Below are 143,215 nucleotides of genomic sequence, written 5' to 3'. Positions count from 1 at the left end.
ATGCAATCTTGGCTTACTGCAACCTCTACCTCCTGGGTTCAAGCAATTCTCCTGCCTCAGCCTCCCAAGTAGCTGGGATTACAGGCATGTGCCATCACACGTGGCTTTTTTTTTTTTTTGTATTTTTAGTAGAGACGGGATTTCACTATGTTGGTTAGGCTGTTCTCCGACACCTGACCTCAAGTGCTCTGCCCACCTCAGCCTCCCAAAGTCCTGGGATTACAGGTGTGAGTCACAGTGCCTGGCCATGATGATTATTCTCAGTTTACAGGTGAGGAAATGGAGGTTCAGAGAGGTGAAAGTGACCTGACCAAGTAATTAGTGGCAGAGCTGGCCTTTGGAGCAAAGTCTGTTCCTATTTTGTCTGTGTTCTTAATCAGTGGTTCTCGACTCTAGTGACGTGGAATGACCTGGAAGTTTGATTGAAACACTGCTGGCTGGGTCCCCGCTAGAATTTCTGACTCAGTAGATCTGCTATGTGGGCAGGAGAATTTGCATTTCTAACAGGTTTCTGGGCTGCTGGTCCAGGGACCGTCCTTGGAGAACCACTTCACTATGCCTTGTTTCCTTCTCCATGACGCTTGTTCACTGGAACTCAGGGGCACGAAGATTCTGAAAGTAAAAGAGAGAAGTTCAAGAAGTGTCAGATCCTGGCTGACGAAAAGAATGAGAGCACCGATTTCCCAGGACTGGACCAAGAGCTTCCAATGTCACCGCTGCTATGCTGAAGCCCCAGCTTCATTCCAGAACGCCCCATGCAGAATCAATGAGTGGCTATGAGTTGAGTTGGGGGATGAACGGACCAGCAGTGAGAACCTCTGTGGGGACTTATTCATGTGAAAAGAATGCCTGACATTTATTCTGAAAGGCTTCTTTCTATAGACCCTCCATCCTTGTAGTACAAAATGGGCATTTTCTTCTTAAATATATTTCAAATGTTTTCTAATTTATTGAGACATTTGTGTCAGAGGGACACAGTACATCAGATTTTTAAAGCCTTTGAAGAAAGGCCACTGCAAAATAACAGAGTGGGGATAAAACCAACACAGAGCTATTTAACATGTGATAAGGAAAGGCAGACTTAAACCAGGCTTGCCGATCTCCTCAAGTTTTAAACATGTGACATTTTCAGAGTTGACACTAGTGTCTGAGAGGCTAAATTTTTCTTTAATCTTTCACTTTTTTGGTCTGTAAGAACCCCCATCCAGCTTCACATTGCCCTAAAGTGCAGTAAGGGAAAAGCTGATTTTATTCCTTCCCTTGATCTTATTGGGAGTATCACAAAGCCCCGTGGCAGGAAATTCCAGCCCTGCCTATATACATTGGACCCACGTGGGAAGCTTCTAATAATCTCTTGGTCCTAGTCACACTCCAGACCAAGCACAGCAGAACCTCTGGGAGTTAGGAACAGGCAGGCCTGCTTTTGAAGTACCCTACCCTGCCACTGTGATGCCAGTGCCAGCCAGGGCTGAGAAGCTTTGCTTTAGGCAGTGAATTCCTGGAGAATCCCCACTGCCTTCTTGCTCTTTCTCCAGGAGCGCCACCTAATAATGATGCTTCACACCCTCAATATCCCCTCCTGGAGTTAGAGCCTTCCTTAGAATGTGGAGGCAGCAGCTGCCTGGGCTCTGATTTGAATGGGAAGGGAACTCCTATTTGTTAAAGATCTTCCCAGTGCCAGCCTGGTTTCATCCACCTAATAACCCTAGGAGACAGGTACTACTGTCTTCACTTGGTAGAAGACACAACTGATGTTCAGAGAGGTGAAGCGACTTGCCCAAGGACACTCAGCTGTCAAGTGGAGCACAGCTGTGTGTGGGGCACAGGTGGAGCACAGGTGTCAGGTAGACACAGCTGGGATTTAAAGCCAGGCTTGTCTCACCTCCTCCTTGGGAAAGATGGAAGAGTCCCTGTTAGCCACAGGGAGCCCCTTCCTTCTCAAGGTAGCTCATTCTTCTTTCAGGCATCCAGGAGTCCTCGTCTGGCCCCCTCTCACCCCCATCCCTGTCTCAAGCCCCAGTGTCTCCCCAGGTTCTGCCACACAGCTCTCTCAAGCAGTCATAGTGAAGAAACACTCTGGCCAGTGGGGTGGGGTGGCCCTGAACAGTTCTTATGCTTGCACTTCCCATGTCTGTCTGTTTTTCTGATGAAGAATTGCCCTCTGGGGGAAAGGGGACCTCCAACCTTACATGAAGGTCAAGGCCAGCTTACCTGGAGAGGAAGCCTATGGAACCCCTTTAACTTTGGGGACCACTGGACACCAATGCACTGTGCCTTTGTGATTCTGGGCTTCATGGTCTTGCTGTTCCTGCCATAATTACATTGAGAAAGGAGCGGGGGGAGGATCTGCTATTGTTCTTTAGCCCCACCTCACAGGTAGAGAGCATCAGGAGAGGGTGCCAGGGGGCAGCACGGTCCGGTAGAAATCAATACTCCCGGACCAGAAAATGGGCTCCTGGGTTTCCTTCCCAGCCTTGCTACAAGCTGACTGATTTTGCAGGTCATGACCTCTTTGGATCACAGTTACCTTATGTGCGAAGCAGAGCATTATGTGTGAAGCATCCTCTAGGAATTTGACCTCTAGGAATTTTTTTTTAGAAACTGAATCCTCTAAGATTCTTTTGAGCCCTCAGATTCTATGAGTATTGTACTCCTCTAGTAACAACAGCAGTTAGGGTGACCCACGGTTTACCAATTGGAGCACTGAAGTCCCATGTTCCAGGAAACTCTTTAGTCCTGGGCAAACAAGGATGTTTGGTCACTCTAACTGCTGTGATCTCTTCAGTATGTGTCGAGTTTGGCCTCTGGCACACGACAGCAGGAGCAGAGACAGCAGTAGGCTGTGGTCTTACTGCCGTACCTTTAGATTCCTTCCCTCCTCCCGGATTGCTGAGAACAGAGGCTGCAGTCCCCTGGAAGCCCGACCTCTCTGTGCCTTGCCATGGTCCCCGAGGTAGGCTCCTCTTTGTCTGCCCTACCCTGGACCCTGTGTCTGGCTCTGTAAACAGTTCCTGATTTTCTCCAGTTCTGAGGCCCCTTGTTTTTTTAGCTAAAGGTCAGGGGCAGGATGGCTCTTGTCGCCGTGCTGTCAGGTGGGGCATGACAAGGGCTCTGCTGGGCTCCTCCCCAGGACTCTGGCATCGAGCATCCCCTCCACAGCCCCTTGGTCAGGGGCAGCTGGAGTCACTGTGTGCCCACTCACAGACCTGGCCAGGCCTGGCCAAGAGTGGGTGGGCCATGCACAGGTCAGGGTGGAACTTCTGCCTCATTGCTGCTCCTAATGTATGTGCAGCACCCAGTAGCCACCCTGCCTACAGCGTGTGTCAAGCAGGTTCCTGGGTGCTTCTCAGAGGAGCCTCACATCACTGTGGAAGGGGAAGGTCTTTCTCCTGGGTTAATGGCTGTGGACACTGAGGCTTTGAGAGGCACGTGGGCTTGAGGTAGCCCAGCTTGGGCCAGGACCAGGACTCTGGTCTGTAAGAGCCTCCTTAGGTCTTCAAGACCCCACCACTTGGGCCTTCCTTGTTCCCAGGCTCCTCATCCATCCTTCCACGCCACCACTGGCATCATCACTCCACCGCACCACCTGGCTTGTCCGTTCATTAAACAACCTGAAAAGACTTTGAAAAGCAAACAAAACCTTTTACTTATGGAAACTCTCAAAGAAATACAGAAGAGAACAGTGTAACAGCACCGTCTCCCAATCCCTCCAGCTTCAGCAGCCACCTCTCCTCTCATTCCATCTGGCCCCACCTGCTCCTGCCCTCCCTGTTGTTTGAAGCAGTCCTAGATCTATCATTTGAATCACAAACATTTCTGCATCAATCTCTAAAAGACGAGAACTTGAAGAAATAAGCACCATACCATTACCACCTTTAACAAAATAAACAATAACTCCTTAATAGCAACAAAAGCCCCAAGCTCAAATGTCTCCTAATGTTTCTTAAATGTTGTTGTTAGAATTTGCTTGTTTGGATCAGATTGAAACAATGTCCACGTATTCCAATTGCTGATCTGTCTCTTAAGTTTCTTTTGACCTTTAGATTGCCCTCTTCTTTGCCTTTTCCTTTGTAATTTATGTTTGAAGTGATGAGTATCCCAATTACCCAGATTTGGCCATTACACATTATATACATGGATCAGAATACCATATATACCCCCAAAATACGTACAACTATGATAAATAAATTTAAAAATACAAAAAAAAAAAAAAAAAAAGAAAAAAGAAAAAAGAGAAACTGATCATTTGGCTGGTAGAGTTAGTGTCTCACAATCTGGATTTTGCTGTTAGTAACCCTTGTGGTATTGTTTAATATGTTTCTCTGTTCCTTGTGTTTTAAAGAAAAAGTAAAAAAAAAAAAAAATGACCTAATGCTATTATCTTAATAAAACTGTTTTTCTTGCCCTGTCACCCAGGGTGGAGTTCAATGGTGCCATCATGGCTCACTGCAGCCTCAAACTCCTGGGTTCAAGCGATCCTCCCACCTCAGCCTCCTGAGTAGCTGGGACTACAGGCAGACACCACCTAACCTGGCTAATTTTTAAAATTTTTTATAGAGATGGGGTCTTGCTATGTTGCCCAGGCTGGTCTTGAACTCCCACCTCAGGCTTCCAAAGTGCTAGTATTACAGGTCTTCTTCCCTTCTGATCACTGTTTACATGCATATAATCCTTCAGGGTTTTTTTTCTGTTAGTTTGATTAACACTACTCTGTAAATATTTTCTATGTTTTCATATAGAACTTTCATCATTAACATTCTTAATAGTTACCTACTAGAGTTATGTTAAGCCTTAATCATTCTTCTGTAGTTGAACTTGTAAAGGTTTTGTCTAGTTTTGTCACTATGATAGATAGCACTAAATCTTTCGTGTCTCTAGTATAATTATGTATGAACTCTATATCCGTGCCTTTGTCTGCATTGGGTCATGTGTCTACACTGCTCCCTCCCTGCGATTTTTGTTTCCAATTTAACAAATGGAAAATGATGCTGTGGTAGATCAAAAATGACCACAAATTCTTTGTCACCTCTCCCATCGAGAGGTGGAGTTTAATTCCCCTTCCCTTGCTTGACCAATGGTATGTGGCAGAAGTAATACTCTGGGACCTCTGAGCTAGTTTGTAAGAAGCCTTGCAGCTTCTGCCCAGGTCTCTCAGAGTTCTTGCTCTAGGGCATGCTGGCTACCATGTAAGAGATCTGGCCACCATGAGGAGACTGCGTACTAGAGAGGCTCTGTATAGGAGCTGGGGCCCATAACCCAGCCAAGCCCAGCCTGCCAGCCTCCCTAGGTACCAGCTATGAGAGTGAATCCTTGGATTCTCTCAACTCATTGGCCAACTGAGGATCACTGAGTGAGCCAAGCCCTGCCTCAATATCTGACCCTGAAAATCATAAAATACAATTAAATGGCAGTTGTTCTAAGCTGTCAAGTGTTAGGATACTTTAGGTAGCAATAGGTAATTGAAACTGTTGGCTTTATGTCCTCCCCCTCACCCCCTTTAAAAAAAAAATCATAAGAAGAACTTTTTTGTTTTCGAATAAGAACCACGTTTCTTTGATCTACATTTCCTATGTATGTTTTTGCAGGTGTTTGGATTTGCATTTGTGATTTTTTTTTTTTATTTTTAAATTAGTTGCCTTTGTAAATTGGTCTCGTTTTGTTCTGGGGTAGGACTCTGCCTGTATAGCATGTCTGGGACCCTGCACATCTAACTCCACCTACGTCACTGGTTGGACTTACGCTCCTAACAAGGAGATTTCTATCTGAATATACTGGGAGGTGCCTTCCAATTCTTCCATGATTGCATGTCTTGGATGGTGGAGTGAGAAATGAGATTTATCTTTTGAATCCAAAACCCATAGCTAACTGATCATGGCATATTGAGCGCTACAAATGAAATACAAATAGAGAGACATACTAAGCATCTTTTCAATTCTTCTTGACAAGAAGACCCTTCTGCATCCATAGCAACCAGGAAACACAGACACAAGAACATCCCTCAATCCTGAATAATTCTTGCAGTAATATAATTTGAGATTTTGTGCCTTGAACACAAGTATATTTTTATGTTTGCTTTTTGCATACATTTTGTATTTATTTCATAAAACATGAAAGCATTCTAAAAACACTAAATAATTCTCATCTTACCCTCATCCCTACTAATGATGTTTCTTCCTGCTTAAAGTATTCAGAGCATCTATTGTTATATTTCTGAAAGATTTGAATTTTTTAAAAGTAGAGATCTAATAACATGAGAGAAATTGGAAAGCAACGTAAAAATCCATAAACCTACCACTTTGACATAGTGACAACCATATTTTTATGTCCCCTTGCTGTTTTTACAACTTGTGTGTGTTTAAACATTTTTCTAGACATTTTCACCTAATATTTTATCAGAAGCATTTTCTACAATCCTTCATAAACTTCATACCCGTCATTTTTAAGGGCTATAGAATATTTCTTCAAGGTTTATACCATGATTTACTTAACTGCCCTCCTTCCCCTTTTTGCATATTTGGGTTGATTCCAGTTTTTCACTAAGCAGCTTTTTGATGAATATTTTTCTGCATATGGCTTTTTCCGTATTTCAGGGTATTTTCTTAGGCTAGCTTCCCAGAAGGGGATTACTGAGTCGAAGTACATTAACATTTTTATGGCTTCAAAGTATCTTTTGAAGAAGGTAGGTGTTCCATTTCATGAGGTCCACAAACATAAAAGAGGAAATTTTGGCTTCAAAAACTCCCTTGTAACACATGAACATTAAAATTTTGTCATAGAGTGGTTCTGATAACTTTTCTAAGTAATTAAAACTTGCCCTTTTAAATTAAACAAATATAAAAAGTTATTTTTCATTTTATTGGTTTTTGAGAAGAGTCTTTTCTGGGGTGCTTTACACTTCTGAGCTTTTCTAGAAAGAATCCACAAAGCCAGCTCTTTCCTCTTTATTCATGGACCACAGGCAACTGTTGGAATAGAGGGTCTGAGGAGCTGATCCCAACCAAACACCGGCATCCACATCAGCGGTGGTGTGCTGGGATTTCTCTGGTCTCACCCTGTGGCTAGAAACTTGCGTCTCTCAGAGAAGTCCCCAGTGCTCCTGCATGGGCTCATGTGAATTTGAAAAACCTTCCGGTGACTTTCCTGGATCACCCAGACAGCAAGGTTAGGTGGCTGATGTGAATAAAGCCTGTGTGCTTTCCTCAAGCGCAGGTGAAATGGGATGTGAGGCCAGAAGACCCAGGTTCCAGCTCCAGCTCTGCCCTTTATCAACTGACTGACCTTGGGAATGCTTGCCGGTTAGCCCTGAGTCTGTTTTCAAACTCCCAGGCTGCTATGATGATCACGTGATATAAGTAGCGAGGGGACGGTAAAGGTCCCTACAGATGTGAGTCAGCAGCATCTTGTTTAGATTCTAGGAACAGAGGCCAGTGCACACCAAGGTTGTATTTTGTCAGCATTTTGGAGAGAAACCTAAGAAATCTCATGAGTCATTAAGAACGGGATCCCTGTAAGGCTGGGTTCTGCAGGGCCTAAAGTCGTGGGGGTAGGGTTTGAAATGGGGTGGGGTCTGGCTCCTTGGTGACACCAGGCTGCTGGCAGAGGGAATGTGGGGCACTTTACACAAGGGCTCTACATGTGGGAACACGGAGCCACAAAATCCGAGAAGCAGAAAAAGCATAAGCCAAGCTAGGGAGGAATAACCCTGGGAGGGTGCGGGGGGGGGGACCATGTTTTCTGAATATGGTGTCTTTAAACCATTTAACAATAACATGTTGATACGGTGGTCATTAAGAGCATGGTAAAAATATTAGGAGGAAGCAGTTTGAAGAAGGAATCACATTAATTTAATTTGTGATGAAGTCTTTGACACTGTCAAAGGGTGACTGGTTTTCCCACCAACCAGTGTCACAGGCTCCACCCCTCAAACCTGCCCCAGCCCTCAGCCTCCTGGGCAACATCTATTACTGCGCTGTTTCTGCCTCTTTAGGACCCGGCTTGCTTGCCTGTAGGGTAGGGAACTTTGCAATGGGTTTGGAGAACCGGGTTGCCCATCTGGCATAAGGTGCTGTGGCTCAGTGGTGCTGAGAAACACCCACTTAAGACCTTTTGGCTTAATTCAGGGTCCTCAGCCCCACCCCTGCCCTGCTCCCATTGTGGCTAGCTTCATCGGCCACTGTGATGCCAGAGCCTTTGAATGAGTTGGATCCATCCATTCCCACTGTGGGAAAACACAAAACACATGGGCCACCCGCTTCAGACAGCAGAGCTCTGAAAGAACCACAGGTCTCAGCAATGCACAGTTGTTTGTCTCTCTTTGGCCATCTGGTTGTGGGAGACGGAGCAAGTCAGGTTTAGCTCATTAGAAGTCACTGGGGCTTTCATTTTAGCCCTGAGATTTTTTTTTAGGTCAAGTATTGAGAGCAGACAAACGATTCCTACGGTGAGTTTCACTCCATATATTCCCACCCTCTTGGACTGATGAAGAGTTTTCAAATCATCACACCCTAATATGGGTTGTGGCCTATTTGTGGGTCATGAAATCTATTGAATGGGTTTTGAACAGCCTTTAAAAAATATGTAACAGAACAGAATAGAGTGGAAAATATCTGAATGCGTTACATGTAGTGAGGGCAAATACTGCTACATGAAACCTTTGTTTCAGACGTGTGTTTTTGAGATTGTGAAACCAAGGGTCTTGGTCGAGAAAGATTAAGAGCCACAATCTGGTAGCATTTCTCAGTGGGGCACAGTTGGCATTTTTGCGAGGCTAGTTCTTTGTTAGGTAGTCTGCCTTTTACATTGCAGAATTTAGCATCCTTGGCCTGCCAAATGCCAGTAACATCTGCATTCTTTGTGACAAAACAAACTCCCTCTGCCCTTACATTTCCAAATGCCCTCTAGGAGTGCTACTGACCCACTGCAAACTCTTGAACCTCTAGGCTAGAGGGAAGAGGAAGTTACAGCCTGTTGCAGCTCTGAGTGACCACATTTCACAGTCGTGTCCCGCAAAGCTGTTTCCTTTGGAAGGCCAAAAGGTTTCATTGAGGCAGGTTGAAGGCAGCCGCCTCATTAACATTAGCACAGGAAAGAGAGATGATCACAAGGCCTTGCTCCACACCCATTTGTCACCAGGCTGTTTACTCATGTTAATTTTGTGCTGGGTGGCCTCTCTCCAGGGAAGATCAAAGGGGAATTACCTGTTAATAGGGCTTACTCTGGGCCCAGAACCTAAAGCTTATGTCATTCATGTAACCACTCTTTTAACCATGTTAATTATCCATAAGTGTGTTAACTTAGAACCTCTGTTGTAAAATCTTGAGGGAATAAATGTGTGGATGGACAGAGGGTCTGGGTTGATTGGTTGTATTTCATCCTCTGAAAGCAGCCAACAGCCATCCCTAGCCCTCTTGAAACATTGTAATGGTGTGAGAGTGCATTCATTCATCCATCCATTGTTGAGTCAGGGTCTGCAGGTCAGACTTCTGCAGGCAGTGACCCATGTCTGATGGGCAGGAGGCAGTGTGGCAGATAAAGGGGAACAGAGAAGGGATGTGTGTTTTTCTTTGTTTTTTTTTTTTTTTTTTTTTTGCCAGCTGTAGCACTGGCCACTCTCAAGAGTAAGGTGTGGACTTGCCATTTGGGAACACAAGGCTTAATCTGTGATAAAACTCCTGTCAGGGCCAGATGCAGTGGCTCAAGTCTGTTATCCCAGCACTTTGGGAGGCCAAGACAGGCGGATGGCTTGAGCCCAGGAGTTTGAGACCAACCTGGGCAACATAAGGAGGCCCTGTCTCTACAAAAAGAATTTGAAAATTAGGTGGGCATGGTGATGTGGGCCTGTAGTTCCCAGCTACCTGGGAGGCTGAGGTGGGAGGATTGCTTAAGCCCCAGCGGTCGAGGCTTCAGTGAGCTGTGATCACCCTATTGCACTCCAGCCTGGATGATAGAGTAAGACTTTGTCTCAAGAAAAGCCAAAAAATTATCACTTTGAACAGATTTTATGTCCTGCCCTCCCTGGCTTATCTCAAGGACACATTTATCAACTCTTATCCTCCTTGAGACAAAAATAGCAGTTAAATGTAGTGCATTTTATTTGCCCCACCCTTCTTTACAGATACTGTGGAAGTGGCAGCCATTGTCTGGTGCAATGCTGAGAAAGCTGGGGTAGGATGGAAGGCAGGCAGCCCACATGGGTTCAGTTTTGCCCACGCACTCTTTGACGGGCCTCCTAGTGTAGTCAAATGGTACCTAGAAGATTCCTTAGTTGTCTTATTTCTTTAAAGTAAATACATTTGTATAGCAGAGCCTCTGGTTGGATTGGGCTTGGGATCACGTACAAGATCCCTTCTAGCTCTTGGCTGCTTTCTCTCCAAAATCTTGGATCCTAAAGGCCTTAACTCAACCCAGAATATACTTTTTTTCTTGCTTTTCCAAGGGTGTGGCGAATGGGAAAATCCATCTAAGAGAGGTCTTGGCAGTTTGAGCTAAAATGTGCAAATGCATTGTTGTAGGAGATAGTATTAAAAACTCCAAACAGAGCATTAGACTTAAGATGTCTCAAACATTCTGGGGCCACTCCCATGCTAGAATACTACTTCTTCCTAATGCAAGAAATTCCAAGATAGAGTTTGGGAACCAGGTGCCATGAGAAATAGCAATGTGAAACTTTAGGTCAATGGCAGTGAAGCTGCAGTGTGCATTAGAAAGACCAGGGAGCTTCTTCAAATTGCAATTCTCGAGCCCGTGCCTCTAGACATTCTGATAGGATAGGTGTTGTATAGAGACTAGAAATCTGTACTTTTTACATGCTTTCCACAAAATGATTCTGATGCAGGCGGGCCACAGGTGAAAACCACTAGTCTGAACCATGGCTGACCAATGCTGTTTGGTGGAGTGACACCCTCTAGGGCAGTGCTTATCAGAGCATACAGAGACTTGAAGACACATAATAAACACAGAATATTCATTTCCAGTTGTCCTGCTTATTTGTAATGGTCTTGACCCTGAATGTATGGGGAAACTGAGCAGGAGCCCCAAAAGACACAGAAAAGAGCATTGGATTAGAGTCAGGACACTTGGCTCTGGCTTTGCCCTGGATTAACAGTGGCCCTGGGCAATCCCCTTCTTCTCTCTGGGCATGAGTGGAAGCTAGGCTTAAAGATCTCTAAGCATGCTTCTAGATCTGATATTCTTTTAGTTTGTCTGTTTTTTGAGACAGAGTCTCACTCTGTAGTCCAGGCTGGAGAACAGAGGCATGATCTCAGCTCACTGCAATGCAACCTCTGCCTCCCAGGTTCAAGCAATTCTCATACCTCAGCCTCCTTAGTAGCTGGGATTACAGGTGCATATCACCATGCCTGGCTAATTTTTGTATTTTTAATAGAGACAGGGTTTCACCTTGTTGGCCAGGCTGGTCTCAATCTGGCGACCTCAAATGATCTGCCCACCTCAACCTCCCAAAGTGCTGGGATTACAGGTGTGAGCCACCATGCCTGGCCTAGATCTGATATTCTATGGCTATATATCTGGACCTTTTATTTATATTAGACAAAAGCATTACATAATAATAAAATTTAAAAATGTTTAATGACATGTTATATGCCAGAGTCATTTAATTTCATACATTCAACAATTTTCTATTATTATTACTGTTTTTTAATTCATGAAATTTGAGGCACAGAGACTGAGCAATTCTCCATATTGCCCAGGTTGGTTTTGAACTCTTGGGCTCAAGTGATCCTCCCATCTTGGCCTCCCATCACTTATTTTCTAAGAAGAGCGGTACAACTCCAGCTTGTAAAGAACAGTCTCTAGATTTAAACCTCTGCGGTCTGATTTTAGATGCTTTATATTGCTCATTTGTCAGATGTTGGATGGGGTCCTCTTTGTCCCTTGGGAGTGACCTCTATCTCCCCTCATTCTGTGGTTTTTGGAAGCCCATAGTCATTTTCAATATTTAAACACATCCCCAGAAAGCTAATCTTATGTTTACCTCTGATGCTGGGCTCGTTTCTAAGTTCTGATTATAGCTCATCACAGCATCCCACGTGTTCAGCCTTTGTTCTGTTCTGTCGACCAAGATATTGCATTCATGTCTCAGTTGGTATCCACTAAAGTCGATTTTTATAAAGCGTTCATGTGTTGAGTAAACTTGAGCGAAGCCTGTGGTTGTTGTTGCTGGGAGAAGGGTCATTGCAGGAGGCCTTTCCATTTGCTGGAATGCAAACAGCTCCAAACCAAGCATTAGACTTAGGATTTTGCAAACGTTCTGAGTGCACCCCCATGCTGGAAATATTTCACTGGCTGCTTCATCACACAGAACTTCTGGCCTCACACTATCTTGATGGTGCTTATCAGCTCTTGTCACTCTGTCTTTACCTGGGTTTCCCAAAATGCATACATAGCCTGAGGCAAAGACTTCCATGCCACTTTATGAAGTTCAGTCCCAGGAAAGTGGGAGGGGGAAAAGAAGCAGGGAAGAGGGAATAGCATATAACAGGTCTTATATACAGGTGAGTTCTCAGTCTTGTGGGATTTTTTTTTGAGAAGCTGCTGTTCTGGGTGGCTGATCTGGGACGGAAAGGGAGAAACAGTCATTCACTGGTTTTCATCTCTCATTGCTCAGAGGCTGGCCACGTATTATTTCCTTTGCATTTCCAAGTTGCTTATGTGTGGGCACTAACTGAACCCAGCAGCATCTCATGTCTCAGAATTAATAGAAAAGTCCCAAAGCAGCAGGCGAGAACTATACACTCTGGGTGTAAATGAACGCACTGCCAAGTTTACCCGTCGTTGATTGGAGTTCATGGTGAGTTGATCTCTGCAGCAATGGCTGTGACTGGAATGAATGACCCTTGGAAGCAGGAAATTCGGAGAGGATTTGAAGTGGTGCATTAGAGATGTGTGGTGTAGTTTACTGCCTGCACTGCTTAGATTTGCCTTCCCAATAGATCTAGCTCCTATGCTATCATATAGGACCTTCAATTTTGAAAGAGCATGATGTTCTCACTTATTTTCTCTCTCTCTGTCTCTCTCTCTCTCTCTGTGTGATGTTCTCACTTATTTTCTCTCTCTCTCTCTCTGTGTTTGTATGTGTGTGTGTATGTGTATGTGTATGGAGACAGGGTCTTGCCATGTTGCCCAGGCTGGTTTTGAACTCCTGGGCTCAAGTGATCCCACCTCAGCCTCCCATTACTTATTTTCGAAGAAGAGGGGTACTAACCCCATCTGTCAGAGTCCCTTTCAAGACCATAGCCAACTGAGATCTCTGAGAAGATTTTAGCCAGGAGAGTGAAACAAGCCAAAGTCCTCTCAGCTGTAGCTAGTGCCATCTCTCTCCTTCCTGACCCAGTCTGATTTCCTCTATTCTCAGCCCACACTTTGGGTGATCTGGCTTGCTAGCCTAGTGAGGAGACCTAGACCTTTATCCTCTAAGGGTTTGACCTCTCAGCTGCCTTGCTTGCTTCGTGTGCCCATTTGCTATCATTATAGGACATGTATGCACCAAGAAATTTACCAGGAAACTCCCTGGATTCTAGATATATCTTCTCTGCCCCAAAAAGTAGCTCTACTGTGGCTCCCGGTGGCCATCAGGGCTCAATATCCCCACGTATGCAGTCACTCTTTTTGTGCCTGCTTGCCCACTGGCATAAGGAGCTCAAGGTGACCAGATAGTAGTCACAGCTTCAAGTTTAGTGGCCTTATTGTATCTTTTGAAAGAGTTCTTCTGCTGGACACCAGTACCTCTACCATGCTAGAGCTTAATGTTTCAGTGGATCACTGGGAGAGGAAAAGGACTTGATTCCACCACTACCCCTTGGTTTCCAGTCCCAAGTATTCTAGTTTTTGGAGACACAGCAACATATATTGGCCATTAATTCAGTGACTATCCCAACCACATTCTGGAGAGAGTCCCACAGCTCAGCACCAGGTTGTCCCTAAGCTTGTGCCTTAGCTGAACCTTTTTAACAGGCCTTTCCACCATTGTATTAATCTAGATGTTTCTGGGGTATGTGCTACACGATCAGACCAATGGATTTCTTTCTTTTTTTTTTTTTTTAGACAGAGTCTCACTCCATCACAAGGCGTCAGGCTGGAGTGCAGCAGCGCGACCTCAGCTCACTGCAACCTCCGCCTCCCGGGTTCAAGCAATTCTCCTGCCTCAGCCTTCCAAGTAGCTGGGACTACAGGTACGCGCCACCACGCCCAGCTAATTTTTTTGTATTTTTAGTAGAGACGGGGTTTCACCATGTTGGCCAGGATGGTCTCAATCTCTTGACCTCGTGATTCACCCGCCTTGGCCTCCCAAAGTGCTGAGATTACAGGCGTAAGCCACCGCGCCCAGCCAGATTTCTTGATCATTCACTCATTGTCACACTGCTTTAGCCATAAAATGAGTGCCTTCATTTGAGGCAATGTTGTGCAGACACCATGCTGATAAATTCAACATTCTGCAAGTCTTTGCATGCAGTGCTGGCAAAGGCACTTGGTCAGCGTGGGCAAACCAATTTCTATTTGGGTACTGATGCTGAAGAGGAAGACTTACTCAAGATGGGATCTGAAACTACCTCCTTTCCCCCGACTTCAAGATAGTAGATGAGAAGCAAAATCACCTCTCAACTTATCCCCAAGGGGATGGCTGGTCTTTCTGAGGAATGGTGCCATATCGAGGGTTCAGTGTCAGTCTTTGCAGCTGGCAGGCTGGGCATTCATCAGTGTCAGCAGCTATACCTGCCTTAGAGGGATGGGGCCCATGCTGCTGGGCCTGTACTTATCATTTACCCCTGCCATCATTGTCACTGTTTAAGGCTCCTCTGTATCAGCCCTGGGATAGTCAAGGAGAGAGACTGACTGACATCCACAGGATCAGTCACCTTGTCACCTGGCTGTTGAATGTCTCCTGGATAGTTTCTCATGAGCACTGAGATACAAAGACCAATGCATGTGCTCATTTCTGTTGGTCAATCTACATTACACTTCCCTAGATCTTCTGGTCCCAGGTCATCCAGTCTTGTCTTTCAGGCCTCTGGCCAACATCCAAGACATTTGCCCACTGCTCAGGCATCTACATATATCATAATACTGTACCACTTCTCTCTCTTTCAAAGAAGTTGACCAAGTGCGCCCCTCATAGTTTACCCCCTGGGAGGAATTCTCTTTACTATTCTCCTTTGGGGCCACCTTGAGAGGGCTGCAATGCAGCAACAGCCCATTTTCAACTAGCACTGACATATCACAGAGGCTCACGTGTGAAGCAGCCTGGTTCTTTCCTTAACCGATTACTGGTTGTAGAAAACCACCCGTGAAGCCCTGAGTGTGAACTGAAGAAGGGGTGTTGGTACAAAGCAGTAGGTGACCTGGGAGTCTGGGCTACCTGTTCGCATAATTTACTTGTGCTTTCTAGACTTTTTAGGCCTGATCTCAAATATACAATTGGCATAGATAGTCTTAGCTTCCGGCAGAGCCCTTACATTAGCAACTTGACTTGTAGAGTCTAGTAGGAAAAGTCAAGTGGAAGTCCCTGAAACTACCTCCTTTTCCCCCACTTCAAGATAGTAGATGAGAAGCAAAATCACCTCTCAGGAAGTATTGCAGAGATTAGAACTCCTATCATGACTTAAATGGTGCAGGTGTGTTAGGTCCCATTATATTTCCATTAATTCGCTTAGATAGTCCCCTGAGAAAGCCAAATGTATTATGGCAGATGATGGTGGATTTCTATAAACTTGGCCAAATGGTAGTATCCATTGCAGCTGCCATGCCAAATAGGGTATCTTTACTGGAATATACCAACATAGCCTTTGGCATGTGGGATGCAACGTGATCTGGCAAAGTGGAATCACAAGAAAGATAAAAACCAATTCACTTTTACTGGGAAGTACAGTGGTATATAATTCACTGTTTTGCCCCTGAGTATCGTAACAGCTCTTTGTTATAATATAGTCTATAAAGACCTTGTCATTCCAACATGCTATGGACTATCGTGCTGGTCCCCTATATTGATGATGTCATGCTAACTGCAGATAGTGAGCAGGAAGGGACAACTGCCTTAGAAACTCTGTTAAGAAGCATGAGTGCATCGGAAGGTGACAGATAAGCTCCACCATCTGTCTCATCCTGGGTTATTCAGACAGTAGCATCTGAGGCTAAGTCTTGTGTGCCTTGATGGCATTAGGGAGTGTGATCTTAGGGAGCAGAAGTGAAAAGGAAAGGGAAGCAAGGTAGGAGGAGGAGCCCAGTAAGAGGCATTAGACATGATGGATTACTCCCCAAGCATTGTGAGACCATCTTCTGGGATGCCTTATAAATTACTTTCTTGGCATAGTGCATCTGGGAGAGGAAGGGAGAAAAATATATCTACTGGCTTCCATTGGCTGAAGTTTGCCCCGTGGGGTGTTATTTGCACTGCACTTCCATGTTGCTTGTTGCGGGCACTAAGGATGATGCTGAGGATGTCGTGCCTTAGCATCAACGGGGAAGTGCTGGGGTGGAAGTAAAAGGTGCTCAGTGTGGACATGAGGCCAGAGGCTGTGAGTTGCACCTGTCTGAAGTTGGGGAGAGTCCAAGTAGAGTTGGTCTCCACAAAGGGAACTGCTGCTAGAACAAGTGGCCAACGACCCTGGAGACAGGTGAGACTAAAAGAATTTCAAGCGGCTGTCTTCATTTGGATCCCAGTAGACTCAGAGGCAATGATTCCATTGCCAGCAGTTCACTTGGTCATTTTTCTTAAGAAGCCCTGGAAGCGGAGTGGTGAAATGAGGCAGCCAATAAGCAGTGAGTGCATAATGCCCCTGTAGGAAACTGAAGCTCAGTCCTGTGGAAACTCTGGATAGAAGTGTAGCATGGACCACATACGGTGGCTCACGCCTGTAATCCCAGCACTTTGGGAGGCCGAGGCGGGCAGATCACCTGAGGCCAGGAGTTTGGGACCAGCCTGGCCAAGATGGTGAAACTCTGTCTCTACTAAAAATATGAAAATTAGCTGGGCGTGGTGGCAGTTGCCTGTAATCCCAGCTACTCGGGAGGCTGAGGCAGGAGAATAGCTTGAACCTGGGATGCAGAGGTTGCAGTGAGCCGAGATCGCACCATTACACTCCAGCCTGGGGGGACAAGAGTGAGACTTCATCTAAAAACAAAAAAATGAAGTGTAGCATATGTGCCTGCCTAGTGTTCCCACCAGCTGGGTAAGGGGGCTGAGATTCTCATACGCCAGCTCCTGGCCATCACTGACTGAGAGCTGCTTGGAGAAGGGGCTTGCTCCATTACTTTCCCAGCACTTCTGGTCTGCTGTGCTTGTAGGTAGAGCAGGCTCCAAGGGCCAGAGAAAGTGTTCAGGTGAAGGGGTACAGGTGCTGGCAGTTGGAAGACAGCCACCCTGCACATAAATGATCAAGACTGAGGGAATCTGGACAGGATGCCAGTGGCATGTGAGGTGAGCGATATATTCTCCCTCCTTTTATTTCTTTTCCTCTTGGATTGTCAGATTTTCAAGTCTGTCATTTTCTATTATATTGAACCAATGACTCTCTTCTCAGCCTGTGGCCCCTCTTTGCATATCCAAACACATCAAGATGCTCAACAGAACAAAAGGGTCCTCTTTGGAAGGTAGTTGTGGGTTTAAACAGTCATTATTTTCTCATTATTCCAAAGGCAGCTATCTCTTCAGTTATTCTAGCAAAGTCCATTCTAGTTAGCTAGTTAAATCTATTGCACTTTTTCTGCACATTAAATCAGATGACATGCAAGCTGTAAGTATCTCCTGTAGATATTCTCACCACAGCTCCACAAGGGAGCCATTATATCCATGTAGTGAAGACACTGAGGTCTGGAATGACATGCACTATATTCTTGGCAACTTCTTCCCAAACCAAAGTGTGGGATGATTTCTGCAGATTTTTGTGCCCCTTCCAGCTGCTTGGGACAGTATGGAGAATGCTTTTGGATACTGAGTTATCTGGGACATTGGTTAGATTTTGGGAAAATGGAACCACCTATTAATTTAGTTGAATTCTGCAAGAGCTGGGACATAAGATCCCCAGTCTTCACACACCCCAACCTCACAGATTACACTGAATGGTGGTAAACAATTTAGATCAGCTTTGGTATGACACGAAGCTTCCTCTTGGCTGTTTCTACAACTTCACATTGAATGGAAGGAAATCACTTAAGCCCTAAAAACACTGTCTGGCAGGAGGTAAAATGCCTTGCTTGGCTTCCTGCCCCATCCCGCCCATACCCACAGCTGGGGCCATTTGGCCCCCACTTCAGCTCTCAGGCCTGAGACCCTCCGTGTCCTCCATCTATCTGAGTTCAGGGACAAGCTGCAAACTGAGAGCCCTTCTTGGACATGAACGTGGTCTAGTTTCCCAGGAGACATAGGTGTAAAATCAACAACCTCAACACGAGTCCATTTCTAGTCATTTGGAGAGGAGAAGTGTGCTTTGAGGATCTTCACTTTTAGATTCCAGTGAATTGGGTGTTATCAGATACACAGGGCCAACAAGATATGAAATGTGCACATAGGACTTCCCTGCAAGAGTAGTAAGTGAGGTCGGGTGTGGTGGCTCACGCCTGTACTCCTAACACTTTGGGAGGCCGAGGCAGGCGGATCATGAAGTCAAGAGATGGAGACCAACCTGGCCAACATGGTGAAACCTCATCTCTACTAAAAATACAAAAATTAGCTGGGCATGGTGGTGCGCACCTGTAGTCTGAGCTACTCGGGAGGCTGAGGCAGGAGAATCGCTTTAACCCGGGAGGCGGAGATTGCAGTGAGCCGAGATCACACCACTGCACTCCATCCTGACAACAGAGTGAGACTCCATCTCAAAAAAAAAAAAGTAGTAAAGGAATCTGTTGACTTATGCATATGTATCTTGGACTGATAAATTGGATCACAACAAGCCTTTATCCTTCAGGTTCTGTATATATAACTGAGCAGGCCAGGTTTGTTTCATAATGGCATCTTCATTTTTATTTTTTTCAATGTACACACTTTATTCGTATATTAAACATGTAGAAATATGTTCTTCCTTATCTTTCTTTAAACACAGTCTTCTCCCTATATATGTTCTGTTTACCCATTTTTAACAGGAACATGAGCATTCAATCTATTCCATGTTTTCTTATGCAAAGGCAGAGTGCAACTGTGATAAGGGGCAATTAATTCTTAGCTTTGGTTTTGGGGACAAAAGGGAGTGGTGGGAACTATTGCAAACTGGAGTGCACTTCCTTAGCTGAAGGCAGCAGCCCCTATTCAATGCTGATCAACTGTTGGCATAAAGAATGCAGGCCCTGTGTTGCCAGGTTTTCCAATATTTCAAAAAGAAGCCAGAAGTCTAAATTTTAATGTGCAATTTTCTAACTATCAAATATTGCCAACGAATTTAATTTGGAAATTGACACCCAGAAGGCCAGATAAAACATATCTATGGGCAAAATTGAAGGGTGGGTGCAGTGGCTCATGCCTGTTATCCCAGCACTTTAGGAGGCTGAGGTGGGTGGATCAACTTGAGGTCAGGAGTTTGAGACCATCTTGGCCAACATGGTGAAACCCCATCTCTACTAAAAATTCAAAAATTAGCCAGGCCTGGTGGTGGGTGCCGGTAGTCCCAGCTACTCGGGAGGCCGAGGCAGGAGAATCATTTGAACCCAGGAGGCGGAGGTCGCAGTGAGCCAACATCACACCATTGTATTCCAGCCTGGGCGACAAGAGCAAAACTCCATTTCAAACAAAACAAAAACAAAAACAGAAACAAAACAAAATTGAGCCCATGGCTGCCAGTTCACAATCTCTGGTTTTAAAACTGTCAAACAGAACCCTAGATCTACTATGTAGCCATAATTGATGTGGTTTTTCTAAGCAGTATAGAAATATAGTTCTAAGAAAGTCAATTATATTCCTAGTTAATGTGGTACTTTACAAACAATAGAGAAATATAGAATTAAGAAAGCAAGTTCCCTGTGGTTAGTGAATCATAATAAAATAAGGTTAGGCCCATTGCAGAGTGGCTGCAAGTGAGAGAGAATTTACATTCACAGGGAATGTGAACAGATTAGGAAAGAGACTTCAAGTGGACAATTTTGTTGGGATGCACTTTGCCTTATGTGTTAGATCCACATGGGGCCAACCTGGCTCTTGAGCTGCTTTGGCTACTGGATCCTCAATCCCTTAAGAGCTTCACCTACGGTTCTCCCTCTTTCTTGCCAGTTGTCCCCCTCCCCAGGCTGCAGCCCGATGAGAAGAATATCCACAACCTCTAATAATATAAGCCAAAATCCAATGGACAGAGAACTCTGTGGTATACCAGTAAGTGGTCCCATCAAGGGCTCACAGCCACCATTCAAATCAAGGAAGTTGTGTTTATTATACAGGTGGCGAAATAAAAAATCAGACCAAGGGCAAGATTTGCCCAACTTCACCCTGAAGCCAGGGCCAGAATTGGACTGGAACCCAGATTCCTGATCTCCAGGCCAGCCATCCCTCCTCTGAGCCCTCACCACCCAGGCTAGCAGGAACCCTTTCATGTCTCAGTGCTCTGTGTCTCCACTGCGATTTTGCTCTTGGGGGTAGAGAGTGAGTCTAATCCTCTTGCTTACCGGCAGGCAGCATGGCCGAGTGGTGAGGAGCATGGGTGCTGTATCTGCCATGTATTAGCCTTGGACATGTTTTTAACCTCAGCTTTCTTATCTGTGAAATGGGGATCATGTGAGTGTTAAATTAAGATAACACCGCTAAAGCATTTAGCATAGGGCTTGGGACATAATCCACACCGAGTAAGCATTAGTCGCTATCTCCATTCCAATGCCATCTCCACTGCAAGGCTAACTCACTTGGCAAGAGGTAACCCATCCTCTAGAGAGTAGAACTGAATGAAACTCAGGAACTGACCACAGAGCCACAGCCCACTGTGGCTACTTGGTGCATCAGGAAGAGAGGCTCCTAGCGTTTACCTGGCTTCAGAGCTGTCCAGGTCTCAGCCACCTTCAGCGGTGCCTCTTCTCACCCAAAGATCTCACGCTATATGCCTGGTGGTAATTCTAATAATAAAAAGTGATCATTTGAGGGTTTACCCACTGCCCTGCGATAAGCTCTGTACAAATGGGTTAGTCTGCCCTGCACCCCCTCACTCCCACTCAGGGCTTTTGGAGACTAAGCCTGGTTCATGACCCCCACATCTCATCGCAGGGCCTGATGTGGTGTCTCATCCAATACCGGGCTCCTTCATTCATCCAGCTTTTGTTGGCATCTCCTACTACCTGAGCTGTTTTAGGCAGGGGACAAACCAAAGATAAGGTTTTGCCCTCCTGGAGCTTACATTCTGAGGAAGGGGGCAGGCAAGGTATAGACAGAGAGGAAAGCCCTGGAATCCAGTACATTAAAAAAACTTTTATTAGGACTATCTCTGCTGCACTGAGTTGCATGTATCACGTATGGCCCCAGGCAGGTCCACTCCTGGGCATTCAAGTCGTTCCATGTGTCAGGCGTGCGGGGTGGGGCACAGCAGCTCGGAGCTTAGTGCAGCTTGGGACTTTGGGACATTCGCTCCACCTCTCCGAGCCTTAGTCTCCTTGTCCATCATATAAGGAAATCACTGATTGCAGCTTCTCTGGGCTGTGGAGAGGATTCCCTCGGCGGCTGTGAAAGGAGAGTGCTTGCTCTGCGGATCAGCCCCGACAAGATAGCCTCAAGGGCCGGAGGGAGCCCAGTCCCGCTTGCTCCAAAGAACGCGAGCGCGGGGCTTTCCTCGAAGATTACTTAAGGCAGCCACGGGTGGAGGCCGCAGCGGGAAGCGCACTTCCGTGGAGGGGGAGAGGGGCGTGGGGTGACCGCCGGGGCGGCCGGGATCCCCAGGGTGTGAGTGCGCCGCGGCTGCCCGAGGTGGGGCGCAGTGCGCGGGGGAGCGCAGGGCGCGGCGGAGTCGGGTTTCAGAGCGCGGGTGACTCAGGGCGCGGGCCGAGAGCCGGGATTCTGCCCGCCGCCGCCGCTGCCGAGTGCCGCCTTTGTTCCCTGCAGGAAGGGCGAGCGCGGCGGCCAGCGCTCAGCGCCCCTTACTCCTCCGCGGAGCTTCAACGCTTTGCTTCGCTCGCCGCGCGCCTTCCGGGGCTCCGTAGACCCGCGAGATGGTACCACCAAGGTAAGACCGCTTTTTCTGCTTCCTCGCGCCCGGCCCCCTCCGATCCTTCTCCCTCCTCACCTTCTCTCCCTCGCCCACTTCTTGCAGGAGGAACCGGCAGTGCTGGTGTCTGCTGGTGCTGCTCTCGGTCTCCGCGCCCCTGCCTGCTGTCACCCAGACCCGAGCTGCGACAGGTAAGCGACCCGGCCTGAGGGTGGCTCCGGCGGCCTCTGCGCCCCGGGGGAAGTTGGTTTTGGCGGCGGACGCGGCTGAGGTGCGCGCCTCATTCCTGGACATAAAAGGGAGTCCTCGTCACTCCGTGCGCACTGGCGGTCCCGCGGGCGGCTTCCTCCTGGCAGTGCAGGGGTTATAGCTGTGAATGGGATCCCTGGGAAGCCGCGGCGAGTGGAGCGCTGTCTGGGCACCCTAGATGTCTGAGCTGTGCGCGGAGCCTCCAATCTTAGGCAGAGAGGGACTTTGGAAACACAGCGCCAACGCCAACAGCCTCGGCGCACTCAAAGCCACCACTTAGGTTGTGCGCGCTGGCTGGCTTCTGGTAGGGGCAGGTCTGGTGTCTCTCCGCACACAGGTGCGAAGCTTAACACCAGCAGGGACATCTGCGCAAGAAATAACGGAACTGAATTGCTTGGATACTTAACTCAGCTGAGTTACCTAAGCAGTCACGTCTATCATGGGCAGTGGCTCCACCGGTGACGGAAAGAGCTGTGGTCTGGGAGCCAGGGATCTGATTCCTTCCGTTCCTCGGGCCTCAGTGTCTCCAGCAGAACTCAGGCAGTTGGCTCAATAGTGAGATCTAAGTTAAAACGGTTAAGGTTAGACTGTCTGGGTTTGAATTGTGGCTGGCTGGGTGATCTTGGACAAAGGATTTCACCACTCTGTGCCTCAGTTTCCCCATCTGAAAAAGGCGATTAGACCATTTTACCTTCCTAGAAATGCTGTGAAGATTAGAGAGGGATTAGAAATAATGTGGTTTCCATGATTCCAGCACATGCTAGGCACAAAATAAGTGATAGAAAATACTGCTTGATTCTTGCAGTAACTATGTGTTGGAAAGCAATGCAGATATTTTCATTTTTATTTTAGATTCAGGGGGTCATGTGTAGTTTTTTACAAGAGTATATTGCATGGTGCTGAGGTTTGGGCTTCTATTAATCCCATCGCATTGCAGGTATTTTTATAACACTGAGGTTGAGAGAAGCTTAGAAAGTAGCCAGTCCAAAGGCCAGGACTTGAATCCGGGTCTGTAGGCTCTTGCCCTTGCTCAGCTCTTTCTCCATGCAGTTTTGCAGAAGAGCCATGCTTTCTGGAGCTTCTGACCCCTTCCCTTTTGAATTTGGGGGATTAGTACACAGCTTCAATTGAATAAGGGAGCAGAAAGTCTAGGGAACAACCTCTGGCAGGCCCAAAGGAAAGGAGATTGAGAAGGGGGTCTTGGTTAACTCTTTGTTTGCCTTAAGAAGCCCGAGACGGCCCATTCTCTCCTTGGCAACAAGACTCAAATGCGATGATAGCCTTTCCTGCCAGAGTGTCCAGCCTGGCATTTATTGCAGATCAAAGGGCAGCTGGAGTATAGTTTTAGCTTTTCAGTCCCATGGATCATGTCAGAACATTGCAATTTTGCATGTGATATAGGACCCTGCCAACTCAGTGGCAGAGGGCAGCTTTGGGTTCCATGGTGCTTTGTGAACTTTGCTGCAGCTTCCAGTTTTCCAAAAGTAAGAGGGATCGGGGGATAGACACTTTGGTGTTTCTTTCTCCTCCTGTGTGTGTCGCTGGGATCCCTCAGTGTCAGGGCTGCTGTTTCTAACACAAAGGAAGTCCTATTCCCATTTATAATGTAAAAAGGGAGAGCCAGCAAACCTTCAGGAGCTGAGAAGGATCTAGGGAGGGCCATTTGCAACTGATAAGTGGTAAGTGCTCCTTTGGGGATATGAAACGATTCCTAAAAATGTAAACTATCCTCCTGCAAACTGAATTTTTAATGCAATTCAATATGGCTGATAGTTATAAAACACTTTGTATGTCCAAGTGGAGGTGTGAACATGTTCATATTTCATTCATCCAATCCTTAGAACCACTCCAGGAGGTGAGGACTGAGAACAGTTACTATCTTTGTTTTTCAAGTGAAGAAACAGCGGTCCAAAGTCACAAGACTTCTAAGTGGCTGGGGTGGGATTTGAACCAGACAGTCTGATCCAGAGTCCTTGCTCTTAATCATCCTAGTGTGCAGTTAGAAGAGCTACACAGATGAAAAAGGCCTTAGGGGCTCATGGTTTCCAATGAGCCCCACAATCTGAATGTCACAATTGTAACATGGGTACGTTGCATCTGCATGGCATTGTACAATCTTCAAAGCACAATGTCACCTTCACCAAGTCACTGGAATCACTACCCTGCAGTGCTGGGAAGTAAGTTGGGCTCTATCTTACAGAGCGGATTTGACTTCCTCAAGGCCACATGACTATAACTGAGTAGATCCATCATAGCCCTCCCATATCTGTGAACGTCAAAGTGGGCGCTCTTCCTCCCATGGGGCCTCTGCGCGACGGGCTATAAAAAACAATTGCCAAGACTTCATAGCACTATGAACCAGCAGTGTTCTAAGTGCTCTATGTGAATGAACTCACTCAATCATCACAACAACCGCATGTCTTATCCCCTTTTACAGATGAGGAAACTGAGGCACAGTCATTTGCCCAAGGGCATGTAGCCTTCAGTAATATAAGCACAATTTGAGCCCAGAGGGTCTGACTCGAGAATCTGTACTCACAACCACTATGCTGTATGCTTAAGTAGGGTGGCTTCTGAAAGCACGTTTGTAAGTGGGCTGTTCTGAGCAGAAATGCATGTTCCCAACAATTTGGCAGTTTCTTAAAGTGTTAAATATATACTTACTCTACAATCCAGCATTTCCACTCGTAAGTATTTACTTAAGGGAAAGAAAAGCATATGTCCATCCAGAAACTCATATGTGGATGTTCATAGCAGCATTATTCATAATGGCCAAAACTAGAAATAAACTGGTCCATTAGCTGGTGAATAGATAAACAAAATGAGGTGTATCCATTCAATGGGTTACTACTCAGCAGTAGAAAGGAATGAAGTACTGATCAATGCTACAACAACATGCATAAACCTGAAAACGATGAAGCTAAGTGACAGAAGCCAGCCATTAAAAACCAATACATTGTAAGAGTCCATATATATAAGATTTCAGTAAAGGCAAAACTACAGAGAGAAAATGAGCAGAGATTGACTGCAAAGGGGCATGAGGAAACTTTTTGGGGAATGTCCTAAAACTGAATTGTGGTGGTAATTGTACAACTCTATAAATTTACTAAAATCATCTAACTATACATTTAAAATGGGTGAATTTTATGGAATGTAAGCTATGCTTCAACAAAGCTGCTTATTAAATAAAAGAAAGCATTTTCCCAGGGTGTCCAGGCCCCAGATCTGGTGGGGCTTCAAGGTGGGGTTGCTGGCTAGCCTGGTACAGAGCTGGCACACAGCTCATGACTTAAAAGCTGCTGTCCTCATAGTGCATTGATTTTCTCAGAAAACAAGTCCTGAGTTCCACCTGCACCTCCAGGCCTCTGGATGGACTCTCCCTACCATCCTGAATGCCACTCTGGGCCGGGACAGGGCTCCTCAGATAGGGGTAGAACACAGTCATATGGTTTTTTGCAGAGAATTGATCTGTTAAAAGTGGGTCGTTGTAAATTTCCTGGTATCCCTCATGCCCTAAAACAGCAAAATTTCTGGTATTGGGAAACCTGGGTTCCAATCATTTACTTCCTCTGTGAATTTAGATGAATTGCTTTTCCCACTTTGAGCCTCAGTTTTCCCATCTATGAAGTGGAGAGGCAAGATTCACTCATCTCTGTAGTCCTAATTTAAAATGTTGGGAAACAAAACAAAATCAACTTTTTGTAGTTTGAGATTTAATTATTTTACATAGTTTAGTTCAACAAACCCATTCTGTGCTGACCCTCAGGCTGGCTGAATACAGGAAGGATTTGGGCACAGAACTGTCCCAAGGGGCTCATAGTTCACAGGCACAAACACAGGGCCACAGACAACTGTAATGCCATTTTCCCGCAGCTCTTCTCATCTACCATCCAGTGTGTCCTGTGTGTAGCCAACCCCATCCTCCTACACCATCCTGTTTAAAGAGACAGTTGTCAGTCAGTGTCACTTATATGGCCTCTTGTGCCTCCAGTGGTGAGGGTTGAGAAGGAGGACGGCATCAATCCTTCCTTTTCCTGGTAAAGTGTCAGTGTTGAATAACCAATATTTTAGAACATAAGGGGGGGCTATTGTCCAGGTAGGGATGGTGGTGTCACAAGTAATTTGCTCTTGCTAATAAAGTGTTGATGGTTGCAAATTATTTGCTTTACTTTCAACTGTTTTATTGTGAAATATAGCGTCCATTCAGAAAAGTGCATACTAATGGTACAGTACAATGATTTATCACAGAGGAACATTTATGTAATCCAGGTGAAGATATGCGATAATCCCCAGAAGCTCTCCTGACCCCCTTTGCTGTGGTTTTATTTTCCCTTCTTTCTGAGGTAACCATTACCTTGACATTAATAGTCATCACTTTCTTGCTTTTTAAAAATAGCTTTGCTATCTAAGTGTGTATCCCGAAATTCTGAAGTTCTGTTTTACTTGATTTTAAACTTTTTACATGTAGGATCTATTCTTTGGTGTCTGATTCTTTCAATGAATAATAAGTTTTTGAGATTTATTCATGCTGCTGTATATGGCTGTAGTTCATTGGCATTGCTGTATAATGTTCCATTGCGTTAACATACCATGTATTACTTATCCATTCTTCTCCAGCGTTTGGGTTGTTTCCATTCTTGGCTAATGTAATAATGTGGCTCTGAACATTCTTGTACATTTCTCTTAGTGCACATGAGCATGAATTTCTGTTGGTTCTACACCTAGGAGTGGAGTGCTGAATCATAGAGTGTGCATAGCCCCCAACTGAGTAGACAATGCCAGCATGTCTTCTAAATGGCTGTACACATATACACAGCTACCAAGAAATGAGGGTCTCCATTTCTTCACATTCTCACCAGCATTTGGTCTTGTCACTGAGCTTAACTTCAGCATTTCTAATGGGTGTACATTGAATCTTACTGTAACCTTAATTTCCATTTTCCTGGTTATTAAATATGTAAATCACTTTTTCATGTGTTTATTGACCATTTGGATATCCAGACTTACTTTTTATTGAGGTGAAATTTACCATTACATAACATCAACCATTTTAAAGTGTACAGTTCAGTGTCATTTAGTACCTTCACAATATTGTACAATCAACATCTCTATCATAGAGTTCCAAACATTTCCATCACCCCAAGGGCAAACCGTATGCCCATTAAACAATCACTCCCCATTCCCCACTTTTTTTTAGCTTCAGGCAGTCACTAAACTACTTTCTCCCTCTATGAACTTGCCTATTCTGGATATTTCATGAAAATGGAATCATACAGTGTATGACCTATTGCGTCTGACTTCTTTTATTTAGCATACAGTTTTCATGGTTCACTCATGTCGTATCATGTGTCAGTACTTCATGCCTTTTTATGACTGAGTAATATTCCATCATATGTATATACCACATTTTTTTCCATTCTTTTCTTGATGGACATTTAGATTATTTCTGTCTTTTGGTTTTTTTGAATAGTGCTGCTCTGAACATTTGTGTACAAGTATCTGGATGTTTGACTCCCTGTTTCTGCTTCTTATATACGTAGGAACAGAATTTCTGGTCGGATGACAATTCTGTGTTTCAAGTATGAGGAACCCCCAAACTGTTTGCCACAGTGGCTGCACTATTTTTACATCCCCACCAGCAATGTATGAGGGCTTTCATTTTGCAGATCATCGCCAATGCTTGTTTTCAGTTTTAAAAATTATAGCCATTTTAGTGGATATATAATGGCATCTCATTGTGGTTTTTATTTGTAATTTTCTAATGACAGATGACGTTGAGCATCTTTTCAAGTGCTTCTTGGCCACTGTCTTCTCTGGAGAAATCCTGATTTAATGGGAAGCATATGAATCAGAGCCGTGCAGGACTTCCCTCTAACCATGCCACTCTTGCTCCTTGGAAGTCTGATGCGCTTTTCTGAGTGAGAGAGAGGTGGGTAGGAGTCACACCTGAGGTTTTTCATCATTGCCTTCTGGTCTCCATCTCCCAAAGGACAATTGTCTAGAGCCGGCCACTTTGTCCAGAGCTGGACTTTAGCCATTTTGTCATTATTATAAACAGTGCTGCTGGGACATCTTCAGACAAATGGCCTTTTTCTTTTGGCTTCTTTCCTTTGGCAATATTTCCCCCAATGAACTCACCCATCAAAGAACAGAACTGGTTGGATAGTTCTTACTATGTGTTTAGATAAATTTTTCTTGTTTAATCGTGATGCTTCCTAGTTCAGTTTCCCTCACTGGGTTCTGCCCCCAGGGGACCCTGCCTTGCTCCACTAACACTAAGCTCCTGTGGACCTGGGCTCACATCAAATCACTGGCAGGTTTCTAAATGGGAGATGCAATGTCCAACATCTATGCTTTTGCCTAGGCTAGTATCATTTTTAGTTTATTATTATTTTTTAGAGAGACAAGGTCTTCTCTGTTGCCCAGGCTGTATCTTAGCTCATTGCAGCCTCGAATTCCTGGACTCATGGGATCCTCTTACCTCAGCCTCCTAAGTAGCTGGATTACATACCTTCATACCCAGCTAAATTTTAAACTTTTAATAGACATAGAATCTTGCTGTGTTGCCCAGGCTGGTCTAAAACTGGCCTCAAGCGATTCACCTGCCTTGACATCCCAAAGTGCTGGGATTACAGACATGAGCCACTCCACCTGGCTACCAGTACCATTTTTAAAATGCCTTTCCCACACAGTATCTGGAGGCCCCCAATTCATCCTTTAGGATTCTTCTCTGGGAAGTTGTCTCTCCTCTCCCAGGCATAACGGGAATCTCTTGGTCTCAGGGCTTCTGAGACTGTACTGTGGCCACTGATTAGTCGCCTGCCTCCCCTGCTATATGGGAAGTTCCATGAGGCAGTGATGGGCCTGTCCAACTCTGAATCCTGGAACAGGGATCCCAGGCTCAGGGACTGGCAGAAAGTGGGTACTCAGCAAACTTTTTCAATGAATCAAAGAAGGAATGAAGGGGTTGGTCTAGCCTGTGGTCTAATCCACCAACTTACCATGTCCTCTGTGGGACATAAGTCATCCCGATTCTTCCATGGCTTCGCCAGCTGTAGGGTGACCTTGACTGATTACTCAGGGCACATAATGGAGCTATCTGTTTTCTTCAATTGCATAATAACTAGTTAGGCTGGAATTCACACTGATGTTACTTTGCTTTTTATCTCTTATTACATTAGTTGGATAAAAATTTATTTTTCAACTTCTCTCTACTCATCTAATTCCCAATTGCCTTATTTTGTCAAAAGTTGTACGTTTATCTTTTCTCTTCTAGCTAAATATGTGTTGATTTTCCAGTTTTCTTTTAATATCTACAGCTCGATTACTTAAAATGAACCACAAATTAGGGTATAATCTCTTTTTGTGAGATGGAGTCTGGCTATGTTGCCCAAGCTGGTCTTGAACTCCTGGGTTCAAGCAATCCTCCCAACTTAGCCTCCCAAAGTGCTGGGATTACAGGCATGAGCCACCACACCCAGCCAGATTAGGATATAATCTAAAACCAATTATTTTCCAAAGTGGTCCCCAGGATTCCTCAAAGTACTAATTAAAGTGTGAGCTATTACCCCATCATTGTACTACCCACTATTGTTGTGTGATATAATATAATGTTTTTTCTTTTAATGTTATAAATTTATTTCTGGTATCTCTGTACTACTGGTCACTTCCTTTTGCTAATATGTGTATGATGTTTCAAATCCACACAATTTTGATGATTGTTGCTTTGTGGTGTGTTTTACAGTCTGATAAGAGAAGTTATCCTGCCTGCCTCCTTCATTAAGCCATGAATTCTTTACTATGGGTTGGTTTATTCCATAATTTCTGCATGATATGATTAGATACTGTGAGTATATCAGTGGTAGTGGGTAGTGAGGGATGTAAAAAAGAGGCAATCTTACAATAAGATTCAGTTTAAGGTATTAATGTCTAGTGTGGAGAATGAATAAGCAAATAAGGCCTCAAAGTCAGAGCATCAGATTGTGGAGTATGACTTATTGCTGTCAACACAGAGCCCAGGGGAGCTGAGGTGGTGGTATCAGAGGTGTTGGGAGGAGCCAGGTTTGCTAACTGATTACCTTCTTCTGCTCTATCTCAACTACAGAGAGGAAAAGCCCAGGGTTAGAGCAGATCCTGGGAGAAGGTCAGCCTTCCTCCCGGTCAACATCTAATGAGAGAGACAGGGGACCCTGGTCACCTAATGAGTGTAGCCCACTCTTTATCCCCATTGTAACCAAACTCAACCCAGCACAACCCAGTACAACCTAACTCAACCTAATCCAATCTAACCCAACCTAATCCAATACAACTCAATCCAACTCAACCTAGCCCAGCCGAGCCCAACCCAACACAATTCAATCCAATCCAGTTCATATTTATTGCATGCCATGGTGATTTAAAGGACTGAACAGGGCAGAAAACCATTCTGAGGGCCCTGGCATCTCTCCCAAGTGACCAGGACCTCTGACCTTAGATGTCAGGGTACCCCTTTCTGGGTTTGGAGAGCTTGGCTGGAGTCTGGCTTGCAGGAAACAGCCTGGCCTTAGGCCTCTCTAGGAGTTACTCCTCCCATCACTGAGGGACTGAAATGGGGCCCAGCTTAAAACCTCCCTCCCATCTAGGCAGTCTTTTGTGACTGGCTTCCTCCCAAAAGGAATTTTTGTTGAAGTCTTCAAAATGGTCTACCTTACAGATGTCTGTCTTCTTCCTATTATTCCTGGCTGCCTGCTGTCCCAGGCACTCTCTGGAGTGGGTGGCAGGATGGCTGAAGAGCTGCGTTAGACTCAGTGCCCATCCTGGAAGGACTGATAGTCTGGTAGTAGAGACAGAGCGTGGAAGCTGGCTTGCATGCTAAGGAGCTTGTCCTGAGTTTCCTAACACAATGCAAGCAAGCATCTGCACTACCAAAGTAGGGATGTCCATTTCCACCAGGAGATGGGAGAGGCAGAGAGATGTGAAAAGTGTTTGCAAGAGATTTATTTTTTCAGTAACATTAAAAAATTTGATAATAAAAATAGTACAGAGTTATTATAAAAAACTAAGGCCAAAAAAGGGAGTTTAAAAAGAGCACATATTACCTTGTAACTCAAAGATAAACACTGCTACCATATGATGGACTGTGTTTCAAGTCTATTTTCCACCCGTAAGTATGCACATAGATCATAATACGAGCAGAGCATTCTGTACATCGTATTTAGTTGATGGCTTTTTTCCCCCTTAACAATCATCTAGACATTTTTTCTGGAACATTAAATAGTCTTCTCTAATATTTTTTGCAATTGCAATAGTATTTCATGGTTTGGTTGTCCTGTAATTAAACTTTCAGGCTTTTATGCTGTTTCTCATTGCTCACTATTATGAACACTGTTGTGATGATCATAGTCTCATAGCTCTGTATTTGACAACTTCTGTAATTATTTCCTATCACAAAACAATTTCCTAAAACAAATAGTTAGGTCTAGTGCATGCCCATTTTTAAGGCTTTTGTTGCGTTGTTCAGAAAGGCAATAATACTTTATATTTCCTGCAACAGCAAAAGAGAACACCAAGCTCACCCTGCCTTGTCTACTGCTGTGTCTCTAACCCAAGAGGAGCAAATGACAACAGGTGAAGAAACTGCGGCATCCTTCTCCAATGGCTCCTCCCACCCTCCTTCTTCACCCCTCCCCTTCATTAATCCATTCTGCATGTGCCTGTGGAAGGGCTAGAAGAGGGTTTTTCAGGAAATTAGAATGTGAGAGCTCAGGTCACAGGACCTTGGTAGTCGTCAGCCCTCCAGTACCTTGGAATCACCTTGGGAATTCCAAGGGGGGCTGGTGCTCAGTCCTCCAGCTCTTCAGGGATTCTTCATACATCTGAGATAAGGTCCAGACACCAGCAGGTTTGAAAAGCTCCTGGTTGCAGTCTAAGGTGCACCCAGGACTGAGAACAATCATTGCAGTCCAACTGCTTCCTTTCAAAGGCGGTGATGCTGAGTCCCAGAGAGGGACTTCATGTCTTCCTTATCTATAAATCGGGACAACAGTTCCTACTGTAAGGATTAGTGAGCGTCGGGCCTGTTACTGGTGATCAGTTCAATGCCTCAGTACTTCCCTGCTCCCACATCACTGTGGGTTCCTTGAGGGCAGGAAGCCGTTTGTATTTATCCATGTTTCCCCAGCATCCGACATGGCACCAAATGGACACAATGAGCATTTGAATACGTTAATGAATGAATCATTCAAAGCCTGGGACTGTGGAGATCCTAGTGAAAACTCAGCATTATGAACCCTTGACCAGCAAAGTCTATGTGCGCCTCCAGCCACATGGAAAGACCACCCTGCAGCCATCCACTGTGCAGGATGATAGGGCTGGAGCAGGGTGAGAGCAGCCACTGCATATAGTATATATGTCAAGAATAGAATGTTTCATGAAAGAAAAGTTAAGCTGTGCTTTTTTTGGCATAGGAAAGTTACAGTCATTTCATCCCATAGAACATAAGAGTAGAGATCCTAGCTGATGACAAGCTGAAACCAAGTTCTTGCAACTTCAACAGCATTACACACAGAACTTCTGAAATAGGCCCAGCCAGCTCCTTCTCCCCTTCAGCTACAATCTTAGGGGCTGGCTAGTCCTGACTTGATTATCTAGCTCAGAGAGAGAAAGTGACTAGCTCGTGGTCACAGTGCAACTTGGCAGGACAGCCAGGTCTAGAACCAGGTATCCTGACTCCCAGGCCAGTGCTCTGGTGCTTCACATGAACCTAAGAAAATACCAAGAGTGTGGCTGGGGCATGGTGGCTCATGCCTATAATCCCAGCACTTTGGGAGGCCAAGGCTGATGGATTACCTGAGGTCAGGAGTTTGAGACCAGCCGGCCCAATGTGACAAAACCCCATCTCTACTAAAAATACAAAAACTAGCCAGGCATGGTGGTGTACACCTGTGGTCCTAGCTACTCAGGAGGCTAAGGCAGAAGAATCTCTTGCGCTCAGGAGGCAGAGGTTGCAGTGAGCCGACATAATGCCACTGCACTCCAGTCTGGGTGACAGAGCAAGGCTCCATCTCAAAAGCAAAAACAAGCAAACAAACAAAAAACAAACAAACAAAAAACCCCAGTATGATAATTATATAGTATTTTTATATGCCAGGTGCTGTTTAAGTTTTAATATATAGGATATATATTTATGTTATATGTACACACACATATATCCACACACACGTGTGTATGTATGTTTTATATAATATAAATTATATATATACATTATATATATATATGTATGTGTGTGTGTCGGTATGTGTGTATTTAATACATTAATTTCACCACAGCCTTGTGAAATGAAATTCAGTTACGACTGGACATGAGCACACAGGTCTTTCTGTCCGTCTTTCAGCCTCCATCCTCTCCACCCTAGAACCCATCCTCCACGCTGCAGCCACAGTCATCTTCTAGCTTCTTGCTACTCAATCTTCTTGCTTCTAGCTTCTTGCTACTTGTGGTCCATGGACCAGCAGCATCAGCGTGACCTGGGAACTTGGCAGAAATGCAGACTCTCTGGCTTCACCCCCAGAACTCATAAATCAGAATCACACCATCTAGGGGACTGAGGATTGCATTTTAACAAGATTCCCAGTGATTCGTGTGCATGTTAACATTTGAGCAACACTCTAGACTAGCTCTGATTGTGTCGCTCCCTGCTTAGAACCCTTTGTCATCTTCCCATGATCACCACCTGTGGTAACAGGGTCCTAGACCTCTAAAGGGCCCACACCCTAATCCCCAGGACGTGTAACTCCATTAGGTTCTATAGCAAAGGGAGTTAAGACTGCAGATGGAATTAAGGTTGACAATCAGCTGACCTGAAATGAGGGAGATTGTCCCAGATCATCTGGCTGGGCCCAATTTAATCACAAGGGTCCTCAAACGTGGAAGAGGAGGCAGAAGGAATCAGAGTGATGTGATGTGATGTGAGAGGACTTGAGCATCCTTCTTTGCTTGTTTTGAAAATAGAGGAAGGGGCCACAAGCCAAGGAATGCAGGCAGCCTCTGGAAGCTGCAAAAGGCAAGGAAACTGATTTTCCCTTGAAGCTTCCAGAAATAAGCATGGTCTGCTGATATCTTAATTTTTATCTCAGTGAGATCTGTGTTGGACTTCTAACCTCTAGAACTGTAAGACGACAAAACTTGTGTTGATGTAAGCCACTAAGTTTGTGGTAGTTTGTTATAGCAGCATTGGAAGATGAATACAGCCTTCTACTCCTTAGTGTGGCATTTGAGGCCCTCTGCAGTTCCACCAAATGCTGTCCTGGCCTCATCTCCTAGAATATCCCTTCCCACACCCTAATCTCAAATGGACAGAGCCTCCAGAGTAGCTAGAGTATGAGAAGAGACACTCTGAGGGACCAGACTAGGGTTATTCTCTCTCTTTTTTGTGTGTATGTGAGACAGGTTCTCACTCTGTTGCCCAGGCTGGGGTGCAGTGGTGTAATCACAGCTCACTGCAGCCTTGACCTCCCTGGGCTTAAGCGGTCCTCCCAGCTCAGCCTCTTGAGTAGCTGGGGCTACAGGTATGTGTCACCATGCCCGGCTAATTTTTTTTCTTTAAGAGATGGGGTCTCACTATGTTGCCCAGGCTGGTCTCAAACTCCTGGCTCAAGTGATCCACCTACCTTGACCTCCCAAAGTGCTGGAATTACGGGCGCCATCATGCCTGGCTGTGGTTATTCTCTGTACCACCAGCACCTAACCCTGTGCCTTGCCCTTGGCAGGTACTCAGGCAATGCCTTTTGAAGGAATAACCCAGGGGAACCCTGTTACATTCAGGTCACCGCCAGTCATGGAGGAGCCCCAGACATGCCAGAGGCAACTATGGCAACAGTGTGGGGCACAATGGAGACTCTCCCAGAGCCTCAGCCTTAACAATCCTTTGCTCTTCTTCTGCTGTGGGCAAATCACTGTACCTCTCTGGGCCTCAGTTTCCCCATCTGGGAAATGAAGGGGTTGGAATGGCAAATTCTAGCAGCATCATTAGCATGAATATTCTAGGATATCTGAGTTCAGTTTGGTCACACTTTGTGGGAGTTGCGGGTAGTGGCTGGACTCAGCTCTGCTCAGCCCTGTTCATCTCACTGCTGAGCACACCCCTCACTGTCATCTCATTCACAAAGTGGGATACAAAACTGCCCGGCAACTGTGTGTATTTGGTACAAAAAGAGACTAAACTGCTTGCTCCCCCTGTCTAGTTAAAATGCCAAATTACTCACTCTCCCACGGAAAGAAAAAAGGGGGTGGGGAAGAAACCGTTTCTCGCTGCAGAGTTTTTCCATGTGACATATTTTCTAATTTTATTTCAGGTCTAACTGTCTACATAGATGGCTCCATTTCAGGGTCTTCTCCTCCCCTTTTAGGATATGAGCTTTCATTAAGGAATGAAATGGCTTTATTTGTTTAATATCTTCAAGTGTGGGCTGATGTCAAATTGCAACTGAATGTCCTCACTGTCTCTGCTGGGGGAAGTTTTCTAAGATGCCCTGCACTGGTTTAGTGGCTTGGATTCCTTGGTGCTAGGCCTGGTCATGGGAGCTTGGCCAAATCCCTTCCATTCTCTGGCCTCAGATACTCAATCTGCAAAGTGAGGAAAAGGCTAGCTCATCACGGAGACGGGGTGGCTGGATTGGAAGCCGTGGCTGTTGCACCCCATTTCTAAGAGTGGTTCCATTTGAGACTGTGTTGGAATGGTATGCATCTCAGTTTATGTCTGCGCTCAGCTCCTGTCGTCTCCGCCCTGTTGCTTTAGTTCATGGAATGGCTGAGAAACTTTTCATACCTGGAAAGAGTACTATAGCTTTGTTTTGAAGAAATTAATTCTGGCCGGGCACAGTGGCTCACATCTGTAATCCCAGCACTTTGGGAAACTGAGGTGGGAGGATCTCTTGAAGCCAGGAGTTCAAGATCAGCTTGGGCAACATAGTGAGACCCTGTCTCTACAAAAAAAAAATAATAATAAAAAATTTTTTTTAAATAATCCAGGTATGGTGGCTTACACCTGTAGTCCCAGCTACTCGGGAGGCTGAGGCAGGAGAATCGATCACTTGAGCCCAGGAGGCCAAGGCTGCAGTGAGCCGTGATTGTACCACTGCACTTCAGCCTGGGCAACAGAGCGAGACCCTGCCTCAAAAAAAAAAAAAGAAAGAAAATTAATTCTGGCCCCACAATGTCTGTTGCATGCAACCTCTCCCTTCTATCTTCTTGCCCTACCTGGCTTCAGGCCTGTGTCCCTTCTTTCTGATGGATTGCTACAGCAGATCCCTGGCCAGCAGGATCTCTCCTCTCTCTGTCCTCTAGCAGAGCTTCTCACTGTGAGTCAGAGTAGCTTGTCTAAAACACAGGTCCCATCACGTCATATCCCCTCTCAAAACCCTTCCATGCTTTCCGTGACGCACAATAAATTCCACATTCCTTGGGCTGCAGTTCAAGGCCTCTTCTCCTCTCACTTCCCTCCCCATGCCCTGGCTCCACCACCCTGATCTGCTTGCTGGTCTCTGAGTTTACCATGCACATTCCCTTCTCCAAACCTTTGCTTAATCTGCTCCTCAGCCTGCACTATGGAAATCCTCCTTCGCGTTTTCTCCTTGATAGACTTGCTGCTCAAACTGTGGCCTCTAGACCAACAGCATGGGCGTCACTCAGGAGCTCAGTAGAAACCAAGTCCCAAGGCCGAGGATTACTTGAGGCCAGGTGTTTGAGACCAGCCTGGGCACCATAGTGAGACCCCCATCTCTATAAAAAATGAAAAAATTAGCCTGATGTGGTGACATGTGCCTGTAGTCTCAGCTACTTGGGTGCCTGAGGTGGGAGGATCACTTGAGCCCGGGGGTTGAGGCTGCAGTGAGCCGAGGTCACACCACTGAACCTCAGCCTGGGTGACAAAGGGAGACTCTGTCTCAAAAATAAAAAAAGAAAAGAAATACAGGGTCCCAAACCCACAGCGTCAGATCTGTACTTTAACCAGGCCCCTGGGTGATGTGTGTGGTGCTCAAGTGTAAGCTGCAGTGCTGTGTAGCTCGGTGGGCAAGTGCTGGAGCTGGGCAATCAGACAGAGCTGGCCCAGTTCCAGCCTCTGCATGTATTAGTTGGTGACTTGGACAGTGTACTAATCCTTTTGAAACTTCAGTTTCCTCATCTGTAGAGTGAAGAAACTGTAAATGAAATAATGCTCTGAGATCTTAGCATAGTGCCTGGCACATGAAAAGCCCTTAATGAAGGGGAGTGGCCGGTAACAAGGTTCTGTCTCAGTGCTAGCTGATGTTGTCCTAAGCCGTCTTGTGTCCTCTCTAAGCATTGCTTGAGCCGGGTTCATTCCATCAGGGGTGAGAACATCTTGCTGAGGACGGGGAGGGCCAGGACCATGTCATTCATGTTTGGAGTTGAGAATCATTGACCTTCCCGTGGAGGGAGATAAACAATCACAATCTGATGTGGGGAAAGTGAAACATAGCTAAACAAGGACTTTCAGAGTGGGTGGGCTAGAATCCATTCCAGAGCTTCTGCCCTTGGTAGAAATGGCCATTCTGCCTGTTGTAACCTGGGAGCTTTCTCGTTCATCCATTTGTTCACCCACTTTTATGTAATATGTATTGACTGTCCTCTGGATACAAGTAATGTGTGATACCCTGGGCAGAAAATGAAAAGCAAGATAGGCTTGGTGCTTGCTCTTTAGGAGCCTACAGTCTAATGGGGGACATTGATGCTAAATAAAGGATTGTACAAAAAGACTGTTCATGTTTGTAAATGGTAAACAATGCTAGAAAGCGCACTGTTATGTTAGAAAGCTATGAAAGCAGAGGCCTGGACACTCTCATCTGTAACAGGGTGTCAGGAGAGTCTCCCCAAGGAGGGAGATTTTAGATGGGGCTGATGGGCTGGAAGAGGAGTGGAATGTTCCAGATACAGGGGAACAGAATGAGGAGAGGATGAAAGGGACAGCCAGAATGTGGCCGGAACATGTTGAGGGAGGGAGGCAGGGTGAAGTTTCTGGGATGAAAGCAGGACCTTTGCCCTAGGAGCCGCTTTTCCTAGCCTGGCTCTCGGGGAGCGTCTTGGCTTCCCGCTGTCCTTCAGTCCTGCAGCACTACTGCCCAGGGCCACCCGGGGTAAGGGCCTTTGGTCTGTCTAGTAGAGTGCAGTCAAGCTCTGGATTCTGCTACCTGCCTTGCTCCTGCTTCTGCTTATCAGACAGTGAATTGCTTCAGGGTGGGGCAAAGGATCTCTACCTTTATATAGCGTAAGAGAAGAGAATTTAAGAGACTTGCAGTAAAATGTCAGGAAAGCAGAGCCAGAAGAGAGCCCGTAGCCAGCACAAAGAGCCCCTGGTCCACCTTGGCCTCTCAGGGCCTCCCAGGCCAGGGCAGCTGCCTGGCAAAGAGGTGGTGGAGGCAAGTGAGGAAGGTTTCTAAGAATTGCCCTCTGTGGTTAGACTCCAGTCAGTCCTGGCTTTGCAAAGCTTCCTCCCGTCTATACAATGGAGAGGTCAGACCAGCGCTAAGGCTCATCCAGGTCTGGCATGATCTCTTTTTACTTTTCATCTCTCTCTGGATCTCTGTATTGAGAACCTGCATCCATAAACATAGAAAGAATTCTCTTGCCAGGGAGCAGAAATGAGGTTTTAGGAGGAAAAACCCAGGTGGGAGGTTTTTGGATGCTTTCACTCAGGGGGGCAATTCCTCTAGACATGGTTGCACCCGTGAGATGTAGGGGATGCGTTACACCCCTTTTGTCCAAGCATTCCTTTGGAGACCTGCTTCTCAAAAGGATGTGCTGACAGTCCTGGGCTGTGTGACAGTGGCATGCAAAGAGCCACACTGTTTATTTCCTGGAGCATTTTACTCAGTGGTTGGTAATTTGTGGTAAGGAGACCAGTAACAACTGGAGAATAATTTGGAACATTTTTATATTGTTAAAACACACACACACACACACACACACACACACATTTTTGGAGTAGAATTTAAAACTTAAGTACTTTTAAAGATAAAGCAGGAGAACTAAATTTCCAAGCTCCTGGGGGCTCTTTGGCTAGACTCAGGCCCTCAGATATATCTGATGACAGAGTGCTTTAGCAGAGATGATGTTATGTATAGATTTGAGGTCCCCAACTTGTGGGGGATGTTTAGAATTATGGCAAAGGATACTTGGATATTTTCTGTCTACAAACACCTGACATCTGTGTGCAGAGGGGCTGTTAATGCTTTGATATTGACAAGGTGGAGATTGTCACTGCGCTCCAAAGCTTTGGATTTGAATTGTCAGCTCCAAGAGGGAAGGAACTTGTCTATCACTGCTGTATCTCCGGCACTTAGAATAGTGCCTGCTGTACAGCAGGTGCTCAATAAATGCTTCTGGAATGAATAGAAATGTGTATGTTGATGGCCATGAGAAGCTTTCATTTCTCTATCTGCATTTACCTTTCCAGGAATAGTGTGTGGGGCTGCTTTAGCCTGAGGATCTTGGGTGGAATGTGAAGAATGCTGTCATGCATATGCATGTGGGAAACGGGCCAGCCCTGCTCCAGTTCAAGATTTCTAAGAATCAGTCTTCGGAGGCAGCCTCCCACCCAGTGTGGTCCGTGCTGCATAGCATAGGCTCCTTGTGGGAGAAGGCACAGTTCACCATTCTGCACCTTGGGTAGCTGGGGTCCCCAGGGCCTCACTTCTCCCAAGTCCTTCAAGTCCCTCCAAATACCTTACTTCCATCAGAGCCCACTGGGAACCTGAGGCCTCAGAAAATGCTGGACTTTGGGGATCAGCTATTCCAGCTCTCCCAAATTGCAGATGGGAAGATGGAGGTTCAGAGAGAACAAGGGACTTTGTGGGAGTCACACACATTTTAGCTGTGTGACTCCCAACGTGTTCCTTGTTCTAGAACCGGGTCTGGAACTAGGTCTTCTGATATCCGGGTGGGTGGCCTCGCACTGTTTTGAAATTCCCGAGTGCTGCTTGATCATATCCACAGCATCCTCAGGGATGTGCCTGACGGTAGTGCGTGGTTAGAGCTGAGCTTCAGAAACATGAACTTTAAATCCTAGTTTGGCACTTTTTCACCACGTGACTTGGGCACATTGCTCAGAAAGAGCATGGGTTTATTTCCTCTTCGGGATGGTGCTAGTGGGTAATGGGCACAGGAGTCCTACCTCCTGGGGCTATGTGAGCTACTCAGCAGGTAATGCCCAGGAGTGCTCGGAGCTGGGGATAGGGAGCCTAGTCATGACCACGAAGTTAAGGTCATGCCTGTCCCGTTCACCCCAAATCTCCAGCACTCGCAATGCCAGGCATGTGACAGTGTGTGTTTGATAGTCATTTGTGAATGAACAAATGAACATAATGGACAGAATATGCTTAGCACCTGGCATTTACCCTGTACCACCACCCTGAGAGCTAGGCATTGCCACCTCTATTTCCAGATAAGGAAACTAAGGCTCAGAGAAGTTAAAGTACCTGCCCAAGATCAACTGGCTAGTACGTGATCGAGCAGGGACTTACATACAAGTTTCTTTGGCATCAAATTCCTTGTCCTTTGCCCTGCACCTTTCTGGGTGAGGCTGGTCCTCCTGGGGTTCCCCCAAGGTTACCTCCTTTCCTACTCTTCCCCCCACCATTTCTGGTCTCTAGTTAGGAGGTATGCACTGGGTTTCATCTTGGAAGATCTGATTCCCTCTCCCATTATGCTGGCGGTCCACAGGCTGTTCCTCCAGCAAACATTTGGAGACTGTCAAGCTGTACTTTCATCTAAATTAAACAAGAGTCAGCCTGTTTCAAAATATGACTTCAAGGTCACCATCTGTTCTGGCTGTTCCCTGAAACTCAAATCCCGTTTCGGAGCCAAATGAGGCTCCAGCATCCCAAGAGAGTGGGTCTCTTTGCACAACTGAGCAGGAAAGTCTGTAGAAAGATGCAGTGCGTTTGATAACAACCATCGGACAAGTTTCTTAGGTTGTTTCTTTTCCCCTACTCAACAGCATCAACGTCATTGCGTGTGGACCACAGGCCCTCACCACAGATTCAAATGCATTCCTTCCTACTTCGGGTACCTAGTGCATACCAAGCTCTGTATGAGGCCCTTTCCCATGCCTTCTTCAGGTCATGGGTGAGAGGGGCCTGGGTATTACAGTGAGGGGAATACAACATGCTGTAGCTGCTCAGGCAGGTCATGCCATCAGTCTGGGCCTCCGTTTTCTCTTCTTGGGGACATTGGACTGGCTATTTTCTGAAGTCCTTCCCAGCTCTGAAGGTTACCCTGATTCTTCATCGGCACTTTGGCCAATGTAGGCGAGATTTCATGATGCCCGCTCAAGCTATGAGCTCATTCTGCCTGCGCTGCCTGTCTGCCCCGGCTGAATTCATACAAGCTCATCTGTTGGGATGTCCCGGGCTGTTCCCAGGGCAGCTTGATTTTGCCCAGGGCATAGCATGCCAAGTGCTGAGAGGCTGCAGGAAAGTATGTCTCCTGCTGTTGCCAAACTACCGCCTTCACACCACATTCCAAATCGCCCAATTCCACCCTCTCCTTGGCAAGAAAAAGAAAGGGGACCCAACTGCCCGGGGCAGCAGCTTGAGGTGAAATGGGGATTCCTCCTAAAATGGTCAGCTGGAACCTTCCTCAGAAACTGCCAACGCACCCCATTGCCTGTTGCATAAATTTTAGTCTCCTTGGCTTGACAGTCGAGGCTCTCTGACTCCAGTCCCTAGGGAAAAAGTAATTGAGAGTACCAAGAGCTGGAAAGTCCCAAGCACTGCAGTTAAGGCCTGCGGCCGTAAGCTCCTTCAGCCTCCATCCTCTCATCTGAAAATGGCATAGCCACGGTCTCCACCCCATCAGACCGTCCTGAGATTAGCTGAGCTAAGGCACCTAAGTGCCTGAGCTCAGAGCTGGCCTGTGTGAGATTAACGTTTCTAAGTCTGAATCGCTCTGGATTTATAGCTCTCTCCTCTTTGCTCCAGTGCTGGAGGCTGTCTCGGGGTCCCATCTCTCCCATCCTTAGAATCACTCGCTCGCCCTTGTTTTCCTAATTCCGTGGGTTGCTCATGCTCTGCTCGCTCCGCCGTGTTTTGTGTGAGCAGAACACGAGCAACCTGCAGGTTGTGGGTTGTTTGTGCGAAGCTTCCCAGGCCTATCTCCATTGCCCCCTCCTTCAGGTCCCCTTTGGTGCCCCTCCTCCCCCGGTGGGCAGGGAGCACTCCCTCTTTAAGCCCTGGCAGGACTTTCCTGTCCTTTACTCATGGTTCCAGCTCAGGTCACCTGTATCAGAGCCCCGTGTTGGTGTCTGGTCCTTTGTTTCTAGGGCACCCAATTCCTTGTCCTCTGGATCCCCCAGAGCTCAGCCCAGGGCCAAGTCCAGATAGGGTTGGCAAGTGGATGCTGGTGGTGGACAAGGCCAGACTGGGCTGAGGACAGAGTGAATGATAGTAAGATCCCCTCCTGATTCTCCTTCTGGGAGGGAAGAGAGGGGACCATTCTCCCCTAGGGAAATGTAAATTATGGCTGCCTTGAGGCCTATGGATAACAACTCTTAAGAGATTTCATTGACTACATAGTATTGATCATGTCAAAGAATTCAAGAAACACCCCAGGACATGTTTCACTTAGAGAAAAACTTATCTCAGAATTAAAATACTCTTTCAAGCTCCTCCCATCATTCAATGATCCTCCCAACCCAATGCTGCATCCCTGCGGAGGAGGTGGGGGGCCTTCTCCATGCGGGAGGACCAGGGATCTTACCATTCTTCTCCTGGGATCTGCAGGGCTGGCCTGTCCCATCCTACCTTGCCCCGTGGCCCCAGTTCATGCTCTGACACCCAGATAAGCCATGAGCAGCCTCCCTGGGGCCTCTACCCAAACCTCAAGGACCCTAACAGTATATAAGAGAGAAGGGGAAGCACCATTGTTTACATTCTCCACCCAGACGGTGTTTCATGGGGGAGGAAGGTGGAGGCAGCTAGAATTGAGTCTGAAGTCTGAGAAGCTGGTATGTTTAAGAGAGGTGCTCTCAGTTCAGTAGGAGGAGCCAAGGGCAGCCATTTTGCAGAAGGTTGCTCATTCAAAGCCTCCTGCTTAGGGGTAGGAGAGTGCAGCCCCCAGGAAAGCCATGATCAAGACTCTGTATGGTTATTAATATTATGTTACACTTCAACAGTGGGGATCAGGTGAGAGCTAAGCTATTAAATGCGTATTAAGCTAAATGGTGCTGGTGGGATTACTGTGACAACTATTGGCATTCATTAGAATTCTTTATGATGGATAATAAACGTGATCCATTAAGATGGGCATACAATCACGCTTGTCCAGAGTCCATTAAGCTCATTTGTTCACGCACAAGTGTATTATTTGTTCATTCATTTATTCATCAGATGCTCAATTTATGCCTATTCCAGGCACGGTCTCGTGTTAGGGAAGGTGACACTGGGAGATATGGAGATGAAACAGAACATGCTATCTGCCTCCTGAAGGGCTCACAGGCTGCTAAGGGACACAGGTGAGGGAACAGACAATAACAGAGTAGTGAGAAATTGGAGCTGTCTGTGAAACTGGCTCTGGGGTGGGGTGGGGATTCCTAGGGAGACAGCATGACTTGCTTATAGACATCTAGAAAGATGTCTGGAGAATGGGAACCACTAGGCCCAGCTTACAGTGTAGCTAGAATGGCCTTCCCTGGACATTTTCAAACCTCTGAGGCCAGCATGGGGCACGGGGAAGAGGGGATGAAGCCAGGAAGTGGCTACTGCAGGCCCCTCCTGGAAGGTGTGTGCCCACCCTGCTCTGTACAGACTTTCCCTGGGGAGCAGTAGCTCTGTGGGAGACCACACGTTTCCCCCTGCCTGCAGAGCCCTCTCCTGACAGGCCCTGCCCCAGTGGGCTGGAGTGCCCAAGCCTCTCTACATCCACTTACCACCAGGGGCTGACTTGGACAGGCTTCCTGCTGGCCAGCCTTCTTCCCCGACAGCCAGGCCACTTGGCTGCCTCACCCCAGGCCCTAGGACATTCCTGTTATCCATCAGTGGGATCTAGTTATTCAGGGGACTTAGCATCCCATCAGCCTGGCTGGGAGGTCACTTGAATGCTGTGCTATGATCACAGGAAAGCACCATCTCTACCATCTGGTACTGGGGCCCTGCCTGGGTCCATCCATGGGGGAAGCAGCTAGAGTCCTGCCCCTGAGCCCTGTGCCTGGGTCTCTGGCCCCTGCACAAGACGTCTCTGCTGCTGGCTGCCTGCTGTTGTCTCCAGCTCCATGACTGTCCATGACTGGCCTCCAATCAGGTAGTAGGACGCCACCTTAGCCTTGGCAACACAGTGGGTCTCAAACTTGAGTGTGCATCTGAGTCACCTGGGGGCTGGTTAAAACACAGGGTGCTGGGCCTCAGCCCAGAGCTTCTAATTTAGTAGGTCTAGAGTAGGTCCCAAGAATCTGCATCTCTAATAAGTCCTCAGATGCTGCTGCTGCTGCTGCCGGTCCAAGAACCACACTTTGAGAACCACTGGTGTCATGGTTAAGCAGACGGGCTATAGAGTTTAAACCCAGTTTGTCTGGGTCCAAAACGTGGCCCAGCAACTTACTAGCTGTGTGACCTAATCCCTCTGCACCTTGACCTCCTCATCTATAAAGGAGAGGTAATAAGAAAACCCTCCTCATTGTTGCTGTATTGGATGACCCAGTTGAGGTAACTCACTTGCAATGGTGCTTGGATACAGCACGCAGTACGTCATCGTTCAGTGAATGTGTGAGTTTCCTAGGGATGCGGCAACAAAATGACCACAAACTTGGTGGCTTAAAACAGCAGTAACTTATCCTCGTCCAGTTCTGGAGGCTGGAAGTGTGAAGTGGAGGTGTGTGGGCAGAATAACACTCCTCCAGGGGATCTAGTGGGGAGGCCATTCCTTGCCAGTTTCAGCTTCTGGTGGCTGCCAGTGGTCCTTGGCTTGTGTCCGCATCATTTTAATCTTTGCTTCCAAGGCCACATTGCCTCTTCCTCGGCCACATTGCCTCTTCCTCTTCTGTCTGTCCAGCCCCCTGCATGTGTGTCTTATGAAAACACCCGTCCATTGGATCTAGGGCTCACCCAGATAATCCAGGCTGATCTCTTTATCTCAAGATCCTTAACTTAATTACATCTCAAAGACTCTAAATGTGATTAATATATTTAGGAATGAGGACATGGACATATCTTTCTTGGCAGTCACCACTGAACCCACTCTAGGGAACCCAGGCTATTATCATTATTAAGTTGTTTCTCGCAGCTGCTGCCGTTGGGCCTGGCTCATGGTTTCCTTCCCTGGGGAGAGGAGGAGTAAGCTGATTCCCAGGTTCCAGCTTCTGGTCAGTTCCGCTTTATTCAAGACAACTCATTTTCAGGCTGCAACAGAGAATTCTGCCTGTTAAGCTATACTGGCTGTGTTACAGCATTTCAGCATGTTCAGATTTCATTGATCTGAGAAAAAACACCACTCCCAGCCCCCAGACTCCTATCTGGAGCCCTTTGTCCATGTTAATTGTTGCTTATACCCTGGCAAGTTGTACTTGGCAAAACATTTTCACATTCAGAACCCTACTGGATCCTCACTGCAGTCTTGTGAGAGAGAGTGTATCACCCTATCTTGCAGATGAGAAAACTGAGGTCCGGGGGAAAAACTGCACAAAGCTGCCTTTCATGGCAATTCTAGACAGTCATTCATGGGAGAGAAAAGAAGACTAATACCACTGATCATACTAACCACCACCACTGCTATGCTTCATTCATCGTGTGCCTTTGCTAGGCCCTCTGATCAGTGTTTTATGACCTGTTATCTCAGGTCTTTCTCTCCTGAAGTAGGTGGCATTATTCCTCTGTTACAGATCTAGAAACTGTAGCTCAGAGAGTTGAAGTATCTTATCTTATCTAAAGTTGCCCGTCTTTTAAATGCAGAATCGAGGTTTGAAGTTAGAGCTGGTTGAGTCTTTCTCCCTAATACCAGGTTGCTCCGCGATCCGTCTCCCAGCTCTGAAAAAATGCCAGGGCAGATAAAATGAGAACAGTGGCTGCCCAATGGCCAGCAGGACTAGAGCCTCCTGCCCTCCCAGAACTGCTCAGAAGATGAAGCCTGTGAGAGACTCCCTCGCTGTCAGCAGAGCCCCATTCCTGGTAGCTGGTAGGGAGCAGCCCAGTGTTGATGCCCCGAGCCATAGGGAGGGAGTCAGGACAATGGGAATAGAGAGGCACACTGGCCCAAGGTCACTAAGGGCTGGGACAATCAGGTTGTGTGCTTCCTTGAGTGGGTCAGCCTTGGGTTGAAGTGACATCCCCGGAGAGCAGCAGAGAACCTCAACGCCTCACATCAGACAGATGAGGGCTTAAAATCTCTAGACTAGGATTTGATAGCTGGGTGCCCTTGGGCAAGTTATTTAACTTCTCAGCACCTCATTCCCTCATCTGTACACTGGGAACAGTAAGAGTGGGATTCTTGTGAAGAATTCAGGGGCTCTAATTAGCATTACCTGGGAAGTTTGTATAATCTCCCCATGCCAAAGCCACACCTGAACCAACTCAAGCAACATCTTTGGGAGTGAGGCGTAGGTATTAGTAGTTAAAAAAAAAAAAGTCCTCAGGCCAGGCACAGTGGGTCACTCTTGTAATCCCAGCACTTTGGGAGGCCGAGGCGGGCAGACACCTGAGGTCGGGAGTTCGAGACCAGCCTGACCAATATGAATAAACCCCGTCTCTAGTAAAAATACAAAATTAGCCAGGCGTGGTGGCACATGCCTGTAATTCCAGCTACTCGGGATGCTGAGGCAGGAGAATCACTTGAAACTGGGAGGTAGAGGTTGTGGTGAGCTGAGATTACACCATTGCACTCCAGCCTGGGCAAAAAGAGTGAAACTCCGTCTCAAAAAAAGTCTCCCCAGGTGACTCTACTGTGCAGCCAGGGTTGAGAACCGCTGCTATGTAAGTAAAGGACTTAGTGCACAGGATGTAGTAAGGGCTCTATATACAGCAGCTATTGTGCATTCACTCATGCATGCACAAAACAAACATTTATTGAGCACTTACTTAGGCCAAGTTCTGGATTACGTGCCAGGCATCACCTGTTCACAGCAGCTGTCTGAATTTCTTTGTATACTATTCCTAGCATTGCTTCCAACAGAGGGATTGTGGGGTTCAGTGCTTTGTGAACCCAGGACCCCAAGTCCATAACTCTGGGGAGAAGGTTTTACTGACAACAAGGAAAGGAGAAAAAGGCAGAAAATATGCCCAGATCAAAGAAACCAAACCCTGAGTGTGGGAAGGGCAATCTGAGATCTCCAGGCCCTTAAGGAGGTAGCAGAAGACAGGGTAGGCTTCAGACTTTCTGTGGGCTCCTCTGTAAATATCTGTCCCTACAACACCCCAGCTTCCACAGCTGCGATGTGGACGGGCTTTCAGTAATTGGCTTGCTTGTTATTAGCTGCAGAGCTCCTTGTTTAAATGAGACTTAATGGAACCCAAATTATTAAATGAAGTCGAATTACTTGGGTGTGAATGTGTACATGAGTGAAGGTGAGTGTGTGTGGATGTGTGTTAGTGTGTGAGAGAGGGTCCATGAATAGATTGTGAGTGTGCGCATGTGTCAGTGTGTGAGTTTGTATGAGTCTGGGATGAGTGTGGGTGGAGGTGCATGAGTCGGTATATATTGGAGTATATAAACGTGTGTATAAGTTTTTGTATCTCTGTGTGTTAGTGTGGCATGAACCTTCAAAAGTATGTGTGTGAGTGTGTATTATAAGTATGTGAACCTCTGTGTGTGAGAGAGTGGTGAAAATAACAGACTTGTTTATGTGTGGACGTATAGGTGTGTGCATGTGTGCCTGTGTGTTATGTATGGACGTATAGGTGTGTGCATGTGTGCCTTTGTGTTATGTGTGGACGTATAAGTGTGTGCATGTGTGCCTGTGTTATGTGTGGATGTATACATGTGTGCGTGCATGCCCGTGTGTTACGTGTGGACGTATAGGGGTGTGCGTGCGTGCCCGTGTGTTACGTGTGGACGTATAGGTGTGTGCGTGCGTGCCCGTGTGTTACGTGTGGACGTATAGGTGTGTGCGTGCATGCCCGTGTGTTACGTGTGGACGTATAGGTGTGTGCGTGCGTGCCCGTGTGTTACGTGTGGACGTATAGATGTGTGCGTGCGTGCCCGTGTGTTATGTGTGGACATATAAGTGTGTGCATGTGTGCCTGTGTGTTAGGGGGTCAAGGGGTAGGACTTCTCCTGCTGGGGACTCCTCTATACCCCTCCCTCCCTCATCCCCAGCCCTGGAAATTGCTGCTGGAAACCCCCTGGTCTATGTGTCTACCCTGGCCCTGTCAGCAGTCCCATGTCCGTTTGGAATGCTGGGCCTGATGGCTTCCAGGAGTCGTGGGCTGTACTATAGAGTGTCCACTTGCAGCAGGTCACTGCACGCTCCCATCCAGTGCCCCTTATATGCCCCCGACAGGTCCCTTCTCCTCCGTGCCATTTTTCATGTGTTTTCCTCTGAGAGCTGAGCTGCGCCCTCCAGAGCTGCCTGCGGGTGGGGGTGATGACTCATTTCAGTTGATGTCATCCTCAGGATTCAAGGCCCTCAATGCACTCAAAGAGTCTTTGTTCCCCAAATGGAAAAGGAACATCCATACGCCGAGAGGCGTTGACTGCAAAACTCTTCCCAGATGCCCATGGCTGCTCACGACTGCCCGCATCTGCTGGCCTTCACTGCGCCACCTGGTCCACATGGTCCCAGGATCCAGGAACCTGAGGTTTGGGGAAGGGGGTAAAGGAAGGGACGTAAAGACCGTCAATGCAGCAAGACTGCAGGAACCACTGCTGCTTCCGGATATGGCTCTTCCACTGCAGCTAACTGCTGCCAGGACCGAGGGGTTCATGTGTGTTCACGTGCACGTGTGCCTGTGTGAAGGGAGAGGTGGCGAGCAGAGCCTGGTCACAGGATGAGGGAGTCACCGCACGCTCTCAGCAGAGCCAGATCACAGGATGGGGGAGTCACCCCATGCTCTCAGCAGAGCTGGGTCACAGAATCAGGGAGTCACCCCATGTTCTCAGCAAAGCCAGGTCACAGAACGGGGCAGTCACCCTATGCTCTCAGCAGAGCAAGTCACAGGATGAGGGAGTCAACACATGCTCTCAGCAGAGTCGGGTCACAGAATCGGGGAGTTACCCCATCTTAGCAGAGCCAGATCACAGAATTGGGGAGTTACCCCATCTTAGCAGAGCCAGGTCACAGAATTGGGGAGTTACCCCATGCTTTCAGCAGAGCCGGGTCACGGGCTGAGGGAGTCACCCACACTCTCTCCCTCCAGGCTGCTCTCCTCAGTTCCTTATCCACTGGGCCTGTTCATCAATTATGTTGCTAGTTCTCTCATGGCCAGCAGGTGGTTGTGAGGCTGAACGGAGATGCTGTGCACTGACAGCTTGAGAGTGCCCGGCCCTGGTCAGCACCCGACCCAACGAGTGAGGACTCCTAGTGTTTACCAGGTGCCCACTGCACACCAGGCCCTGTGCTAAGCAGGGTTCTCACTGTGCTGTCTGTTCTCACCACGGCTCTGTGAGCCAGATCTTCGTGCTGCCCTACTCTACAGATTAGGAGGCTACAGAGAGGCGAGGTGACCTGCGGAAGGCCTGTGAGTGGCAGACCCAGGACTAAGCCCAGTCTGTCTGATGCCAAAGCCCAGGCAATTAGCCCTTACCTGTGGCTGTCACCTGAGAGTGGGTATCAGATCAACGCAGGCCGGCCCCTGAAAGAGCCTAATTCCATGGGCCCAAGCAGGAGGGGCAGACCTCTGACTTCTGAAAGCTCCCAGGGTGACTGATATGTGGCTAGGGCTGCAACCTTCACACCATGCTACCCTACCTGGACCCATTTGAATCTTGACTCCAACTGCTTATTAACCTCATGGCCTTGGAACAGTAATTTCAGCCTCAGTTTTCTAACCTGTAAAATGGGGATAATAATGTCATCTGTCCCATAAAGAATCAAGTGTAAGGATGAACTGATTGGTGGAAAGCCGTTTGAACTGCACTTGGCATGCAGCAAGCCCGCAGAAAATTTTAGCTGCTGATGCTGTTATTTCTTGTCATTCGTTCATTCAGAGTCCCCTCTGCCAGGCTCTGTGCTGGTGCTGAGGACTGAGAGACGAGTTGGCATGGTCCATGCCCGGGAGCCCATGTCTAAGCATGTGAGAGCAAGGGGAACTGGCCAGATCTAAGCATGTGAGAGCAAGGGGAACTGGCCACATCTAAGCATGGGAGAGGAAGGGGAACTGGCCACGTCTAAGCATAGGAGAGCGAGGGGAACTGGCCACGTCTAAGCATGTGAGAGCGAGGGGAACTGGCCACGTCTAAGCATGTGAGAGCGAGGGGAACTGGCCACGTCTAAGCATGTGAGAACGAGGGGAACTGGCCACGTCTAAGCATGTGAGAGCGAGGGGAACTGGCCACGTCTAAGCATGTGAGAGCGAGGGGAACTGGCCACGTCTAAGCATGTGAGAACGAGGGGAACTGGCCACTGAGGGCAGATGGAAAAGGGTGTCTGGGAGGAAGGATGGAGGGGACTGTGGGAATATGGAGGTGTACAACTGCACCTGGGAGAGCACAAGGAAAGTTTGGAAGGCGATGGGCTGTAGCAGGCAGAGCCCAGCCTCACGTCTTCAGTGCTGGCTGCTGCACTGAGGACTCTGAGTAAGTGACTTCCTCTCTCTGGGGCTTGATTCCTTCCTCTGCAAAATGAGAGACTGATCCCTGGGTTTTCCCCCTCCTAGCAGAAGGAACAGGTAAGAGGATGCTTTGGAAACAGGAGAGGATGCTGGACAAGTGAGTACTACTTCTTCGTGCTGGGCTAAGTGCTTTTCAGCTGCGGGCCAGGAAAACCAAGCTTCAGCCAGGACCCCAGCTCCAGGCTTCCTCAAATCATCTTCTCAGTTTAGGTCAGAGGCTCGAGAAAGCAAGAACGAGAGAACAAGAGCAAGAGAGAAAGAGAGAGAGGGAGAGAGAGAGGGAGGAGAGCTCATACAGTAACTTCATTGAACAGGAAAATTCCTATGCTATATATGAAAACCGGAAAAGAGAAGGAGGCGTTCTAAGTTTACATGTAGAAAAATGCTCTTCTGTAATTCAGAAAAATAGGGTCTTTGATTGTGGCCAAGCCAGGTCTCCTTTCTAAGTTGATCCAGGATTTGTTCCCTGGCAGGGAAACAGTTCTTTTTCTAAGAAACACATCAGGGGATAGGTTTTTCTAAGAACCTCTCGCATCTTTGCTGGGTGCAGATGGATCCCCAGGTACCTTGAGTTGTTTTGTGTTCATTTTCCTCGGGAAGGGAGTCAGGTGGAACCAGGAGCCCCTGAGACTCCAGCCTGGGTGGGGCTGAGTTTCCGCACAGGCAAAGTTGGGACATTTTCCTGAGCACAGTGCTCGTTGCCTCTGGCCAGGCATCGCTGGCCAAAGACAAGGAAATCTGTGGGGAGAGCTGGGTTTGTCCCCGCCCCTGTTGGATCATTTCTTCCAGGCCTGAAGGCTGTGGGCTGAAGGAACCGGCAGTTAGGGGTGGTTAGAAAAACTGAAACACAGGCGGGAGACAAGGAGGAGGCAGGCGATGAGGCCGTCAGACCTGGCAAGGGCCTTTGGAAAACATTTAGTCCAAGGCTCTGGTTTTACAGATATTGAACCTGAGGCTCAGAGAAGGGAAGGGACTGCTCAAAGTCATACGCCAAGTTGGTGGCAGAGTGCACCTTGCAGGCCGAGGCCCTTTCCACCACCCCATGCAACATCTGAGAGGTCAGGGTGTGGGTGAGGCTGACTTGTGTGTGGTCTGAGGGCAGAGCTGGGCCCAGCCAGGCGGGTGGGAGTTACAGGGAGAGCTGCCTCAGTTCAGCATGAGAAAGGATTTCTGAAGACTTCAAATTGTGCAGCAATGGTGAGGTGGCCGTGAGTGGAGAGAGCAAGTGGAAGCCATGTGGCTCTGGATGGGTGCGCATCGTAGGAGGCTCCCCACCAAATGGTGAGCTGCACTGTCCCACAGAGTCTGCGGCTGCTGAGCTCCTGTCCCTCCAGGGAGGTGGGAGAAAGGGAAGTCACATGTCAGGAGGTGTGATTTAGTCATACCCAGGGTCCTCCGGGGCCACCTCTCTGTCGGGGTGTCCAAAGGGAAGGAAAAGAACAATCCTAGAAGATGCAAGAACCCCACCCTCCCAACTCACTGGCAGAACCAGCTGACAAAGGGCAAGGAAGAAGGGCACGTGGCTTCTCCGAGGTCAGCCCCCCCATGCCACAGGTGCAGAGGAGGAGAATTGGACCTCCTCTCTCCCCAGGGGCTGAGTGCCAGGAAATTCAGGCGCCAGGAGCTCTTCTGGGGTCCCAAGGGCAGTCCCCCCACCTTACCCTACATACCCTCATCCTACTGGTCCAGCCCCAGGCCCCAGGCAGTATAGGGTCATCTGGACCCCCTGAGCCCCGGCCCCCCAGTGGAAATACACCACCCGCTTGCAGGAGTCACCGTGTCCCCGTTTAAGCTGACTGAAGTGTGCCATTTGTCTTTAGAGACGTGTGTGGGAATGGGAGGGGCGCCGGAGGGGCACTCGGAGCAGGGAAACAGCAGAGGACGGAAAGGAGGCTTTGTGGGTTCTAGGCCTGGCTTGGCCACACTCACTGCATGGCCTCAGACCTGCTCTCTTGGGTCCCTTACAGACAGACCTCTCGCTTTAAGTCTGTTGGATCCCTGTTCACAGCCCAGGGGGAAAGCCTTTCTTGCGGTTGGTGGAAGCGCAGTTCCCGTAGACGCCGCCAGGGGCCGCTGCCGTGCACAGTCGCGGGGCGTCCTCGGCCTCCCTCGCGCCTCCATCGGGACATCTCCGTAGGGCTCCTTCACCGGGAGCCAGAGGAACGCTCCTTAGCCTCCTCGGGCCTTAAATGCTAACTAGCGCGAGCGCTGGGCTCAGGTCCCGGACGATCATCTGTGAGAGGCAGTTTTGCAAAGCCAGCTACAGTTCCCTAGGGAGGCAAAGCTCCAAAGCTCAGGCTAGTCCCGGGCACTGCTTCAGGACCCCACAGATGGAAGGACTGATCCAGCCTACCGCACGGAAGGGGAAACCGAGGCCCAGCAGGGTAGAGGAAGTGCCAGATGATGTCCCTGAGCCTGTGGCAGGGAGGAGGAGAGGTGAGGGTTCATTCCTGTTCTTCATCTCTGGCCAGATCGCTGTCATCTGTGTGGAAGGAAAACCTGAATCCTGCTGTTTGTTTCTTCATGGCTGGGATTCCGCCTGGTTTCCATGGAAACTGGTTTTGGACCCTTGGGAGGAAAGTCGCACCCTGCCCTGACTGCTCAGATTTTCCTCTGCCTCCTTTGCCTCTGAAGCCGTCTGATTTCTCCTCTCTGCATCCTGAGGAGGGGTCACCCCAAAACTGCACTTTGGAGTCTGAGCTAGATTTGAGGGAGGGAGGTCCAGGTTGTCTCTCCCTGTCTCTGTTCCTTCACAGCGTTCCCTTGGCTCTGTGGATGTTTAGAGGAAGGAGGAATAACTTCGTCTCTTTTTGCAGAGTGAGAGTGGCACTCCCGAGTGTTGGGGTGCAGCTGAGCCAGACTGGAAAGATTCATATGTGAGAAGATGGGGAAGGGTGATATCACTAGAAGGAATAGCATGAGTGAAGGCAAAGACAGGGCGAGGGGGAGAATGAGGAGATGAAGCAGAGGGATTCTCAAATGGAATTTTGCTTTTATGCTGATGGCACTGGGGAGCCGTTGAAGGCTTTAGAGCTTGTAGTATGAGCAAATGACTGCTAATAGTTACCTAGATAGTGAGCTGCTTGAGTGCACATATTCCAGACTTAGCTCCACGTCTCCAGCACTCCACAAGGCACAATTTGGGGGCTTTAGAAGTATGATCAAATTCATGATTTGGAAAAGTAAGTTGAAAACCTCCCATCGGAAATGAAGCTATCTCTAAGCATTAATGAAGGGAGAGAATAAGACTGGTCAGATGTAGCCCCAGGAGGTGTTTGAAAGCAGTGGAAATACATAGAATAAATCACAGTGGATGTGGCTCTGAGAGGCCATCTGGTCTAACTCTCTGATGGGGAAACTGAGGTCAGGGAAGGGGAGCAGCTGGCCCAAGGTCACAGACAGAGCCTTGAACCTGAGTCCTGCCTCCCCTCCCTAGGCCTCTTGTTGCCCCATGGATTCATGCCTCCCAGATGGGCTCCCTGGGCCAGCGGACCCAGCATCATTGAGGTGGGAGGGAGCCTGGACTTTCAGGTGATGGATGAGCATGCAGTGAGGTCACTGTGGGATGTTGGACTGGAGCCCATCCTCAGTGACTCTCACTGGGGCTGCAGACTGTGAGCCTGGCACCTTCGATTCTGGAATGCCTAGGATTTAGTTCAGCCAGAAAACACTTTCTGAGGACCTGCTCAGGGACAGTGCCTGGGTGTGGGGGAGACAGGGAGAAGTGGATCCCAGTTCCTACACTTAAGGAGATTCCAAGATGGTAGGGTCTGACACCTCTGTGATGTAATGCCATATATGCTACATAAAGTCAGGGCCAAGTGTAGGAGCAGGCATGCCCAGACTACCTGGTGGGGGAATCCAAGAAGACTTCTTGGAGGAGGTGGTGACATGCCCTGAGAAATGTGGAGCAGTTCCCCAGGTGGAAGGAACAGCATACACAAAGGCTCAGAGGTGTAAAAGGTAGGACCCACCTGGCCAACATGGTAAAACCCCATCTGTACTAAAAATACAAAAATTAGCTGGACATGGTGGCATGCGCCTGTAGTCCCAGCTACTCAGGAGGCTGAGGCAGGAGAATTGCTTGAATCCAGAAGGCGGAGGTTGCAGTGAGCTGAGATCGCACCACTGCACTCCAGCCTGGTGAGACTCTGTCTCAAAAAAAAAAAAAAAAGGTAGGACCCATTCAGAATACCTTGAGTTTGAGTTTTCCAGTATGGCAACTGCATGGGGAATTAGCAGGGTAACAATAATAGTGAAAGAAAAGGAAGCTACCATTTATTAAGTGCTATGTGTGCTAAGCAGTGTGCTAAACACTTTAGGTATATTATTTTATTTAAGTCACACAACTGTCCTCTAAGAGAGGTATTATTATCTGGGGATAAGTGTGGGCTGCTTCCAAGAATCCTCAGGCTGGAGGATTCCATGATCAGCCCCCATCAGCGTGCTCCGCACCAGTCCCCAGTCCCCTCCAAAATGGTGGGATGCCTTCCCACCAGCTGTGATCTCCACCCTCCTCCCTTCCTGCCCAGCACAGAGCCATCCCAGGTCAAGCCCATGGACCCAGTTGCTGGGCCTGTTTGTCTTGGCTCCGTGGCTTCTCCTCCCCTCCCTGGTGGCTGCCTGAGCAGGTGGCCCTCCTGCTGGAGGCCAAGGGGAAATGAGCCAGCAGGCCCAGGCGCAACCATGAGGGAGCATGGGTCACTCCAGGCCAGGGGTCGTCCCCCACCATGCCATGCCATGGCACAGTGTGTGTGGACAGATTTGGTGGGGGTTGCTGAGAGCAGGGCTGGGCTGCCAGGCTGACTTGGGCTTGCTCTAGATTCATGGCTGGGCTCCCTCTTGGCGGACCTTGTGGAAACAAGGCCTGTGGGCCAGCGCTTATCCGTGTGTCCTGTCTTGAATGGCTGAGGCCGAGGGGACTGGAATGTGGCTGGGTTAGGAAGGGATCTTTTTTGCAGACTTTGGTTTTTGCTAAGCTTATACCTTGCATTTCCCACCTGTCATCTCATTGAATCCCCACATGGGAAGTGGGCAGGGGCCTCCCCTGATCACCAGGATGTCATCTCCCGAAGGCTTTGTGTTTGGTAAAGGGCAAAGGCGGGATCTCATCACAGCTGTGTCTGAAATGGAGGATGTTCTCCGCTGCAGGCTGCCTCCTTTGCCCCCTCTCCAGGTGACCAACCACCGGCCAGGGTCTGGAGAGGTTGGGGGCTGTGGGAGGGCACCAGCTCTGGGACTCATGGTTCCAAGTCTCTGTCCACCCTTGGTTTGCTACCCTGTCTGTCACCTCCTGGCTGTGCCTCCTGGTCATGGAAGTCTCCCTGAACATCACTTTCCCAGTCTATAAAACAAGGATGTTGGATAGATTCATGAATTTTTGTTTTTAAGCAGACTCCTGGACATAAGAATTCCCAGAATTGCCACACAGAAGCCTGGGTCTACTGGCCATGGGATGCACTGGGCTGCTTTAAGCAATGAGCCTTCTGAGTGGGAGCCTCTCAGGCCCTTCCCCCAGGGTCCCCTGAACCCTACCTGGCCCTGGAGCCCCCAGAGACCACAACTTGGAAACAAGCCACAGGATGTGAAGCTCTGGTGCTTTTACTCTCTGTGGCACCAGGAATTTTCCCAGCAGAAAGAGGCTTCCCCTCCTGTTCGCAGCAGGAGAGAGAGAGGAAGTAGAGGAAAAACTTTTAACTGGATTGGATAAGTGAAGAAGAAAGCAGAGCGATCAGTAGGGTGTTTGTGGTTTTGTTTTGTTTTTATCTTTAAAGCATGGAGGAGAGAAAAGAAATCTCAGCAGGATGTTTGCTTTTCTTTGTTTCTTTTCCTTCTTTCTTATTTCTTTCTGTACAAAGATAAGCTGTATCTGAGTAAGGAAAAGCAAGAATAGGTTTTATGATTTCTAACAGTGGATCCAAGGAGTTAATCTCTTTAAAAATATGTAAATGTCTTTGCTTTTCATACCATGTATATGCTGTAAAAAATAGAAGAAGTATAAAAGAATGTCCAGTGAAAAGCAGGTCTCCCAGCCCCCAGCCACCAGCTTCCTTCCCTGGAGACAACCCCTGGCCCCAGTTTCTTGTGTATTCTTCTAGAGATATTGTAATATATGTATTTAAATATATCTTCTGTATTTAATTTATATTAGCACATATATTTCCAACTGATAGCAATTCAATTCTGTACCTCGTTACTTTGTCTGTTTTTACATAATACGTCTTGTTCATTGTTTCCTATTAGTACGTAAAGAATCACATCTTTTGAAAGCCTGTCTTGGATTTCACTGTGTGAACCTATCATAATTTATTATTTTCTTAATCATTCCCAAAGATGGAAATTTTAGGTAAATTGAAACCACAATGCAGTGAATATTTTTGTACGTACTTTGTGTTTCACATACGTAACTTTATCTGTTAAAAAAATTCATAGAAGTGTGACTCCTGGGTCCACGAGTACATGTGCATTTGTCATTCTGATAAATGTTATCGAATTGCCTCCCACCACGTTATACCAATTTATGTTCCCGCCAGCCACGCAGGAGAGGGCCCGCTGCCTTAAACTCTTGCCAACACAGCATATTCCGATCTTTGCCAATTTGATAGGGAAATGGTATCTCTTTGTAATCTTAACTTGTCTTTCTCTCTTTATGAATGAGGTTAAGTATTTTTCATATTTTTAAGAGCCATTTTAATTTCTTTTGCTGTGTCTAGAATTTCCTATTCTTTGCCTATTTTTCTTTTGGGTATTCATTTGCTTTGCATATTAGAGAAATTAGTTTGTTGTCTGTGATCTATGTAGCAAATACCATTTCATGGTTTTGGGGGTTTCTTTGACATTGTGGGGATTATCATTACTGTTATTTTTTGCCATGCAGAACTTTTTTACTTCTATGTGGTCAAATTTAACCAGATTTACCAACCTTTTAACTAAAATTAATTTCTGTTTTAAAGCAAGTTGTAAACTAGAGAGGATAAGCATTCAACTGAGAATCAAATCTGAATTCATGGCCAGCAAACTCTTTCTTTCTCTCTATTAAGCTTAGTTTAGTCTTTTCTAAAATGGGGGGTTGGATGCTGGGTACAGGAGCTCACACCAGTAATCCCAGCACTTTGGGAGGCCGAGGCAGGAGAATCACTTGAGTCCAGGAGTTCGAGACCGATGTAGGCAACATAGTGAGACCCTATCTCTACAAAAAATGGAAAAATTAGCAGAGTGTGGTGCTGCATGCCTATAGTCCCAGCCATTTGGGAGGCTGAGAGGTGGAAGGATCATTTGAGCCTGTAGGTCGAGGCTGCAGTGAGCTGTGATCATGCTTCTGCATTCCTACCTGGGCAACAGAGCAACACTCTGTCTCATTAAAAATAAAAATAAAAAAAGAGGGAATTCGACAATATGTACACATTCATTCATTTGTTCATTCATGCGCTCATCAGCCCTGGGCTGTTACTGAGAACACAGATGGCCCAATGGGAAGAGAGACAAGTGACCCAATAGTAACACGCAGGGGCTATGATAGAGGACCCCAGTGTGCACGGAGAGGGCTTCTAATGCAGCCCCCAGAGGGGATGGTGTGGGCGCAGGAGGTGAAGCGAGATTTTAGGGGAAACGAGGCCTGGGCTGATGAGCCAGAGTCATTAAGGCAAAATAACTGGGCTGGGCTGGGGCAGATGGCAGAGAGGAAAGCATTCTTGGCAGGGATGGGAGGCCCTGGGACAGCATGGGCCACTCCGGGGACTGTGTCAGGCATGTCAGGGAGTAGGGAGCGCAGCTGGGTCCTGCCACAGAGGGCCTCTTGGGCCAGGTGGCAGTAGCCTGGTCAGCCCCAGCCCTGAGGGCCATGAATAATTGTATTTCATAGAAGGCTTCTGAGCAGGACAGCAACAGGATCAGATGTGCTCTTTTGTCAAGGGAGGGTTAATTATTTTCGTAAAAACTGTGTGAAATATTTTCCATGAAAGTTGCCATAAAGAAAAATACAAGGAATGCTTATTTGAAGACCACCTAAACAATTAACACTGTCACTCCAGGCAAAAAGCCCCATGGACCTCTCCCAAATCGCGTCTCTCTGCCTCCCCTAAATGTTGGCAAGAATACGCTGCTGGTGGGTGTGCAACATGTCACAGTTGCTTCAGAAAACAATTCTGCAACATTCAGGGAAGGTGCAGGTGCACATATCCATATGATCCAATAATTCTACTTCCAGCTGGGGGAATTACCTGCACAGGTAAGCACGAGGAGATGTGTATACGGGAGTCCATGGCAGTATCTTTTGTAATATTGATGGAAACCTCACTTTGCACCAACAGAAATGTGAATCAACCCATTGTGGCTTCTTTATAATGCAGAGTACTGTTGTGAAAATATAAGGTCAAGACTGGATGCAGTGGCTCGTGCCTGAAATCCTAGCACTTTGGGAGGCCAAGGCTGGCGGATCACCTGAGCTCAGGAGTTCAAGACCAGCCTGGCCAACATGGTGAAACCATGTTGAAACAGATAGAGTTGTATCAGGTGACCTCTGGGTTCTTTTCTAAACCAGCAAGTCTAGGATGACAATGATGATGATGATGATGATGATGATGATATCTATCTTTTTTTTTTTTTTTTTTTTTTTTTTGAGAGAAGGTCTTACTCTGTCACCCAGGCTGGAATGCAGCAGTGCAATCTTGGCTCACTGCAGCCTTGACCACCCGGGCTCAAGCAGTCCTCCCACCTCAACCTCCTGGGTAGCGGAGACTACCGGTGCACACCACCACTGCAGATGCACACCACGTGGCTTTTTTGTTGTTGTTTTGTAAAGATGAGGTCTCACTATGTTGCCTAGGCTGGTCTTGAACTCCTGAGCTCAAGCAATCTGCACTCCTTGGCCTCCCAAAGTGTTGGGATTACAGTTGTGGGCCACAGTGTGTCCAGCTATGATATGCACCACTTTTTAAGCATTTTCCATGTGCCAGCTCTTTGTATTATGTCCTTTAATCCTCACAGTGATCCTCTGGGCTAATTATTCACCTTCTTTTAAATTTAATTTTAAACATAGATAGCATAAAATTTGCCATTTTAACCATTTAACCACCAAGTGCCTCATATTATTCTTTATACTGTATTTTTTGTTTAACCTAAATATTTCATAGAAATTGAGGTTAGTACTGGCAGTGAGCAGCCTTCTCTGTGAGTGTTGTGGAGTCAGGGTGGGGGCATGGCAGTTGGGGCGTCTCCCTCTCCCAGCCACCAAGTACATGTGGGAAATTTGAGTTCCTGGACCACCTGGAGTCTTGACTGCATCCTTCTTGCTGCTGAAGGGTCATTGATACGGTAGGCAGACTAGGTGGAGCCCCACCCACAACCCCCATAGAGACTTCTCCATCTCAGTGAGGCTGTGGCAGTGAATCAGACAGAAATCACACCAGCCATGGCTCAAAAATGTCTTGCCTCTTACTAGCTGGGTAACCTTGGGCCAAGCTTCAGTTTTTCATCTGCAAAATGGGATAATAGCAGTTAATTTCCAGGGCTGCTGTGAGGACTAAGTAAAATTATGTACGAAAACCACATTGTTATTCCACTTTATAAGAGAGCTCAAGGGCACAGAGGCAGGTTCCCATGTCAGCCTCACTTTCCTGGTCAGGGCTGCAGGAGTGATCATCCCTGCCCATTGACCTCTGGAGGTTGTTCAGTGGATATAATAAAAATAAAGAATGATGAATGTTTGTTGCATTGCTACCATTATTGACCAGGGGTTTCCATAGACGGTCTCATTTAGTCATTCTTTTGGAGCTCATTCTAGTGCCTTGTATGATAGAGGAAGACACTCAGACTTGGAGTGGTTCAGTGACTCACTTGAGGTCACACAGCTACTTAGCTGTGTCCAGTAAGACAGTGGCAAGTTGGGTAAACTGGAAAATAGGCTGATTCCTCAGGTAGGGCTTTTCTTAGAGGGGCCCTCGAGTGTTTGGGGTTTTCTCTGGAGACCACAGGTTCTCAATGGCCTCTGGCCTTTGGCTGTAACCCACACAGCCACCAAGTGAGTCTGCCCTGCCCTCTGGCCTCCAGAAGAGGACACTGCTCGATTCTGATCCTCACTCATTTCAGGCCTCCTTATCTGGTTGAATCCTCAGGATCCAGCTTCTCTTCCGAGGCCAAGGGGTGTGACTTGTCTGTTGTCCTGGCTGCAGAGGTCTCATGCCCCTCTCCCTGGGACCTGCCTTCCTAGCTCACTGCTGGTACCTTGGACATCAACTCAGGAGTGGGTGCATGTTGCTGCAAGCCATTCTGCAGTCTTTTCCTGAGGAAAATAGTTGGATGCGCCAACATTCTCGAGCCTGGGGTCCTTTTCAGGAAACCATAATGGAGCTCAGTCATTTCTCCCAGCAAGGTGTGGTGGCATAGTCTCTGGGGTCAGATGCTCTGGGTTTGAAACCTGTGTGCAACTTACCTTAAGCAAATTTGTTAATTTCTCTAAGCCTCAGTTTTCTCAGAAGTAAGAGGGGAATAAGAGTACCTAACCTCATTGGCTTGTTGTGAGGATTACACAAGCTAATGTATGTCTAATGTGTGTACAGAGCTTAGAGCAGGGCCTGGTACAGAGAGAACTTAGGGAATGTGGATGATGATGGTGATGGCGGCAGTGATGTTAAAGATGATGACAATGACACAAATTTCAATATTCCTGAAGCTTGTGAACACTTCACCCTGTCCCTGATTTCCCCCTTACACTTGCTTGAGGTACTTAAACAATAGACCTCATTCAAAACAAAACAAACCTATCCATTTTTTTTTTAAGGGCTCTCATTCTGTCACCCAGCCTGGAGTGAAGTGGTGCGATCTCAGCTCACTGCAACCTCTGCCTCCTGGGTTCAAGCGATTCTCCTGCCTCAGCCTCCCAGGTAGCTGGGATCATAGGCATGCACCAGCACGCCCAGCTAATTTTTCTATTTTTAGTAGAGATGGGGTTTCACCATGTTGGCCAGGCTAGCCTTGAACTCCTGACTTCAAGTGATCCACCCACCTGGGACTCCCAAAATGCTGGGATTACAGATGTTAAGCCACCATGCCTGGCCCCAATCTCCAAGTTGATGGGGGAACATCATGTATTCTAGGGATTATTCATAAGTGTTTTCCAAACTGCAGGTCATCAACCATTAGTGGGTTATAAAATCAATTTAGGAGTTCATTTCCAGCATGGTTAAAAAAAAACAACCAAAAAAACAGAAAAAGAATAATTAAATGGAAAAAACATATTTGAGGGCCTGGTGAGTATTAACAGTCAATAATGTTTTATGAAACTTTTGTCTACACGTGTATATTGGGTTGCAATGTAAATACATTTCTTATTGTGGGTCATTGTCAAAAACATTTGAAAAACAACCATCTCGGAACTACAGTTTCAGTGGGGTTCCTGAGTGATCTCGTTTCATCTGTGACTGCATTTCTTCCTCATTTTCAAGCATAGTGGAATACACCTGTAAAGCATGACCTCTCTCTCCGTCCCTGCAGAGTCGGCTTCCCAGGGTCACCTGGACCTCACGCAGCTCGTCGGTGTCCCGCTGCCCTCCTCCGTATCCTTTGTCACAGGCTATGGTGGCTTCCCAGCCTACAGCTTCGGGCCTGGTGCCAACGTCGGCCGCCCAGCCAGCACCCTCATCCCATCCACCTTCTTCAGGGACTTCGCCATTAGCGTCACGGTGAAGCCCAGCAGCACCCGCGGTGGCGTGCTCTTTGCCATCACTGACGCCTTCCAGAAGGTCATTTACCTGGGCCTGCGGCTCTCAGGTGTGGAGGACGGCCAGCAGCGGATCATCCTCTACTACACGGAGCTGGGCTCCCATGTGTCCCAAGAGGTTGCTGCCTTCTCGGTGCCCGTGATGACCCACAGGTGGAACCGCTTCGCTGTGATTGTCCAGGGTGAGGAAGTGACCCTCCTCGTGGACTGTGAGGAGCACAGCCGCATTTCCTTCCAGCGGTCCTCCCGGCCTTTGGCTTTCGAGTCCAGTGCTGGAATCTTCGTGGGCAATGCAGGAGCTACAGGGCTCGAGAGATTTACTGTGAGTCAAAGTCCCACTCCAGGCAGATCAGGGAGGTGGATGGATAGAGAGTCACCATGCAGTAAATGGAGCAACTATTATTGTTATTATTTTATTCTTATGTCCTCAAAGAGGCATGCATGTTATGGTGAGAAAGAATGCTAGGCCTGGAACCCCAAAACCTAGATTTCCATCCTCAGTTTTCAACTCAGCTTGTGGATTTGAGACAATTATCTGAATTCTCTGATCCTCTCTGTTTTCTTATCTATAAGCGGATATAAGAAAACCTACCACACAGGCTTCTAGGTCAAATAAGCTAACCTGTGTGAAAGCACTTTGTACATTTTAAGATTTTATTTAAAAGAGCCAGGTTTGTCATATCCCTGAATGGTTTGATCTTTGGATATGGGTGGCAGTTGCACTTAAGTACTTATTTCTGAAAACGTGGGATACACTAGAATACCAGAGTGAGAGGTAGCTTCTCTCTCCTTTGGGCAATGTGCACTTAAAAAAAAATTAAACTGGCTGGGCATGGTGGTTCACACCTGTAATCCCAGAACTTTGGGAGGTCCAGGCAGGTAGATTGCAAGGTCAGGAGTTCGAGACCAGCCTGGCCAATGTGGCGAAACCCCATCTCTACTAAAAATACAAAAATTAGTCGGATGTGCTGATGGACGCCTGTAGTCTCAGCTATGCGGGAGGCTGAGGCAAAAGAATCACTTGAACCCGGGAGGCAGAAGTTGCAGTGAGCCAAGATCCCACCATTGCACTCCAGCCTGGGTGACAGAGCGAGACTCTGTCTCAAAAAAAAAAAAAAAATTAACTGACTTTACTATCAAAATGGGCTTTTATGAACAAGGCATTCTGAAGATCGCTAGGTTATCACAGTTACTCATTTAGTCAGCATGTGTATTTACTAACGTCTCACTGGTGAACAGGACAGCCCTGCGGGGTGGAGCTTGGGTTGATTTGGAGTAGAGTGGAAGACACCGGAGAATGCTAAGAAGTTAAAATCTGATGGGCAGTTTTTAAATGCTCACTTTGGGGGCCTTGTGGAGAGGAAGCTTTCGGGTGTGGGGAGAGGGGATAAGAGTGGAGGTAAGGAGGCTGTGGTAGCTCTTTTTAGGACTAGGCCTTCAAGCACAGAAGCTTTGAGCTACAGGCGAAAGAACTTTCTGGGAGAGGGAGATGTGTGTTTCAGGGCCTGCCACTGACAAGCCGGGGACCTGGACACAGGAGGCTGCTGTGGTGTCCACACTTGAACACAGTGCTCCCCAAGGACCTCTCTGGCCCAGGGGTCAGTATGATACTGGCCCAAAGAGAGTCCCCTCATAACTGAGAGTGGACCAGAAGGTGGCCTGGCTTTGTCATTGAGGCCACAGGCAGTACATCCTCATTCTCATGCTTCTACTTGTTCTTCTCCATTACAAAAACAATCATGTCTTCCACTGGCAGTCATGCTGTGAACATGCATGCTGTGGCTTCTGATCCCTCTGTTTTCCCCCAGGGCTCCATCCAGCAGCTCACCGTGCACCCTGACCCCAGGACTCCCGAGGAGCTGTGTGACGCCGAAGAGTCGTCGGTGAGCTCCCCCATACCCCACAGTGGGCCTTGCAACCCAGCATCTGGGCAGCCTGGGGAGGGCTGGATGCCCAGACAGTGGCGTGGAGTTTTTGAAACCTCTCATTTTGGCAAGCGCTGCCTCGAGTCCTATTTTGGGCTTTTGGCATGGTTTCACTTTTGAAGGAGCTTCAGCCATCTCTGGTGTGGGGAGCTGTGTTTCTTATAAGGTGTCAGGATCTTCCATGGCTGTGGCCTTCAGTGGCCTGCTTTCCAGCCTTCTTGCCAAGAAATGGTGTCAGGATTCTAAAATCAAAGTTAAAATGAGATATTCTGGGAGTAAATTCCTATAAAAACCATCCTCAACTTAGCTTTTATCCTTGGCAAATGAATTCACTCCTAAGCTGGGGATGGAGTGGTGGGGAGGAGGAAATAAAAGATGACTCCTTCCACCCTCCCTCCTTCCCTTCCTCTAAGGGTGGACTGAGCACCTGCTGGGTGCCATTCCTGGGCAGGTGCTGGAGATAAAGGAATAAACTGGGAACTGTCCCCCCGCTCAAGCTGCTCATACACACTCCTATACCCAAATACGATGACAGAGCTGAGCATGATGGGAACACGGGAGGTCCACAAACCCAAACTCAACATGTCAGGTGGGAGCAGGGAGAGGAAAGAGGAGGAACTCGAAGTGAGTTAGGGAGCAGGTAATGCCTGACCAATGACAAGCAAGGGTGAGGCCTCCCTGGGAGAAGGGGTCCCAGGAGGCAGTCAGAGGTGAGCAGAAGGTAGCACATTCTGCAATTCCTATTGTTCTTTGGGTGGCATCAACCCCACAACAGAACACAAATTGATTTTGTTAACTTCGTAAAAAACAAAATGCTGTCGATTCCACTGGAAAGCCCTAGAGGTGGAATTTGGGCCCGTGAGAAGGCCTGTGCTCCGTGAGCCAGTGGTCCCAGCCTGACAGTCATGTGACGCTGATTAGCATAGTCTCACGTTTGCCTCTGCATTGCCATTAATACTGAAAAAGTAGAAACAACTCAACAGTCCAAGAACAAGGGATTGGTTACAAAATCACAGCACTCGGGCTCCTTGTCTGCCTTTAGGAGGCTAATTAGACTAGGTAGCGACAGGAAGTCATGCTTCGGCTGTAATGATTCCCAGAGCAACATTCCAATGACAGCCTTGCAAAGGTTGGGAGACTGGTGGGGACCTGGATAGAATGAAAGTTGGGATGTTAAAGAGAGTGTGAAATGATTGTGTATTTTGTTTGAGCAATAAAATGTGGAAGGAAATAAAATGAATAACCAGGCCAGGAGCAATAACTCATGCATGTAATCCCAGCACTTTGGGAGGCCGAGGTGAGTGGATCACTTTAGGTCAGGAGTTCAAGACCAGCCTGGCCAACATGGTGAAACCCAGTCTCTACTAAAAATACAAAAATTAGCCAGGCATGGTGGCACATGCCTGTAATCCCAGCTACTCCTGAGGCTGAGGCAGGAGAATAGTTTGAACCCAGGAGGCCGAGTTTGCAGTGAGCAGAAATCATACCACTGCACTCCAGCCTGGGTGACAGAGTAAGAGAGACCCTGTCTCAAAATAAATAAATAAATAAATAAAACATCCAAGCATGCACACTGCACACACACTGTCTCCTTAACCCCCTTCTGTCTCTGTCTCTGATAGACGCACACACATACACACGTCGTTCCCCTATAGGAGAGCTGGTTTGTCAGTTTTTGAGACTTTCCCAGTTGTTCAACTCTTATGGGCCCTGCCTGCTCTACCCGGTATGTGGCACGGCTTGTCTCCACACAGGCATCTGGAGAAACCAGTGGGCTGCAGGAGACAGACGGAGTAGCTGAGATCTTAGAAGCCGTCACCTACACTCAAGCCCCGGTGAGTACTGGGATGCTGTGCCATGTGATCTTGGTCAGCTTTTAGCAGTCTGAGAATTACTGGAGGGGTCTCAGAGCCCTGGGTCTGACCTCTCTGTTTTCAGACCTGTGAGCTTAATCGTTGACTCATCTGGGGAGGTCAGGAAAGTCCCAGCCAATGGGCATTTTGCAGTATCCTCAAGTGAACTGGAACACCAGCTACCTCAGTGCCACCCTGTGCTTGTGACCATGAGAGGGCTGTCAAGGGCAAATGTTGTGCTCTTTTGCTTTGTAGCCTTGGGTAAAAACCCTGTGACCTTGGGTAACTTACTAAACCACTCTGAACCTCGACTCTTCTTCCAAGAATGGTGATTCTAACAGTCCTATCTCATAGGGTTGTTTCCAGGGTTAGATGATGAAGTGCAGGGACAAGCCTTAGCCCAGCACCTGGCACGAGGGAAATGGCCCTGAACGATGGCTGTTGTTACATTTGCTCAGGGCTTCAGCTGTGAAAACACAGTCAGACCCTCAGTCTTATGAGTCACAGAGTCCCCCAGGGAGCTCACTTCTGGCGAATGAGAAAGGCAATCCTAACTTCCAGTGGCCTGGACCTCCTCCCTCCTGGGAATGCACCCTGTGGCTGAGACGTGGAAGTGGTTTTGAAAGCACTGAGTCAGACTGTGGGGACACCCAAAGCCCATTTTTAATGAAAACAGCAAGCAGCAGTGGAGTCACTAAACACAGCAGAGCTTCAGCCGTCTCCTTGCCTGGTCAGGCTACTCTCTAAGCTCATCTCGAATGGAAGAAATCAGGGAGATGGAATTAAGGCAGTGGCTGGAGATTCCAGACCTCAGGCAGCAGGGCTGTGGATGCAGCAGAATGGAACTATAGTCTGTTAGCACTGGAGGGACTTAAAAGTCCTTCTGTACAGAGGAAGACACTGACTCAAGGGTGTATGGGCAGGACCAGGGTAACAGCATGAGTCTCCTGATGCCCATCCATGGGGTCACGGCCTGGGTGGTGTTGGACAAGTCCATCCCCAGGATGGCAGCCAACTCTTGGCCAGCTGGCATGCAGGAAGTCAAGGGTCCAAGGTGCCTGCCTACCTGGTGATTGGGGAGGGCGGCTGCTCTGGGTGGTGTGGCTATCCTGTGTGCCCATCAGCCCTCGGCCATCCCACCGGCATGTCCCGACCTGGGGCAGCAGGGCACAGAGTGGACTTCACATCTGATGCTGCCCTGTGCACCAGTTCACAATTCACAGCGAGGCCAGCTCAGGCAGAGGTGCCAATAGCCCAAGGTGGCTCCAAGAGAGGGACAGGAAAGGGGAGTGGTGTTTGAGCCTGAGATGATCACAGGGACAGGAGTAGGGCAGAGAAGCTTGGGAGGGGGCACTGGAGCCAGGCGGCTTTGGACAGAGGTAGAGAAGTGGGAGGGGAAGGAAGAGAACTGGCATTTCTTGACACCTCTGTGTGCCTGGGGGCTGTTGTATACATGACTTCACTTTTATTTCTTGCCACCCTGCAAGGCAGGTGGCATCAGCCCCATTGTGCAGATTCAGAAATGAATGCCCAGGAGGTTGGGCGGCTCTACCAGGGTCACAGGGTTGTGAAGTCAGGACTCAAGCCAGGCCCCACTGACTCCCCAGCTGGGGACTCTCCCTAGGACTGTGGCACTGCGGGCACTGGGGCAGATGTGGGGCACGCGTCAGCCAAGGGGGGCTGTGAAATCAATCCCCAGACTGTCTGGAGAAGTGAAAAAGAAAGAGTTGTTCGTGATTTGATGGACTTGGTGGCCTCTGGGGAACCTCAAGCACTTTCTTTCCCGGATTCCCCAGCCCCACTTTCCTCAGTGGTTTTACGGGAATTGGTGCAAATCGGTGTCCCACCAAGCGTGAATCCCAGCTATGCCACTTACTAGCACTTGACCTCGAGCAAGTGACTTAAACTCTCCAACGCTCAGTTTCCTCCTTGGTTACAGTAGAATGGATCTGCCTTATAGGATTAGTGTGAGAATTAGGTGAATTGCCCTGTGCAAAATGCTTGGCCAGTGCTAGTTTTTGCTATTCTTGACGGATGGGTTTGTTGCAAGGATTAAAGGAGGCGATGCGATGTGTCAGAGCCCAGCTCAGGGCTGAACTCAGCACCGGGCATAGTGCAGAGGCCTCGTTCCTCCTGGGGCCTCCTGGTTGGCTGGTGGCTGGGGCTGACAGGCATGCCAAACCCCTGTGGCTGCCTTCAGTTAGAGAGGGGATTCCCCTGGGCTCTGCCTCCAGGCCTGGCGGTCCTGACCTTAACCTGTCTGTTCCCAGTCATCAGAATGCTTTCCCTGTCTGCCTGACTGTCTACACCACTGTTCATGCTCTCCATGTGCTTCCATTTCCTTTGGTCTCATTTGCAGAGAGGTGTTAGGGGTCTCTTCTGCATAGGAGAGCACTGGAGCAGTGTGGACGGTTCTGGACGCCACCCAGCCTGAAAGTGGCAGAGCCAGGTCTTCAGCTCAGGGTCCAGGGTGCACTCTGTCATGCCACCCCTGAGCTGGGGACTTTCCCCTTTTAACGTCTCCTGGAAGGGCTTTATGGCTTTTTTCGGCAGCCACCCTCCAGGAAGGGGAATTTCCCTCTTCGGCTCAGACAGTCCCCCCTTGTCTGTCTGGCTTCTTTCTTGGAATGAATCTCACTTCCTCATCCTCACCCTTTCCAGCCTGCCACCCTTTGAGATACCAGCTGTCGCCAGTGAACTGAATTGCAGACTTTCTGAGTGGTCAGGGACTAAAAAGACTGTCCCTCCTTGCCCTCTTCCCCATTTAGGGTCGGGGTCCCTGCGATCCTATTATTTGCATTTTTAGAAAGTTCTATGCTGTTGAAATTAACCTATGGTTCTCAGCCCTGGCTGTGCATCAGAGTCATTTTTGTGTAAGTGTGTATTGGGGGTGGGGGCGGTGTGGGGGGGGGTGGGGAGGCACTGTGGGTGGAGGTTGGTCTTTAAAAGCAGATTCTTGCCGGGGAAGCAGACCTGGATGTTCAGCTTCAGTAGGTCTGGAATGAAAGATCCTAGAATCTGTATTGACAAGAAGCTCCACAGGTGATTCTGGTCCTTAGCCAGGGCCTCTTTCCCAACCACACCCAGATGCTCACATTCCCCTGGACAGACCGAGCACTTTCTCCCCTCCGTGGCGCCTTAGTTCCTGCAGTTTGGTTTGCCTGCAGGGGCCCTCCCAGCCCCACTTTCTGCCTGGCAAGTTCCTGCTTAGCCTTCAGGATCCAGTCCACATCCTCTCCTTGGAGGCCGTTATTTAGCGAAGCCCCCTCCTCGCACTTGGCTCTCATTCCCGCAATCCCATGCGTCATACCGAATTGTGGTTTGCTGTGTCTGGTCCTCCTCCATCATTTGACAGCTTGAAGACAGACATGCTGTCTTAGTTATTCATTTCTGTGTTCCCAGGGCTCAGCCAGGAACCTGGCACACAGTAGGGCCTCTGGAAATATGTATAGAATGAGTAAATCTGATTGTGTGGAGGTGATCCTGGGCTCAGCAAATTGCAACATTTTTAATAACAAGTCTTTGGACTTGAGATTCCTATTTTGTCACAGGCCACACTGGATCCCCATCCATGTTGACCTCTAAAAACCAAAGCCACCTACTTGAGGCAGGTCCCCTTACCCTCGCTTCCGAGGGTCAGCTTACCAGAACCTTGCCCTGCCCTTGCAGGGGGTTGGGATGTCTTGTTGGGAGTTTGACAAAAGAAGTTTTTGGCTGAAGGTGGGATGGATCCCACCTTCAGCCACCCTGAGTTACAGAGCTCAGCCCAACATCCCGTTGTCTTCCTGTGTTTCCTGAACCCCCGACTGCCTGGCCTGCTTCATCCCAAAGCCCAAATGCCTTATAGAGCACCTTTGCTACCAGCCACCTGCAGCCTTACTCCAGACTAGAGAGGAGCATTCAGGGGCTCGAGCGTTGGTTCCTGAACCAACGATGGAGTGGCTTCGGCCCTGATCCCTCACAGGGAGAGGAGAAGAACTTCTTGGGCAGGGGTCTTTATCTACCCTGCTAGATGAACATCCATCTGGGTGAAATGGGGACATCCCACCTGGTCTTGTTCACAGTTGCCCCTGGGGAGGTGCCTGGTTTCTGTTCCCACCATTGCCCTCATTCCTGCCTTGTGGACTTCCTTAGTGCCACCCCCAGTCACTGGCATAAGCCTCAGCTCCCTGGTCCATGATCATACTGCCACCAATGTGGACTCCCTCAGATACACAGCTGACCCCACCACACCTTAGCCCAATGCTCCCCAGTGGCTGCCTGTGGCCCTTGGGTTCAAGCCCATTCTTCTTCCCACAGAACCAGCGCCCCCCCGGCCACCGCCGCCTCCCTGGGCTCTGTTCCGCTGCTTTCCTCCTCAAGCCCTGGACTCTTGCCAAGCTCAAGTTGCCAGGCCCTGACCTCCATCAACCCTCCACCCCTATGTTCTGAAACCTGCTCATCCTCTGAGGCCCAACTCCTTAAATCCTTTCCTCCCACCTCCAGCCAGAAGATTCTGCAGTACAGTACAATCCATGGTGATTGCCTCTGGGTGTTAGGACTCAACGTGATTTCTCTTTTTGCTCATCTGCACTTACAGTGTTTTCAGTAATGAATAAAGGTGTGCTTAGCCCTTCATTTCCTTTTCTATTTCCTGTCTTCGAGTAGTTCTTACTGTCCTCATTTTTACAGAGGAGGAAGCTGAGGCTCAGTGAAGCTCCATGACTTGCCCAACGTAACTGAGCTTATAAGTGGAAAGCTGGGATTTGATCGAGGTGTGACTGTAAGAACTGAACTATTAAATTCTAAATTATGGGGCTTCTAAGAATCTTCCTTGTTTGATGGACAGCAAATTAGAAATTTATTGATTTGCTAGATTCTGGCATTAAGGAAGTAATCTTTTGTTATTAGTCAGGATAGGTTAAGTGATGCTGCAGTAACAAATTAACCTTAAAACCTTAGCGCCTTAACAAAACAAAGATTGGTTTCTTGTTCATACCACGAGTTCAACGCTGATCAGCAGGATTCTTCCATGCACTGCCCCTGCCTAGCCCCTTGAGCTTAGAAAGTGATGAGGCTATGTGAATGCTGACAAGCCCTGTGTCTCACGAGCTGCTGCTTGGGTCTAGGGGTGATGTCGTGATTTTTGGAGCTCATGCCAGGATTTCTGCCTAGATCTCTGAAGTGCTGTGTGTTTCTGTTGGGTTTTCATTTGTTTGTTTTTCTCTAGTTGGTAAAGTGGGTTAAGATACTGACTGGCTTTGGGAAAGCTATATAGATGCTGAAGTTTCCTTGGAAGGAACCGTCCCACCTTTCATTTTCATGGGTGTGTATGACTAGTGCCCATCTGGCATTGAATTTATATGCAGTTTACTGAGTGCAGCCTGGTTCATTCATTTGTTCATTAATTCATTCAATCATCCCCTCATCTAACAGATCTTTACTGGGTGCCTCCTCTGGCTGGCCTGGGATTTGGGAATCACAGAAATGTGGTCCCTGTGCTCAGAGAGCTTTGGCTGAAATGAATAGTCACACTGTCAACTGAACAGAATCTAATGCTCTCTAGCAGGCACCTCTTTTAGGCCCTGAGAGGTGTAGCCATCGCCCAGGTACACACCAGGCAGGGCCAGGCTTTCCCCTTGGTTTATTCAGCATCCTGTGGATTATTATCTTCTCCAATGAAATTCACTGTCATTTCTTCTGCTTTACTGCCAAGTAAATAATTTTGCATCTAATTTCCCCCTCTTCAGCCTGAAGAAGCAAAAGTTGAACCCATAAACACACCTCCAACTCCATCCTCCCCCTCTGAGGACGTGGAACTTTCCGGTGAACCTGTACCTGAGAGGACCCCGGAAGCCACCAACGTGAGCATCCTCCAGCACAGCAGCCTAGAACAAGGCAAGTCCGGATGCACATGCCTACATAGCAGCCTTTTATTGGGTGATTACTATGTGTCCAGCCAGGGCCACGTATGTGACATACAGCATCTCATTTAACCATCCCCGCAACCCTTTAAGAAAGGGTGAGAACCACCCTCATTTTACAGACAAGATGAGGAAATCGAGCCACGGAGAAATTAAGTAACCCAGCCAGGAGCAAAAGGCTTGTGAATGGCAGAGCTGACATTTGATCTCAGATAGCAGAGCTTCTGACCCCCAGATCTGGAGCTTCTAACTCCCAGACTCCACCCCTTCAGGGGTTTAACAGAAAAGTTTGTAATAATCCTGCTGTTTGTTGAATACCTTCGGTGTGCCAAGTGTTTGGATATTTTGTCTCCAACACTGACAGCATACCTCCTACTCGGTAGTACTAGCCACTATTTTATAGGTGGAAAAATCAAACACTTGGAAGAGTTAAGTCCAGAGTCCCCACCCTTTCTGACTTTTGCCACAAACACCCCAACTCTCAGAGGATCAGCTAAACTCCGGTGTGGCACAAGTGAGAAGTTGATGGCCAGAGAGAGGCTGGTTACCCAGCAAGGCAACAGCAGCGCCTAGGAAGACAGCTGGTCCCCTGGCTGCCCGTCCAGAACTCTGGCCCCTGCCTCTTGTTCCCCGATCTATGCAGAGGAGCACTGGTAAAAGCCCAGAAGTGAAACACTAGCCCCCAGGCACTCGCTTGGCATATGCCCAAACCCTGAGATTACTTGTGGTTTCTGCCATTTCACAGAGGGGCTGTCACTTCAGACTGAAGGTGTGGGTACCAGATCATTCCTGGCAGCACTGTTCTTAGGAACGAAAACAACCCAAACTGCCCGTAGTAGGGATTGGTTGGGCAAATTCTATTTCATTCATACATATAGCCCTGACATTGGTGATACAGAAGATTTAATGACCCAGGGACATGCTTGTAACTATGATCCCCAAAAAAGCAGATTCTAAAACTATGTGTCTATGACCCTAATTTTGAAAATATATTATTTATATCTATTTACATATAGCTGTGTAGAGCGATGTGTGTGTGTATTAGATACACCACATATTAGATGTAATATTCATCAAAATGTTACGAGCAGTTATCTCTGGGTGGTAGGATTGTGGATGGTTTTTACTTATTGTACTTCTGTATTTTATTAATACAAGTCTTCTACAATAATATTTATCACTATCCTTTTTGCTTCTGCCATCAGTTAATAAGTGTTATTTTAACAACTAAATCTGGGGAGTCTGTGGGTCAGAGAAGGTATAGAGTAGTGAACAGAAAAAAAATGTAGGTTGATTTAATAACGTCATGACATAGCCAAGGAGGCAGGGAGTTGCTGTGGAAATACTGCCCGCTGGAGAGTGTCAGACAGCTTGGAAGGTGGCCCTGCTCAGCCCCCTATTTGCTGTAGGCCTGGGGCAAGTTTCTGGTCAGTTTCCAAGCTTCAGATTCCTTAGCTGTCCTCTGGGAGCGTGAACAATCCCCACTGCTGGGTGGATGAGAGGGCTGAATCTAGCCGCGGTTGTGGAAGTGGTTTCTGAATTGCAAATGCTTTTCTCAGGGGTGGAATTAGGATCTCTGAGCAAGGGTCAAGGCGAAGGGGCTGGGGCGAGGGCTTTCCTAGACTGAGGAGATGAGGTCCACGTGGGGACCGGCTCTGATCCCAACGCAGCTCGCTGTTCCTGGAATCAGCCACACCCCTTATCTAGCAGACAAAAGGTCAATCGGAAGCAATGGAGCTGGCCAAAGTATTCCTTTTCTTTTTAATGTGTAGACAGCCCGGATGGTGGGAGAAAGCCCCTAATATTTGCATTCGGCGCTTCCCTGACACTATCTTGGCCCGTAGAAGGGGCCACCCCACCTCCTTCGTCCCAGAGGTCAGATCTTGGAGGCCAGGCAACAGGCTGCTTGCACGGCACCCCCTGGTGGTCAGAGGAGGGAGGACGAGCGCGCGCGACCGGTGCTAGCCGCTGTTCCATAACCACGTGGGACAGGAGTGGGGAGGGGGGACAGAATCCTGTGGAGGATTTGGCACCTCCCCCAGTGTGATTGTTACATGGGACCTGCGTAAGCACAGCGTGTGTGGGAAGAGCTGGCCCAGGGAGAGGCTGACCTGGCCTCAGGGCCCTTCCCAGCCTCAGTCTCATTCCCAGGGTTAATACAGGTGTGTTAAGTGTGGATCCTGCAGGACACACCTACCATGGGGTGATAGTGCGGAGGCTGAAACGGTGGGATTCCCACTCAGGATCCGCCCACCTGCAGGAAGGCGGTGGGAGGGGTCCTGGTGTGCAGGACAGGTGGACCAGCAGGAGGGTTACCGGAGGGAGAGCATGGGATGCGCTTGCCATGGGCCCAGCCATAACAGGTGTGCAGTCATGGTAGTACAGCTTCTTCTATTTTTTTTTTTCTTTTGAGTCAGAGTCTTTCTCTGTTGCCCAGGCTGGATTGCAGAGGCACAATCATGGCTCACTGCAGCCTCTGCCTCCCAGGCATGAGCTCCTGCCTCAGGCTCCTGAGCAACTGGATCTACAGGTGCATGCCGCAATGCCTGGCTAATTGCTTTGATTTTTAGTAGAGATGGGGTCTCATTATGTTGTCCGGGCTGATCTTGAACTCCTGAGCTCAAATGATCCCCCCACCTCAGCTTCCCAAAATAGTGGGATTACAGGCATGACCCACCATGCCCAGCCAATGAATAACTTTTCTTTGTTTCAAAATTACATTTGCTTTTTTTTTTTTTTTTTTGAGATGGAATCTCACTCTGTCGCCCAGGCTGGAGTACAGTGGTGCAATCTTGGCTCACTGCAATCTCTGCTTCCCAGGTTCAAGTGATTCTCCTGCCTCAGCCTCCTGAGTAGCTGGGATTACAGGCATGTGCTACCACACCCGGCTATGTTTTGTATTTTAGTAGAGATGGGGTTTCACCATGTTGGCCAGGCTGGTCTCCGAACTCCTGACCTCAAGTGATCTGCCCACAGCCTCCCAAAGTGCTGGGATTACAGGCTGGTTTTTAAATTGCAAAAGAAAGATACACATGAGGGAACAATTCAATTAACGTTTGGCTGTATAAACCAGAAAAATAATAGTCTCTTCTACTTACTCCTATCCTCTGGAAAATATCAATACTAAACACTGTGGTTTAGCTAAATATATAAATATATAGGCACATACATATATACACACACACACACACACACACACACATCCGTATATATTATATATGTCATACAGTAACCATTATTATATAACATGAATATGTTGCATAGTCATTATATATAATAATGATACGACATGTATACTCATAGTTTTCTATTTTACACGTGTAAAACCATAACAATGAACATTTATCAGTTGCTTACTGTATGCCAGGGGCTGTCCTCAATGCTTTATTCACATTAACTTACTTAGTCCTTTGAGGTAGGAATTATTGTAATCCCCCATTTCTAGATAAGGACAGCGCCTGGAATGGAAACCACAGCCGCCTTGCCCTGTTATGTTGTTCTGTAACTTGTTATTTTTTTCCCCTCTTGACCCCGTGTCATGGTATCTGAACATCTTTCCAAGTGAGTGGGTGAAGAGATACCTCATTCTTTTCTAAGACTGCAAAATGATACTGATAGCAGGATGCCTGCTTCCTGTAGGGTCTGGGGAGATCCTGAATGACACACTGGAGGGAGTTCATTCTGTGGATGGTGACCCCATTACTGACAGCGGCTCAGGGGCTGGGGCCTTCCTTAACATCGCTGAAGAAAAGGTGAGTAGATGGTGAATTTCATTTGATTAGTCAGTAGGAGACTTGTTTGCTTATTTCAAACTTGATGATGATTTTATTGAGCACCAGAGAGAACCACGAGGGTTTTGGTTGAACAGCATCAAGATTGCCTCTGTCCTCGTGGTACAGAGGAGGTCAGAGTCCCAGGGCCACAGAGGCTCTCCAGGGATGCACAGGGCTGGTGTGGGACACGCAGTACAAGCTTGTCCTCACATTTGCCTGTGATGAGAGTCCAGGCCTCACCAACACAACCCCGCCCTCCTGCTCAGTTGTGAAGACACATAGCTTTATCAGCCCTTTAGTCCTCTTCAAGACAGAATCAGATTAACTGCAAGTGTTCATGCTATTGTTTGGTAATTGGCTTTTACACCTGCGAAGCCAGTTTTTGAAATGCTGGGCTCCCTAGGGTGCAAAATTAAAGCATAGTTTTCTCACAATGGCCCCTGCTGAAAACCCACAATGCCAGTTCATTCTTTCCCTTCTCCTGGGATGAAAACTTAAGACAGTTCTCACAGCTCTCTCAGTCACTATCTGGTAATAGTCGATTTTCACAGATTTTAAAAGTCAAGCCCAACATAATATCAAAAATTCCACAAAATTACAAACACAGTTTCCCCTCCATACTCAGGCCTGCTGCATATTAGGAATCTGCCAGGAAAGGGAAGCATGGTTAGGATTTCCTCTCTATTTTCTGACTTCTCCTTATCCTCATGACCTCCCCATCTCTAGAGCTATTGTTAACATCTGCAGGGGCCGGCCCACCTGGAGAAATGGGCACAGATGTACCCAGCTGGTCAAATTGAGATCTGGGCTTTTCGTGTGGAAGATGCCTGTTGTTGGAACTCTCTCTTATGGGGGCTTTTGTGGTTCCTGGGAGAGTTTCCTGCAGGGGAACTAGGACCAAAGTTCCATCGTTGACTTTGTAACTTCTGCCTGGGCTTCCACCACATACGGAGTGCCCTGATCTTCCTCATGGCCAGTTGAGCACAGCCCACCTCAGCATGGCTTTAGCCAGCTCCTTTGGAGAGATTATATCTTGTCTATCTCCAGCAAAACAACTGCAGGACAAATACTTTTCGCTTCACCATCCCTCTCCCCTCTCTCCTCTCCTCCTTCCCTCCTCTCCCCTTTCTTTCTCTCCCCCTCCTCTCCCCTGCCCTCCCCTCTCCTCCTTTCCCCTTTCCTCACCTCTCTTCCTTTTCCCACTTCCCTCCTCTTCTTTCTCCCTCCCCTCCCCTCCTCTCCTTGCCCCTTTCTCTCTCTTCCTTGTCCCTCTCTCCCAACTCTGGATCTAAATGGCTCCCTCCTTTCACCTTTTGTCTCCCTGGAGAGAATCAGACACCAGTCACTGTGCCTCCCAAATTCCAAGAAACACATACCCAGCTCCCCAAATGGTTTGGAGTGAAAAGAGGGGAGAAGAGCCAAAGCACACTGAGAACTCTTTCCGAAGGAATTCTTGCTCTCCAGGCACCCAACCCAAAATGAGTCCTGTGCGGTTTCTTACACAGCCTGGAGGTGGGAGATGGGTAGAAGCTGGTAGAACGGGTGCCATGTCCTTGTCTTAGCATGGGGAGATTACCTGACACCTGTGAAATTCCACTTGCCCTTTGGGGCTTTCGCTGATGCTGAGTCAGAGTCTCATTTTAACATCCTGTGACCTTGACTTTCCTCTAACTGTTTTTTGGGACAGTAATTCTGCAAGGACTTAATATGTTTTATGAAAAAGGGGCTCTGTGGTCACATTACTTTGGGAAATGCTGCACTCTACATTCCCCTTTTTATACATTCTGAGAAGTCCTGCAGCAAGGAAATCTTTTAACTTTGATTAGCCCGGTGTTTTATGTAACCAAAAGAACCACCTTTTCGCATTAAATAAACAAACTTTGGGAAATGAGGAAGGACATAGTTTGGTGTCACAGCACCAAAGCTGCTCTCTCTTTCCATTTCCCCCATTGCTATAAAACCTTCAGAGACTCTGCCTGTGCATTCCCAAAGGAAACTGAGTCGCAGGGAAAGAGAAGAAGCAGGAATGTCTCTGTCTCCCAGTCTAGAGAAGGCTGAGGAGGCCGGAGATGCTGCCTGCACATTTCTGAAGCACCACCCATGGGCAAAGACATTGTCTAATGGCTTCTGGATGTGTCCATGGGGAGGTCACAGGGAGGCGATGTGTCTCAGTAGAAATATCTAGAGCTAGACCGGGCTGACTCAGGAGCAGTGATTTCCCTGTTACTGCAGGTACAGACACTGGGAATCAAACACAAGACACAGGTGCCTGGGCAGTCTCTCCCATCCCTGGAATTACGAAACCATAGATGTGAAAGTCCTTGAGGGAAAGAAGCCACAGAAATGCAGTGATTGGAGGAGGCTGGGCAGTCTGTTCTCTCAGCCACAGGCATGTTGATGGGACTCAGTGACGTGGCCTCTTGTGATGCCTTTGTTTTCAGAATTTAGCAGCAACAGCAGCAGGACTGGCCGAGATGGCCATCAGCACTGCTGGGGAAACAGAGGCTGGCAGCGTGCCCACCAGGGGACCGACCCTCTCTATGTCCATCCAGAACCCAGAGGATGGGGTCACTCCAGTAAGTAGCTCCGAGTGCAAGCTCTCCTTCACCTGTGCCTGGGGTTGGGGATTGTGCTGGGTGGGCGCAGTCATTGCCTTTCCCCATCTGTCTGCGAAACACAGTGACAGTCTCATGGGGCTGGTCTGTCGGAGTAAGCACTAAATAACATTGACCATTCAGTGGCAGGGTGCAGAGCACCACACTGTGCTGGGCACCAGGCCTGGTTTCAGGGATCGATAGTAAATAGGATAGACTGATTCCTGAAGACAGGATGGTAAGAGGGGCTGTGGTAAGTGGTAGGTGAAGCACAGAATGCACTGGGAGCACCGAAAAGGAGTCCTGGAGCCCAGACTCGGGGGCACAGAAGCTTCCTGGGGAAAGGATGCTGAGGCGGCCTGAGAGGGTAAGGAGAAGTCGTCTAGCAGAGCAGGTGAGACAGGCGTTTCAGCCAAGTGGGCTGGACAGGCGTTTCAGCAAGGTGGGCCAGCAGGTGCAAAGGCCTGGAGCCTAAAGAAGGGCAGCACGCCTGCAGGTCAAGTGTGAGTCAGGGGTCAGGGAGAGGTGGCTGGAGAGCTCTGAGGACACAGAGGAGATTCAGCAGAAGTAGGGAGTCTCTGAAGGGTAAGAAACCAGGAACGGATGTAGCCAGATTAGAATTCCAGAAGATCACCTGACTACCGAGTGGAGAAAGGATGGGGAAGCAAACTTGGAGAAAGGGGATGGACTTGGGGGCTGTATTGGAGGTCAGGTGAGTGGTGGTGCCAGCCTGCTCTGGGGTGTGGCCAACAATGTCATGTCCTCCCGGAAGTCCCAGTGAGCAAGGGACTGAGAAGCATCCATTGAATTTGTCCATTCATGGTGATGGCCTTGGGGAGAGCAGCTTCAGAGTTGTCGGAGCAGTGGAAGCCAGACGGCACTGGGCTAGGGAGAGAGCAGGACAGGGAGTGGTCCATGAGGGTAGACTACATTCAACAAGAAACAGGTGGAGTCCCAGGACCTGAACTTCTGTCCCAACGCAGTGACTTAAGCACCAGTAGAAGCTGCACTCTCTGATTAGGGAACAGCTTGGAAGGGCTGCTGGTGAGCCCACACCCCCTGGGGTTGGCAGGGAGGGGCTGATGGCACACCACACAGGTGGGATGCTGGGGTGGTCTTGTGAGGAACCCAGGCTTCTGTATTTCTGTCTGATGTCTCACTGTGGGTTTCCATGTGAGATGAGGTCTTGGTGTAGAGGTGCTTTGACAGGGAGCGCGTGGAGAACGCAGTGCTGGAGGGGCTCTGGCCGGCTGTTCCGCACCACACTGTGGTGGATCAGCATCATGGGGCACTGACCTGGTTCATGCTGACTTTCTATTCAGGGTCCAGATAATGAAGAGGTTTTAGCAGCAACAGCAGCAGAGGAGGCCAAGGTGCCTGCCAGCACGCCTGGGGAAGCAGAGGCCAGCGGTATGCCTTCCGGGGAGCCGGACCTCTCCGCGTCCACCCAGAGCCTCGGGGAAGAGGCCACTGTGGTAAGGATTGTACAGTGCCCGGAGGTCAAAGTCATGGCAGGAGCAGCCTCTGGCCTTCTCAGAGTGTGGGGCTTCTGCTCAGCAAACCCAGGGGAGCCTGAGGCAGGGGGGTCTCTGACCAAATACTCACTTGGGAGTAGAGTTTGCCAAGGCATGGGTGAGTGTGGTGAAGCCCCTGAAGGCCAGTGAGCAGCCGGGCCCTGGGGATGGGTGAGTTGGAGAGGAGGTGTGTATCCCAGAGCTGCGTGCAGAGCCCTGCTGCCTTCACCCACAGGGGGTGGGAGCCAGAATGGAGGAGTGACAAGCTCTCAGAGGGCAGCAGGAGTCAGGCTTCATGCAGCAGGCCCCAGTAGGGGTCAGAAGGCATGGCCAGCCTTCCCAGACCTCTCCTCATGCAGCGCGCAGACACTGTCCAGCTCCTGAAGGCAGGACACAGCATCCCAAGGCACTTGGCCAGTCTGTCCCTGTGCTGTCTCTACAATGGGTGCCCTCAAGTTCTTCCAGCTCAGCTGATTCAAACCTGAACTCCTCCTTCCCACCTCAAATGAATGGGACCATCATCTTCCAGTCACCTAATCCAGCATTTTCTTCTCCCTCCCTTAAGTTCTACATCCCATCAAGCATCAAGTCTTGTTGATTTTTCTGCCCCAACACATCATGAATCGCTGGTTCCGTCCTTCTCCAATGCTGGCCCCTGCACTGAGTTGCTGTGTCCCCAGCCCAGGCAATTGCTAAGGGCCCTGTCTGGCCTCCTCCATCCTCTCACAGCTTGTCTCCAGTCTGCCAGCCCCCTGCTTGGAAGCTTCCCATCGCCCTTCCCTGCAGACCCAGCTCCCTTTCTGGCCTGAGAGTCCTTGCAGGGTCTGGCCTGCCCAACCTTGCTGACCAACTCTTGGGCCCTCGTCTCTGGCTCTCAGCACTTCAGCTACACTGACCTTCCAGTTTCTCCATCATGCCTCTCTTCTTCTCGCCTCATATCCTCTTCTCTCTGCTGAGAACCTTTCTCCCTTCTCTCCTCCTTTTAATTCTTGCTTATCCTTTAGAGTTCAGCTCAAACACCGCTTCCTCAAGACCATGTCGTTCCTCACTGTGAAATCTCCCCACTCTAGTCCTCAGAAGGCCTCATCATCATTGTAGTTGATAATAAACTTGGCAAATAGTTCATATCTGGCTCCCTACCAGAATGTAAGCTCTGCTAAAACAGAGATTACAGATACAGTATTTCGTTCATTGATGTACTTTATTCCTGGCTAATGGTAGGCACTGGATGAATATCTGCTGAGTGAGTGAATGGCTGGGTAATCAGGATGTCACAGATCAACAACCCTGGCCTTTGATGTCATTGCATGCACTTGTGCCCCTGGCCTGTGCTGGTCAGGCAGTCTTCAGCCTTTTAGCATGCATGCTGGGAAACCTTGCAGTGGTCGGGGGGGACATGCACTGATGGCGCCTCAGGCCACTGGACAGTTATATGGATCATTTTATTGAACAAAGTGGTTTCTCCTCCTTCTTCTTCCTTTTCCAGTTGTCCTTTCTCTTCCTCTTCCTCGCTTCCCCTCCCTTTCCCTTTTCTTTAAAGTCACATCACAGAGTGGGAAAGCCAGGGATCAGGTCCCAGTTCTACCAAGTCTTAGCTTAATAGAAACTAGAACTTGACCAGTAGAGTTGTTGAAAATAGAAGGGCTGCCTGTAGAAGTGGTGAGATCCTAGTTACTGGAGGTGTATAAGCTGTAAACCCAGAGTATCTGAAACAAGTCTTATTCCATTTGGGAAGTTTGTTTTGCCAGGGTTAAGGATGCGCCCATGACACAACCTCAGGATCTCCTGGTGATATGTGTCCAAGGTGACTGGGGCATAGCTTGGTTTTATGCATTTTAGGGAGGCATGAGACATCAATCAGTATTTGTAAGATGTACCTTGGTTCTGTCCAGAAATGCAGAACAACTCAAAGTGGGGAGGTGTTTCATCTGCCTAAAACACCTTCCATGTTTTAAGTAGATAAAAGGTAAACTGTTGCATTCTTTCGAGTTTCTGATTAGCCTTTCCGAAGGAAACAATCAGATATGCACTTATTTCAGTGGGAAGAGGGATGACTTTTAGTTCTGTGTTTCCTTTGTCTGTAAGGAATTTCCTTATGGACAAATTGTGAGGGAGGTGTGTGCCTTTCTTATCTTAGTAGGTATTTTTTTAAAGGAATAGAATGGGAGACAGGTTTGCCCTAAGCAATTCCCAGCTTGATTTTTCCCTTTGGCTTAGTGATTTTGAGGTCCTGAGATTTATTTTCCTTTCACATTTCCCCCTTTTTAAAATCTTTCAGTTAAAGCATTTTAAAGAAAATGAATATCTAGTCTCGGGTCATTGATGTCTCATGGCTAAGACAGTTTATTCCTAGACAGGTAGGTCCCATGTTATTAGCAAAGTTCATTTTTAGCAGGTTGTGAAGTCTCATATTCTACAAGAGAAAATAGGGGGGAAAAGGGAGAAAAATAACAACTCAAAAAAGAACAACAATCCTGGAAAATTGATTTAGGTCGTATTACTCTGAAGCCCGCACGTCAGTAGGCAGCTCTGAAAGTGGCTTATGTATGTAAATAGGTTGCTGTTATTTTCCTCTGAAGTTTAGGTTGTCTAGCTGCAGTTCACAGGCCTTAAAAAAAGCATGGCTTAATTTTTAGTGATTTCAAATCAGGAAAAGTGGGGAAAAAAAGAAAAGGAAGAAGAAAAGAAAAATTGAAAACATGATTTTGGAGACTTGCAGCCAGGAAGAATTTTAGAATTTAGTCCAAACTGTAGAAACTAATAAAAATTGAAAAACATTAGGCAAGACCAAAATCTAACAACAGGTGTTCTGTAGTTTGTTTTAAAACACAGTGTTCTCTTTCCAGTCCTGTTTTCACTAAATAAAAATTATAGGACAAATTCATTTGCAAATTAAGTTTTAGTCTTATTGTACTTGGCATGAGTATTTGCATAAAGTCAGCAAGCATAGTTCTTTGCCATATAGGCTCCTCTTTTTTTTAAATTGACTTTTCTGGAACTTTATTCCATAAGGAATCTCAGATTTGACTTGAATGCCTTAAGTACAGCCCATGCCTGCAAATACCTGTATTAATTGGGTGAAGTCCTCACCTTGAGGTCTTAAGAAAACTTGGGGCTCCTGAGCCTGTCAGAAAGTGACATTCTTTACTTACCACAAGTCAGGAATCTGTATAGAGGTTGTGTAGACAAAGTATGAGGCAAGGGGCTTTTATTGGCTCTATTAATCAACTTTGGTTCCTTAAAGGAGTCTGTATCTGATAGCATGCCATTCAAGTCAAAACCTTGGTAAAATAACCAGTGTCGTCAATTGTGTTCTATTACAAAGGAAAACAGATTATTACCACACTTATGCAAATAACTGTATTGTCATAGATTAAGAATACTCACAATTAATGTCCAAGTTTTGGAGAAATCAGGTAGAAATATGCTCCAGATTTTGTTTTTATGAGTATATTTTATTCCATTTTTGTTGTTGTTGTTGTTGAGACTGAGTTTCGCTCTTGTCACCCAGGCTGGAATGCAGTGGCATGATCTCAGCTTACTGCAACCTCTGCCTCCTGGGTTCAAGAGATTCTCATGCCTCAGCCTCCCAAGTAGCTGGGATCACAGGCATGCACCACCACACCTGGTTAACTTTTGTATTTTTAGTAGAGATGGGGTTTCACCATGCTGGTCTCAAACTCCTGACCTCAGGTGATCCACCCGCCTCAGCCTCCCAAAGTGCTGGGTTTATAGGCATGAGCCACTGCACTGGCCCTTTTTTTTTTTTTTTTTTTTTTAAATTTTAAGGGAGGAACTGAGCTGTGGCCTAGCATTTTAGTGGAGTGGGTCAAAGTGTCCTGGTTGCGGGTGAGACTCCACAGTGTGTCACCACTGTCATTTCTACCCTCTTACGTGTCTCAGTTTATCTCTCTGTAGTTCTAGCACCTCCAAGAGGGCTCAAAATCAAAATGCAAAGTGACCAGCTCCTATGTGACCTTCCTGGACAAGGCTTTTTAAACTAATTTTGTTGGGGGTTTCCTGTAGGGTTGCTGCATGTCATGGGGGGTCAACCCCCCAGACACACACACTTGGCCTCCAGTCACCCAGGGGCACCTTTCAGCTGGGAAGAGCAAAATGCCCTTTCTCTTTAGAACTGAGGAAACTCATTCTATTTATCTGTGAAAACGATAGTTCAGTTCCTCATGCAAAATGCTTACGTGAGCCAATTGAGCTTAATTTCAGGAGGAAAAGCAATGGAGAAGAGACCCTTTAGAATGCACCTCTGAACTAGAATTAGGGTCCTAAACAATAGCATTCTAGGAGAAAAAAAAAAACCAGCTAAGATCACTTCCTTTAAATTGTCCTCAGCCACCTCTAACTTTGTAGCTCTCATCCACCATTACACACACCAAGGTCAAATCCTCTCACAGTACAAGGTAATCTCTGGTAACCCTAAAAGCCAAAGAGGTCAGTCTTACAATAGAGGAGAGCAGAGCTTTAGACCTAAGAAGAATCTGCCCATGACTCTTGAAACTCCACAAAGAAAATGGAACACCCCTAAAAGGGGCAGGTGGTGCCTTTATTCTGAGTAGTTCTTGAAGGGGTTTGAGTCATGAGAAGCCTTCTCTCTCTCTCTCTCTCTCTATATATATATATATATATATATATATTTTTTTTTTTTTTGAGACAGTCTCACTCTGTTGCCCAGGCTGGAGTACAGTGGCATGATCTCGGCTCACTGCAACCTCAGCCTCCATGTTCAAGTGATTCTTCTGCCTCAGCCTCCCGAGTAGCTGGGACTACAGTCACATGCCACCACGCCCAGCTAATTTTTGTAATTTTAGTAGAGATGGGGTTTCACCATATTGGCCAGGCTGGTCCCAAACTCCTCACCTTGTGATCTGCCTGCCTTGGCCTCTCAAAGTGTTGGGGTTACAGGTGTGAGCCACCGCACTGGGCCCTAGATTTTTATTGGTACTGAAGATGGCAAAGGAGAAAGGAAATACAGGGTAGAAGAAAAGTAAATGAAAGAAAAAAATTATTAAGACAGGAAGCAAACACAGCAACCATGTGCATGTTTTGCTTTTTTTCCCCTCTCTTGCAGCTGTGAGAAATTTTAGCCAATTCAGAGACGCCTTGTTACCCAAAATTTAGAATCCTCATTTAGATTTGACCAAGTCAGATAGAGTTGGTCAAATCTGATGAGAGAAAGACCAGAACAACAACCAAAAAAACCCCCTAACAATATGATTACTGAGCATTCTAATAGTAAGGAGAAATTAAGAACAGCTGGTTGTTAATCTTAACTTTAGCCAAGAAAACCTCAGGTCAGCTACTTACTAGGGATAGGCCTTAGGCTGAAGACTGCTCTCTACCATCCTGGAAGCAGGAAAAACCTTACACTTGCCTTCCCTGTTGGAAGTGAGCTCAAACTCCAGAAAGAAGTTAAGCGCCTTCCATCATCCTAGAAAGAGGAAAACTTGCCTTCCTTGTTGGAAGCAAGTAAAACTCAAAGAAAGAAATTGTACAGTAAAATAAACTTTATATCTCGACCAAATTTTGGGAGATCAGGAATTCTCTGGAGGGGAGGCTTCCAGGCCTTAGCAGATTGCCCTGTTGGTTTGAACCATGAAGAAAGCTCAAGCTGGTACCAAGCACCAATATGAGATTTGTCAAAGGTCAGGGGCACCTCCACTCAGAATCAACTCTTTGTAGTTGCCAAAATGTGAACCCCAAATATCTGAGACAAGTCTCGGGAAAGTTAGGAAGTTTATTTTGCAAAGGTTAAGGACATGCTCATGACACAATGACACAACCTCAGGAGGTCCTGATGACCTGTGCCCAAGGTGGTTGGAGCATAGCTTGCTTTTATGCATTTTAGGGAGACATGAGACATCAATCAGTTTATGTAAGGTGTACCTTGGTTCTGTCCAGAAAGGCGAGACAACTCAAAGTGGGGAGGGGGCTTCCAGGTCATAGGTAGATAAGAGACAAGCAGTTGCATTCTTTTCAGTTTCTAATTAGCCTTTCCAAAGGAAGCCATTAGATACGCATTTATCTCAGTGAGCAGAGGGATGACTTTGAGTTTTGTCTGTCCTTTGTCTGCAAGGAATTTCCTTGTGAATAAATTATCAGGGAGGTACGTAGCTTTTTTATTTTAGTAGCTATCTTGTTAGGGAATAGAATGGGAGACAGATTTGCCCTAAGCAGCTCCCAGATTGATTTTTTTCCCTTTGGCTTAATGATTTGGGGATCCTGAGATTTATTTTCCTTTCACAAAGCTAAGGCCAGAGAAGCGCTTGGCAGGGATGAGCTAGAGGGAACTCTGGGGTGGGTGGGGGGGTGCCCTGAGAGGTGCTTTCTAATGCTGGAGGTGAAGGTGTGGTCCTGGAGGAGCAAAGGAAAGAGATGCATGGAGCCTCCAGTTATCTGAGGCCCCAGCGCTTTCCACCCTGCAGCCTCACACCCACTGAACCAGGGGCATGGGTGAAGGGGCACAGCTCCTCATGCCAATTTCATTTCAGGGTCCAAACAGTGAAGAAAGTTTAACAACAGCCACAGCTGCAATCGAAGTGCCCCTCAGTACTTTCGAGGATGAGGAAGCCAGTGGGATCCCCACAGACGTCCTGGCTCCCATCACAGCCACCGCAGCCCCTGAGCAGGCAGTCACTTCTGTAAGTGTCATCTGGCGTCCTCTTTGGCTCACAGGGGAGAGACAAGTCTGCATCGTGAGACAACAGTTCTCCTTGGCCTTGTCAGGGGCACCTGCAGCTCGGTTATGAGCACACGTCTAGTGGGCAGTGGCTGGAGGGAGGCAGCATGCAATGCTGGGCGTGGCAGCGGCTCCAGCCCTGCTCCTTCCTAGCCTTGCTCAAGAATTTTCTCATAGAGATGAGTGGTCCACAGTTGGTGCTGAGGCTTAGAGGAGATGCTTATTTCAGAAGGGGTATGCTGGGGTAACGATGATTGTAGATAAGAATGTGCTTTGAAACTGGGCTGGCACTGCAGAAATGACAGTTACCCCAACTCCCTGACTGCCTCATGAGCCAGGAGAGGTGGCACATCATGCTGGTTTTGTTTTCAGGGTCCTGGTGATGAAGAAGACTTGGCAGCAACCACCACAGCGAAGCCCCTCACCACAGCTGGTAGTGAAGAGTCTGGCAGCCTTCCCCCTGATGGGCCACCGCTGCCCCTGCCCACAGCGGCCCCTGAAAGAGGGGTCACTCCAGTAAGTGACATAGAGCTGTAGAGATTTGACTTGGCAGACCTTATGGGGAGGGAAAGAAAGAATTGTGGGAGGGGTTGGCCCCAGCTTTGTCAGAGGCAGGTTTTCACATTGGTTTGCAAATTTGGGCATTTGAGGGCCTTTAACCTGGGGAACACTTGAGGAGACAGCAACCCATAGAGAAAAAGCAAGAGATTAAAATCAAGGGGACCTAGCTGTGTGTCCCAAACTGATCTTTGGATTGAAATATGTTCTAACAATCAGTGCTGTTACAGGGGCAAAGCTGACAGTAAGACGTGGTGGGTCTGTAGAGGGGACGAGAGCATCAACACCGTGTGTGTGTTGGGGGTGACCTCCAAGTCCCTGCCAGCATGAGTTCTTATGACTCTTGGCTACAACTGTGTGCCTTTAAGCAAATCCTTTAATTTTTTTGGCCCTCTGTTTCCTCATCTGTGAAAATGAATGGCGGCGAGGCCAAGTCCGAGAATGCAGGTCGGAGAATGTTTACAAAGCTCTGTACGCACACCTGGGCTTGTCACCACTTAAGGGCTATAACTGTGTCTTTTAGAAATGGGAAACCCAGAGCTGGCCCTCAACTTGGGCTTGTGTGAAGCAGGGACTGAAATTGCTCTTGCAATGTGAACACATTTTTAAAGGAAAACATCTCTGTGGTGACCAGCACAGGCTCATTAGTTTCCCGAGTACCACTTGGTCATGCACACTTTGAAAGCCACAACTCAAGCTACAGTCATGTGACCTATTGGCCACAGTGTGGCAGGACTGACCTGTGAGGGGAAAGAGCTGTGGGACGGGAGATCAGGAGAGCCTCCTGAGGTCCTGAATGCCCCTTGTTCTGGGGCATCTTCCACGGTTGTCACGCTGCTGCCTGTCTCTTTAGAGTTGTCTTCCATTCATTCGTTGATTCACTCGTTGACTGGACACATAGTGGCTCTGGGCCCGCAGTCGGGACACTTGTAGATATAGATGATTGTGACCTCACTCCTGTCCCCAGCGAATTTACAGTCAAGGGGTAGGAAATACACCATCTGAACTGACATTGGTTAAGCACTCTGTGCTCCAAGTTTATCTGATTCCCTTCACACCACCTCTCTTCGGTATAAGGTAAATGGGAGGTAAGATGTGGAGAGGTAAAGTCACCTGCCACTGTTGCCTGCCTCTAAGAGGTGGAGCTGGGATTTGAACCTAGGCATGCTGGCCTGCAGAGCTTGAGCTCTTGAGCTTCACACAGCTGAAGTCTTCATCTGTGAGAATGTGGTGTGGTGGGAAGACCCTGGACTGGGGCCCAGGAGATCGAGGTTCCGCTTCTAGGGATGCCGCTGGCTTGTGGTGTGCCCTGGACCTCCTTGTCATCATCTATAAAAGGAAAAAGATGAACAACTCTGGCTTTCAACTCGCACATTAGAGGTGCCTGGGAAGCTTAAAACAACATGGGTGTCTGAGTCCAGTGCTAGACCAAGTAACTGAGACGCTGGGACTGGGACTTTGGGCTTGCAGGGCATCCTCGCGGGCAGCCAGCTCTGGACCCACCTGCCCACACGCTGTGACTTCCTAAACAACATCCCCTGCTCTTCTGCACCTCACCCCAAGGTATACACAAAGCACCAAGTTCAAGTCTCCTCAGTGATGCTACATCGGGCACAGACAGAGCCGGTTCTCCTTTTTCTTTCTCTTTTTAACTTTTTATTATTGAAAACCTAAAAATGTCACAAAGGAGCTTAGAATAGTACAATTAACCCCCATAAACCCATCGCTCAGTTTGAATAATTATCAACACTTTGCCAATCTTGCTTCACCTATTCCACCTCCTACCACCAAAGTTTTTGGAGGGAAGGAGAATACCGGAGTATTTAAAAATCAACCCCAAACATCCTATCATTTACCTGATAAATTATTCACTGTGTATGGCTGATAGTGTGATCTGGTACCTTTTTTTTTTTTTGGTCACAGCCACAGTGTCGTAATCCATCTAACAAAATTAGCCGTGGTTCCTTCATGTTCTCTAATGCCCTGGTTATTTTGTTTCAAAATACCTCTTTCCAGTTAGTTTGTTTGAATCTGAATCCAAACAAGGTCTACACGTTGCATTTGCTTGACATGCCTCTTAAGTTTCTCTTAATCTCTCATTGTCGCCCGCCTTCTTTTTCCCTTTTGCCATTAATTTGTTGAAGAAACTGGGTCAGTTTCTTCCTTAGACCCTTTGTGTTTTCAGCTTTGAGAAGTCAGTCTGGTAAGGCTGGCTGTGCTCATGGAGTGTGAGGGTTACTGCTACTGGGAAGGTCTTTGTTTACATATATTAACAACCGTAAAAGTGCATATTTCTGACCCAGAAACTTCTCTTCTAGCAATTGATTCTAATGGAGGTAGTCTGATAGCCTTTGTTGCTGCTGTTTTTTTTAAAAAAAGGCTTTGTTTACAAGGATGCTAATCTCAGTATTGTCCATAATAGAGAAAATCTGGGTATACTTTAATTAGCCAACAATAGAAGTTTAATTGAATTAAAGTATAGTCAAACAATGGAGCATTATGTAGCTAATAAAACTATACTTGTTAGGAATATTTAATGATGGGGGAAATGCTTAGCATACAATGTTAAGTGAAAGAAGCTGGTTATAAACCTGAGTATAGTGTGTGGTTAGCTATTTAAAAACACACGCATGCAAAAACACTAGAAGGAAATACCCTCTGTAAATGTTGGCAGTTGCTGCCACAAAGTGGTGTAACTGTGGAAGGTTGTTAGGTTCTTAATACATTGCGGTGTTTTCCACTATGGGGGTTACAGTGTTTACGACAGATTTTTTAAAAGCTCTGAGAAGGCAAAGAGACAGAAAGAGAGACAGACACAGAGAGTGTTAGAGACAGAATGACAGAGAGAAAGAGAGAGATGGAGACATGGACACACAGCATTTCTTCCTGGCATGTAACTGATGAAGACAGATTGTCGCTAAGTGCCCACTTTAGGGATCTGCAGCAAACTCAGATGAATGCCCTGATTCCTGAGCAGATAGTCCAAAAGCACAAGATTGTCAAGAAAGTACCCACCCTGGAATATCAATAGAATCAGGTTTTTGTTTGTTTGTTTTTCTGGTTTTTTTTTTTTTTTTTTTTTTGAGACAGAGTCTTAGAGTGCAGTGGCATGACCTTGGCTCACCGCAGCCTCCACCTCTCAGGCTCAAGTGATTCTCCTGCCTCAGCCTCCAGAGTAGCTGGGATTATAGGCAAGGGCCACTACCACCCAGCTAATTTTTGTATTTTTTTTTTTTTAAGTAGAGATGGGATTTAACCACGTTGGCCAGGCTGGTCTTGAACCCTTGACCTCAAATGATTCACCTGCCTCAGCCTCCCAAAGTGCTGGGATTACAGGCTTGAGCCACTGTGCCCGGCCTCTAGGATCAGTACTGGTCGCAGATATGTGGCAGAGTCAGGCAAGCTATTCTGCCGTGGTGACTCCAGGTAAGTTTCAATCTCAGAGTTACCATGGCACTACAGCTTGCCTGGCTCTGCCACATATCTGTGGCCAATTTTCTTCACTTCTCTCTGCCTCAGTTGACTCATGCATAAAATGGGAATCATAATGATAGAAACTACCTCTTGATTTGTGAGGATTAAATGAGTTTCTACATGGAAAACATGACCCAGCACATAGTACATGCTCAATAAATTAGCTGTCTAGAATTATTTTGCAGATGAGGCCCAGTAAGGATTAGAGCTTTGCTCAAGATCACACAGCTCTCAGGGGTCCAGTAGGAGTGAGAGCCTTTGTCTCTGGACTTTTTGGTGCTTTGGTTTTCTGCATTGTTTACAACCACTGTCTTTAGACGGGAGCCAGAAGTTGATTAGCAAAGCCCACACTGGTCACAATGATGTCATTACATTTCTAAGGACTGACTAATAGATCTTAGTTAATATATGGAGAATGCTGCCCTGAAAATGAAGTAATATGTTTAAAAATCTGTGTTATGCAACACAAGTGAGAGAGGAGACTGATTGTCACGTGTGAGGGACTCCAAGTGCCAGGATCTTCCCACTAGTCATTTGGCAGATGGGCACTGGGAGCCTATTGTCTGCTGATGCAGGGGATGCTGCAGTGATCAGGCAGCCTCTCTCTTCACGGGGCTCCCTGACTTCAGCCCAGGGCAAGCCCCAGCTCATGTCCAGCTCACTGACCAGGACCAGGGAATGTCATCAGAACTCAGCAGCCCCATGTCCCAAATACCTTGTGGCCATGTTTTAACCAAATCTTCTTCTTTTAGGCTCCGAGAGAACACGTGGGAATGAAAGAACAGGCTGGGCCTGAAGGAGAAAAGGTTTGTGCTGTGACCATCCTGGGGAGCACTTTGGCTCCTGATCAAGTGTCCCAAGCGTGTTATTTGGGTTTGATTTAGTCCATTCTGATCAAGGGGATTGTAGAAGCACCAAGAGGGCTAAGCCCAAAAGAAGTGGACTTGTAGGTCTGGGACATCATGAAGAGGGCGCCAGGCAGTTCTGGCTGTCTCTTACCACCCGGTGACTATGGCCGAGTACCTTGACCTCCGTGGGCCTTGGCTTCTCTATCCATTATTGAAGGGTCCTATGATTTCACACCTGGCTCTTCCTGGGAAAATGTTGGGTAGACAAGAGCTTCTGAGGATCACAGACCTAGATTTGCCTCTTTGTAGCTGTAGAATCTCCCAAAAGTCCTTTACTATTTCTTTGCTCCAGTTTCTCCGTCTGTAAAGTAGGGGTGGTGATGATCACCCTGTGGTGTGGGATGAAATGAGGGGATGTTTACCTTTAGCTGGTGTCAGTCACTGCAGAAATAACAAATTCCTCTAACCAAAACAACTGCTGGTGCTAAGCTGTTCCCAAGGGGCAATGTGTCCACAGTGACCCCAGTCAAGAGATCCTGCCCAGGGAGCCTGCTCTAGCCATAGGCAGCAACTTGGCTGCTATGGGAATCTCCTTATCTCCACCATGACCCTGGTCCTCTGCCCACCTCGCCTGCCTCTGGGCTGCACGGAGGCTGTTCCTTGTGGTAGTTGATGCTCCCGCCCTGCGGCCTCCTGAGTCTTCCCACCAGGGTGTGGGGCTGGGGAGGACAATGTTCTCACCTCTCTCTGCCTCTGGCCACCTCAGTGGACGTCAGATGCCAGCAGGGCTTGGGTGCAGCAGGAAGCTCTGGGAGGAGGCCTCACAACACACAGATTTTGGGGCTTGACTGCGGACATTTCCACTCTCCTTTTGGCGCATCGGGCCATCCCGTCACCTTATTTGTCAGGAAAGCCATTTCTCTGGGCACTTTTTGACAGCCAGAACCTCCTGGGATGCCACTCTGTCATTTTCTTTCATCTGTCTCCTTTCCCAATGGGTGCTTCTGCCATTCTAAAAGCATTTTCTGAGCACCGGCCTTGTGCCAGGTGCTGAGACCTGGAGGTGATTCAGGTACTGTGCCTGCCCTTGAGGGGCACACGTCCCAGAGGGGCAGACTGTGAGCAATGACGTTCCTGTAAAGGTCACAGGCCCTGGTGGGAGGAGCAGGTGGGCAGGGCAGGCTTCGGGGAGGCCAGATTGGGCCTGAGCACTGGTGCTTTAGCGGCGCCCAGACCAGAGAGCAGGGAATAAATCCTGGAAGAAGGGAGTGTGTGTGCTATGTGTGCTGATGCTGGTCAGCTCTTTCCACCACAGCCCGTGCCCTCCAAGTGCGGCACAGAAACAAAGACTTCTGAGCCCTGGGGTGGGACGAGGCCTCCCCTTGAGCTGTCTCTGCAAAGGACAATGCCATTTTCCACTCCTATGTGACCCTGATTTTAAAGATGAGCACGATTTCTACAGAAAGGTGGGGACATGGGAGGAACAGGGTTCCAGGACTTCACTGACCATTTTGCTCTCTTTAGGGTGATGCTGGGGAGGAGCTTCCTAGCCCTCCTGAACCTTCCAGGCCTGTTGGACCCACGGTGAGATTCCCATCTAGGTTTGTCACACACACAGGTGCAAGACCAGGGATGCAGCCAAAACGGCTGCAGGCTGAGGACTCTCCTTTTTGGCCCCCAAAGTATCTTACAGTTAGACCCCAGGGCCTTCTGCCTCTACTAGGACTCCGCATGTGCAGCAGCAGAATTGATTTCTGTCCAGTTTATGTCCTGTACCTTGAGTGTCCCAGAAGTTCTTTGAACTCAACACTTCCCCAAACTGGACTCATTACCCATGCCCCAGACCTGCTCCTCCTCCTGGGTTTCCCATCTCTGGGAATGGCACCCCATCTACCTGGTCACCAAGAGAGGGACATCCTTGAGTGGTCCTCTTCCTTTCCCAGCCCCGTCCAGTGTGTCCCCAAGTCCCCCTGAGTCTAGCTGTGCAGTGCCTTCTCCTCCTCTCTTGGGCGATGGCATCAGCCTCCTAACTGGTCTCACTGCCTCCATATCACCACTTCCCTTCTCCCACACACATGTGCCCACCACTGTGACCTTCCTAAATCCAGCTGTACCCCCAAAACCCAGCTCTTCCTTGGTGCTTCTCCAGGGTACTCAGTATACACACATTTGATGAATGAATTAGGCCCTGCCTGGTTCCCATCTTCAAGAGTTAAGTACTAGAAAGGTGTTTTGGAGATTCCCCTGTTTCTTTGGATACATTTGATGGCATTCAAGTATGCACTGAGAGCCCGCTGGGTGCTTGGCCTCCTTGGACTCTGGGTACCCAGTGTGTCTAAGGTTTGGGCCAGCCCTTGAGGAGCTCTAGTTTAGAGGAGCCGACAGACACACACACAACTAAGCTTCAAGCAGCTGACTGAGAACTTGATAGAGGCTAGTGGGAGCACCGAGGAGGGAGAGAATTCTGCCTGGAAATGGGGTAGGGAGGGCTTCATGGAGGAGGAGACTGCGGAATTGGGCCTTGAAGGATGAGTAGGGAATTGAAAGGCAGGAAAGGAGGCTGAAGACATGAGTGGGCTGCAAGCTGGGAGGCAGCAAGGGAGGAGGGTAGCTGTAGAGGGGAGTGGGAGAAAAGGCAGAGAGAAAATGGGGAGCTGAAGTTACCGGGCTACAGAATATGGGAAACATTTCCCCATTTGGGGGAAAGTGGCTGTCCTTGAAATCTGGCGGTTGAATACAAGTTATGGAAATTTCTTCTCTCTCCAGGTGGGAGCAGAGGTGGAGGGCTCTGGCCTGGGCTGGGGCTCGGGCGTCAGCTCCGGCTCTGGTGACCTGGTGGGCAGTGAGGAGCTGCTGAGAGTGAGTGTGAAGGAGGACATGACATGGTATCTGGGACTGCCTTCAAAATCACCCCAGAGGGAGGGACGTGGGGTCGGGGACAGATGAAACCAGATTAGCTACCATTGGGGTTGCTGGCGGTGAGCTCATGGGGGTTCATCCTCCTTTTCCCTGTATGTGTTTGAAATTGTCCACTTTGACCAGTGGCATTGTAAGTGAGTACAAGCCTACATTTATCTTCAGGACCTTCTCGCCCACCTGCTTCCTTTCCACAGTAGGCTTCTCAAGCAGGCTGCCCCGCAGCAGGTATGCCCACTGCCCTTCACCTCTGCCAGTTGGCTTTTGACTCTCCCTCCCCCTCCTCTCACCCTATTCATTAAAGAGAACTGCTGGCCTCGTCTCTGGGTGGCACATTCTATTTCAGCTTCCAGAACCTTCCTGAAATCTCCTTCCCTTTTGCACCCCCTCCCTGCCTCCATCCCCAGACCACTCTTACTCTTTTGGTGCCTCTTGCTCCCCTGGCCCCCTGCCAAGGCTGCGGCTCCACCAGTCCTTTCCAAAATTGCCCCCGGGGAGCTTCGTCCTTCTCTGGCAGCAGCTGATGCCTCTGTCCCTGGGCGCCTGTACTGAATCCCCAGTTGAAAGCTTCACTTGGCTGCCCTCATGGCCAGGGCTAGAAGGGTTCTAGACTCCGTTGTTAAATGGAATGGGAGCCAAATGAATCTCCCAGCCTGGTGGGTCAGCCAGCCCAGCAATGAGCTAAAAGCACTAGTACACTTCAGAAAAAGAGTTTTAACAACAAGGCTGTCCAACAGGCAGCTTTTGACTGACCTCACAATTCACCAGAAAACTCAGTTCACCAGAGCACTTCTCAGAATTCCAGCTAACTGGGTTTTGTATTCAGCTGTTTGGGAGAAAACACGATACAATGGGCTCAGAAAGACCAAGATTCGAATCCCAGCTTTCCTGCTAATTAGCTGTGTGTCTGAGAGCCCTTGAGTTGCATGGTCTCACTGAGCCTCAGTTTTCCCATCTGTGAAGTGGGAGCACCAATCCCTACTTGTAGGATTGTTGTAAGAATTTGAGAGAATGTATGAAGCACATAGTCAGTGTCTCATTCAGTATTCTCCCACTGTTTCTAATAGAGACTCTGTGTTTTTAGGGTCCTCCAGGGCCCCCAGGCCCACCTGGCTTACCTGGGATTCCAGGAAAACCAGGAACTGATGTTTTCATGGGACCCCCTGGATCTCCTGGAGAGGACGGAGCTGCTGGTGAACCCGGGTCCCCGGTGAGCAACTGAAGTCTTCTCCCCATCTCTGTGGCTGTGGGGCTTCCTTTAGCTGGGGAACGGTGTACAGATTGCAAAACCCAGCACTGTCCCAGGTTCGCGTTGGGGAGAGAGCAGTTCACTGTTTGTAAACAGAAGGCCTCCTCATCTGAGTCATTGTTGAGATTCCAGAGAAGCAGCAGCCAAGAAAAACATCATCCTACGTATCGTTTCACTGCTTTATCACAGTCAGTGCAGATGGCCCCCGACTTACAAATGGTGCAACTTACGATGTCTTTGACTTTATAATGGTGCAAAAGCGATACACATTCAGTACCTTGAGTACCCATGCAACCATTCTGTTTTCACTTTTCACACTTTATTATAAAATAGGCTTTGTGTTTGATGACTTTGCCCAGATATAGGCTAATGGAAGTGTTCTGAGCACGTTTAAGGTAGGCTAGGCTAAGCTGTGATGTTCAGTAGGTTAGATGTATTAAATGCATTTTGGACTTAAGATATTTTCAACTTACAGTTGGTTTATTCAGATGTAGCCCCATTGTAATTCAAGAAGCATCTGTATAGAAGACACAGATGGCCCTGGGCCCACCAGCCTCACCTGCCTCGCAACGCTCCCCTCTTTTTCTAACAAGCGTGTGTATGTGATTCTTAGCAGAGATGTGGTGGGTTGATTGTCACTGATGTTCCCCAGGGCCCTGAGGGACAGCCTGGAGTTGATGGAGCCACCGGCCTTCCTGGGATGAAAGGGGAGAAGGTAAGGGGAACACGGAAGGGTCCCAACACATGGGAGCCACCAGGCCCGCACTACTCTTTCTGAGTTCTAAGCCTGACCTTGCCTCTTATGTGACTGACCCCCTGGCCCCCTGAAATCCCCTGCTGGCCACTTCTGCTGGATGTCCCTATCATGGGACTCATAATGCCCAAACCTGAACTCAGCACCTTCCCTGCCCACTCTTGTGTGTCCCTAGCTTCAGTGAATGGCGTTGCCATCTACCCAGTCACCTGGAGCCAGAAATGGAATCTTCTCTAACTACTTCTTCCCTCTCTTTCCTGCTGTGATTGGTCAGTGCCAAGATGGCCCAGTCTGACCTCCACCTCTCTCACCTTTCTCTCCCCACGGAGTTGGACTCATCGCTTCTCACTTGCACAGTGGCCTTGTGCTCCCCATCGCTGCCCATTCTCTCCACCCACCCTCCAGCCTCCTGCCCAGTTCATCTTCCTGTAGCAGGCTCTCATCAGCCCCTCCCTGGTCCCTGAGAAAAGATCCAGGGCTCCACTGCCTGCAGGACAGAGCCTAGCTCTGTGCAGACCTCTAGCGCTTCCTGATTCGCATGGGCTGCCTCTCTCCAGTGCATCCCCCCACTCCTCACACGGCCTCTTGGCCAGTGGGCCAGCTCTGCCCACATGCTCTGGGCACACTCTTCCCTTCTGGCCTCCTGGTCTTTGCACGTGGTTTTCTCCCTGTTTGGGATGTCCTTTTCCTTTTCTCATCCTCCAAGACCTAGTTCAGATACATCCTCTGGGGAGCTCTCCCTGACTCATCATGAACAGAAAGCATCCCTCCTTCCTCTGCTTTCTATTAGCATCATAGGAAGCTCCTGTGCTATGAGAACATTTCTAGCCAGTGACACTAAAGGTGTTAGCTTACCTGTCTGCTCCTCACCCCCACCCTGACATAAAGCATGTAATACTGCCTCTCTCTCCTTAGAACCTAGCACAGACCTCTATTATGTTTGATGCATGAATGAAACTTCCTTTGGACACCATTAGTCTGCTTTTCCCAGAGTCTGGCCTGCCTTCATCCTCTTCATTCTCTGTCTGTAAGCTGGTCCTGCCTCCTGTCTGCAAACCTGTGCTGGTGCTACCCGGGGTGTGTGTGTGTGTGTGTGTGTGTGTGTGTGTGTGTGGAGGAGTAGTTCCTGCTTCTGCAGGGTTCCCAGCTTAATAAGACAAGCCATGTCTGTCAAAGGAAGGCAGTAAAGACTAGGTGAGCCCTGCGCTAGGGATGCGATCCGTGGGTTTTACTGGGATATAGAGGAGGAAGAGTCCCTCTCAGCTGGGATGGGAAGTGGGGCCTTCTGCGGCCCTCTCACGGATAAAGACGTGGAAAATGCTGACTCTTTAGACACCGCCATGAACTGAATTTCTAGTTTCCATCAGCTCTCAAGTATGTTTATTTTAATTGGAGCCGTAACTCAATTTTCTTGGAAAGCTTATTTCTCAGAAAAAGGAACAGTTGTCAAGCTTTATGTAACTCATTTTACATGTAGTAATGGTTTCATAAGAAATTAAATTTTGCAGGAAACACCACAGACCTATCTTCCTACCTGTTTTTCTTCCCAGCTTCCCTCCACCCACCCACACTCACCCCTCCCATACTCTGTCTCGAACTTAAAGATACCCACGCCCACAACTGCATACAAAACACCCTTGCACACACACTCTGCAGCTGCTTGAAGAATCAGCAGTGCACAGAGTAGCAGCAGGCTTGCCTAGGGTGAATGTCAGAGATCAATCACGTTTGTTTGTTTCTGAAATTTGCTACGCGTCTCAGTTTGTTGCACTGTGTACATGTGAGGTTTTCTCATCAAGTTAAGGCAGAAACTTGGGAATTTGCATCTGGAGAGTGGGCGGGAAACTTTACACATGATATTTACCTTAAAAACAAAACAAAACAAAAAACCCAATAAACCAAGGTGCATATTCAGTATGTAAAATAACAAAACATGTGCTAAAGGAAATGAACAACTTCAGGGCTGTAATAGATCATAAGATCCAATGATTCATTTGATCCTTGACTCCCCTTCAACAGTATCTGTCCTTCAGCTTGCATACCTCCAGTGACAAGGAACTCATCTCCTGCCCAGGCAGTGCCTTGCACAGTTATATGGATCCACTTGTAGAGAAGCCTTTCTGTCTGCTGTGATGAAATCAGCCTCCCTTCTCTTTAGCATGGCACATAGACCAATCTAGGCAGTGATCTAGAATGGAGTTTTCCCTACAGGGAATAAGGTTCAGGTTATTTATCTGAAAAAAATGTTTTTATATATAATAATTATTATTATAAAATGTGAGATTGAGATCAAAATATGATGCTCATTAACAATTCATCAAGTATTATAAGTAGGTGCTAAGCTATGAGGACGTAAGGACGTAAGAATTATACAACAGACTTTGGGGCTTGAGGAAAAGGGTGGAGGGGGTGAGGGATAAAAGAATACAGGCTGGCTGCAGTGTACATTGCTCAGGTGGTGGGTGCACCCAAATCTCAGAAATCACCACTAAAGAACTCATGTAACCAAACATCACCTGTTCCACAAAAAACCTGTGAAATTTAAAAAATTAAAATATTTTTTAAACTGATACCTCAAAGAATTTATCAAACAGCTTATTCCATGCTGACTTCAATGACAAATATTCCTTACTTTATTTTTTCCAAATCAAGATGAGCAACTAACTAAGAACTTTAGCCCAAGAAGGAATAGGTGAGGAGTGGCCCGTTTTCTCAGCAGTAGAATGTTTCTGGAAAGAATGCAGAAGAACTTGCTGGAGAAGACAGATCTCTGAAAAAATCATTCCTTTCTGCTTTTGCACCACAGATTCTGCCTTTCAGTTCTTTGGAGCACACCTAGAATTAACAGTTGTTGATTTTCTACTTTGAGAATCTAAATCATTCATGTTATTCTTCAGTCTCAAAAGGGACACTCAGGCAGGAAAGAGTTTGTGCTTGGAAATTTTCTTCAGTGCCCAGAATTACTGAGGAATGTTGAATTCCCAGTAATTGCTTTGGAGTAATTTCACTGAGCTGCTGAACTGTCATTGTAAAATCAGCTTCTGTCTTTTCTGTTGATGTAAGAGAAATACAATGAAATCATCATCACCTTCCCTTTCTCCAAGCAATCCCAATTTGTCTTTGAACAATTCTCTAAAAACCTTGAATAGTAAAGAATACAGAAGTAAGCTGCTTTTGCCTAGGACCCAGTAATGGGTTTAGACCTTCTAACAACATGTTTAAATGAAACACTGAAATAGTTGCCTGATTTCCTATTTTATATCTTCTTTTATCATCAGAAGTGTTTGGTTCAACATCTGGATTATAGGCCTCCATAAAATCAAATACATGGCCAGGCGCAGTGGCTCACGCCTATAATCCCAGCACTTTGGGAGGCCAAGGTGGGTGGATCACCTGAGGTCAGGAGTTCAAGACCAGCCTGGCCAAGATGAAGAAATCCCATCTCTACTAAAAATACAAAAAATTAGCTGGGCGTAGTGGCAGGCTCCTGTCATCCCAGCTACTCGGGAGGCTGAGGCAGGAGAATCGCTCAAACCTGGGAGGTGGGGGTTGCAGTGAGCTGAGATTGTGCCATTGCACTCCACCCTGGGCAACAAGAGCGAAATTCCATCTCAAAAAAAGAAAAAGAGAAAGAAATCAATTGTAACAGATAAGAAACTGGTTATCAGTATTACAAACAGCAGAAGGAAAACCAACAGACTTCCACAAGGCAATATGTGCTGTCTCAGAAGCCATAACAGGAAAAAAAAAAAAAAGTTCTCATCTCTGTTAGGTTCTTTGAGGTTCCTGTGTGCTGAAATTGACTAATACCCTTAGAAAATCCAATTCACCACAGTAAGCCAACATTTTGAATCAATTCTAAACCATGATTTTGCAACACACAGCACTGTTGTACCTCATTCCTTTGCAATGTTTCCATTAGCAAACTGCTATCTTCATATTTCATCACTTTTAAAACCATACTTGCAGCTCTGCTAGTTGGAATTCCAAGATCGCATGCATGCCCTCACTGCACAAACATTCTCTCACTAAGAAATAATGTACAACTCCAACATCACCATTTGGGGAATAGGAGCCTTCCCTCAGCCTGTTCATTGGAGCTCCCACTTTTCATTCTGCCTGTTCACATAAATTCCAATGAGGTGGGCTCTTCCACCCACAAACCAATCTACTCATGTTCCAAGCTGATAGCTATCTTATCTGTGAGTCAATGGAATAGATCCAAATACTCTTTTTACTATGTCTGAGCTCGCTAAAGTCATCTAAGACCATAAACCAAGGTCCATGGTATCTTCTAGAACTTCCTTCGAAACTCTATAAGATGCACTCTTGATTGGAAAGGAATGAGGAAGGCAACTGAAAAAATTCAGTTTTTTATTTTATGGACATAATTTTCTGTAACAAGATCAGCTGGTAATGCAGCTGTAAGGTTTTCAGAGTAGGAGGCTACTTTCTGTTTCACAACAATCCTTATGGTAGTTTGCCTTGTTCCTGAAAAGATGCACAAGACTGACACTTCCATTGAAGACAGATTGCAACGGGCAGCCAGCAACAAGCCGGTTGTACCCAAAAGAAGCAGACATAGAAACTGTAGCCTCTGGGTTAGGCAGTAAAAATAGGCATCCAGTTACTGGAGTCACATTTCCACTGCAGGTAGAAGGTCACACTTAGTTTTTCCCTGGTGAGGCTGGCCAGCAGGGAGGTGACAGGGCCCAGTCACTGTCACTTCCTTCATTGAGCACACCTTCTCCTCATATCCTCAGAATGGCAAGAATGTCCCTGCTAGCTCCCTTGCCAGAGAGGCACCAAGGTTCCATGAGGCTGCCCCAGGAGACCTTATGGAGGGCTTTGATTGCAGAAATTCTGTGCCACTCCAGCCTCAGAGCCTTCCTCCAGAGCCTGGTGCCTCACCTGGGATCCCAGCCCACCCTTGACCCCTGTCATACCCATTCCTAGGCCAAGAATTGGGTAGTGTGTCCCAACAGGAAAACACTGCAAGAGACGGGACCTTTCCCATGCCCTATGCCTGCCCCCAGACGTGAGGCATTTGTCTTCCTCCAGAATCATGCGGAAGCCTTCACCTAGCAGATCCATGAACTTCACCCATGGGAACGGCCAGTTCCTTAAGGAAAGTTATCACAGCTACCGAGCAGACGGCATGGGCCCAAGTCTGTGAGGGAGAGGGGGAGATTGCTGCCTGGCGGTTGCCTATTACATGCAGGTAGTTTTGCGGGACACGCCACAGCCTCATCTTTCTCATCTACCCTGAGAGCTTTGCTTAGGCTCATACTCAACTAGAGTCCCAGAGATTTAGAACTGGAAGGAACCTGCAAATTACTTTAGTCCCTGGTTTCTGTGTCCTGGCAGAGCCATGGGACTTTGTGGAAGTCCCTCGGGGCTGGTAGGTGAGGGACAGAGCAACTCTATTTCAAGCATTTATTAAATTTTAATTATGAAAGTAATATATGAATATATTTTTCATTTTCTCCTGTGTCCTATTTCCTCTTTGGTTATTTTTGTTAGAGTAGGTCCTCTAGTCATATTTTCACAGACTGACTATAGATGGCAAACTTTCTGAGACCTTGGATTTTTTTTTGATGTCTTTATTTTCTTCTCATTTGGTTGAGTATAGAATTCTGGGTTCAAAGTCATTTGCCCTTGATAATTTGAAGATGATCACCATCATCTTCCAACATCTAGTGTTGCCAACACAAAGTCAGATTCACTCTGATTCTCACTCTCTTGGAGGCCATCTGATTTTTCTCTTTGGTAAATTTGGGGATTTATTTTTCTTTATTCTTGGTGTTTAAAACTTCCTCTGCATTGTTACCAAATGTGGGTTATTTTTTAAATGGGTACTTTCATTTATCCTTCTTGGTAATCTATGGACCTTTTTTGGAGGGGTGCCTTTTAATCTGGAGACATCTGTTTTTTTTTTTTGTTTTTTTTTTTTCCAGAAAATTTAAACACTGCATTCTTCTATCTCTTTATTCTCTCCTCTGCCACTCCAATTAAACCGATGCTGGAATTTCTGATTCTGCCTCCGTCTTTCTTGCTACTTTGCCGTTCTGTCTAGGTCTTTTTACCCTCTTGTGTTGCCTTCCGGGAGAATTCTGTAGCCTGATCTCTGTATTAATTCTCTCTTCAGGTGTGTCTATTCTATTATGCAGTCCTTCTGTAGAGTTCTGCACTTCAGCAGTTTCTATTTGTGATTTCCAAGATCTCCAACTGGTTCTTTTTCATAACCACCGTTCTTATTTCATAATAGCGTGTCTTTGTTTCATGTGTGTTATCCTCCCTTTTCTCTGTGAGAACGTATGTCTTACACTTAACGTCCTGATTGGATTGTTTTCTTAACTCCGTTTTCCTTGGATGTAAACTCTATAGTTGACTTAGTTGTTTCTCACAGTGTTGCCTTTCCTCAGATGTTTGTGTTTCTTTCTCGTGTGTTTACATTTGAAATTGGGATCCTGCCTGAGTCTGTTTTCTGCCTCTGTCGGTGCAGACTGTTAGACTGTTGGGAGGTGGGCAGTAGCCCCTTCTGAAACTCGCAGCGTTCAGGAAGGGGATGGAAGAAATAAGACGTGCCATCAGGCAGGGCAGCTGATCTTCCGAGTGAAGGGTGCCCCTGGACCTCACAGAGTTTCCTAGTTGTCTGGGGCTCTGCCCTATCTCTTTGGCCCAATAAACAACTCTTATTTTTCTAAAATTAAGGCACCCATAGTTTCCCCTCGGCAGAGGTGAGGGAGGGAGGGGAGGGGAGATGGGCAGGGCTGGAGCTAGCCTGCTGCAGAATTTCACCCTGTCTCGCTGCTGGGGCCCAGGGGCCACATCATGCACCTGACTTCCATCACAGCTTTGCAGCAGACTTTTCTCCCTGTGGTTTCTCTTGATGGCTGAGGCCCCTGTCTTCAGCTTCCCATCTGTTTTCCCTTTGGCATTTCTATTTTGGATCTAATGCCCCTCCCCATCTTATTTTTGAGCATGGCTATTTTAGAACTATCCATTCTGTCATTTCTATGGATTTGATATAAGAAGGAGACTGTAGCCCAGGAACAAAAATGACGGGGGGGAGGACATAATCTTTGATGGCTGGCACGTCAGCATCTCTCTCAGGCCCTTCTGTGTGGCCATGCAATTGCTGACTTCATCTCTTGCAGGTGCATGTGTGGTTTCCTCACAGATTCTCCATTTGGGGGCTCCCTGCTGCAATCCTCTGATGTAGGCCAGTGTCCCATAGCTGACCTCTCCTGACTACACACCCGCTTTGGTCCTTCCCTCTACTTGGAGCCCACAGTGGACTCCTTTCTGCATCTAACCCCCCAGGAAACTGTAGTGTGGTCCCCACTGGGTGTGAACATACAACTTATTCTAACGCAACCACCTCCCCAATTCTGCCTTCTGGGAACTACTCCAGCCAGCTTTGGGTTTTTAGAACTTTCCAGAAGAGAGCCATTCATCATCCCCCATATCTCCAAAAGTCTAGGGGATACATTTCAGAGATCTTGAAGCCCCTTCCTCACTTTAGAGTGGGTGAAGTACCCTCTACCTCTGTCATGGGAAGGGTGGGGAAGGGGACCACTTCAGTCCACTGGCAGTTCTCCAAGCGAAGTTTTCTATAATCTCCCCCTTGTTAATCTTTAACTTCTCTGGTTTACTCTTGAGGTAGGTGATGAGCTAATGGTTAAAAAGTGGGTTTCACAAGCTTTCAGCATGACCTGTCCAACAGACTGGCATCAATTGTAATGTGTTTGGCTTGGAGACACCAATCTGAGACAGAAATATTTTGTATTTTAATATCCTATTACTTAAGACTCCATAATTGGGCATTGTCTTCAGAACATACCTAATGAGACGTGCATTAATTGGTCCTTGTTTTTGTTTTTGTTTTTTTCAGGGAGCAAGAGGGCCTAATGGCTCAGTTGGTGCAAAGGTAAAAAAAAAACAAAACAGCTTTCTCCTCCTTCCTCCCCTTTCTTGGAGATTACTATAATTGGACTGCTGGGTTGGAATACTGAACATATAAATGTCATGCAACAGAAAGAAAGACATCTCAAAGGAATTGCTCAGAGAAGGCAGAACAGCTGGGGATGGCGGGGAGTAAACACCCTTCGATGTTTTCTCCCTCCTCACCCATCCCTCCAAATGCATTCAAATGAGTGCATCAGCTTATCTCCAAGTAAAATGTCAATTAGCAAGACAGCTGTTTCTGTACCATTAAGCAGTACCGATCGGAGAATTCATCAACCTAATTAACTTCAAAGAGTGATTTTCTGATTCAGGCATGCATGATGTTCCTTCCATGAGTGAACCCAGGGCTGGATAATCAGCCTGTCCTCTTCCTACAGGGTGACCCCGGCAACAGAGGCTTACCTGGACCCCCGGGGAAACAGGGACAAGCTGGCCCTCCTGGGGTCATGGGACCCCCAGGGCCTCCTGGACTCCCTGGGCCCCCAGGCCCTGGATGCACAATGGGACTTGGATTCGAGGTATTTTCCCCCTTTTCTGTGGTTAAAAAAATGATGTGTACTAAGGGCTACTGGAAAGACCAATAAGCTAAACCCTGGTCCCGGGACGGAGGCTATGCGGATTCCCCTGTGAGCCGCCAGCTTCCAGCACCACACCTGGCACAAGCAGGTGCTCAGGAACCAGATCTGAAATTCTCATTCTTGCTCCTTCCCCAGGAGACTGAAGGCTCTGGAAATACCCAGCTACTGAATGAACCCAAACTCTCCAGACCAACGGCTGCAATTGTAGGTCACCTCTGAAACCTTCATTTATGAGGGCTGTCACACTGTCATGCTACAGCGAGGAAGCTGTGGGCTACGTCCTGGCTCTGCCACTTTCAAAAACTCACCTTCTCTGTGCCTCCAGCCCCCAGCTGTGCCATAGGGAAATGAGATGCCCTTTACAGCTTGTGTCTTTGAGGAGCAGCATGGACGTTTTGCAGAAAACATGATGTGGAAAGAGAACTTGAAAATCATTTTTACCTCTCTTCATCTATTTCTCTCTCTCTCTCTCCCTCTTCACCCTCTTACAACTAAGCATCTCTACTTTATTTCCTCCCTCCTGTTGCCCCATTCAATGCACACACTTTGCTCGAGGTGAAAGCCCTCTGCTCCTGGCAGGTGCCCCTCCCTGCTGCCGCCAGCCCCTGGCAGGTGTTGTTCATCTCCTGTCACGATGCCTGCTCTCAGGAGGACCAGCCCCCTGGATCTCATTCTCTTTGTTAAATGGGATCCAGAGCCGAGCCCTTCAGTCTAGGAGGGAGCAGCGCAGCCCCTCCCATGACTGAACAAGCAGTCCTCTCTCGACCTACAGAGGCAGAGGGCTCTGAGATACAGGGTCAGAGCCTCCCCCTCACCGGTTGCTGGGAGGGGCCCTCTGATTCTCTCGCTCTGTGGGGTGTTGCTTCCTTCTGACTCCGGAAGGGAAATCTGTTGCTTATCCTTGATTCCCATTGCCTGGGACAAAATCAGCGTAAAAACTCAGGGGGAGATGGCGATACGAGAGGGGAGATGGAGGTGAGCAAAGTGGCTAGAAGAATATTTATGTTTATTTTTCCAGGGTCTCAAGGGAGAGAAAGGAGACCGGGGACCCAAGGTGAGGTTACAGAGCCAAGTTGGGGTGGGAGGGCTTTCCAGCCTGGTTCTAGGGGCATTATCCCTGTACAGTAAACTTTTTCTCATTTCTTGCTACTGTGACCAGGGAGAAAGGGGGATGGATGGAGCCAGCATTGTGGGACCCCCTGGGCCAAGAGGGCCACCTGGGCGCATCGAGATCTTGTCTAGTGTGAGTATCATCCAAGTCAGAGCTTGTCTACATATTTTCCACCTTTGCCAAAGGGAAGAGAAGGTTGTCCATGACTTCAAAACTGCTAGCCATGCAGGGGGCATGTAGCCAGCGCCTGGTGTTAGAACTTCCACCTGCCAGCACGCATCACCTCTCTGTTCCTCCCCTAGTACCACTGTTCTCTCACATGGTGCTTCCAGAATTGTCTCTTCTGATTAGCAGCATTTGGGGTCAACTGAAAATGCAGCCTAGGAGCATTAGAGATGTTAGGGTCTTGAGGAAGGCCCAGATAAGCGGTGCACACCTTCCCCAGCCAGATGCAGAGCACACTGAGAAACAAAGCCAAGGATGAGGAGGTCGGCCCAGAGGCCACCTTGATTACTGATGGAGGTTAGGCAGAAGGCCTCCACCCAGTGGGAGAGCCACATGTTCCTGCCAGTCAGACGGACTTGCCCACAGGTTGCCGGATGTGCTTCCCAGAGGTAGGCAGGTCTGAAGGAAAGAAGTGTGGCTGGGCTGGGCATGCCCCTTGGTGCTTCCCAAACTGCCTGTCAGGAAGGTCCCTTCACCTCTCCACGGAGGAGATGCAGGGGCCAACAGAAGCCGAGGATTACACTCTTCCTGTCAGAGGAAACATCTTTGTGTGCTCCCTTTGGATGGCTCTTTGATAGTCTGTTAAAACTAAAACTAAAAATACCTGTTCTTCACAATCCCACATGGGAAGATGTTCACACAAATGGAGGAGAGCATCCTCTTCCCAGCTGTCATCAACAAGGAAGGTAGTAACTTCATCCTTCAAACCCCCATCGTGTATAGCAATGGCCTGGTTCCATGTCTGACTCCTCCACCTGCCCTCTGGAGCTTTTTTTCTTCTCTGTGTCCCCCCTGCTGGCCTCATAATGCAGGCTTAATCAGTGTTTGCTGGATGAAATGTTGGGTGCCATTGAATTCTCTATTCCTATAATAAACACTCTGGCATAAGCACTTAGGAGCATGCACTCTGCATCAGGTCCATGCTAGGTCCTGTGGATGTAAAGATAAGTAAGGCCAGGTGCAGTGGCTCACACCTGTAATCTCAGCACTTTGGGAGGCCAAGGCAGGAGGATTGCTTGAGCCCAGAAGTTTGAGACCAGCCTGAGCAACGTAGCGAAATCCTGTCTTTAATATTTTTTAAAGTTTCTAATGAAAAAAATAAAAAATAAATATAAGTAAGACAGAGTTCCTACCTTCAAGGAGCCCCCAGTGAAGTCAGAAGAAGGGCTGTAACTGAGAGGCAAAGGAACATAAATAAGGGAACAAGGGAGAAAAGACTGTTTGGGATATGAGGAATCAAGGAAGGCTTCCTGGAGGAATATCTTTGAGCAGGGACTGGAAAGTTGAGAAGGATTTTACCAGGTAGGCACAGAGGACAGAACTTCCAAGGTTCAAGTGGTAGAGATGCCCTGAGCCAAAGCAGAGAGTAGGACAATGTGGTGTGCCCCAGGCTCAGGGAGCTAACTGGCAGGGGGTAGTGGGTGTGGCTGTGTGGAGAATGATGGGAATTGGAGAGAAGGCTGGAATGTAGGCTGGGACCAGATTGGGTCCATTTAATATTAAGATATCACATCATGAAAAATCCTGGCCCTTCAGAGAGAAATAACACTATGCTGGTAGACCACAGAAAGACAAGCCACAAATAGCTGGGAAAAGGATGACCAAAATTAGAAAGAAAAAAAAAGCACATGATTTTAAAAAATCAAATATGTGTAAGGGGGTGGGGAAAAAAGGTAATCTCGTTTGCTTCTGGTAGAAGTGTAAATTGGCCCCTTTGGATGGCTCTTTGGCAGTCTTTAAAGCTAAAAATATCCATATTCCAAAATTCCACATGGAAAGATCTCCACACAATATGGCCGAGTGAATAAAGCAAGTTGAGTAATACAGCGTGATGCCATTTATGTAAAATAACCACATGGACAAACATACACACACCAACACTGTGCTTTCTGTGGGTGCATATACTATGTATATGTTTAAACTCTAAAAAGAGAGAAGACATTTGTATATTGTGTGATTTAAAAATGAAGGAGGAAAGTGCGAAGGCGGCTCAGAGCTGTTTTGTAAGAAGGGGGCGGGAGAGCTGCGTTTGGCAGTCAGCTGAGGGTGTTCTCGGTGTCTGCAGTGTTCCGCTATGCTGGGTGACTTTAATTAAAGCTTCACTGCCAGGAACAAGGCAGGACACATGCCATTCTTTGTCCTCATTGTCTGATTTTTCTCTTTTCAGTCCTTGATCAATATCACCCGTGGATTCATGAATTTCTCAGACATTCCTGAGCTGGTGGGGCCTCCGGTTGGTATCTACAGCTGCCCCAGAGTGTGGCTTTTACCCAGATGCCCCTGTTAAAGTCGGGTTGCTTTGGATTCCTTTTAGCTCCTGAAGCATAGAGCTAGAATATGTCAAAGTAGAATAGAAAGAAAGCTTTGCATTTTTTGGAAAATTACTTTCACATTAATTTGACCATGTGGAAAGTTGTGTCCAAAGCGGTGGAAGCTTCCAGTCCTATGCACCAGAAATATGTGTCATGGAAAGCAGAGAATGCTAAGTAACAGCAGATTGACATCTGTTGCACACTTTTGGCCTGCTTTTATTTACATTATCTTATTTCACAGAATAGGAAGAACCTGGAGACACCTTTCCTTGTGGTCAAGAGAAATTGGAGCACAGGAGGAAATGGACTCATTCCAGTCTTTATAGCTCCATTTTAGAGATCTGGAAATTATTTGTGTCTTAATTTCCAGATCTCTAAAATGGGCTTATAATATATATCAGAAATATACATTATTTTTGGCCAGGCACAGTGGCTCACACCTGTAATCCCAGCACTTTGGGAGGCCTAGGCAGGTGGATCATGAGGTCAGGAGTTCCAGACCAGCCTGGCCAGCATGGTGAAACCCCATCTCTATTAAAAATACAAAAATTAGCCAGGTGTGGTAGCGCATGTCTGTGATCCCAGCTACTCAGAAGGCTGAGGCACGAGAATCATTTGAACCTGGGAGGTGGAGGTTGCAGTGAGCCAAAATCATGCCACTGTACTCCAGCCTCGGTGACAGAGTGAGACTCTGTCTCAAAACAAACAAAAAACCCAAATATACATTATTTCTGCAAGTTGGGAGAGTTAACCCATGGCACAATGGCCCTAAGAGGAAGGAAGCTTCCTCCTACAGCCTGTAGAATAAATCCCCATTGCATCTTCCAGCGTCTGCTGGTCGTCAGTGGGGAAAGGAAGGAGCTCTGGCCTTAGGAGCCTTGAGGTTCTAGCCCCATCTTCTCCACACACTTCTCCAAGTCCCTGATTCTCTTCTTTGAGGACACCTCACCAGCCTTTGAGGCAGCTTGTAAGAAATGAAGGATGTGAAACTGCTTAGCATCCTGTGACGCTCTGTGCAAGTCACTGCTGGAGACAGCTTTATACCTTTACAACTGTGCGATGCAGATGTCTGCCGGGGCCGCCCCTCCTGCAGATCCCCATGAGATTGCCCTGAACCCCATTTTTCCATGTCCAGGGGAAAATCCAGGCTGGCCCAAGATTCCTGCAAATATCTGCAGGCTCCTCTGGTACCAGCTTTCTCCCTGCTGAGTGACCTCTCGTTGTGAGCTATCTCCCTGTCTCCTCTGTACTGTATCCATATGGTTTCTATGAAAACAGATAATCCAAAATACCCCAGTAATCAAAACCTAGAAGAAACCAGCTAACCAACAAAAGTTCCATCCCAAGAGGTCTTTGTTTTCCCCAAGCTTTTGGAGGTTTTGGGTGTTAGGTAGGTGGATACTGAAGCAAAACACAGGCAAAAACCAGAGATTGGGCATCCCTCTCCTCACAGTCCCTGGGCCTTGTCTACCTGCATTACCACGTCTTCACCCCTTCTCTCTCTTCCTCACTTTATTCCCTGTTGCTGTCCTCCCCTTGGCAAATCCAGACCTTCACAGGGCCCCTTCTTCCCTAATGCTGTCTCATTCCTTCTTCCCTGCTGTGGGAACATGCTGAGGCCTTTGGAAGGGAGTGGGAGGGAGGTGGTCCTGCTGACTCTGGGAATGCTGCTCTTAATCCACATACTTTCTCTTTGGTGTGTCTCAGGGGCCAGACGGGTTGCCTGGGCTGCCAGGATTTCCAGTAAGTACCACCCTAGCCCTGTTCTATCTGTGCCCTGAGGCTGCACTCATTCTGTTCCTTCCATCTGGAATGGCATTTCCTCCATCTCTGCATGACTGAGCTCCAGTGGCATCTTGTTTATCAACTTCTTCTGGGTGCTCCCACCTGGAAGTGTCCCCTTCTTTAAGACCCACAAGGCTTTATTGACACCACTCCTGTGGTTCTTTTCTGCCTTAAGTAACAGTTATTTGTGCCTTTGCCTTTTTTTTTTCTTGACCGTCTTATGAACAACTTGTGGAGGGCTGGGTCCTACTCATCTCTCCCTATCCAGGACCAATAAAAGCCTGAGCCAGCGGGTTGGCTTGCTATGAATGAAAGTGGACGAGTCAAACATTTCAAGTAGATAAATCCCTAAATTTCAAGTAGATAGGATGATGGCAATGGAGGAGGCATGAGGGAGGGGAACCATGGAATAGACATCTAATAATTAATCATCTGTGTGCACCCCATGGGGCTTTCACCATGAAAAATGAAAACATGCTTCTGTTTAGAAAGAGGTTAGTTTTGCCTAAAACTTTGAGCCTGTCTAAAAGTAAGGCCTGGCTTCAGTGTGGTAACTGAATGTCTTCTTTCCTTTTTTATTTCTTTCTTGCTTGCTTTCTTTCCTTTCTTTCCTTTCTCCCTTCCCCTTCCCCTTCCCTTTCCCCTTCCTTTTCTTTTCTTTTTTTTTTTTTTGAGATGGAGTCTTGCTCTGCCACCCAGGCTGGAGTGCAGTGGCATGATCTTGGCTCGCTGCAACCTCCGCCTCCTAGATTCAAGCAATTCTCCTGCCTCAGCCTCCTGAGTAGCTGGAATTACAGGCACATGCCACCATGCTTGGCTAATTTTTGTATTTTTAGTAGAGGCAGGGTTTCACCATGTTGGCCAGGTTGGTCTTGAACTCCTGACCTCATGATCTGCCTGCCTCAGCCTCCCAAAGTGCTGGGATTACAGGCATGAGCTACCGCGCCCAGCCTGAACTGACCTGGATGATTTCTCCAAAGCACTGCATCTCTGAAAGGCCCAATGCTAGCAGGTGACATGCACTGCTTCTGGATAAATGAAGGAAATTTATCAAAAATGTAATAGAAATTTGCTCTTGATGGTAGAATGATCAGTGGCTTTCTTTTCTATTTCTTTATAATTTTCTGAACTTTTTATTTATGTATTTATTTATTTTGAGGTGGTATCTCACTCTGGCTGCCCAGGCTGGAGTGCAGTGGCTCACTGCAACCTCTACCTCCCAAACTCAAGTGATCCTTCCACCTCAGCCTCCTGAGTAGCTGGGACTACAGGCATGTGCCGCCATACCTGGCTAATTTTTTGTATTTTTGATAGTTAAGGGGTTTCACCATGTTGCCCAGGCTGGTCTGGAACTCCTGAGCTCAAGCAATCCATCTGCCTCAGCCTCCCAAAGTGCTGGGATTACAAGCATGAGCCACTGCACCTGGCTGATTTTCTAAACTTTTTATGTTTTCTAAAGGTGCATATCATATAACACTAAACATACATGCTAACTAGACATTAAAAAACAGAAGAGAGAATGGCAATCATGACCTCATGACCATGACCATGACTCTTGGTTAGCAGAAGAAAAGGTCAGACCCCTGAGCTCCATCCCTGGCTTGGCTGCTCCAAGACCTGGGGTACGTTTCAGAGCACATTCTCCTCTAAAAGAATGGTCCTGTGATCCCAAGGGAGTCCCAGGCTCTGCAGAAGAGCCTCCAGGTCTTCCACTGCAGGGAGTAAGGAGGGGGCCAAATAGGCACTTTCCAGGCCACTGACCTTCAATAAGGGAAGCTCCATTGGACATATTTTTATATATTGGGCTTTCATTTGAGACTTTATTTGCGGGGGAGAAGGAAAGAAAAGAGTTTCCCTGCTAAACAATAATAACAAATAATTGAAAGCCACTGCCATAGTCGGTATTTCACCCTTTCATCCAGAAGACAAGACAGGAAACTGTGAAAAGTTAAAATAGCAAGAAAGTGTTGAAATGCCTTTTTGAGGGAGATGTGGCTGTGTGAGTCATCGTCACAGGCATTCAGTGTCTGTTAGAGTTGAGAAGAGGTTGTCTCTGGCTGTGTGTGTGTGGATTTGATTCCACAGAGAGGTGGGTGAGCATTCCTAAGCAGGGGTGGCATGAGTGCTGGTGCAGAGGCAATGGGGGAGTGCAGAGAGGCTGCAGGAAAGGAGTCAGCCTGATGCTGTGGGAGATGAGATGTTGATACCTGGCTGGGATGGGCTGGGGTGCCAGGCTAAGGTACCTGGGTTCCATCTCATAGGTAGTGGGGAGCCAGAGAAGTGGTGGGAGTTGTGGAAGGGGATGGTAGAGGAGGCCGGCTGCAAGGTGGCCTGGAGAAGCCGTGGGGCAAGCAGAGGCAGCAGGCCCAGATAATAGGCTGGATCAGTAGTGCCCAGTTGGAGGAAACCAGCATTCAGAGAAGTGTGACTATCTTCTTTCTACCAGACCACAATTTCTGGACCACTTAAAGTTAAGAAAATGTCATGGATACATTGACAATTGTCATGGATAATCATGACTTCCACCTGCCTGGGGGATGGCAGTGTCTATTCTACTGTTTGGAAAAAAAATATTTCTAATTGGTTAATGCATTTTAATCTTAACAAACAACCAAATATTATACAACAATTCCTTCCAGGGCCCTAGAGGACCAAAAGGTGATACTGGTTTGCCTGGCTTTCCAGGACTAAAAGGAGAACAGGTAAGAGGGGTCCAGATATCTGGATGGGATTGGACTCTGGAATTTGCCAAACATTTCAGATTGGCTGAAAGTAGCTATTAACTTTTTCCTTCTTTGAGATACAATTCACATACCATAAAATTCACCCCTTTAAATTGTCCAATACAGGGATTTTTGGTGGGCTCATAAGGTTGTACAACTTCATGAACCACTTAGTAATTCTAGAACATTTCCATTGTTCCAGAAAGAAACTCCATACTTTTTAGCAGTCACTCTCCAGCTGTTAACTTTTTTAATCTTAAGGTTCTCCATGAGATGAGAAGGTACAAAGTAGGTAGTGAAACTGATTTTTACCATGATTTGGAAAGAGGGCTCAACACTCCTTTGTTCTCACACACACTGTGCTTTGTCTAGCCACCTGTTGAGCATCCCTGTAGAACATGCACTTCCTGAGGACAGGCATCCTGCCAGCTTCTTTTCCATTGCTCCAATACTAATATGGGGCCTGGTATACAAATGGTACTCAAAACACTTGTTGGACGAAAGCATGTATAATTAATGAATAGAACAAATGTTAATATTTATAAATTATAAGTTTACACTCTGCAACTGAATGACAGTCTTGGTCCAAAATCTCTGAAATAAATATTTAGCATGCAGAACAGCTCCCAGGGTACCAAATCCATTGTTGTGCTTGTATTCTTTTGTGTTTGCTTCTTAGAACTAACTTTCCAGTTGGTTTTTATAGATAAGGGGGAGAGTGACGTCCGTGAACAGATTCATGTGTTCACCCATTCATGTATATACTCATCCATCTTTCATCCACTGACCCCTGCAGTGTGCCAGGCAGTTTCCTGTGCTTGGCACTAGGGATGTAGAAATAAGATGAGGAAGAGATATGCAAAGAGCTAACAGAGCACATGCTTACAGCTGGGATGGAGCTTAGGCTCCTCTCATTCTTCTCTCCCCACACTATTCTATAATACAGTGGCCTCCAAGGAGGAGAGGGCCTCCAATATCTAGTGGACCACTGCTCTAGGGCATGGAGGGCTCGATGTGATGGGTGAAGGTTTGGCATCACATGGAGGGGGGTGTTGGGATGCTTTTGCTCCCACAGGCCTGTGGAGATGGACCAGGGCTGGCCAGCTCAAAGCTTGGGAGGAAGTCCCGTCAACCAAGAGCAGCTCTTGCTTTAAACACTCTGTTTCTTATGTGGTGAAGTCAGATGAATCTAGAGGGGTGGACATGACACTCCCACCCCCAACCTCCTGCCACCTTGAATGACTAATACAGGCACCCAGGCGGCTGTACTCCGGCCATTGCAGCAAACGCACTTTCTCTCACTCTGCCTCTAATGCTTTTGTGCTTGCTTCTTCTCCCTGCTGGCGTGCTCAGGACTACCTTTCCTCACCAGCGGAGTGGTAAGATCTAAATACCAGGTGTGGGCTTAGGGGGATGGAAAAAAGAGGCTGCTCTGCTTGCTTTGATGCCACTCTCTTAGCTATTCCCAGCCCCATTGAAAGGAGACTTCTATGTGGCTCAGCCCTGCTCCCCAGGGGCCAACATTGAAGTTCAGGGCCAAAGCCCCAGAGTCACATAGGTTTCTGCACCTGGCCTTGTTCTCTGGACAAGCGTCTTCTCAGCAGCCTCCTAGCATAGTAGATGGCTCTGCTGAGGACAGGATTGGGGGCAGGATACTGTGTTCTTGCCACCAGTCTACCCATCACCTATTTTCCAAGAGCTGGGATAGCTTTGCCTAACCAAGTACGTGTTTGCACAGAAGCTTAGGGTTTGGAGGCAACATTACATATGGAGACACAAAGCCTCCATGTTGAGAGAGGCCTCTAGTTTTTATACCTTCATCTCTTTCCTAATTTCAGGTGTTTTAACAAGAATAAGTATTCTTGATGGGAACAGTTCTCAGGTTGAGTTGCTAGGAAAGCAAGCTATCAAATACATTGGGAGCCAGAGGTTCCTTGAGGGCACCATGTGGCGGGAGATAGACAGGACCACTCTGGGGCTGGATCCTGGAGGGCTGAGAATGAGAATGCAGATCTGTCATCAGTAGGAGCCCTGGAGGGGCATGGAAGACAGGACTGTCCTATGCTGTAGGACAGTAACTCTGATGGTGCACGGAGGGAATGGCTGAGAGAACATTCATTCATTTAGCTGGCTGTTGCAATGCTCTAGCAAGAGGTAATGTTGCAGCAGTGGGGCTTCAAGTAGGATGAAGGCAAGAGAAATAAATCATGGCAGTAGGACTGAGAGGTCTCTGTACAAGGTGGCAAGGAGGAGTCTCTGTATACTCTCTGGACAGGGTGGCAAGGAGTCCTGACTTCATTGAGATGTTTTCTGAATTGCAGGGTGAGAAGGGAGAGCCGGGTGCCATCCTGACAGGGGACGTTCCCTTGGAAAGGCTAATGGGGAAAAAGGTAATTATGTGACCAGACCCTGCAGGCACATATCTGCCCCAGCTTCCCGGGAATCTTTGTTTCTGTCCCAAACAGTGACAAGTACATATCTTCCTCTTTTAGGGTGAACCTGGAATGCATGGAGCCCCAGGACCAATGGTAAGCCAGAGTGTCTCTTAGCTGGATCTGGACTGGGGTTTGAAGCATTTTTCATACTTTGATTTGATTAGATTTAGTTGTCCCAGTTATAAAAATTCAAAGATGTGGCAAAATGTGCATATATTAGGGTAAGGCTAACTACAACTAAATAAACTTTTCAGTGATTTAACACAATAGCAGCTTATTTCTCCCTCTTGCAAAGTCCGCTGTGGTTGTTCCCAGCTTGGCATCTCTCCTCCAAGAAGTGACTCAGGGACCCAGGATGCTTCCATTCTCTGACTCTGCCATCTTGTGGTTTCAGGGTTGCATAGGAGCTGGCAGGCTGAAGTTGGGGAGGGGGAAGAGATTGTGGAAGATAACAAACATCACTTCTGGCACATTCTATTGGCCAAAACTCAGATGCTTGGGGTCTCAGAATGTAGTTTAGCTGTGTGTTCAGGAAGGAGAGGTGTACTTGCAGTTATGCCACAGAGCTTGCCAGCTAAAGACGAACACTTGCCCAGGAAACCCTCAAATGGACCCCACTAAACCTCTCTGCGATTTTTGATTCTGGTGTGAATATGCTACTCATTTGCTATGAGACCTCGTGCAAGGACTCTTCTCTCTCTGGGCTCCTGTTTTCCTATCTGCACATTGAAGGGATTGAATTAGTACTAAATAATTTTAGGGCCCTTCTGGCCTTACTGCTCTGGGAATCCATAACCCATATGGGCTTCTGAGCAGCTCTCACCATTTCTCTCAAGGGTGAGCCCTAAACTTACTTCCCTGTCATATATTCTTCCCCAAAGAGCAAAGAAAGTTCAGGTGTAGAACATTCTCTGTGGGTCAGATTCTCCTTGTACTGATACTTCAGATAGGTCATCTCATTTCATCTTCACAACTCCAAGAAGTGACCCTCAGAATCCTTATTTTATAGATGAGGAAACTAAGGCTCAAGGAGGTTAGGTAACCTGCCCATGTCACACAGCTCATAAGTGGCAGAGTGAGGATTTGAGGCCAACCTGTCAGGTTCTAGGTCCAGTCTCTTCTCGAATGAACCTCACTGCCTCCAATGAGCATTTGAAACATTGAACATTTGAAACATTTTGGGCTGGAGAATTCTATACAAGATGGTTCGGTTGAAGTTGGATCTCCGGTGTGGGGAGAAAGGACCTCACATTTCTGTAACAGACTTGTATCCTTGAAGAATGGCCTGTAACCTTTGAGGTGAATCCTTCAAAATACCTTCTGAGGCCTTTGGTCCCTGAAGTCAGGCAGAGTGGACACCCAAAGTCAGGTAGCTGAGGGCTAAGACAGACTGAGAGATTCTTGCATTAACCACTGGTAAACCACCTACTAACCTCCAGTACTGTGGAAAGTGCAAATAGTTAGTGGTGGGGGCCAGCAGGCTGCTCCAGATGCCATGGTGGTGTTTCCTACTGAAGCCCAGCTTGGGCACAACTTGCCAAACACAGGCAATAAGCGGCAACTTCTTCTAATTTGCATGAAGATGCCGTATGGGCTAGCTGTGGCCTTGCTGACCAGTGTAGCTTGTAACTCTTTCTCAAATTCACGAGCGTCCTGTTACACAAAGTGTAGACCATTCACCAGCATCACTGACATTACTTGGAAGCTTCTTAGAACTGTAGAACCTCAGGCCCCATCAAGACACACTGGATCTGCATGTCTAACAAGATCCAGGTAATTCTTACATACATGGCTGTTTGGGAAATGTATTAGTCCATTCTCATGCTGCTATGAAGAAATACTGAGACTGGATGATTTATAAAGAAAAAAGGTTGAATCGACTCACAGTTCCACATGGCTAGGAGGCCTCAGGAAACTTACAGTTGTGGTGAAAGGCACCTCTTCACAGGGCAGCAGGGGAGAGAATGAGTGCCAGCAGGGGAAATGCCACATGCTTATAAAACCATCAGATCTCACGAGAACTCATTCACTATCACAAGAACAGCATGGGGGAAACTGCCTCTATGATCCAATTACCTCCCACAGTGTCCCTCCCATGACACGGTTATGGGATTACAATTCAAGGTGAGATTTGGGTGGGCACACAAAGCCCAACCGTATCAGGAAGTGTTGCCCTAGACCATACCAACCAAGTGGCCTGTGCCCTGTCAACCCCATCGGTCTTGCTTTTCTTTCCCTCAGAGTAATACAGACTAGGTACTTTATGTACTGACCTGTTTCAGCTCAGTTTTTATTTGCCATTTTTCAGAGCATGGCTATGTATGTTAATGGTAGCAGGAAAGGGGACTTGGAGTGCCCCAGGCTTAAACCAGCCATTCCTCTGGGAGACAGGGCAGACCCAGCTACAGAGTTGGAAAGGCACAGAACAAGGATAGAATATGTTCTAGGAAGAGGTACATCATCACTGGCATTGTCAACCAAATAGTTTGCATCCCAGACACTGGAAGGCAGGAGATTCCTGAAGGTTGCAGCAGAACAGTGGCTCTAGAAGCCTGTGGTCCTGGAAAGCCAGCACTGAAATAGGGTCCATGGTCAGGAACTCAGCTGGAGGACTGAGGTGTCAGACCAAGACTCTGGTTCCTAGGGGAAAGTTAGAGCAAGGAAGGAACCAAATCCTAGAGTGGGTTATCAGGCTAGGCTGGCCTGAGGAATGAGGCAAGGCTGCATTATTCAGAATGCAGGATTCGATGAGCCCTGGGACATACGACTTAGGACAGAGGTCTGTGTTTTGGGCTGTCCTGGCTACCAGGGAGCTGAGACCCTGACCTACTGACCTCTTGTTTCTTAGTCAGTCCTGACTGTGAGGGGCTGGGTCCAGAGTCTGTGGTGGGCTGGAGCCTGCAGGAAAGCAGGAGATGGTGTGGGCTGAGCAGGTGCTTCTAGCCGAGAGCAAAGGGGCTGCAGACAAGGAGGCAGCAGGCAGGGGCTTCCACCTAGCTCCCCGCCCTCCTTCCTCCTGTCAGTGGATCATCATCACCACGGTCTGCAAAAGCAGGCTTGCACCCCTCATTTCCCTGAACCCAGAGTTTCTGTTCTTTTCTTATCTGATGTTTGTCTTGCTTCTAGGGGCCCAAAGGACCACCAGGACACAAAGGAGAATTCGGCCTCCCCGGACGACCTGTAGGTATCGGTGTTCATTGGACAGGCTGGAGGGGGAGGACATGTGGGCCTGGCTGGCCTGTGGGCAGAGGGTTTACTGAGGTGTCTGCTGTGGGTTCCAGGGTCGCCCAGGACTGAATGGCCTCAAGGGTGCCAAAGGAGATCCAGGGGTCATTATGAAGGTGAGTCACCTGAGGGATGGAGCCGGAGGTTGATGTCCAGAGAGGGTGAGAGAGTGTAGGGTCCACAGAGCAGGGCCTATAGACTGAATGTTTAGGAATATTGTTCTTCTTTCTTTACTGCCACTGCCAAAGGTCCCCCACTCAGCCCTGTCCTTCAGCTCCCTGTCAGGAGGGTCCTGCCACCTAAAGCACCTTGGTGGAGAATAGACTTTCTCGTGTAGGCCCCGGAGGGAGTAGGAGAGAAAGGGATCTAGTCATGCTCAGAAAATGTGGTTCCAAATCCCAGGGCCTCTAACTCTGCAGTAATACCACCTCTTCCCTCCTTTACACAATCCCAGCGATCACTCCCATCACTAGGGGCTCAGTGAGTGCTGAAGTCAGTATCAAAGGCAGGTCAGCTACTCAGGTGGGGCCTCCCAGGTTGGCAAACTCAGGGCAGCCGCAGGGGCCTGGGGCTAGGAGAAGGAAGCCAGTGTTTATTGAGCAGCTGCTATGTACCAGTCACTGTGCAAAGTACTTTTAAGGACAGTTTCTCATTTAGTCTTGGTGATAACTATTGCATGAGACTCAATGCAGGTGTCTTGTTTTACGTAAGAGGATACTGGGTCTCAGATGTATTGGTTTAAAAAAAAAAGAGGTTACTGGGGCCTATAGCAGTCAAGGCACCCCCCAAGGTGACCCAGCTAATAAGCACCGACAAAGATGGAAAACAGCTCCAAGTCTATTGCTCCTTCTGTTTGTGCCACACTGCTTCTGCTTTGTATGCCCAGAAATCCAGAAATATAATTTTCCTGAAGCATTAGGGGTTGACTCACTCACCAAGCCCCCTGGAACCAGCAGGTAAACCAGATGCTGATGCCTTCATTTAGAGTGATCAATATGCCCTCTGCATGGGCTGAACTCCTCATGCCTGCCCTCGGAGCCTGCCTCTAGGCTTAGAGAAGAAACTGTTGCATGGTATTAAGGCCAACCTGGCCTCACTTTGAAAATGACTGTGCTATCCTACAAGAGTTTTGCATTTCTGAGATACATTCCCTCAGGCACTGTATCACCTGAGGGACCCCCGCAGTCTACTCCCACCCCTATACTGGGAATGCACTGATAGGGAGGCCTTAGGGTCAGTATCATCTGGGAGTCAGAATCTTGGTTGCAATCTCAGTTCTGCTATAAGTTGCTGTGTGGTCTTGAGCAGGTCACCTCCCCTCTCTGGGCCTCATTATCTGCATGTGTTAACCAGAGGCAATACTTATTGCCCTGCCATCTTCCCTGTGGTTTGTTGTGAAGATACAGTGAGGACAGGGACATAGAAGTGCTCTGTGGCTCCCGGTCCAGCCTGGGGGAGAAGCTGGTTGACTTCCGCGAACCCTCCTTTCCTTCCTGAGTTCCCAAACTCTGGAGGAAGTGCCCTGCAGCTGCCCCTGCACTCACAACAGCCTGAACTAATGGAATGGCCTTTTGTTCTTCCTTCAGGGCCCACCTGGCTTACCTGGTCCTCCAGGCCCCCCTGGGCCACCTGGAGCTGTGATTAACATCAAAGGAGTAAGTTGGCATGGGGTGGGAAGACCTTCTCGACTGGCCTGAGCTGAATCAGGTGTCCTGGTAAGCTCACCTGTCTCATTCTCATTACCCACAGGCTGTTTTCCCAATACCCGTCCGACCACACTGCAAAATGCCAGTAAGTAGCAATCACTGCCTTAAAGAGCAGGCTTTGGCATAGATAGCAACTCAGAGAAAAAGATCAGTCTTTGTCTTGGGCCCTTTCTGTCCTCAAATGTCCTCTCTGATGCCTTCTATCCCCTAAGTGTAGACCCTTAAGTGACTAGAAGCTTTTAGATAACAGATCGTGGCAATGAAATACACTGGATCTTATAAGGGTGCACACATGGTGAGGTGTTTCTTTTTATACAATCTAAAAAGCAGTGGCTTTTGTTATTGTGCCCACATTAGCTTCATGCTTGGAGCAGTATAATGTAGGGAAAAATAGACCCCTTAGAAAATGTAGATGAGAAAACAAGCCATGCCAGCTCATGATCTGTGCATTGGTAACTTAGAGCTAAAATCTGTAACTACGCTGTGCCCTTTCCCAGTGATCACGTGACTGCACAGCATGCAACACTGACGGGCAGGACTTATCTCTCCCCCTTTATAGTAAGGAAACAAACTGTGACTCAGAGAAGCTCACTGGCTTGTCCAAGGTCATGGGACTTGACTGAGCTGGGACCATAACTCAGGTCTCCTGACCACCAGGCAGTAGGCGCAGACACTGGGATTCTGAGCGGTCAGGCACTTGCCCGGCTCCGCAGCCATTGAGCAGCTCTGTTTCTGATGTTTTACCCCTAGGAAGAGAGTCAGATATCTGTGAGAAAACCCAGAGGGGAGGGTGGGCCCTGTGCACAGGCATTAGTCACAGAACCATGCATACTCATTCTCTCATTCATTCAACAAATATTTATTGAGCACTTCTGGAGTGCCAAGTACTCTGCTAGGCCCTGGAGACACAAGGCTGAACTAGACGGGTGTGGCCTCTGCTCTCAGGAGCTTGCAAATTACAATTTAGAAATATTCTTTGAAGTGGGTTCATAATTGATGCCTGTTGGAGGTGGTGCTAGGGCTTGGGTCAGAGGCTTCAAAATGACTCAGTTCGGCTGCGTGTTTGCCCAGACATCTGGCTAAGTCTAAATGTTGAGGCATCCAAGTCTGTAGCCCAGGGCCTGGGAACTCTGGCCTGGAGGGCAGGAACCACCTATGTCAGGTTACTAAGGGGCTCCTGGCTCTACATGGAGACAACAGCAACCCAGTATGTGTTTATATCCATGGCCTGAAGAGAAACATAAAATATCAGTGCTAGAGTGACTTTCCTGGGCAGTCGCTTTATCCCACCTCCTTATCACACAGGAGAGACCAGAACCCAGAGAAGCAAAGGGCTGGCTCCGGGTCACACAGTGAGTTAGTACAGAAGCCACTCCCCACTAACATGATCCCAGTGAATGAGCCACAGCACAGCACTTGACAAATTTCAGAGTGCTGTAAAAATGCTACTGCAATTATCATACCTGCACCAGGACCTCTTGCAGTAACCACGGTCTTTGGGGGTCATGGGGATACCTAAAAGAAGGAAAAGATAGGCTCAAAGCATTTTTAGTAAGATTTTTTACTTCATATGCCTGGCTAGATACAACAGGAGCTGGGTCATGGACATTTCTTGACCAACTCTCAAAATGGACATTTTGAAACAGAAACGCTTCCTCTCACCGCCAGCATTTCACAAGCCCCTGCTACTTTTAGCTCCTTCCAACACCCAAATCATTTACAGCTCATGTCTCTAGCGAGGAACTTTATCAGCATAGCCTGCAAGATAACAGCTTGGAGCTGCAACCTTCATCCTTAACTTGGAAATGTTTTTCCTGGAAGATTCTCTCCCCACTCCCATCTTCTCTTAGTGACCCCTGAGCAACTTGTGACCCTCCGCCCATAAGCATAGAAGGATTTTGGCATCAGATGGATGACTTTGATTCCACACATTTACTGGGAAGAATCCAGGTTGCAAGTGGTTTTGTCTTAATAGAGAAGGAGATGCAGGCATCTGGGGGAAACTGGGAAGGAATATTATCTAGAACAGCTTGGACCCCAGCCCCCTGGAACCCAGTGAGGAATCCAGAATAGCCATCCGCCCCCCCATCTAACAATAACCCCCTTTGCTAATTTACCTGCTCGTGATGCTCATCTCTGATGAGATGCAATAGCTAAGTTACTGGCTGACCCAGCTTCACAGCTGAGCACGTCACTTGTTCAGATGCTTGACCTCACACATGAATCAATCCCAAGTGATAAGACAGGAAGACAAGAATGCTCACAGTTGGCCAAACCAACACTTGTCATGATTTGTGGTCTTAAACTTGGGGCTTCCCTATGGCTGAGTTTTTTTGGCCGGTAGGTCTCAGCTCTCCCTCCCTAGCTCAGCTACATCATGGATCTCCCAACTGAAATGGGATGTCTGTGCATTGAGAACTCCTGGGACTCAGGGCTCTGGGGGACTCCAAAGCCAAAGGAAGACCTGACTCTGCGGCATTGCCTCTTTTGTCACACGCCCCCGGCGCCAGTGGCTGCCTGTGTCTGCCAACACCAGGGCAGAGCTTGCAGTGCCTGACCTGGCCTTCCTCTCTTTCCAGGTCAGTACCGCTCATCCTGGGAGTCCAGAGCTCATCACCTTTCACGGTACACACTACATTCTTCATCATTTGTTTCTCTGGGACATCTCCTTAAGGAAGGCAGTTTTCGGCGCCGACTAGCCAGTTGGGAAGGTCTAATTGCATATTGTGGGGTTGTAGGGGGCAGCTGAGCCAAGGCTGTGGGGCTGTGCACCTCTCTTTGATTTGGTAACACGTGTGTCTCTTCTGCCTATCTTAGCCTAGCCTCCTGGTTGGCAACAAGCACTCTGTTCTTCCAATTGTTCACTTGTTTATGAAACATTCACTGATGCCTATTCCTTACTTGGTATGATCCACATTGGGCTAAGGCAGATTCCAAGAGCCTGGGAAATATCGTTCCTGCCTCTCAGGCTCTTGGAATCTATTAAGTGAAACTATTTTAAAAATGAAGAGCTGATCAGGGAAGGGCCATGGGAGCTCAGGAGACCCTTGCCTCAGTGTCCATGCAACTTTGTAAGCATCTCTTGGGAGCTCCTTAGAAACACAGGACTTCAGGCCCCACCCCAGACCTGCTGAGTCAGAACCCGCATTTTAACCACCTCCCAGGTGAGGTGTGTGCACAGCAAAGTGAGAAGTGCTGGCTCAGAGGGTTTGATTAGGAGATGTCAGCATGTTCATAGCCACATACAGGAGCTTTGCTATGGCACATCAGAGGGGGACTGGCCAGGGGACAGGGCCTGCAGGTGAGCAGTCACTCTGGTCCCCCTGTCCCCGCATATGCTGTCACACCACTTGGGGTTTAAATTGGGGAAGGCCTTTTTCCTTCAATACTCACCTTTGGCTTGGCCGCATCACCCTGGTCCACCAGGTGGTGGTCTCCCTGATGTCTGGCCCCGTGGTTTATCTGTCGCTTCTGCTTATCAAGCCCAGCCTGTTTCCAAACACTGTGCTTAGATTCAATTCAAGGCTCCCCTTCTCCCTGGTGCAAGGTGAACCTTGGGGAGCAGGGGATGGAGCTGGATTTGTTTCTCAGCTCCCCAATTATTCCTCTTCCCTGTGAGCCTCCCCTGGAAGTAGGGGGAGGGAACAGATCTTTCTGGATGCCACAATGTCCTGCTTACTGTGTGCAGTTGCTACTGCTCCGCTCACTGCTGGTGCACTTGCTGTCTTCTCGTCTGATCACTGCTATCTGTGGGCTCGGTGTGGGTGAAGGAGGCCCCATGGGCCCCACTGCCCAGGTCATTGCTCTCACACAGCATCCCCAGGGTTGGCGAGGCCTCAGTAGATGTAGCTCTGGCTCCCTGATGACCCGCTGCTGACACCATCGTGCCTGTGATGCTCACATTCCCTCCCCCTCATTGGGAAAGCCCTCACCCTCACCCTCATCTACATTTTGTAGCCCCATCTCTAGGCTCAAGAGCATTGGTGGGTTGATCTGCCTCATTCCTCTTGGGAATGAGGAATTCAAAGACCTAGTATCCACCCTACCCATCAAGGTGGGAAAAGGGAACCACTTCCCTTCCCAAGCAGTGATCTCCCAAAAGGCATTCTTCCATGGCCCTTCCCACATAAAGAGTTGAGGGGAAAGATGGGTATGGGACACCAGTTCTGCAGAAATGGTGTTTCTCACGAGTCCTGTGGGGATGTGCAACACTGCATGGTGGGCATCCTCACAACTTTGTAAGTAGAAAACTTAGCGCCCTTGGATGCCCTGTACGGGAACTCTTGGGAGGGCCCTCTCCTTCCCTCATACCCCCACACTGCACAGGCCTGGATGAGATGACTCTGGAAGATTAACATGGCATTGAGCCTCTGTCTTCATTTGTGAAATTGTCCAAACCAGGGTTAGCCTCAGCCTCTGCTGGGCTCCCAGGATGCATGGCTGGAACCTCAGTGAGAGCACAGATTTCATCTTGTCTTGTGTTACTGTGAGCTGTGTCTGTCTCCCAATAGACTTAGCTTTTCAAGGTTGAGAATGTGTCTGAAGCATGTACCTCTGCCCTCTGTATGATTTTACACTTGCTGATTTCTCAGGAGGGCTTTGTTTGAGTGGACTTTGCTCAATGAGCTCGGTTTGCAAACCTGTCTCAGAAAGGTTTCATATAGAATGAAGGTGATTTTCCACTTTTTTTTTTTTTTAACATGTATGTGTTTGGTGGCAGGTGTTAAAGGAGAGAAAGGATCCTGGGGTCTTCCTGGCTCAAAGGGAGAAAAAGGCGACCAGGGGGCCCAGGGACCACCAGGTATTCCAGCTCTTGTTCTCAATCTTGCCTTGATTTTTTGCTCCTGAGAGCAAATGCAGCTGAGAAATGTGACCTAGCCAGAGGGTAAGACTAATGATACTCCGCCCTGAACACAAGCTCCGCTGGGTTCTAGTGAGACCCAGGTATGGGCCTGACATGTCCAATATGGAACATTGTCAAGAGGGACCAGAAAATCCAATTATCCATGTTTTATATGCAAAACAAGTCCAAAGAGGGCCAGGGACCTACGTGGGATCAGACACTGCTCTGGGTTGATGGGCTCACACTAGCACATGTTTCTGCTTCCAAGAAGACTCTGTTAGCCAACCTGGTGCAGAGTCACTTCCACTAAGACGTAACTGTGGTTGCCAACTTAGAGATTTTTTTTAATTGCTGAAGTTACGATGGTGAATTTTATGAAGCACTTCTTTTCAGGTCCTCCACTTGATCTAACTTATCTGAGACACTTTCTGAACAACTTGAAGGTAAGTGTTTCTCTACCAACATCTGGCCTGTGTTTTTCCTGTTTTGGTTTATGTCAGAGGCTGAGCTCATCCTACTGTTACTGAAATATTCCTATCTTCTCTGCTTCCAGGGGGAGAATGGAGACAAGGGGTTCAAAGGTGAAAAAGGAGAAAAAGGAGAGTTTAATGGCAGCTTTCTTATGTCTGGACCTCCAGGCCTGCCCGGAAATCCAGGCATGGCTGTGAGTAGTGACCCCTCCAAGTTATCTTCCCCAAGGACTTACAGCTTTCTCAGAAGCTCCCAGTGGGACTAGGCAGTTAGGGCTAGTCATCGTACTGTAAGCTGGAGGCAAGGCTTGGGGATCAGCCAGCTCTCCCACCATCCTTGCTGATTAATGGGGAAATTGGCTGAGGTCCCTGGAGGGAAGGTAGCTGGCCAAGGCTACATGAAGGTGGGTAACTTCCAGACCATTAGCCACGCTACCTTATTCATGAAATTGTTGGAAAATTCACTCCACACAAAGAATGATTAATGGTGAATGCATCAGAAAACAGCAGCAGAATGGAAGGTAAGGGAGATATTTTTAGAGGAGCCATTTGATTCTTCTGAAATTTTATCAAAGAAGGAGCTCCTAGATAGGTGTGATTTTTCTAGGATGAGAGGCTTTTCCAGGTGAAAGGAGAGAAAGTCAAGCTGTGCCTCCAACAACAATATGACCAGATCATTGACCTTTGGTCCCAGAGCTCACCATGAGGATAGAACCAGCAAAGCCAGGGATCAGAGTTCTGCTGCTAACCGGGCCTCTAATTTGCTTTGATCTTGGGCAAGTCCTTTCACTTCTCTGGGCTCCAGTTTCTCCATCTGTGAAGTGCAAAGGCCAGATTAGATGATCTCCAAGGTCCCTTCTGCCTCCAGGGCTCTCTGGGGTTCTCGGTAGAGTTACTAAACATAATGACTCAGCTGCCATCTTGGAGGCCTTATCCCACCTTGAATTGTGCCCAGGATTGAGGATACTAATAACAATAGCTGATATTTATTGATTTCTTTTAAATAGTCTCATGAAAGGACTAGATGGGATCTCTAGTGATGAATGATGCTTTCTCTCTGTTACGGTGTGCTTTCCTTCACAGGGCCAGAAAGGGGAGACAGTCATTGGGCCCCAAGGACCCCCAGGTGCTCCTGGTCTGCCTGGGCCACCTGGCTTTGGAAGACCAGGTGATCCTGGGCCACCAGGACCCCCAGGGCCACCAGGACCTCCGGCTATCCTAGGAGCAGGTTAGTGCTGTAAACAGTGCCCTCATTCACACTGTCCCTACCATTGTGCTCAAGGTCACTGCGTCTGGGTGGCTTGTCACAGCTGCACTAACAGAGGGCCTTCCTGGATACAGCCTTCCTTCTTTCTTTTTTTATTAAATTGAGATCTAATTTATATATCATAAAATTCAAGTGTCCAATCCAGTAGTTTTTAATATATTCATGAAGACATGCAGCCATCACCACTGTCTAATTCTAGACCATTTTCATCACACCAGAAAGAAATTTTGTACCAATTAGCAGTTGTTCTCTTTTCTCTCTTTCCCTCTCCTCCATCAGATCTGGGCAACCATGAATCTACTCTGTCTCTGGATTTGCCTATCCTGGACATTTCATATAAATGGAATCATATAATATATGGCCCTTTGTCTGGTTTCTTTCACTTAACACAGTGTTTTCAAGGTTCACCCATGTTGCAGCATGGATCAGCAGTTCATTCCTTTCTGTGGCCAAATACTATTGCATTGTATATACATACATTTTGTTTATGCATTCATCTGTTCATGGACACTTGGGTTGTTTCTACTTTTTGGTTATTATGAATAATGCTGCTATGAACTTTCATGTACAAGTTTTTATGTGAACATGTTTTTCCTTCTCTTCAGTATATACCTAGGAGAAATTGCTGGGTCCTATGGTAACTCTATGTTTGACTTTTTGAGGAACCGCCAGACTGTTTTCCAAAGGAGTCACAACATTTCGCATTCCCACTAGCAGTGGCAGTGTATGAGGGTTCCAATTTCTCCTCCCTTATTATGGTATCCTCATTGTATCTTTTTGATTATAGCCATCCTCCTGGGTGTGAAGTGATATCTCGCTGTGGTTTTGGTTTGCATTTCCCTAATGACTAATGATATTGAGCATCTTTTCCCATGTGAGTGGAAACTTCCTGGCTGCTTTGTCAATGACTTAGGGGCTTGAGAACCTGCCTTAAGGACCAGCAGTGACTGTAACTCTGTATATAAAAATCTATTCATCCCTTGGAGCCTCACCTCCTCAAATGCAAAATGGGTGAGATTAAAGAAAAACTCTATGCATCGAGCATGTATCAGATGCCAGCCATTTTGCTAATACTATAGTATTTTATTGAATCCTCACAACAACCCTTTAAAAAAAAGCATTAACATCCCCATTTGGTTTCATTTTTTATATAACTTCAGTTAAGGAAAGTGAGGGCCAGAGATATTTAGGAACCTTTCCAAGGTCACAGCTAATAAATGAAACCAACAGGATGAAGACCCAGAGCAGTCCAGCTCCAAAGCCTGTGCTATTTCTACTGTGTCCATTGTGGGAGGCAATAATAGTAGCAGTAATAGCATGAAGGCATACCTTTTTGTTGTTTGGCTTGGCAGGAGCCAGGTATGGTGGAAGCATACCTGGAAAGAGATCTACAGAGTCCTTGGCATAAGGAGAGCTTTCCACAGGAGGTGACTTTGGGGCTGGGGCTTTGACGTAGCCTTGGATCTTTTGGCTGCAACTGATAGAAACGTAACTCAAGGTAGCTCGAGCAAAGGGGAAATGTACTGGATGTGAAGGAGGGAGGGAACAATCAACTTGTGGGAGAGGTAGATAAACAGCTGAACCTCAGGAACAGCCAGAGCCAGGGACTCAACCCCTGCGAGGATTCTCTGGCCATCTCTAGCCTCTGCTTCTCTCTGCGTGCAGCTTCCTGCTTCCTCACCACAAACCACATCCTCTGCACAGGGGGAAATATGGCTACTGACAATTTACAGCTTCCACTGTCGGTTAGAAATCTTGAACTTCTTTCATTCCTTTAGTTAGAAAAGTCCTGGGATGGGGAAGTCCTAGAGAAGGGTCCTGATGGGCCTGTCTTGGGCAAGGTACCCAATCTTGGACCAATCCCCTATGACCAGGAGATCGGATCACATGAGAACAGGGTAGCTCTTTCTGGAACCAAATGGTTGTAGAGGTGAAGGAAAGATCCCAAAAGAAGGAGATGAGGACACTGGTCCTGCAAAGGAAGAAGGTGCTGAGTGGATGAAACCATAGGTGCTCACAACAGCCTTGAGGGATGAGTAGGACTGCAGGAGGGGGTGGCATCTTACAGGGTGAGTGCAAGGTGTAGAAAATCTCTTATCCACAGCAACACTACATTAGGGGTCCCAGGATGCCTTGCTGCATTGAGCAAGGATTGCTTCTCCCAGAATGTGTAACAATTCAGTTTACAAAACACTTTTATGGTTATTATCCCATGTAATCCTCGCAGCAACCCTGGGAGGAAGATGAAACAGATATTATTATAGAATTCATCTCATAGATGAAGACACTGAAGCTCACAGAGGTGAAGAGACTTACTCAAGGTCACAAATACTATTAGGAGGCATGGCTGGGATCCAAATCCAAGTCCACTGGCCCTCTATCCACTAGACGTTTACCACCTATGTGTGGATGTTCAAGTCCTATGTTGGAACTGAACACTTGCTTGCAATGACCTGAAGAACTGTATAATTTTACTGGGACTTATAAAAACATCCTTAACACTGCCAAGAGCTTGGCAGATTTGGAGGCGTTGTCAGGGGTAGGGTGAGCAGAGGATGAGAGAGATAGAAGAAGAGCAAATGAAATAGTTATAATAATACTACTTTATGTTTGCCTAAAGTAAGGGCTTTTCAGCTGAAGAATCATAGACTCCTAGAGAGTTCAAGGATATATCTCTAGGATTTGTCATCCCCGTAATATTTTTTGTAGAATTGTATATGTGTGCATTTTTCTGGGAAAGAGGGCAGTAGCCTTGATCTGATTTTTAAGAGCACTGTGACTCTTCAAAAGCTAAGAGACCTGGTCGAATGAACGCTGTACACGTACAATTTGCAAAGCACTCAGTTCTCACCACAGCCTAGGGAAGAAGAAATGCCTGTTTTACATTTTGCAGATGAGGAAACAGCTTCAGAGAGCTTGCTGTTTCCTTAAGATCACACAGTTAGGAATAGACAAACTAAGGACTTGAGTCCATGACTCAGGCCCCAAGCCAGGGCTGTTGTCACTGCACCACCCTGGCCTCCTCCCACTCCCTAGAGCCTTCTCTTCCTCTTTCTGAGCCTGCTTCCTCTGTTCAATGTCACATGCTTGTCTCTTGGGTGAAATAAGTTATATGCGTCAGGATATTTTTGAATGCAAGTGACAAAATATTCAAATTAAACTGGCTTTTATAAAACAACCACAAAAGGAATTGATTCACTTATGAAACGCAAAAGCCCTAGCCACGGCTTCATCCAGGGTAGCAATCAAGAATCCCATCTCTTCCCTAAACCAGTCAATGTGGCCTAAGCCACATGCTGAAAGCAGAGCACCCAAGACGCAGGTGGAAGTTGGGATGCTTTGTGACACTATGAATGGGGTTGAAAACACTTCTCCCCAAGGATCAGCTGATACCTGAGATGTTTTTCAGAGTCTGGTTTTTGTGTAACTTCTCCTTTCCGTTTTGTCTTAGCTGTGGCCCTTCCAGGTCCCCCTGGCCCTCCAGGACAGCCAGGCCTTCCTGGATCCAGAAACTTGGTCAGTATTATTATCAATGTGTAGGCATTATTCCATTTAGGATGGATTTACTCTGGCTACAGTGTCCTGGGTGTGACATCCCTTAGGAATCAGGCCTACATGACAGTAGATTTGGTGCAATTCCATAAACAGTAGAAGGGATTTATTTTCTATTTGGATGCCTTATTAAGTAAAAAGACATGAAAAGCAAAATCATTTATATTTAAGTTCCACCATTTGAATCCTTAATTGACTAAGTTATGACAAGAACCAATCATATTACTTTTTTTTTTGTGGGGTGAGGGGTGGACAGGATCTCCCTCTGTCACCCAAACTGGAGTGCAGTGGTGAGATCACAGCTCACTGCCGCCTCAACCTCCCTGGGCTCAGGTAATCCTCTCAGCTCAGCTTCCAAGTAACTGTTACTACAGGTGCACACTACCACACCAGGTTAATTTATATATATATATATTTTTGTAGAGGCAGGGTTTTTGGTACTTTGCCCAGGCTGGTCTCGAACTCCTGGGCTCAAGTGATTCTCCCACCTTGGCCTCCCAAAGTGTTTGGATTACAAACACGAGCCACAGCACCTGGCCACCAATCATAGTATTTCAAAAAATACAAACCTGGCCGGGTATGGTGGCTCATGGCTGTAATCCCAGCGCTTTGTAATCCCAGTTGAGACAGGAGGATCGCTTGAATCTAGGAGTTCAAGACCAGCCTGGGCAACATAGCGAGATCCTGTCTCTACAGAAAAAATTTTAAAATTACCTAGGTGTGGTGGCACGTACCTGTAGTCCAAGCTACTTGAGAGGCTAAGGTGGGCGCATCACTTGAGTCTGGGAAGTCGAGGCTGCAGTAAACCAAGACTGTGCCACTGCACTCCAGCCTGGATGAAAAAACAAGACCCCATCTCTAGAAAAAAAAAAGAAAAAACAAAACAAAACAACAACAAAAGCTCAAGAGCATAAACAACATTACAACATGTCCTTGTGCTGCTCAGATTTACTTGGGCAATTCAGCCTTCTCCATTCTGCAAAGGACATCTCTGGCGTATTCGTTGCCTGCCCTGCAGTTCATTGGAATAAGATACAGCACTCCAATATTATCGTAATGCACGGAAAAATGGACAAATACTTCACAAGAATGACAGGCGTCCTAAGAATGCTCTTTGATCTTTGCAGGATGTTAGTTGCAAAATTTGGCTGCCAAAAGAAAGGACTGTCATACATATGATGGAATTTTGATATTTGGTTCCCTTGTCATTTTGGTGCACAAAGCTTATTATCTTCAAGGCTAGGTGAAAATGAATTTTTTATAATCTTTCTCAGTAACAATGAAAAACAAAAACTCTCTTGGCTTTTGAGATTTGATGTATTCAGTAGATATTTGTAGCTTCTATATGTGCTTCTAGATATGCCAAACGGCTGTCTAATCTTTGGCACTTTTCTAGGCGAGGAATTGCAGACCTCCATTTTCTATCATGCGTTTAATGTAACTACCAAACTAGACAAAAAAAGATTGAAGACCTTAAGTGTAGTTGCTCACTTGCTTGCCTTTCTTATTCCAAATGAAAAATTCGAGACTCTTCAAGGACCGGTATGAAGTAACACCATTTAACCATGTTAGTGCCACCAAGCAGCTTAAAAATATAGAAGTGGCAAAACTTACCAGTGCTTTTGCTAATACCCAAACCAACACGAAGATAACTCCACTGATACTTTTTAAATGCCTTTATACTCACAGAATATTGTCTTTTTTGTTTAAATTCATTTATTATAGTTTAGATTTGTGTTTCAAAGTATACATGTTTTTGTTTTATCAAGAAGAATGCCCTGTAGTTATTAATGAAGGTATATATCTCTATCTGACACATTAACAAGCCTTTTTATTGAATATTGGGGGTCAGCTCCTAGTTGACTTTACAGAGAGGCCAGGCTATCAGATGGTGCCACTGCTCTAATGATAATGGCAGTGTTTGAAATTTAAATGATCTGACAGGTCACAGCTTTCAGCAACATGGATGATATGCTGCAGACAGCACATTTGGTTATAGAAGGAACATTCATCTACCTGAGGGACAGCACTGAGTTTTTCATTCGCGTTAGAGATGGCTGGAAAAAATTACAGGTAATTTCTAAACTTCCTTTAACACACTGCCTTCAAATACCCTCTAAAAATAATAATATACTCCCGTAAATGCCATTTTTTTCTGTTTTGAATAGGGAAAAGTTTGTAGTCAATGTTTCATTTCAATGTACTGTTTTTCTTAAAGCTGGGAGAACTGATCCCCATTCCTGCCGACAGCCCTCCACCCCCTGCACTTTCCAGCAACGTGAGTAGTTACCTCATGCATTCATTTGTCAGCATTTCCTGAGTCCCCCATGGTATCCAGCAAGCCTCTCCAAACTCTGGACAGCCAACTGTGCACGGTTTAGCATCTGGTGAAATCCTAGAAATTGATGGGCGCTAACAGAGGTTCCCATAATAGAGTGGAGGAATAACTAGATCCAGAGGCTGCAGACCTGCTGTTCCTATGTAGTAGCCACATCCTCTTGGGCAGGGCTTTCCCTCTCTTGGCCTCAGTTTGTTCATCTGTGGAATCATCGGTTGGTATAAGCAATCTAGAAGATTCCTTTAATTTTTGGCACCGTCTGCCTTATAAGAACATGGGCAACTGGTGTTGTCCATCTTCTAGCCCTAGAGCAATGCTTTGAGGTGGGTACTATCATCCCCGTTTTGCCGATGGTGAAACCGAGGCTCTGAAGAGGTAGCTTTCTCTGCGAAGTGAAAGCATTGGTGATTAAACATGGGTTTATCAAAAAGAATGTGCTTCCTTGATTCAGCGCTCTTTAAAAAGTCTTGAGAACATCTGCTCCCTTTCTGAAGATGACTTCTTTAGCAGGTCATGAAACTCTTTACACTTAAGAGTCACAGTTAGAGACAATGGCAAACAACTGCATCAAACTAAAGCATCTTCTCTAGAAATATTCCACTTGCACCTCAATGCACTCTGAAGAACAGATTGAATGCATATTCAGAACTGTTTCTTTTCCTCCTTTACATAACAGCCACATCAGCCTCTGCCTCCACTGAACCCTATTTCAAGTGCCAATTATGAGAGGCCTGCTGTAAGTACAATTTATACATTTAATCTGCAAATACTGAGTGTGTATCTACTATGTGCTAGGCCTCATGCTTAGAACACAGTTCCTACCATCATGATGCTTATAGACTAGTGGGGGAGGCAAACAAAAAATAGAGAACTACAACACAGGGTGGTAAGTTGTTTGGGTGAGACAAGCACAGGGCGCTGGGGGTATGGGGAAGGTCAGAGAAGTCTACCTGGAGAAGGTGACCTCCAAACTAAGACCCAAAGGACAGCTGAGTTCAAGGGTGAGCCAGGTAGAAGAAAGGGGAAGAGGGAAGATGGATAAGAGGGAGGCGAGGGCAAGGGCTGTGCATTCCTGTAATTGCTAGTATTTCAGTCTAGACAAAGAGTAGAGTTCAAGGCAGAAATGGGAGACGTTAGTCTGTGGAAGTCAGCAAAAGCAAGGGCTAAGCCTCAAGGGCTTGCAAACCAAGCCATAGAGTTTGACCATTTTCTGTGGGCAATGGGGAGCTACAGAAGGGTTTAAGGCAGGGAACAGGTATGATAAGACTGGTGTTTCAGAAATTACCTTGGTTACAGTGTGCAGATTAATCAGAAGGGACAGGAGCAGGGGTCCAAAGGCCAGTTAGGTGGCTCCTGCGTTATCTGAACTAGAATCACAGCAGTGAGTACATAGACTAGCAGGCAACTGGAGAGACATGAAAGAAGCGGGAGTGACTACTTGGGTCATTGGTTGAAAATGGTGCAGTAAGGATGAGAGAGGTCAAGAATGATGCCCACATGCTTGAATGATTGAGTGGAGACACTTTCCTTTCCAGGGATTGTTTCATCACTAGGATTAGAAACTCTCTCTCTATTCTTTTGCTAGGTTAAGTAAAGATCTTGTTTAAATCATCCTAGAAACCTCATGGAACTCCATCACAGGAAGAACAGCCAGGCCTGGGACTCTTGTCTCTATCAGTCTGCTTTGCAGTCTCCACAGATAACCTTCTGAAAGAGTCTTTCTTCCTCCCCACCTCACCCCAACACACATACATAGGTGACATGAGCTTGCACACAGCTTTGGGTCACCCTGGCACCGATTCTTGACCCAATTCTGTGTGATCTTACAGCTGCCGAGTCTAGTACTATGGACTCAGTTCAGAGTCTCGGGAGAGATAGTCTGTACGGTCAGTCTTGGGTCAATTGCCCACTCCCAGACCAATCGAGAGTAGCCAGGTCAATGAGGTTGAAGGCCTAAGGACACTCCTTGTAGCAAGGATTGTGGGGGCATTTTCTAAAAACAGATGTGAGCATTTCCTGCTGTGCTGCCATTGACCAAGGAGGAACTCATTTGGAGCATGGTGAGTCTAAGGTGCCTGGATAGGATCTGAAGGTCTGAAACCCCACAGTGGGATCTGGGCTGGAGACGAGCCGTGCAGTTATTACGGGGCTGGTTGGATTCCTGAAAGAGAATCTATACAGTCAGAAGGGATTAGACGATGAGGAACAAAACTGAAAAGGAACTGATGGGAGAAATATGAGAAGGAAACTGAGAAGCCATAGCCAGAGAGGAAGAAGCAAGCCAAGCAAGGTGGTAGCCAACAGTGTCAAAGGCTGCCAGGAAATCCTTAAGAAGAACCGAAAGGTGTCCTTCAAATTTAGAATCTAGAGCAAAGCATTTAGTAGCCAAAAAGATTCTAGTTGGTTGAGGAGTCAGTGGGAAGTGAGGAAGAGAGTTGTGAGTATCAGTAACCCTTCAAAAAGCCCAAAGTTAGGACCGTAGCTAAAGGATTTTTTAAAATAGTATTTTATAAATTCAGAACGAATACATATTCATTACAGAAAATGTTAACAGTGTATGAAAAGAATGGAGAAGAAAATAGTAACACACCTACAATTTTATCAAAACTACAACCATCCCCAAAATAGCAATTTTGACATCTTGAGTGTTGTAACATTATTGTCTTCATAAAAGGACAATATGAAAGTGTTGTCTTTTTATAAAAATGTTCTAGTAGTTAAAGAAATACAAACATGAGGACACAAAACCCCTCAATCTCATCATTCAGAAACAACGATAATTTCAGACGTTTCTCTGTGTCTTTCTAAAGGAGAGTAGCCTTGGTGGGATTAGAGGTGTGTCCGGGAACCCCTGCAGTTGCCTCCTGCCTGTGCCTTTCTTGGGTAGCCCCTGGCATTGGGGAAGCCTCATTCTTTCAAGACCTCTTGTGTCGCGCTCTGATGTAGCCCCAAAGTGCACTGGTTGGAGGGTGATGAGACGATAGGGCTTCTTCCCTCAGGCACCAGAGTCTCCAGATGCATGAGGAGGAAGACGGGGGTGGGGGCAGTATAGTCAGATGGCTGGCAAGGACATCACAGGGTCAGGGTGTGTATGTGGAGGTGGAAGTCTGGTGGCCTGCCTGTGATTGTGGTGGGTGGGCAGCATGCTAAAGCTCTCTCTTATCCTAATGGCTGGGAATGTAGAGCATAAAATGCTAGCCACTGGGAGGCCTGCTGGGGAAGCCTTGGCTCAGTGTGGGGCAGGAAGGAGATGGGGATGGGGCATGATGCTGCTTGACCTGGACCTCAGTCCAGCATGGTGGTCAAGACAGAACCAGGATGAATAAAAAGAGAGAGACTGGAGCAGTCGGCAGCCTTGGGGTCCATCCTCTGCAGGAAGGAAAGGGGTGGTGAATGGAGAAAAATATCCACAGAAGTGCAAGGGCTGCTTGGGGAAGTCTGGCCACTCACTCTAGCTCATGGCTAGTTGTGGCCAACTGGCTGGAAGCTGGAAAAGCAGAAAACCACCATGGCAATCCTTGTCACCTCGATACATAGAGGCTTTGTTCAGGTGTGAGAGGCAAGGTAGAAAACAGAGAGACATGCTGGCCGCCTCCTGCCCCACCGTGCCTCATTTCATGTTCTTTGGCTTAAGACATTTAAGAATATTTTCCGTTTTGATAACTTGGATCCAGGTCCTGTACCAGCCTCCCAGCTCTAAGTCGATGAGGTAAAAGTTACCTCCGTGATGAGATTGATGGGAGACAGGGAGATGAGTGTTCTTTGATTATGGAATTCATTCCAGAGGGAGTGGCAGAAAGGCTGAGAGAGAGGGCAGTTGTGGAAGGCTGGGTTTGGGGAGCGAATGTGTGGAAGAAATAGACTATGGACTGGTTTTTATTTTGGCTGCTGACCAAGATAGCAGGGATGTGAGGCTGGAATCACCATAAGACCCCTAATTTCCAGAATGGTCTGTCTCAGCAGTCTTAGTCAGAGGTGCCATGTCCTTCTTTCCATGGCTTTCCCCCAGACCCCTCGTGGGCTCAGCCCCAGGCCTATCCAGGAGACGGAAGAAAGGACAGCAGACAGACAGCTGGAAGAAGCTCTGGGATCCAGGGCCAAAGCCAGCTTAAAACCCCTGCAGAGACCCAGAGGTCTCAAACTTAATGGCCTGAAGGTGGATTCAGATCCCTGAAGTGCTTTATTTGGTCCAAGCAATATTCTGTTGTATGTTTTTCATCTAAGGAAAGCATTTCTACCACTTAGAGCTGTTCAGAGAGCTGAAACAGGCTGCTTGGGAGATCATAGTTCTCCTTCCCCGGAGATGGTCAGGCAGAGACTGTAATTCCAATGTCAGGGAGGGATTGACTAAGATGACCTCTAACGTGCCTTCCAGCCTAAGAAGTCTGGAATCTTTGCAGGAATGTGAGATGGTTCTGGGGGCTGGAGTTTGCCTTTGATTCTGACAGCTCTCTTTTGTCTCACATTTTTCAGCTACATTTGGCTGCTCTGAACATGCCATTTTCTGGGGACATTCGAGCTGATTTTCAGTGCTTCAAGCAGGCCAGAGCTGCAGGACTGTTGTCCACCTACCGAGCATTCTTATCTTCTCATTTGCAAGATCTGTCCACCATTGTGAGGAAAGCAGAGAGATACAGCCTTCCCATAGTGAACCTCAAGGTAAAAACAAATACGGTTCCCACTGCCTTCTGCAGGCATTGGTCTCCACAGGGCCTGGGGGCAGGTTTCATTCCTGACATCAACAGAAGACTGTGGGCTTAAGCCAGCTCTCCCCCTGACTGGCTATGTTGCTTTGGGCAGGTTCTTTGCTCTCCCTGAACCTCAGTTTCCTTTTTGCTTGTGTGACTCTTGGAGCACACCGGAGAGATAATGATAACTTCTTTCATTGATACAGAGTTTTCTTGTTTGTTTACAAAGTACCCCATTATCTTAAGAGGTACTTTTAATAAACATGAGAGATAATCATTTTTAGTTTGTCAGATGAGAAAACTGAGGCTCAGAGGAAGAAAGTAGTTTACTTAAAATCACTGCAAATTAGAGTACTTTGTCCTGACCCCCGGTTTGGTGTTCTCTGAGCATTTAAACAGGTATTTCTCTGCCCCATTTGTTGGTAAGACAGGCCCTTGTAGGATCCCTCAGTTATTCCACAGAAATAGCAGACTGCTTCAAGGCTATGCAGAGAAAGCTCGTTGCTACTTACATACACCCTGGAGAAGCTCTGGGTCCTGATGACTGTTTGTTTCTTAAAGATACTTCAAGATCCTTTAGTCTCTGTAACCCCAGCACTCCAGTTTGAAACCTTGAGGCTAGGAAGTTCCATCCTAACCCCACACCCAGCACTTTCCATCTCCTGTCCCAGAAGTCCATTTCAGCACCTTCACCCACTGAAATTATTTTTATTCTTGGATCTCCCTACAAGGGACCAGGCTCTTTCAGGAAGAGGACTAAGAAGTTCATCTCCATTTCATCCACAGTGTAGACTGACACAAGGCCTGCCACATATTTGAAGCTTAGTACATATGCATAATATTTTCAAAATAACAATAATAAAATAAAGACATAAAACACATTTGTGTTGGGAAGGAGGCTTGTACACACATACAATAAGAGAAATTGCCTCAAGACATAAAGCAAAAGAGTTTGTGGATGGATTATAAAATCAAACCACAAACATTTCTTGAGTTTCCACTCTCTGTCCAGGCTCCAGGCTTGGGGCTGGAGACTCTAGTGTGAGGTGGCATCTGGGCCTTGAAGAATGAGTAAAAATCTAATTCATTTGTAGGCCGATGGTATAATGATTCTAATGTGGTATTTTGTCTCTGTAGGGTCAAGTACTTTTTAATAATTGGGACTCAATTTTTTCTGGCCATGGAGGTCAGTTCAATACACATATTCCAATATACTCCTTTGATGGCCGAGACATAATGACAGATCCTTCCTGGTAAGTGAGGGTGGAAGTTCTCAGATATGGTGTGATAGACAGTTTTAGGGGGTGTCCTAACAATGGGATACCTTTGTCAGCTGCTCCTCTAGGATACTGCCAACATAAAGTCACAGTGAGGCAACTGCGGGCCACGGAGAAAGCCTTGTTGTTGGAGTCAGAAGACCCAGGTTCAGTAACTCAATATGGAACACTGGGCAAGGCATTTTCACTCTCTGAGCCTCAGCTGCCTTACCTGTCAAATGGGCAAGATAACCATATCTATGTCATGGAATTTTTATGAGAATAAAATGAATATATATGAAAACATATAGCATGCAGAGGGCACATAATAAGTGGTAAGCAGTGCAACTCCCGGTGATCCTGTAACTACACTGTGATTTGCACTCTAAATCTTGAAAATTATGTGTATTTTTCAGAATGGAACAAATGGGCAAACCCTCAGTGCTTACTCTATATGAGGCCTGAGGCCAGGCCTGGAAGGCACAGTAATAAACCTACACGCCTCCTACCCTTCAGGGCTCACAGTCTACAGAGGAAATAGACCCACACTAACTATGACTCTAGACAGAGCATTGTAAATGAAGAAACAGGTACCATAGGATACACAGGAAATGTTTATTTTCATTTGTACTTAGGGGTGAGAATCAGAGATGGCTTCCTGCAAGAGGAAGTATTTATTGGCCTTTGAAAGATGAGAAGGAGTCACTGGTCTGAAAATGAAAGAGAGGCTCTCCAGACTAGGGGACCCATGAGCAAAGGTTTAGATTCACAAAAGCAGAGGGTGTGATTTGAAAACAGCTGCAAGCTGGGTATGGCTGGAACCTAGTGTGTTAAGAAAGCTAGGAAGAGCAGTGAGGAGAGACAGGCGATTTGGCATCAGGGTTAAGGAGTTTAACTTGATTCACCAGACTTATGCCAATTTGCTTACCAAAAAATACCACAAAGAAGTGTCATTTTGAAAAATAACATGACAAAATTACTTTTTAGGCCCCAGAAGGTCATTTGGCATGGCTCCAGCCCCCATGGCGTTCGCCTTGTGGATAACTACTGTGAAGCGTGGCGAACCGCAGACACGGCGGTCACGGGACTTGCCTCCCCGTTGAGCACGGGGAAGATTCTGGACCAGAAAGCATACAGCTGTGCTAATCGGCTAATTGTCCTGTGTATCGAAAACAGTTTCATGACAGACGCTAGGAAGTAATAGCCTTCCGATGATTCTTAAAGAGTTTTCCATTTTTTCTTACGTGAAGAGTTGACACTGAAATCTAAAATGTTTAATTGTTGTAAATATTACAGTTTTTTTTTTAATTTACTACACATTCGTTACAACAGCAACCAAAGAAAACATACCTCAATACACTCAAACTGAAGACATAGAGGACTCAGATCAAAGACAAAATCTGATCCATATATTGGTGCTAGATTCTGCGGGAAAACGCATCCCAACATAGGTTAAGAGCAAGCTGAAAACAAAGGCCATGGTATTCTGCCACTGTATCCTTGAGACAGTTATATCCTTCTTTCAGCCATTGTTGAGTGTAAGATGTCCTTCATGTTTTCTTACAAAGTCAGTGTTTAGAAACGTTACCCTTTCTAACTTATGTGCAGACCAAATGCTTTTCTCTTTCACATGCTATTCGTACACAGAAACAGAACTGCTCAAATGATCCTATTTGTATTTTCTGATACTATCAGACTTTAATTTTTTTTCCTGAAGTATTATTGCCATCATGCTTTAGGAATTTTATATTTTTACACAATCATATTTTAGTATGGCATCTGTTTATGTAACTCTGACTTGCTGGAAAAGTTAAAACTCCAAATTATCTGCAACTAGAAAAGAAATAGCACATCACTACTTCCTTCCCCTTGGTGGTCTTCTCCCCAACCCCCACCCAATTTTATGACTTCCATTTGACAACTTTTGAATTATAACTTCGACTGAAAGAAACAGGTTCATGGAGATGAATTTTCTGAGAAACATATATCTACATGTTATATACTTGGATTTTTTTTCCATGTAAGTGAACATAAAAACATCTTTTCTGGGCGCTTTCTTCTGTTTGACTTTTTCCTGCTTGTTCCTTTATTCTCCATCGCTGACATAGAAGCAGACGGGGCGGGTTTGCTAATCCTGCCACGTGTGCTGCCCCTCAGGTGATGATCAGAGGACTGAAAGGTTTTCCCGTCATGCTCATCTGCCCTGGCTCTTGTCTCCCTCGCAGTGGGGGCAGTGTAGGGTGCGTAGGGCCCCAGAGTGGGAAACAGGATGAGCTGTGATTCTGCCGGTGTCTCGGGTCATGACTGGGCAAGTCTGCCTGTCTCTCAAGGTGGTTGGGATAAGACAGGCCTAGGGCTTCCAGTCATTAAACATCAGACTTCTGATACATCCCATTTCATTTTCATAATAACCCTGCAAAGTAGTTTTTTAATCTCTACTTTGCAATGAAAGAAGAAAAGGTCATATCTCAGGGAGTTACTTGTTCCAGGTCATACACTGGTGAGTGGCAGGGCTGGTTTCAGACTCAGGGTCTGTCTTGTGTCGGGGCCGTGAGCTTCCCAAGGAACCCCTGTGCAGCGCTGCCTCTCTGCTCCCTCCCTGCTGCAAGCATGTGATTCTCTGGCTCTTGATTTGACCCTCTAGGAGAAACATAATCACCAGGCAAGAAGTATGCTGGGATATTTCCTCCCATTCAGCTGGGCTGGCCTAGAAGCTCAGCAAAGTGAATCCGCCCTCAGAGTCCTTGAAGTAGGAAGGAAATCAAAGAGGAAAAACAAAGAAAAAGCAAGCAGCCCAGAATCTCCATGTAGGGGCTTCACAAATACATGAGCGGTGAGGAGCTTCCTAATGAGTCACAGAGTGCAGACAGTTTGAGGCTGGAAAGCCCCAGAGGTGGCTTGTTGAGGACCAGCCCACCCGTTGAGTGATGAGGGCTGGGGGTGCTTGGCATGGGGAAGGTGGGCAGGGGTCTCCCAAGGCCGTGAAGTACAGACACTGTCCATTTCTGTCTCACAGCCCACCTGGCCCAGGGTTACAATAGAGACAAGGTGGGTTGGGGTTGGGGGAGGAGCCCAAAGGCAGGGAGACCTCATTTGCTAACCCCGGAGTGAGTGTTGAGGCTTATGCCTTTGCAGCTCAGGCCTCTCCATGCGCCAGAGGAGGTATAACCAGCTGCCCCAGAAGGAGGCTCTGAGTCAGCCCCAGCCCCATTCAGACTCGGAGAATGACTGTCAAAATCCTGGGCCTGAATTCAGTAAACATCAGCCCCTGCCCAGCCTTCCCATCCCATGTCAGAAGCTGTCAACCTGACATCCTCAAGGTCACTCAGGCAGGCCACAGAGGCTCCGCCTGAGGGGCAGGACACAACTGGCAGGGCACCTTGGGAATATTTGAAGGCTGTGTCGTCCGAGCCCTGCCCTGTCTGGGGAAAGCCTGAACCACTGCAGCCTAGCCAGGCCCTTCTGCCCATGGCCGGCATATCTGTGACATCCCCCAGCTCCCAAACCTGCCTGGCTTTTCCCACACTTCCTCCTCTGAGCACCTGACACGTGTGGCATCCGAGTCTTGTGACACAGTTGAAACACAATAGCGGAAGGGTCTCTGAGCCTTCACTCTACCCCGTTCCTGGGTGTCTCAAATGTGACTGAAGTCTGGGAAGGCGATTGACAGCCTCAGGCCTGATAAGGGAGGGAAGATTTGTCACAGGTAATTCATCTTTATTGTGCTAGAGGTCTGTCAGAGACTTGCTGTGCGTCCATACTGTGGACCCTCAGGGTCTAAAGGCTGCAGCAGCTAAAGCCCCTACCCAGCAACAGAACTAGGGGAACAGAAAAGGCTGCCAGCCCA

General features: G+C 47.4%; 1 protein-coding gene across 2 annotated transcripts; it reads left to right on the top strand.

The window, feature by feature from the left end:
* The first annotated feature begins 21,967 nt into the window (after positions 1–21,967).
* On the top strand, positions 21,968–141,418 carry COL15A1 (collagen type XV alpha 1 chain). Of its 2 annotated transcripts, XM_064379565.1 has the most exons (42): positions 21,968–22,136; positions 22,224–22,309; positions 62,603–63,150; positions 64,637–64,711; positions 66,508–66,588; positions 72,336–72,483; positions 76,149–76,261; positions 78,724–78,858; positions 80,199–80,351; positions 86,897–87,046; positions 87,457–87,600; positions 91,869–91,922; positions 93,489–93,548; positions 94,731–94,823; positions 95,965–96,090; positions 96,782–96,844; positions 104,781–104,816; positions 105,232–105,372; positions 105,568–105,636; positions 106,451–106,486; positions 106,592–106,675; positions 108,936–109,001; positions 110,788–110,823; positions 113,505–113,567; positions 115,910–115,978; positions 116,081–116,116; positions 119,150–119,203; positions 119,305–119,364; positions 120,835–120,903; positions 120,998–121,039; positions 123,534–123,579; positions 125,675–125,755; positions 126,191–126,240; positions 126,351–126,461; positions 127,351–127,495; positions 130,986–131,050; positions 133,031–133,159; positions 133,305–133,364; positions 134,101–134,160; positions 137,898–138,083; positions 139,250–139,365; positions 140,356–141,418. In XM_064379565.1, the coding sequence occupies exons 1-42, from the start codon at positions 22,123–22,125 to the stop codon at positions 140,567–140,569; spliced, it is 4,167 nt and encodes a 1,388-aa protein (XP_064235635.1). In that variant the 5' UTR covers positions 21,968–22,122; the 3' UTR covers positions 140,570–141,418. The 2 variants fall into 2 exon arrangements, with proteins under 2 accessions (XP_064235635.1, XP_064235644.1); XM_064379574.1 differs by lacking the exon at positions 110,788–110,823 and having other exon boundaries at positions 22,013–22,136.
* The last annotated feature ends 1,797 nt before the right edge of the window (positions 141,419–143,215 follow it).

The sequence above is a fragment of the Aotus nancymaae genome, unplaced genomic scaffold, assembly GCF_030222135.1.
Source record: "Aotus nancymaae isolate 86718 unplaced genomic scaffold, 86718_ANA_hifiasm-v0.15.2.pri h1tg000003l, whole genome shotgun sequence".
Taxonomy (NCBI): Eukaryota; Metazoa; Chordata; class Mammalia; order Primates; family Aotidae; genus Aotus; species Aotus nancymaae.
The sequence above is the reverse complement of the archived record's forward strand: the minus strand, read 5'-3'. Positions and strand labels throughout refer to the sequence as shown.

Bases quoted from the DNA above. Each gene is read 5' to 3' on its own strand.
- COL15A1 (XM_064379565.1), top strand. The intron at 66,589-72,335 runs GTGAGTACTGGG...CCCCCTCTTCAG, and splicing joins TCACCTACACTCAAGCCCCG to CCTGAAGAAGCAAAAGTTGA. The intron at 87,601-91,868 runs GTAAGTGACATA...TTCTTCTTTTAG, and splicing joins CTGAAAGAGGGGTCACTCCA to GCTCCGAGAGAACACGTGGG.